This window comes from Dasypus novemcinctus, chromosome 2, assembly GCF_030445035.2.
Source record: "Dasypus novemcinctus isolate mDasNov1 chromosome 2, mDasNov1.1.hap2, whole genome shotgun sequence".
Classification (NCBI taxonomy): Eukaryota; Metazoa; Chordata; class Mammalia; order Cingulata; family Dasypodidae; genus Dasypus; species Dasypus novemcinctus.
This window is the reverse complement of record NC_080674.1, coordinates 10,634,244-10,778,422: the sequence shown is the minus strand read 5'-3', so window position 1 is coordinate 10,778,422 and position 144,179 is coordinate 10,634,244. Positions and strand designations below refer to the sequence as shown.

Here is a 144,179-nt window from a genome sequence, read left to right as displayed (position 1 = left end):
ATTCTATTCCTCTCTCCCCACTCCCTTCAGGGCCCACAGTGGCAACCAAGCTTCACTGCTTGAAGGGCAAGGTTCATAGATACTTGCAACAATGCTGAGGGCTTGAAACATTGGTCCATCCTCCCCCATTGGGAGCCATCCATGCTCTGGAGAGATACCCTCTCCCCTCCCCAAGATGGGGGTACAACACTTTCCCACTCATTGTATGTGTCTCCACCCCCTGATATAACACACTATGACAAGATGAGCACTCACAGACTCCCTAGAAACCTGCTCTAGGTATACCCTGTGCCAGATGTCCCCTGTCAAACACCTTAAATAAGTAACCCTTCCTTATTATATTTTCTAAAGAATTTTCTCAACATTATAGTTTCAACCATGTACCTGGCAACCTTCCATGTTCACCCACTCAATTGCATGGGCCATCTGACCCATCCTCCCAATCCTAGGCGCTGGGGTTGGTGTATGCTCAGGAGGCTTGAATCTCTGGACTATCCATGTGCCTGCTGGGCCCTGAGCCTCAGCAGAGTTCCAACAGCTACTCTCTGGTACGTTGGACTTACCCGGGTCAGCTGACAGGGAGGTGAGAATGGTCAACCACCACACCAGGGAACCGAGAGTGCCTGCACCTGCAAACACAATTGCATCCATCAGCCATGTGGGATCTAAACCCCCTCTCGATTTAGAGGTGGAGTGGACATCGCCATCCCAGGGTCCACAGGAGGAAGGAAAAGAATATGGATTGGAGTGGACTTGCTGATATTCTGCTATAGAAATGATGTGATTCTAGCAATGGAAGAAATTGTATCATTGATGTGGCGACAGTGGGAATTGCTAAGGGCAGGGAGAGGGAGGAAGAGGTGTGATATGGGGCATTTTCGGGACTTGGAGTTGTCCTAAATGATATTGCAGGGACAGATGCAGGACATTGTTTATCCTGCCATAACCCACTGAATGGACTGGGGGAGAGTGTGAACCACAGTGTAAACTATGGTCCATGCGGTGTGGCAGTGCTCCAGGGTGCATTCACCAAATGCAATGAATGTGCCACACTGATGAAAGAGGTTGTTGATGTGGGAGGAGTGGGGTGGGGAGCGGGGTATATGGGAAACTCTTACGTTTTTTAACGTAATGTTTTGTGTGATCTATTTTTTTTTTAAAGACAATAAAAAAATACCAAAACACACACCGTGTATTAAACTTTAACATACCCTTACTGCTTATGTATGAATGATACACTTCAACAAAATTCTATTTTTTAAAAAAATTTGTATTAAAATTTTCCAGTCAGGACTACTCATAATAGTCCTAAACTGGAAACCACCCAAATCCCATCAACATGGAATGCGTAAATACAGTGTTCACTCTGTGACAATATTATTTTACATGTAAGAATAAATTTAGCACAATGGAATATTATAAGGCATTGAAAGTGAGTGTTTTGGAACATGGAAGGGCCTCCCAAGCCTAACGTGGAGCCGCAGGAGACAGAAACAAAATGTTTCCTTTCTACAAAGTGAAAAAGCAGATGTCTGCCTGGAGGAGCCAGACTAGGGGTGACTGGGCGGGCGCGGGCAGGGGCTGCCGTGTGCCTTCCAGGCACGAGTGTGTTCCACTGCTGAACACTTATTGTGTAGATTTCTTCTGTACGGGTGCTATATTGCAATATAAAGCTTTGACTTTTTCAAACTGGAGTTTGAAAAAAATTCCTAGATAAGGGATAAGGGGTGAGGGTGACAGTGAGCAGAAGATGCCACCAAACGAGATGTTTACAGTGCACATTCAAGTTGCCTTAGAGTTCTGTCTGGATAAAAACACATCCAAACAAAACACTATGAACAAGTGCTAGAATAAGAAAGGCCCCAACACGCTTCCAAACACTGGAGGATGAACCAGAGAGCAAGCATGTGGCTCTGCCACCATTCCACAGATGAGAGTGCACAGGCACGCGTGAGGCAGCTGCTTCGTAGGGCAAGAGAACCCCTGCTGAGTAGGGTAACATGTCACCAAGGGCCAGGGTTCTGCAACTGCTAATTGGTGACCCCAGCAAATTATAGCTTCTCAATTCCCTTGTCCATCAAACAAGACTTGTTTTAAGGCTCAGATGAGAGGAGGTGTAGAAATATGTGTTTTAAAGTCATGTGGAGACACAGACATCTGCACACAGATGTTCTACAATGGCTTTATTCATGATTGTCAAAAGGCAGAAGCAACCCAGGTATCAATCAACCCATGAATGGATAAACAAATTGTGGTTCAAACACACGATGGAATATTATGCAGCTGTAAGAAAAAAGGAAGTCGTGAAGTTTATGACAACATGAATCAACCTGGAGGACATTAGGTTGAGTGAAGCAAGCCAGACACAAGGACAAATACTATATGATTATGCAATTATGAGCTAATATATTGTGTAATCTCATGAAGCTGATATCTAGAATACAGGTCACCAGAAAATAGAATGAGGTTAGAGAATGGAAAGCTGAGGGTTAATCTGTGCAGAATTGGTAAAAATGTTATTTGTAAATCTTTTGAAATGAATAGAAAAGGGGAAGGCATATCATATTGTTGTAACTAGCAGTGTTATTATATGAGTATGACAATAGATGAAAGGAAAAATTCAAGGTAAAGTATATTACTAGATGGAACACTAAAAACTGTAATATGGCACTATATAGCATAGTGAAACCTCGTGAAATATGAATATGGGTAATATTGTATATATAAGACTGTTTTGCTTTGAAACTGAACAAATGTATGTCAATGTTACAAGATGTTAATATCAGGCAAAAATAGAACCAAAGCAAACTATAGACAGAAGTATATAGTAATATATTAACAATCTTCCAGTAATGGTACCAAATAAAGTAAATATACTAAGGGAAAGAATCTAGAGAACAGGTACTACATATCACTTGGCTCCATCTATACAGAATATAAATACAAATAAACTAGAGATAAGGAAACAGAATAGCAGCTATGTACAGCAAGGAAAGCATAATTTGAGAGGTGTTGAGTTCTTGTTTATCAGGTTTTTGTTTTTTTATTATTATTGGAATAATAAAAATGCTTTAATAATGATTGAATTAATGAATGCTCAACTATGTGGTTATACCAAATACCATTGATTGGACACTTTGGATGGATTGTATGCTTCATTAATATGCATCAATAAAATTGATTTGTTCTAAAAACAAAAGAATCACAGGAAAGAAAGTGTGAAAGTGTGTGTTGTAAACTGCCAGGGACCACACGAAGAGAAGTTAGCAGCTCTGAGCCTATCTTGCACAAACCAGGCACAAAAATCATGTCACGCCTGGCCCCAGAAATCTTAGGATCTGAATATAGGATGTGTTTTTACAGTTCAAGTCAAAATCATTCATCCAAAGCAACCCAGTGCCAGATATCAAAATACCGTTCCAGTTTCCGTTTATTAAATTGTTATTTAAAGCACAAGCTCCAAGAATTCAAAACAACACCAATTTAATTCAGAATTATCCGTCATAATCCTACAAAGAAATAAGACACTGTCCCATTATCTAGTGTTACAAGACCAATTTTACCACTTTGTGATCAGCTATTATATGCACTTTTCATTTTTATGAGGCCTTCCTTCCAAAGCATGTGACATCTAACTCTAGTCTAATTTTGGATCCACAAATATAAACTTCACAGAGCATTTCACTTATCCCTGAAATAAAATTATTACTGTAGTTCTAAATTCCTTCCTCCAACACATTATTGTTTGTTGGATTATTGATCTTACTTGGAAAATTAGAATATTAGCTTTCAAGTCCTTTACATTTAAATGCTATTTGTTAATTTGCATTAAGTAGCTGGCATTACGAGCCCACTGGGAATTAACTTTGCTTCTAGCTGTTACTAATTATTAGCATCTTTTATCCTTGGTCTTCAAGTATTTGTTTTGATACCCTACTTTCCTATCTGTTCCAAGTCATAAGTCAACAGGGAAGAAGCAATTAAAAACCACTGGACTGCCCTAACGATATCCATCCTGGGAGATTATTTATATTATGAACTAGCATTTGTACTTAAACAGCAGGTAAAGATCAATCTGTTCAAAAATTGAGAACTGAAATAGAGAAATTTCCTGATTTTAAATTACCCTGTCTAGGAATGTCCAGATTCCTTTGCTTAATTTTGAATTTCTGACAATAGGGAAAACAGACAGAATGGGGCCTTCCTCTTCAGATACAGAGAAATCCTGGATAAATGTTACAGACTGTTTTAATGTACATAGCCAAGCTCCAAAAAAAAAAGAAAGAGTGCTAGTCAGGTGCCAGAGAGTAAGAGGGAACTAGCTGCTGGCGCATGAGTGGAAGGTGATATCCTGACATCCCAGAGATGCAGGTTGTGGAAATGAGCTCTAACAGCTGAGGGTCAGCATAACGCCTGTATTGGGGGAAGTGGTGAGGTCTTGGGCCTTTGGGAGCCAAGAGAGAGCTAGAACTGCTAGCCCTGCATTGGGCCTGCACCAGTATCTCTGAATATCTTTCCCTCTCCACTAAAAAGTTATTCTGTTATCAAAAGCAGGATTGTATCAGCTATTTATGGCTGTGTAACAAATTACCCCCAAATTTAGAAGCTTATAAAAGCAAACATTTATTATCTCATATCTTCTGCCAGGCATGTGGCTTAACCGAGGCCTCTGACTCGGAGCCCTTCCCAAGGCTGCAACCAAGGCCAGGACTTGCAGTGGATCTGCTTCCAAGCTCATGCACGGGACCCCTGGCAGGATTCTTCCTCAGATGGTTGCCAAATATTGGCCCTAGACCTTCCTCAGTTGTCTGCCACCTGGGTCTCTCCATTGGGCAGCTCACAACACAGCAGCTGGCTTCCGTGACAACAAACAAGCAAGAGGCAAGAGAGGGCAAGCAAGGCGGAAGTTGGAGTCATTTTGTAACCTAACCTCAGAAGTGGAGTCCCCTCACTTTCACGTATTCTATTGTTGGAAGCAAATGTAGGTCCAGCCACACTCAAGGGAAGGACGTGATACAAGAGCAAGCACAGATACCAGGAAGCAGAGGCCACTGTTGGGCATCATCGTAGATGCTTCCAACCATGGGAATTTTGGGTCTGGATCCATTTATTATGGCATAGGAGTAAGGTTATTAGAACCTAAAAGCCTGAAAGAGGGTCCTGCAGAACTGCAGCCCAGACCTCTGTGGAGGGGATGTGCCCACTGGTCTCTTTGTCTCTCAGGTGGGATAATGAGGCTGGTACTAGCACTAAAGAAAGAAGCTGGAAACCTGAGCCCCTGCTGGAATGACAAAGCATTGCTGGGGCAACAATGCAAGAACAATGAGCAAACAGAACGCACAAGTTCCTTCTCCCTCTCCTGCCTTCCATTCCTATGCTGGGGCCTCCCGCTAAGAAAAGCTAAAAAGATGGCAAAGGAGAAGTGTGGCTTGCCTGGTCCCATCCTCAGCATCATGAAGCAGAGTGTGGAAGGAGTGGCTATACTGGCCCTGAAGCTAAATCTGCAAAGATTCATAACCAGCCCAAAAAGGAAGAACAAACATCTTCCCAGTGACTCAAGAAAGTGGCAAGGAGGCTTATCTTCACCTGGAACCTGGGCAAAAAATAATTCTAAAGCCTGCAAGAAGAAATCAAAAGAGTCATTTTGTAAGCAGCATAGGCATGGAGTATACATTTATACAGTACAAACAGTGCAGGGATCTCAAGAAACAACATAAGTAAAGCCCTGTGGCTCTAGAAGGAGAAGAGGCAAAAACACTCGAGACTTCAATAACCCAGGGGACAATGGGACAATAAATCTCCTCTGAAGATGAGCTCATTATCAAAACTGCAAAAACAGAAGAGGAGATGGGCCATCGTAACAGTGATTCAACAGCCACATACACAAAGCAAAACAACAGAATTAGCACCATCAAGAGCTTGAGAGATTAGAAAAATATGGAAGAGACTGTAAAGTACATTTGTTAGAAATGATTTTTCTTAAAGTTAAATAATAATGAAAAAATGGGATAACATGGGGGAAAGGAAATAGATTCTTCTAATGGATCACACTTCTGGAAGAGAAAAAATTCCATTAAAATTTAAAACTTGGTGGTCAGATTGATAATGGCAGATTAGACAAGAGTGAAGAGAGAATTGGCCAACCAAACGCCCGAGATCTGAACAAATTATCCAGAATGCAGCACAGTGAGATAAGGACGTTAAAAAAAAAACACTCCAGGCGGTGGACTTGGCCCAGTGGTTAGGGCGTCCGTCTACCACATAGGAAGTCCATGGTTTAAACCCTGGGCCTCCTTGACCCGTGTGGAGCTGGCCCACACACAGTGCTGATGAGCGCAAGGAGTTCCGTGCCACGCAGGGGTGTCCCCCGCGTACAGGAGCCCCACGCGCAAGGAGTGCGCCCCGTAAGGAGAGCCGCCCAGCATGAAAGAAAGTGCAGCCTGCCCAGGAATGGCGCTGCACACACAGAGAGCTGACAAAACAAGATGACGCAACAAAAAGAAAGCACAGATTCCCGTGCTGCTAATGACAACAGAAGCAGGCAAAGAAGACGCAGCAAATAGACACAGAGAACAGACAACCGGGGTGGGGGAGGGTGGGGGAAGGGGAGATAAATAAATAAATAAACAAACAAACAGATCTTTAAAAAAAAAAAAAAACACTCCAAAGAGGGTTTATAGTTACACATGGCGGCTTTAGTATAAACATTTCCCACCCCTCCTTCCTAAAATTCCACTGAAGTGACAGGTGTAAAAAGAAGGCAGAAACCCACAAGGACTCCCAATGAAAAGGCTTTGGAGGGAGAAACAGATGACTGGTCTGTACCTAAGCAGAGCGGAGACCTAACCCAAGAATGGCAAAGCTCTGAAGTGGAGGTTCCTGTGGAGCTCATAATGAACTGGCTGAAAGACAGTATGAGAAGAGGCTGGCTCCCATTCCCCTCTTATTTCCTAGCAGAAAACTGGAGTTTTCCTCCCTGGGGAATTTGACCAGCTGGACCCTAGACACAGACAACCCCGGCTTACCTGTGGGCAGGGACCAAGCCAAAATCTGACGGCTGAGGGGAAGGCCACGTACTGGCCCTGTCTCTATATTTGGCCTTGAGGCTATTGGCAGCCAAGTTCCTCTTCTCAGACAGAAAAATGCTACATGTCCCTCTAGGGAGATTGAGTCACTCAAGAGGAAAGACCCCCCATTGTTTAAAGGAAACCCTGTCCTCAAAGGTTGGTAAGCGTAGGCTGTAGCTTTATATTAAAGAGTGAGGCTTAAAAGGGTTGATTGGACATTCAGTGTGTCAAAGAGAAAATGAACTCTGAAGAGTTAGAAGAAAAGCCCAACAAATCTTCATACAAAAAAATCAACTATAATTGATATCCCTGAATTATAAGAGAAGACACCAATGGAATAAGAACAGGATGCAATTTTTAAAAAGACACAACCAGAGAACAAAAGTCAGCCCTTGGAAAATAAAATAAAATATGTCAGTAGAAAGAAGAGGTTCAATGACAGTTAAAAAGAAAAATGGGGGTGGGGGAGCAGGAACACTGCCGAAGGAGGTGTAAAAGAGAGCTAAGTCCTCTTCTTCTATAGCAAGAAATCAATAGCTGGTAGCCAAGCTGGAAAAACCACCAAGAGCAGCAGCACATCCTAGAGGTAGAGAGGTAGATAGCAAAGAAACAAACAAGAGTTGGAATTGGTTGTGTTTGGGAGCTGGAATCTAGTTTGAGTCAAGAACTATTCTCTTTTTTTAATAAGTCTTATAGAACAATTTTTTTTACTTTTTGCATGAGCGTTACTTCAATCAAAATAAGCTAATGATTGTATGTGTGAATAAGAGACAAAATGAGAAGGCTTAACATATGTTTAAAAATAACTTCAGAGGGAAAATAGAGATTGAAATAGGAGGAGATATCATATTTTTTAAAATGTTGGTTGAGAACTTTGAAGTATTAAATATATATATATATATGATCCTTCAGTTAAAGAAGCTCTCCAAGGCTCAAGCAAGATAAAGTTCAATCCGCATATTATACTGGATAATTTTCCTCTGTGCTTTGTTTTATTGTGAGCTCATCTTCAGTTGGATTCCCATCTTCTCTGGGTCATGGGAAGTGTCCCCACAAAGTGGTTTAGCATTTGCTTCTGCTGAGCATTCCAAAAGTTCCACTGGCCTGGGATCCATCGTAAGCTAATTTCTTGGCTTGAGATTCCGAAAGCACATAGATAGTATATGTAGCAGTTTGATATTATATATGAATTCCAAAAAAGGATTATGCTTATAAACTGGTCTTTTCCTCTGGGTGTGATCCCCTTTGAATGTAGTAGATTCGCCTGAAATGTCTTTGATTAAATTACCATTAAGATAAGGGTTTTAAAAAAAAAAAAAAAGATAAGGGTTTTGATTTGACCACATCGGTAGGCCACTTGGTAGGCTGACAGAAGCAGACACTCACTAAAGAAGACTCACACAAGAAGACACAGGAAGGAAGAGAGAGCTCCACAGACATAGAAGAGGAGAGAGCTCTGCCATGTTTGATCCTACGGCCCCAGAGAGAGATGAACCATATGCTTGACAGTTTACAGCAACCTTGTGAAGAGAACAGAGCAACTGAGCAGCTGAGAAGGCCCAGAAGAACAGGAGCCCTATGCCAGCCTACAGCTGAGATCAGAAGAAGCCAAGATCAAGGAACCTTAAGAGGAAGAAGGAAGGAGAGACCAGGTAGAGACTGCCCGCCATCTTGCTTCAACAGGTGGCAACCAACTTGGGTAACAAAGTATCTCTTTTGGTACCTTGAGCTGGGCTCTTTAGAGCCTTGTAACTGTAAGCTTTTACCCCAAATAAATACTCTTGTAAGATAAAAGACAACAGATTTCTGGTACTTTGTGTCTGCACTCCTTTTGGCTGATTAATGCAGTATAAGTTCAGACTCTGTGCCACATAATGGAAAAGACTTGAGGGTTTTATTTCTCACAGAAGACCTTTAGTCTCTTTTCTTCCCTGTTCAGAGTCTCAGGCTGTGTTTTTGAGAATGAAGAGTTGGCAAAGGTTATCAAAAGATTGGGGAGGGAAACAGACTTTGGCCCAGGGGTTAGGGCGTCCGTCTACCACATGGTAGGTCCGCGGTCAAACCCCGGGCCTCGTTGACCCGTGTGGAGCTGGCCCATGCGCAGTGCTGATGCGCGCAAGGAGTGCCGCGCCACGCAGGGGTGTCCCCCGCGTGGGGGAGCCCCACGCGCAAGGAGTGCGCCCCGCAAGAAGAGCGGCCCAGCGCGAGAGAAAGTGCAGCCTGCCCAGGAATGGCGCCGCCCACACTTCCCGTGCCGCTGACGACAAAAGAAGCGGACAAAGAAACAAGACGCAGCAAAAAGACACAGAAAACAGACAACTGGGGGAGGGGAGGGGAATTAAATAAATAAAAATAAATCTTTAAAAAAAAAAAAAAAAGATTGGGGAAAGGCCAGGTAAGAGGGGTCTTGAGGTCAGACCATTGGCTTATCAGGTTTAAGCCATTGTTGGACTTGTGGGGCAAAAGCCTGCACCTACCTGGAATATATAATATAGAAGGTTTGTAGGTAGAAGGATGGAAAGAGACATCCAGCTAGGAAGAAGAAAAGGGAAGTTAGATGGCAATATTAGTATCAGAAAAGTAGCCTACCGGTAGACAGATCTGTCCTGAAGACAACAGGTCCCTGGGAGCCCAGGAAGTGGGAAATGTTCCCAGTTTATAATCTGGCAAGTGCTTCCTTGTGGGCCTGGAGACAAGAGGCTGTCAGACTCTCAGATGACCACCAAGCTCCTCCATCCCAGCCAGGCCTTTCCACTTTCACGGGCTTTGGTGGCAAGATCCTCATCTCTCTTTTCGCCCCATCCTTCATCAGTTGACTTCCTTGATTCCTTTCCTCTACTGGCCCCTTAAAGGTTAGTCTTTTTAGAACTCCTCCCCAAGCCTTCTGTGCCCCAAACTCTATTGGAGGAATCCCACACAATCTGTGCTCTCAAATCAGTGTGCTTGTCCAGGGCTCATTGGATGCTCCAGCCTGTTCAAAACTAACTACATCATATCTCCCCTCCCTCCCCAGCCATCTTCCCACACCCCCATCCCAAAGTGCCCCCAGCCCCTACACTACTCTCCCTCTGTTCTCTGTCACACATGGTGGCACCATCCTTCCAGGGACATCTAAATGAGTGATCTGGGAGTCCTGCTGGACTTTTTCCTCTCATTCACCTACCTCCACCAGGCAGTCATGAGAACCTTCAGAATCTACCTCACTACATTCCTTCTATCCACCAAATGGTAGTGCAACAGAATGAGAATTATTAGTTACATTTTTAAAAACAAGAGCAGGGACAGGGACTTCCATTAAAAACATGAAAGCAGGGAAGCGGCTGTGGCTCAATCAGATGAGCTCCCGTCTACTATATGGGAGGCCCTGGGTTTGCAACCTGGGGCCTCCTTGTGAAGGCAAGCTGGCCTGCACACTACAGAGTGCGACCCAGCCTGCAGGCACCACAGAGAGCTGACTCAGCAAGGTGATGCAACAAAAGAAGGGAGACAAGTGAGAATACAGAAGTGCATGCAGCAAATGGACACAGAGAGCAGACAGCAAGCAAGCTGCATGGGGGGAAGAGAAATAAAAATAAATAAATAGCCCAGGATAGATTTCCAATGTTTTCAAGAGTTCAAAATAAAGGTGAGATGAAGAAACTAAATAAAATATTTGAGAAGAACTCATCTGTGTATGGAGAATTGACTTTCTGATCAACATAAAAGCAACTGAGGAACTTTCCAACCAAATGATCAATATATTTGACATCCTAAAAATGTAAACCCAGTATGTAAAAAAAATCAATAATTCACACATAGACAAGGAACTGGTTTTTCAAAGAGTAAGCATCAAGGAGTAACACGTATCTTTGCTCTATATTCGAGGTATCTCACGATGGGCAATCTTGCGGTGGGCAAATGTGTAAATTGCGCCACTCGTCTGCCATGCCTCCATTTTCACCCTCCTAGCATGAGGCTTCATGCTAAGCATACAGGCTGTCCCCAGGGAGCAGAGGCCAGAAGAGGGCTGGACTTACTGACCACCAGCTGGCTTCTCATGGGGAGTGTTCCATCTACTCGTCACCAAAGTGTTGAAGAATTTTTAAGCTGACTTTTAGATAAATGCATAAAATTTCTCGACTTTAGGTAATATACCAACCATCAAAATATCAAACTCTGTCTTCTTTATTGAAAGTCGATAGGGCAGCACTCTCGATGCTTCCCTCCTTCTGGGGCCACGATGGTCAATCATTCCTGTAGATTCTATATGCCCATAACAGATTTGAATCCCTTCCCATCAAACCGTTCCCGTAGCCATTATCTTTTTTCTTGTCTTTATTTTTTTAATATTACATTAAAAAAATATGAGGTCCCCGTATACCCCCCACCCCCCTCATCCCACTCCTCCCCCCATAACAACAATCTCCTCCATCATCATGACACATTCATTGCACTTGGTGATATCTCTGAGCACCGCTGCACCTCATGGTCAATGGTCCACATCATAGCCCACACTCTCCCACAGTCCACCCAGTGGGCCATGAGAGGACATACAATGTCCGGTAACTGTCCCTGCAGCACCACCCAGGACAACTCCAAGGCCCAAAAACGCCCCCACATCTCATCTCTTCCTCCCACTCCCTACCCCCAGCAGCCACCCTGGCCACTGTCTCCACACCAATGCCACATTTTCTTTGGTTACTAATCATAATAGCTCATGAATAGAATATCAGCTAAGTCCACTCTAATCCACACTCTACTCCTCCATCCTGTGGACCTTAGAATGGTTGTGTCCACTCCACATCTATATCAAGAGGGTATAGCCATTATCTTAATTTGGGGTCTCCTCATCTCATCTCTGAGAGATATGTCCCCAGCTCTGACTGTGTGGGGGTTAAGGGCATGGACTTGTGAATCAGAATGTGTGGATTGGAACCCTGGCTCTGCCTCTTACCAGCTGCTACCAAACCTTCTGTGCCTCAGTTGGCCCATCTGTGCCACGGGAATCATAAAAGAGTGCTTGCCCTGATCAGGTTGTTGTGAAGATTAAATGAGCTAATATTTACAAAGTGATTAGATTAGCACCCAGTAAATGTTAGTGATGGCTATGGGCTGTCCATGTGCCAGCTGGGCCCTGAGCCTCAGCTGTATCCCAGCACCTACTCTCCAGTTCATTGGACTTACCCAGGTCAGCTGACAGAGAGGTGAGGATGGACAACCACCACAACAAGGACCTGAGAGAACCTACCGCTGTGGGCACAAGAGTCCCATCCACCAGCCATGTGGGATCAAAGCTCCCTCTCTGTTTAAAGGTGGAGTGGGCATTGCCATCCCAGGGTCCTCAGGATGGAGGAATAAAATGGGGATCAGAGTGGACCGACTGGTATTCTACTGTAGAATTATTGTGATTCTAGCAATGGAAGAAATTATATCATTGATATGGAGACAGTGGCCATGGGAGTTGCTGAAAGCAGGGAGAGGGAAAAGGAGGTATGATAGGGGGGCAATTTCAGGACTTGGAGTTGTCCTAAATGATATTGCAGGGACAGATGCAGGACATTATATATCCTGCTGTGACCCACTGAATGGACTGGGAGAGAGTGTAAACTATAGCATAAACTATAATCCATGCGGTGCAGCAGTGCTCCAGAATGTATTCATCAAACGCAATGAATGTGCCACACCGACGAAAGAGGTTGTTGATGTGGGGAAAGTGGGGGGTGTGGGGAGTGGGGTATATGAGAGCCTCTTACATTTTTTAAAGTAACATTTGTTGTGATCCATATATCTTTGAAAAATAAATTAAAAGTATATTTTTTAAAAGTGGAATTGTGACTAACGTATTTAAATAGTGCTCCCATACAGTTGAGTTTAGCACACAAGCCCCTTCTCCTCCCCGGCCCCAAATCTCCACATGAACACCCTCACAGAACTACCGAGGTCCACCACCTCCCTAATCAGTCACCTTCACCTTACAAACAGAGCTTCCAAAAGGTGTCTATTCCTAAACTCCTTTGTCTCTAAGGCCCGGGCGGCACTGATCAAGTGAGCGCTAGCGCCACCTGTTGATGGCCAGCAGCGTGAACACATTTTCTTCTGGCAACTTGGTCCACATCTATCAAAGTTCAAGAGCTGGAAGTTCCTACTGAGAGCAGCTTCTGTGGCTCCTTTAGAACATCTAGTTCTTTCTCACTGTCAGACTTTCATGGGGACTGAGCTCCTGGAGCCTGAAGCGCTATCTTTCCCTCACCCCGCTAATCCCTGCTTCTCTGAGAGGAAATTACCTTTTCTAGAAGCTTCCCTGATCCCCCATTCGGTCACTTGTTCACTCTCCATTGAGGCCCTGTGCCAGATGGCGGTGACGGAGAGAGGAAAAAGACAATACTTGTCTTCCAAGGCTTCCAAGCTGATTGCCCTGCCCTCCTTCACTGCATCTCTGCCCCGCTAAACTGTAAATGCCTTAAAGGACAAGAGGTAAATCTTAGTTGATTGCACTGACATTCACTTAGTTATCCACAGCTGAAAAGTCATTGTTGCTGGTTGTAATCCCATCTGTAGATAACTATTTTTTTAAAGGATTTATTTATTCATTTATTTCTCTTCCCTTCCCCCCCCCCCCCACCCCGGTTGTCTGCTCTCTGTGTCCATTTGCTGCATCTTCTCCGTCCGCCTCCATTGCCATCAGCGGCACGGGAATCTGTGTCTCCCTTTGTTGCGTCATCTTGTTGTGTCAGCTCTCCATGTGTGCGACACCATTCCTGGGCAGGCTGCACTCTCTTTCACGCTGGGTGGCTCTCCCTACGGGGCCGCACGCCTTGCGCGTGGGGCTCCCCTACGTGGGGGACATCCCTGTGTGGCAGGGCACCCCCTGTGCACATCAGTACTGCGCACGGGCCAGCTCCACACGGGTCCAGGAGGCCCGGGGTTTGAACCGCGGACCTCCCATGTGGTAGACGGATGCCCTAACCACTGGACCAATTCCACTGCCCATCAACTTTTTTTTTTTTTAACACCACGGTGCTTTACATGTAGAATCTTCCTTAACCCTTTAACCCTCATAACAATCCAATGCAATTGGCACTATTCTGACACCCATTTTATGGTTGAGGCTACCCAGAAAGCCATAAAATAGCATATGAAAGATTTGAATCTGAGTCTTTTTGACACCAAAGGTCAACAACTCCTCTAGAGAAGGGTTTCTCCGCTTTGTCACTGTTGATGTTTGGGGACAGATAATTCTGTGGCGTGGGCCATCTTGTGCATCGTAGACTGTTTAGCAGCTTCCCTGGCCTCTGCTCACTAGATGCCAGTGGTGACCCCATCCAGCTGAGGCAAATAAAAATGTCCCCGTACATCTCCAAATGCCCCCTGGAGGGTGGAGGGGGCACAAAGCTCCCCTGGCTGAGAACCACTGCTCTATAGTGTCTCCCTGCATCCTCTGGCTAAAGGTTACATTGGATGTGATAAGATGGTTCAGCTCTGAAATCCCGTGATTCCCATACCATGTGGAAGTATTTTTGCATGTGGAGATCCACATTCCAAAAGTAGTGTATCTCTGAGACATGAATTGCAGCTGTTTACTCCACATGTCCCTGGTTTGATCCATTCATTACGATGGCCCCATAATGGGAGCCCTTGAAGTGAATGGTCAGTAACGACAGAGAGCAGCTTGTTCATCCTCTCATTTGTAGTCCAGTGAATTTCCCATCTACTCCATAACACTCTATCAATTTACTCAATAGACTGCTGCACCCAGAGGAATAGAGAGCAATAAACAGTATTATAACACTAGATTATACTCAGAGAGGGCATAAAAGTACTAGAGAATTCTAAAACAGAGCTACTTTTCTTGGCTTGAAATGATTAAAGATCACATTCAGTTTAACAACATGAGCTCTTTTTAAAAAATTAACTTGCTTTCTAAAATAAAAGCCATGTTAAAATTAATAATTCTTCAACAGAGCTTTGACATTCTCAAAGAATAAAAATGTAGGGTCCAGATAGCAGTATCTAATATATGTGCAATACTTTTAAACTTCTTTAGGGGTTTTCCTATCTACATTTATCTCATTTCTACAGCACTGTAGGTTAACTAGAATGATTTGAGCTACAATCATTCTTAGATGAACAAATTTGGGTGCTTAAGCTAATTGCTTCAGATCACATGGCACAATAGTGCAGCACTGAAGCAGGTATCCATCTAGAGATTCTCATTAGAGTGCTATCCATTGTGCAACAAAGAATGCACACTGACCTGAGAAAAGATCTTCTATGTACACTCTATAGCACTTGGGCTATTATGCTTTTTTGTTTGTTTGTTTTACCAGTTCTGAGCCTCTGCACCTCAACAGAGATGGGGGCGGGGGGAGGCGGGACTTGGAAGAAGGGGAAGTGGACATGGCTCAAGCAATTGGGCTTCCAGTTACAATATGGGGGGTCCTGGGTTTGGCTCCTGGGGCCTCCTGGTAAAGGCAAACTGGCCCATGCAACAAGGCTGGCCCCTGCGGTGCAGCTGGCCCACATGGAGAACTGGCCTGAGCAGAGCAGCTCACAACAAGATGATGCAACAAAAAAAGAGTCAGAGGAAAAAGACAATGAAAGACACAACAAATCAGGGAGCTGAGGTGCTTCAAGTGACTGAGAGCCTCTCTTCCACATCGGAAGGTGTTGGGATCAATTCCTGGTACCTCCTAAAGAGAAGACGAGAAGATAAGCAGACACAGTAGAGCAGACAGCATGTAGATGCAGAAAGCAGACAGCGAATGCAAGCAGCAAGGGGTGGGGGGGCTGGGGAATAAAAGAAAATAAGTCTTTAAAAAAACTTGGAAGAAGGTCAAAAGATATGAAGTCAGTCTGAACTTGAAATTTGAAGTCTAAGAAAAAAGACCTTAAAGAGAGAAAGGTGGGAAAGACAACATAGAACACAATTGCTTAGATAAGATTGGAATTTTTTAAAAATCCAACCAGAAAAAAAATTCCAAAAGTAATCGAATTTAGACCAGAAGAAAAGCATTGAAAACTTTAAGGCTTGTAAATGGGGTCACTTTAAAGGCACTGTACATGTCCCATCCAGAAGAGGAAGATTCTCCGGCAGAGGTAAGAGGGGATGACTCATGATGGCTGCTCTCCAAACTTTTGGTAAGACTTCCCATTTCAGCATGTTCACTCTCTTGTTTTGCTAGCATATCCTCTAGCAGGGAACATGGCCCATGGTCTCCATTTCACCCTCGTGGATGTTGGAGGCAACATATTGCAGTGGAAAGATCAAAGAACTGCAAATCAGGAAACCTGATGACCCACTGGCAAGACAATTAACCTCTGTGGGACACAAGGTCCTCACTTGTAAAATGAGGTTATTGAACTAGCTGATCTTTAGTCACTTTCAGCCTTGATCTTTGGTAAATGGGGCCAGATCAAGAGAAAGTAGTTAAATCCCCAAGGCTTGTCTTAGCATCTCTAGCTTTTATTTCTCCCTTCTCCAGTGTCTTTATCCTCCCCATGTTAAAACAGGATAGGATCTGATTCCATCCATTGTACTTTGGCAGACAGCTTCATCTACCACCTACTGTCTCCCATTATATTTATATAGTAAGACTTTGAGTCAACATTAGTCCAGATGAATGGAGTGTTGGCCAAAGTTGTAGGAGGAGGAAGGCACAAGAACATCAATTTGGCTCTTGCTGAGCTTTGTCTTATGGATAACCTGGCTGGAATCATTTTAGAAAGGCTTCAGGATGGGAAAAGTAAAGGAGGATTGCCCCCCTTTCTCGTCCTTTCCTTATCCTAATCCCATTCCTTCCCAAACACAGGCCTGGGAGGATTGGATATGTGGGCAGAGTTCCAGGGACATGGATATGTTAAGAATCACCTCACTTTTGGAGTCTGTGCCTGCAAACACATCATCCCTAGTGTCCACACATTTCAGAGACTCCGTGTCCTTCTCTGCACTGGCAGAAGCAAGGTTTATATATAATGCTTAATTGTAGAGAGAGAAACCTTGCTGCAAGGGAAATCTGCCATACTGTACCTAAGAGTTATTTGGAACGCACAATAAATAGGAATATACAATGATCCATTGGCTTAGCTGGGTTAGTTTTTGGCACTCTTACTTTCCTTGCTCTCTTGTTTTCACCATATGTCAGATTATCCTGCTCTTTTGCACTACTTAATTCTAGTGTAGCTTTCACATGTACACATCTACATCCCTTTTCTGAATACAGTGGCTGAAAGTTAACTGAGAAAATTTGTTAAATGAAAACACATGAATTAGTATCAAGAGCATGGAACTAAGACTCCAGCACAGAAGCTGGTCACTCCTTTGACAGCTCTTTCTAACATATGCTTATTTCTAGATCCAGAGATAGTGACCTTTAAAGCACATCTTCTCTGAAGACATCAAGACACCATAGTCAGGACAGATAGATCAGGAGTTTGGTGCCTTGCCAGTGGGCCCTACTTTGGAATTTATGCTCCCCAGGGTGACAGAGGTGGACTCAGTTGTGTTTTCCCTACACATGGCTCTTCTGTTCTTCTATGAGAATCTATAATTAGTACTAGAGTTGGCAGGTGTACATCCAAGAGACTTAAATCTTTGGGCTGTCCATGTGCCAACTGGGCCCAAATCTCAAAGGAGTTGCAACACCTGCTCTCCAGTTCATTGGTCTCACCCAGGACAACTAACAAGGAGGTGATAATGGACAACTACCATATACCAAAGAACTGAGAGTCTTTAACTGCAAGCAAGAGAGTCCCTCTGAATGGCCCCATGAGATTGCAGCCCCCTCTTAATAAGAGGTGGAGTGAGCATCACTATCCCAGAATCCTCGGGGTTGGGGAATGAACTATAAACTAAAGCAGACTTATTGGTGTTCTACTATAGTCTTATTGTGATTCTAGCAATGGAAGAAATTATATCATTGATGTGGAGGCAGTGGTCACCAGAGGTTCTGAGAGCAGGGGGAGGGAAAAACAGGTGTAATGCGGGGGAATTTTCGGGACTTGGGAATTGTCCTGAATGACATTGCAATAACAGATAAAGGCCATTATATGTCTTGCCATAACCAATTGAATTGCATGGGAAAAAGTGTAAACTACAATGTAAACTTCAATCCATGCTTAGTGGCAATGCTCCAAAATGTGTTCATCAATTGCAATGAATGTACCACACTAATGAAGGATGTTGTTAATGTGGGAAAGTGTGGGAAGGGTAGGGAGTGGAGCATGTGGGAATCCCCTACATTTTTTATGTAACATTTATGTAATCTAAGTATCTTTTTAAAGATTAAAAAATAAATAAATATATAAAGCACCTCTTGTTGTGTTTGAAATGTTCATCCTGGTTGGTAAGAAAGATGTTTGTGTAGAAGAGGTACACAAGTTCACAGCTCAAGTCAAGCCGGACTGATCTTCAAGAAAAAATGGAAACTCAGAATAAAAAAATGAATTGTTGGGATGGCACTGAAATTTCAGGAAGGCATTTTCTTCACTAAAGGTTCAAATAATTGAACCTAAAAGTCCCTTTTCTGTATAGTTTGAGACCTGCAACAACAAATGTTTCTAAAGATGCTGAAAGTTGTGATCAACAGACGTTTTTAAATAAACAACAAACAAGACTTGGTGTAAATATGGGATTCTTACTCCTGGTAAAAATAGAATCTTCGGTGGATCCACTCTCATGGCAGGAGAGAAAGAAAAAGAAAGGCAGAAAATGGGAGTACCCATGAAGCACAGCCATGCACTGGGATGCTTTAAAGTAAAGCAAAAATATTGACTCCATGGACTAATCAACTGGAGGAACATCCACACACAATTTCCCAAATAAGAGGTAGTTATGGTGACTGCACTTTGAAAAGCAGGAATGGAGAGGAAGCGTCACTTCAGATAACAGCAATTTAAGGAAAACAACAGCTTAATAAAGTGTCAGCAGCTCCCGCACAGTTTAAAAGCAGATGGGCTTTGCTACCCAGGAAGAATGCGTATTTTTAGAAGTGCTGTGATTTGGAGAGTCTGTCATTGCCCTTTACTGAATCATTAAAACATTGAAAACCAGCACTAATGATTAAAAAAAACCAACAACATCAAATTCTCAACAGAAGCTTTGATGCTGTCATATGGTCAACAGTACAAAACCATCATCATTTTCAAATTATGTAACAGAACAGACACGAACAAAAGTGCCAATTTTGAGCAGGGTTTTAGTTAAAGCATCTTTCCAACAGAGCGGTTCTCATTATCCACAGTAGCTGTGTTCTATAATTTAGCAAATAGTGAACCCTTCCTCCTAAGGGAGATTTAGGGCTAGGTGTCTGTGAACCTCTGGTCATAATGATCATCAACCAGTTAATACATAACTTTGCTTTTTGAGCATCTCTGTTTAAAGATACCTTATTTAACATATACTGTTGAATCACCGACATTGGACTCATAGCCAACAGCACTATAAATCTTGCCTGAACAAAACTGATCTAACATGTATTTTCTCTGTAAGGCACATCACCTCCTTCTCGCACTTGGGAACACTGTGCTTGGGAGCCATTTTAAACATTCTCTAACAAAAAGAACAACAATGTGAAAAATATGGTACTACACAGATCATAAAGAGGACACTTATTCAATTTAGATTATGAGAGCAACAACAAGAAAGCAAACCATCACTAAGTTTGACCTCAGCTAGAAACAAGTGTGTTGGGCAACTCAGTTTTTGCCACTTGGGGCATGGTCTTGAATATCTCTGAAAGCACCTAGAATATTATTTGGGGGTTACAAATAAATTTTAGCAAGGAGGTGAATGCACAAATATAAACTCCATGAACAATGAAATCGACTGGTTTTTTATCATAGAATATCCATAGGGCAAACACGGCAGCTAAAATTTCAAGGTCAGAGCTGTGAAAGAAGCCGTACACATGAACATACATATTTCGGCTATGCAATTACTGACTTCCCTTCCTGCCGCAGATAGAATGACCAGCTCGTCCAGGCTTCTCCACGACTTTCCCAGTTTGAACCCTGAACGTCCCAGTTCCTGGGAAATTCCCCAGTCCTGAGCCTACCAGGGCAATTGGTGACCCCAGCCACAGCAGAGCCAGCCTCAGTGTGTCCATGTGCTGCCTTTAGATTAAGCAGAGGCTCTTTGGTGATGAAAGGCCCTGACACCTTCAGAAAATCATGAGAACCCCTTTGCCCCCTGATCCCAACTCAAGAAGCTGGCATCCGCCTTACTTTGATTTGAAACTAGAAGGCAAACGGTTGGAGAAGGGGCACACAGTGAGGAAACCTGTCCACAAACAAACATAAGCATGACCAAAAAAGCTATTAAGCAACATCATTCTACCTATTCTCTCCCTAGGAAGCATGCTCAACATCGCCACCAAACTCTGACATGAATTAGAATGTCTACCGTACGAAGCAAGTACTGAAAGAAACTACACGTTTATGTTTAATTACTAATCAAAAGATTACACTATGGCACCATTTGATCAATGGTTTTATGTGACAGAGGAAACTGTGCTTGAGTTTTAAGTTATCTTCTTTAAGTTGAAAGAACTCACATATTTTTACCTTCATGCTGTTTACTTCTTTCTGCTAATGTGTTATTCTCATTTCTTTAGTTATTGATCCCATTCATGTCACTTTATTTTAAAACTGAGCTCTCAACACACCAACTAAGAAATAATAAGACAACACTGTGTCCATTGTGGCTCATTATCAAAGTTGCAGATCCTAATTCATCAAAGCTGTGTTCCTGATCAAAAGATAGAACAAATTCATCTCTGTCATCTTCACTTTTGGGGTCTAGAAGTCCCTGCCAGTAAGTGCTGGTCTTTACATGTTCACACCTTTTGAATTAAAGGAGGTCAGCAAAAATTAATTAAAAGAGTTACTTAGGCAGAAAAGAGAAATTTACCAAGCAATTTCGCACTTCTTGGTGAAAACCTCATCCCAGGCAATAGTCTCCTGAAGAAGTAGCTTTGTTTTGTGATTTAACAGTAGGGTACTTCTTAGCTTCCTCAACCCATCTGCATCCATTTTCACAACGACTGAGCAAATGCAATTAGCTTGCAGTGAGCCAAGTAATGGTTTTCTTAGAGGACTGGGAATGCTTTCTTAGACTCTAATGCTTACTGATGTCTACAGAGGCTTTCTCCAGCTGGGTAGTAACCATGTGTCTTTTTTTAAGGTATCCCAGCAAAAGTTCTGCTGCGAGGAAACAATACCGTGGGACTGAAGAACAAGTTGAGAGAGTGAATGAGGAGATACCAGTCTCATTGCTATTTTCAGCTGGCAAACTCTACCTGGAAAGAGAGGGATCTAATACTCACAGTGTACCTACTAAATACTTGGTGTCATGATAATGCTTTCTCATACACCATGCCAGCATTCTGGAACTTCAGTTCCTTGAGAGCAGAGTCTTCATCTGCCCAGCTCACCACTTGTGATGGTTTGATGCTGGATGGACCCCAGAAAATCATGTTCTTGGAGCTAATCCATTCCTGTGGGTGTGAACCTATTGTATGTGGGATATTTTGATTAGATAACTTCAGTAGGGCATGATCCAAAGTGGATCTTAATCCTCTTACTGGAGTCTTTATAAATGGGATGAAGAAAGAGAGACACAAAGAGAAACCCACAGAAGCACAGAGAAAAAGCCACAGGAGCAGAGAGAGACAGCCACGAGAACGAGAAGCTGAAGGCAATAGACCCCAGAAGAGAAGGGAATGACCAGCAGATGCCTCCAGGTGCCAGTCTTTGGAGAGAAGGCATCACCTGATGATGCCTTGATTTGGACACTCCCATGGCCTCAGAACTGTAAGCTTGCGACCTAATAAATCCCCATTGTAAAAGCCAAACCATTTCTGGTATATTGCTTTCAGCAGCTTTTAGCAAACTTAAACACCACTGTGTTTCCACAGTGTATATGGCAGGCACTGAAAAAGGATTGTTTCATAAGGCCAACTGAAGCCCTTAGGAGTCATCTCCAACATCTTTCACAGTAACTTCTCACTTTTCATGGGCGCTGGTTTCCTGCAGTTATCACACCTGGGAATGCTCTGAGAGCCAGAAGGTAATATCTCCACAACTTTCAGATTTAAGGAAACGGGGATAAATTTTGATGGATACATTTAAATCACTGTCCAACAATGAGCCCTTGATATGGATGACTATGCTAATGAACCTGTGTGCCTGAAATATGAACTAGACCTAGAGCTGCAGGGTGCCTAAGAGTTACCTCCTGAAAGCCTTCATGTTGCTTAAATGTGGCCACTCTCTAAGCTAAACTCAGCGTGTAAATGCATTACCTTCCCCCCAGTGTGGGAAATGACTCCCAGGAATGAGCCTCCCTGGCACTGAGGGATTACTACCAAGGATCAGCTGATGATATAACTAGAAAAAGACCTCGAATAAAAGAGTCAACTCAGACCAGCAGAATATCTCAGCCTACGTGTAACATCAGGTGTTAAAAACTGCTTTTTGACCTTGAATAAAAGGGGGAAATGGAAAGGACAAATGAGTTTATATGGCTGCAAGGCTCTAAAAAAAAGTCAGGGGGTCATCAAAGGGGTTGCACTTACACGTGCCTCAGGGGGGTCCCAGAGACAGCCAAAGTAGATACAAGCCAGGTACTCATTCTCCTGAGGGCTACAGAGACCCACAGGTTCTGTGATCATGGCAGATGGCTCTGGAGTTCAGGACCATGTCAGTTGGCCCTACTTTGAAGTTTGTGTTCCTGAGTGTGATGGAATTGGACTCAGATGTGACCTTTCTACACACTTCTGTCACTTTTACTGGACCTGTGATTGGTGCTGGGGTTGGTATATACTCAGGAGACCTGAATCTCTGGACTGGTCATTTGACAGCCAGGCCCTGAGTCTCAGCAGACTTGCCACTATTACTCTCTAAATTATTGGACTTACCCCGGCCAGCGAGCAGGGAGGTGAAGAGGGTTAACCACCATACCAGGGAGCCAAGAGAGCCTACAACTGCAAGCAGGAGAATTGCATCCATCAGACATGTAGAATCTAAGCCCCCTCTCAATATAGAGGTGGAGTGGACATAACCATCCTAGGGTCCACAGGATGGAGGAATAGAGTATGGATTAGAGTGGACTTACTGATATTCTACTATGGAACTATTGTGATTAGTAATGGAAGAAATTGTATCATTGATGTGGTGAAAGTGGCCATAGTAGCTGCTGAGTGTACGGAGAGGGAAGAAGAGATATGATGTGGGGGCATTTTCAGGACTTGGAGTTGTCCTGGGTGGTACTGCAGGGACAGATGCTGGACATTGTATGTCCTGTCATGACCCACTGGGTGGACTGGGGGAGAGTGTAAACTACAATGTAAACCACTATCCATGTGGTGCAGCAGTACTCCAAAATGTATTCACCAAATGCAATGAATGTCTCGTGATGATGAAAGAGGTTGTTGATGTGGGAGAAGTGGGGTAGGGGGTGTGGGGGTTATCTGGCAACCTCATATTTTTTTTAATGTAACATTTTTTTAAAAAAATAGAGAAAAAAAAATTAATAAAATAAATAAATAAATCACTGTCCAATGCAGAGGGTATTAGCAGCTAGGGCTAAAAAGTATTTGAATGAGACTAACCTCCATCTTAACTGCTTAAATTAGCAAATGGTATCTATAAAGTTAACAGGTCATCCAATATTATTAACTCACCTATCTTTTTTCAATACTTGTTTTGTTTTTTTAATTTTTTATTGAAGTATATCATTCACATACAAACATGCACAAACAAGTGCACAGAAAAGATTGTGCACCTACAAAACAAACATACACAACACCACTAAGAGGTCTCATACATCACCCCTCCACCAACTCTTTGCATTGTTGTGAAACATTTGTTTCAAACTAAGCAAGAGCATCGTCAAAATATTACTACCAACTATAGTCCTTATCTTATATTTGGTGTGTTTTTCCCCCAACCCATACTATTTTTTTAAAACATATTTTTGTTACAGATATTGTGAACTTGCAAAACAATCATACAGATGTGTATATTTCCCATAAAACTCCACACCATGGTGGAACATTTGTTACAGACTATAAGACAATATCATCAGACTATTACCACCAATCACAGTCCATAGCATACATTTGGCACACAGCTTTGGCATTGATTTAAGAATATTATAGTATTGCTGTAACCACAGTCTATAGGTCACACCAATTGTAGTTTTCCCATGCTTCTCCATATTCCCATCACCCTGCAATAGTGGTGTACATCTGCTCTAGCTCACAGAAGGACTCTTTTGCATTTGTACCCTTAACCACAATTCTCAAACACCTCTGGATTCACTGTGCTATTCAGTCCCTAGATTATTCTTTAGCTCTCTTTCTATTGACATTTACTTCCCCAGACTGCCTTTTTCAACCACAATCCCATTTATAAACCAGTTGATACTCACTATAATGTGTTACTATCAACTCCATCCATCTCCATTCATTTACAGTCAAGTTAATTCAATACTTGTTTTTTAATGATAAATATTTGAGAATCTATTATGTGTGCATAAGGTACTATACTTGGGCAGTTGGGATTCCCAGCAGAAGCAGACATGACCATGGCCGAAGTTGAGCCATCCATCACCATTAAAACTCCTGCATATCAACCTGCTGGTTACCATATTTCATCAAATCTAAGACAGATCAACTGTAGGACACAGCCCAAGTTCAGAGGCAGTGAAAAGTGTGAAATGTGAAATATAGTATCGTAACTCTCACTGCACTTGGTTCCATTCTGTTTTTAATTCTATCACTACTACAACCACCACTGACCCACACAAAGGAATAAGATAGGAAGTTAGTTGGAACAGAAACTCTTCTCACCGGAATAGATGTCATGGAGACTAACGCATTGACCTCTTCATCCCAAGTGTCAGTATCCTCTGTTGGCACAGTCTACTATATTACCTTCATTTGAGGACACCATTTGCACACACTTTAATGTAAAAGAAAACTATGTGATTACACCAAATACCACTGACTATACACTTTGGATGGATTGTATGGTTTATTAATATAATAAACCATAACATTTATTTTTCAAAAAGAAGACATCCTAATTCTTAGGAACAACTGAAGTGTTTACAGGTAAAAGGCCATAATGGATGCAACTTATTCTCAAATGGTTCAGGAAAAAATTATTTTGGATGAATAGAGAATGAAAAAGCACATGTGGCAAAATGTTAATAGGTGAAAAAGTGTAAACGGTTTATGGGGGTTCTGTGTACTATTTTTACTCTGGTAGCTTTTCTGCAAGTTTAAAATTATTTCCAAAAAAAAAGTTCAAATAAAAAGAAGAAAAGTGGGGCCAGGCCAGATCAATAATGGAGGGGAAAGGAGGCCATGAGTTGTGATATCAGGAAATGAAAGTAGTTAGGACTGCTCAAGACTTCTGCTTGAAAGAGAACAGGGATTTAGAAAAAAACTAAAGGTCAAGTTGTAAGACAAAAGAAGAGGTAGGAATGAATGAGTATTGAGGGTACTGAGGCAAAGTATTGGGTTTATAATGTTATATAAAGCCTTGGTCAGGAACCATGACCAAATAAGAGTTAAACATTAAAAAAAAGGAAAATTAAAAGTAAAAATAAAATTTTAATCACATATAAAATTAAGGGATATGGGAATTAAATAAAAACTAGATCCTTATCCTTGCATACTATTGATAGGTCCATACTTAAAGTCATGTGCTACATATGAAAAAAAAATTCTGGTTTTTTGCTTGTCACAATCAGTGCAAAACAATTTACCAGGCCTTACTCTGCATGCTGTGAGTGTATTTTATCCTAGATAGAGATTCCAGTGAGTTAATGTAGCAGTCATATCCCCAGTTTTGTTTCAGGAACTGACACTACTTTTGCTTGTTTTTTGTAGCCCAAAGGAACTTGTCCAAACAACTTACTCAAAACAAACAAAAAAAGAAAATTAAAAGCAATTTTCCTTAAAATCATTTCCATCTTTTTTGGTTCCTCAAGGGGAAAGTTCATCCTTACCAGGTAGATTTTTCCATATAAATACATCAAGATTTCATAATTATAATGAATTTTAATGCTGACTCTGGGAGAATTTTAAGGATACATGGTTCCTTGAAAGACTTCCTCTTTTGTAAAATTATCACAGCAAAGACATTCAACTCGCGAAGGAAAAGGCATAAATATGAACCCCTGAATCACCAGCCTCCCAAAGGGACGGGATGGATTCTGGATGTCATAGCACCTGGCTTGTAATAGGGTCTTATTAGACATTTATCAACTGAATGAATGAATGGTTGGATGAATAAATGACTCACACAGCCATGTGAGAAGAAACTGTGATATGCAAAGGACTATGGGACATTAAAGAATGAGTATAAGGAAACCAGTGTGGGATTCTACTAGCTCAAAAGGCTGCAGTAGCTAAGAACAAAGAAGACACGATCGAAGTTGTATATTTCCAGAAGGGGGTGCAGGTTTATTCTAATCTGTAGGCCTAGAGAGATTGTGCGTGCTCACGTACCGCAGGGAGACAAACCCAAGCAGAATATGGATGGGCTTTCTAAAGTGGGATTCTCAAAGAGCCACAAAAGCCAGGTACAAATCTGCTGGCTTCCCATTGTGGACTCTGCAAGGTTCAAATAAGCTCACTTGGGGTACTCACAAAATTAGAGGACTTCATGAATCATTTCTTGGAGACTGCACAATCCACAGACAGACCAAGGCAGAGCTAGGTCTCAGAGCCAGGTATCCTGAATCCATATCCAGAGCTGGTTCTTCTAGAGCATGGTGGTTCCTGAGTCTCTAGGACCACGGCAGGAGACAGACCAAATGGGCGTGAGCTCTGAAAATAGCCAAAAGAGTGGTAAACAGGGCAGTCTTTCAACTCAACGCTTTGCCATTTAGCCCTGTTACATGTCCTAATCAAAGAGTCAGGAGCAGATTCTGATAGTGCACTTTTCTGCACCCCGCCACAGAAGCTCATCCCAGAGTGGGGTGGGTGGAAACTGCCCGAGAACTGCTTTGACTAATGCTCTGCCCCAGCAGCTCAGCTGCTGCAGAACTGCTGAGCTGGGTTTCACTTTGCCTCAGGTGTCACTGGTAACACTGTCAGTTAGGCAGGAATTGCTGAATCTTTATTCCTGGCAATGAGGCGAGAAATAGAATGTGCACAGCTGGATTTTCTGATCACAGGTTGAGTTTGCAAGGCTTAGGGTTGGGGAGGGAGGGAGTCATCTTTTAGTGTGCTAACTGAATAGTCAAGCTGGAAGTCAAAATCTATAAAATCAAAGAGGGAATCCCATATTTTGTCTGCCTCTGGTTCTCAGCTAGGTCTGCTCTGTAAAAAGAAACAGCGATTTTCTTGTAGGTAATTACATGAAACAAGCATGGACTCCCCCAAAAGTAGGAGTCATTGGATTTAAATAATTTAAACCCAAATCCTGTCTTCTCTTTACAGCTAGTCTTTAAACTATCTGAGAGCAGGGACCTTGCCTTCCAGCTCTTTGGAGTCCTCAAGGTATAATTTATGGTGCCTTGCACACAGCAGAGAGTGAATAAATATTTTCTGAAAGAATACAAATGTAATGCAGCCTAACTCTCCACCAAACAGACGGGAACAGGCCTAAGAGCGAGACATCCAAAGAGACACATAGAATAAAAACATCACAGCTAGTACATGTGTAAGGAAAACCCTGGTAAATGGAGCCAGTGCTTGAGAGTCAGAGTTCAGGGCTCAAATTCTCGCTCCCCTCTTCTCACTGTGTGACCATCGCGGAACTCTTTAATTTCCTAGAGCCTGAATTATTGACTTTGCAGGGTGGTCATGATCCTGGGAAAACAGAAGTCAGCTCTGTCACCCTTCTGCCTAAGACCTCCTCCACTGCCTTCCCATCTCACACCAGGTCCTTACAACCACGGCCGACGGGTCACGCCATCTGTCCATCTCCCCTTACCTCTCTAACCTCATCAGCTGCCTCCCTCCTCCTTGCTAAGTCTGTGTCGGTCACACTCAGGGCCTCTGCACGTGCCGTTTCTTAGTCTGGAATGTTCTTCCCATGGATGGCCACACGGCTTACTCCAAAACTCCCTTAGGCCTTGTTGAGTGGGGCCCCTGCCCCACTCCTCCTGCATTAGGGGGCTTCACATCGCACAGACGCTCAAAACGAGTTGCTTAGATGACATGGGGGTGGGGGGGGGTTCTCAGTTGGGATTTGGTGTTCAGGGCCAGCTCAGCTAACCAGAAGCCTGAAGCTCGCTTTCATGAGTGGCATCCTTGGGGACCCAGGGAACTGCTTCTCCACCTCTGTTGTCCTGGGTCCTTGAAATGAAAGACAGTGGTGCCTGGACGCTGAAGGTGTGTGTGCTGTGCTGTGGCCGGCCCTGGGAATGGCCACGCCTTGGGAGCATGAGGCAGATTTCAGCAGTGAACCTGCTAAGGTAGAGGAAAGGTGAATTTACCCACCAAATGTTTCTTTCAGACAGCAGGAATTCAGCAGCTCCTCCTACAAATAAATCACCACTTCCCATTGGTGTTAGGAGTCCTTACTTCCTGGAGTGATTGAGCCTGGTTACAAAGGGAAATGGGGGTGCTGCTGTGCAATGGGGCAAGGAGGGCAATGCCCGGAACCCGAGGGACTGTCTGGGGAGCCCCAGTATTTCCAGTATTTTCCAGTGTTAGTGGAAAACTACTGCAACCAAATGAAGGGGGATGATTGAGGCCCCAGACTCTTTGAGAATGGGGTGCTGTCTGGGGGAGAGAAAGACAAAAAGCATCATGGAAGGAGGAAGCCACGGATATCAACAATGGCCTTGTAACCCATACAGAAGTGAGGATGAAAGTAGCTTCGCAGGTTTTCTGTTTGATTGTAAAATGTAGGTTTACTTGTATATTTTAATCATTTTCTTCTCTCATTTTCTTCCAAATTTTCTTTTGCATCCACGTCGTTGAAAGTTAATTTCCACTTTGATTTTTAGGTAGCAGAACATTCCATGGGAGTCTGAATGAATCTGCGGAGTAACACATATGGCCAGCAATGGGCACCTTGGCTTTGGGACTGGACTTCGCCCGATCTGGAGGAAAGAGTGAGACCTTCTTCGCTGTAAGGAGGATACCTGTATTTTGTTAGGTAGAAAGGCAGAGGTGTTTGGTGGTTGTCTCAGAGTTCAGATGTGTGTAGGAAGATGCACATGGGCGCTGAGGACCCTTCGTTCTTCACTGCTTGCTCTGCAGAAGAATGAAGCTGGGACCCTTAAGTATTTCTTCTTTGCAGCTGGCGCCTGTGATGATTTGTCAGTAGAGGGAGGTAGAATGACTTGAGGAGAAAGGTGTGCTTTCACCAGGCACCTGTCCTTTGTCATTCAGCACCCCACCTGGCTTCCCCGGCCCCAGCTCCTGCAGAAAATGGCACTCAGAAGCTTCCCCCCGCTCCCCCTTGGCTGGTTTCACAGCCCAGTGCCTCCAGCAAGACCCCTCCCCAGGAACAGCCTTTCCTGGTACCCAAGGGGGTGAACTTCTGTGAAGTTCCGCTAGTGCAGCGCCACAGCAGACACCCGGCCCTCAGCGAGGCGTTCCACCACCGCCCAAAGGAGGTCAGCGCTGGGTGGGGTGGGACCGCCTTCCTCCGTCACTGTACCTTGGCCCCAGGGCTGGTGGCCGCTCCTCCTGCCAGTGCATCTTACGTCCTTAGAAGCTTGCTGTTCTCTTGACTTCTCACTAGCCGGTCTCCCCCAGATCCCCAAGCTCCTGCCAGATTCAACAATTCTCTCTGTTAAGCTTTCTCTCTTCAAATTACAGGGAGGTTTCAGCTCCAACTGAACCCTGGCGGATTCATCCATTCTCTTCTTTCTCTTTGGGTTCTGTCTCATGGATCTGGAGGTACAACAGTGAGTATGGTATTCAGGACAGCCGAAAATGGCAGCTCAGGGGTATTTCCCAATATTAAGCAATACGTGTTAAAGTTACAGGCAGGTGGATGCACAGACAGATCTATATACATGTAACGTTGAGTGAAGGAGATAATTTTTAACATTACTTTGATGGATCTAAGTGTTGCCTGAATAACAGTGAAAATTGTGATCTTTACTTCATGGATAGATAAAATTAAAAATCACAGTATTTTCTGTAATAATTATAATATTAATAAAGGTAACATCAATATGTAATAAAGATAAAAATGTCAACATGTACTGAAGATCACTTATCAAATATGACCCCATTATGCTGTTTGAATGCAATATGTAAAATTAACAGTCCATTTCTGAATTGAAGTATTGTTTTGAGAATTTTCTTGACAATTCTAGTTGCAACTGCCTCAGCAAAATATATTTTCTCCAAAACGACTTGAATAAAAAAACTATTTAAAATGACAATGACTCAATAAATGTATATTGTCAAAAGAAAACCAAATATTTGAAAATGGTGGTTATAACAACATAATGATTTTCCTGAAACGAAGGCAAAGAACATAAAATTAAAGACTAAATATATAATTTGTGAATTATGTGTGCTTTTTATTTTATTACTCATCCAAACATCACTGATACATCAACAGAGTACCCAAGCATAATTATAATTAAATTGGTCTATTGCTACTTTGATGACCCTGGACCACTTTAAAGCAGTAGCTTACCACTGTTTTGGGTTTGTTTTTTTGGGGGGTAGCGTGAAGGTATACTTGTCAAGGTAGGAGGATAGAGACTAATAGCTTGTTAATGTGACTTGTGGTTTCAAATATTAATATTTAGACAGGCTGTATATGACCCTTCATTTGGACTCTTGCCCTGGTGTCCACAAGTCCTAGGGCAGGACTGGACTCACTTTCTCATTTCTTGCGGTTCTTTACTCAATTTCCGAAGGCTTAGCGAGGCTTTTTCTGACCACTCTATTTAAAATCGCCCTCCCCAGCACTCGCCTGCTTTATTTTTATTCACGTAGCACCTTCTGTTAGAACGTGTGGGTTGCAAACCTCCCGCGCCTTCTGCTCCCCGGCGGCCTCCTCATTCTTTCTTTGGGTCAATGCCCCTCCCACGCTGGGCCCCACTTCCATCAGCAGACACGGGTAGGGCCCAGCTTCCTGGTAGACCATCGAGGGGCCAGATGGTGGTCAGGACCTCTGGGAAGTCTACTCCCCAAGGAGTGAAACCTGACCAATGGGAAAGAGCCAGGCTAATAAATCCCTGTCTTTTGTGACTATACCAAGATGCAGTTCTTCCTTGCAACCCTTCCAGAGAACTCTCACTCACCAAGACAAGAGGCAACCTGCCGGCTCTTTGCAGCTACAGCCAGCACAGCAAACACTGAAGCATTGCGTTGCTTCACATTTTCACTTATCTAATTCACCCGCCCTGGTGTTGCACCTCCCAAAAAAATGTTAGCGTCGTAATCCTTACCTTGTCTCTGCTTTCTAGAGGACTTGAGCACGATAGAGCCTGTATATTTTGCTTATTTCCTATCTTCTTCCTAGAATGTAACAGCAAAAAGGGCAGAAATTCCATCTATTGTACTCACTACAGTACACTCAGCCGTTTCAATGGTATCTGGAACTCAATAACCGTTGAACCAATGGATGAGTTTCTAGCACAGTGTTGGGCATTATTTCGGACACATAGGAGCTACCCAATGAATGGGGATTTTCACCATTTTTCTTATTATCTATGATCTTCATGATAAGCTAAGCTATGCACTATCTGCTTGACAATATACATTTAAATCATTCTTTCTAGGAACCAAACCATAAACATGTATTGTGAAATATCTTTATATGGACCATAAGCCCTCATTTCCTGGATTGGGTTGTGTTCGATTGTTGTTGTTACTTAGCCCTAATTATACTTCATTGTTCTTACCAGTGAAGTACAGGTAAAGGGGAAAGAGTTAACAAAAACATGTCAAAAGAAGAAAACTATCAGGAATACATATTGTAGGTATAGAGAGAAGCCAAAAGAAGTCAAAAAGCGTGGACAGATATAAGGCTTCCAAGGAAGGGCCCTCCTGGATACTCTGGAAATAAACAACAATATGGAGTAGAGGAGGCAGAGAAAGGAGGGCTGGCAGAGAAAGGAGAGAGAGCCAGGGACAGTTTATTCCATAGTTTTGCAATGTTGTCTCAACTGTCTAACTTTGAGATGGCAGTCTGAGCACCTAACAATCTGCTTTTCCTTGTAGATATTTGTCTAGTATGGCACCAACAAGTTGTGGCAATTGCACTGATTCCATTCACAATGTTGATAAGAGGAACACTTTAGTAGAGGTTCAGATTTCAACATTTCACTTTATGTTCTATAACTGGAAAACAAAAAAAAATTTAAGGAAAACCTACTATGACAATAAGAGAATTTAGTAGAGAAGCAAGTTTTTTAATTAGCAAAGAAAAATAAATTACAGTCAAGTCACATACAGAATATAGGGGACTCCCATATACCCAACATCCTCCCCCTTTTCCCCATTCCCTATTAATAACCTTTTTATGCATAGATAGTAATTTGTTACAACTGATGTATTTTGGACCATACGCTTCTGTAAATTTTTGATGAAATTTACCATGGCCTGTAACCATCATTGTGAGATCATATAGAACACTTCTATTGTCCCCTAAATACCCTCTCTTCCACCTACTCTATTCCTCCTTCCCCCTTTCCACGGGGCCCAGACAACCACCGGACTTCACGCCTGTAGGACCAGATGAATAGATACTTGCGGGAAGTGGACTTGGCCCAAAGGATAAGGCATCCATCTACCACATGGGAGGTCCGCGGTTCAAATCCCGGGCCTCCTTGACCCATGTGGAGCTGGCCCATGCACAGCGCTGATGCACACAAGGAGTGCCGTGCCACGCAGGGGTGTCCCCCAAGTAGGGGAGCCCCACGCGCAAGGAGTGCGCTCTGTAAGGAGAGCCACCCAGTGCGAAAGAAAGTGCAGCCTGCCCAGGAATGGTGCAGCACACACAGAGAGCTGACACAAGATGACGCAACAAAAAGAAACACAGATTCCTGGTGCCACTGATAAGGATAGAAGCAGTCACAGAAGAACACACAGTGAAGGGACACAGATAGCAGACAACTGCGGGTGAGGGGGGAAGGGGAGAGAAATAAATAAAAAAGAAATCTTAAAAATAAATAAATAGCAGATAACTGCTCAATAAAAATTATTTAAAAAAAGATACTTGCAACGACGCTGAGGGCTTGACATACTAGTCTGTTGTCCCCTATTAGGAACTGCCCATGCTCTCAAGAGACACCCTTCCCTCTGTTTGAGACCATGTCGGCCCCCTCAGAATGGGAGTCCAACTCCTTCCCACTCATGTGGGTCTCCCCCCACTGATACAACCCACTGTGACAAAATGATCCCTTGCACATTCTCTAGAAGACTGGCCCAGAAACAGAAACCAGTGAGAAGATACAAGACCCCACTTATGAGAGCAAAACAAAGAAGAAAATACTTAGGCATAAACATTACAAAGAATGCCCAGTGTAAAGAAAACTAGGAAACACTCCTGAAAGATACAAAAATAAGTTGGAACAGGTGGAAAGACATATCACATTCTCGTATAGGAAGACTTGACATCACAGCCATGTCAGTCCTCTCTAAACAGATGCATAAATTTAATATGATCTCAATTTTTAAATCACCGGGTTTTTTTATCTGGAGCCAGACAGATGGATTATGGAGCTCATTTGGAATAATTAACGACCAAGAATGGCACCCAGAAGGTGGCTGTACTTATCAGATATTAAACACACGATAAAGCTTCTGTACTTTACAGAGTTTTGCATTGGTGCTTGAGTAGGCAGACCACTGGTACAGAACAGAAAATCCAGAAATAGACTCACATGAATATGGAAATTTAGTATACAATAAAGACAGCATCTTAAATCAAAAGATGGACTTTTACATGGTGCTGTTGGGATAACAATATAGCCATATGGAAGGAGATAAAATTGGACCCTTTACTCATACTGTATACCAGGAAAAATTCCAAATGGCATATAATTAGGTAGAAAAAAACAAAACCATAAGGTGCAAGAAGAAAGTATTGGTGAATTCTTCTTTAACCTAGGAGTGAAGGAAACTTTCCTAATTTCCTAATGATGACTCAAAATCTAGAAGCAATAACTGAAAAGATTGATAGTATTAGTCAGTCAAAAGGGGTGCTAATGCAAAGTACCAGAATTTTGTTGGCTTTTATAAAGGGTGTTTCTCTGGGGTAGAAGCTTACAGTCACAAGGCCCTAAAGAGTCCAACTCAAGTACCATAAGAGGTACTTTCTCACCCAAAGTCTGATGCCATGTGTTGAAGCAAAATGGTTCGCTATGTCTGCAATGGTTTAGCCTTCTTCGTGGTGTTTAAGGCTCTGTGGGTCCAGCTTCTTCCGATCTCAGCTGTAGGCTGGCATAAGGCTCGTCTCTTGTGGCTTCTCAGCTGCTCTGTTCTCCTCTGCTACAAATCAGGCTCATCTCTCTTCCCAGGGCCTCTGCCTTGTCTACTGAGCTGTCTCCCTTCCTCTGTGTATCTTCCCTGTGTGTCTACTTCTGAGTTCTTGAAAGAGTGTCCATTTATCTAGGCCACCAATGGGGCGGGGACTCAGCCCTACGTGCCCTAATTACATGGTCAAATCAAAGCTCTAATCTTCATTTTTTAAAGCTCTAATCTTGAGTTAATCAAGTACAAGTCTTTGAATTTAAATCAAAGAGTATCATGTCCAGAGCAGACCAATTCACAAACATATCATTTTTTGTAATTCAAAAATAATATCAAATTGCCACATTAATTTGATCACAAAAACACATTTTATGACCAAAACACCCAGTTTAAGCAAAGTAAAAAAGAAAAATTGCACACTAAGAAAAAACAACACATGCACCAAAGAGTTAATATAACTGATTTATAAAGAAATTCTAAAAACAGAAAAAAAAAGGCTAACAACTCAGCTAAAAATAATCTAGAAATATGAATAAATTATACAACTGACTCCTAAACAACTGAGAAGGTGCTCAGCCTTACTCATAATAAGATTACCTTCAGATACCATTGTATGGAAACACATCAAATACAGTTAAATCCAAAAGGTCATAATGATATATACAGGCCCAAAAAGATCTGCATTGGATACCTTTGGCCAATGCTTGGGAACCAATTCATTGTTGTGAAAATCAGTAAAGAGAAAAAAAAATAATTTAACCTGCTTGTCCTATATAGACTATTGAATACATGTTAAGGAACTTTATCTTTACAGAGCTATTCCAGCTAATTAATGAAGAAGAATGGTGGGGTTCGATTATCACCATTTTGCAACCCCTAATGGATTAATGTATTGGGGGGGCAGATAACATTTGATGATATGTATTTTTCTTAAATCCAGCTATCCCACTTCTTGAACCTGTCCCAATGACACTCTGGCAAATATATATATATATATATATATATATATATATATATATATAAAGATTTATGCAAAAGGCTATTCATTACAGCATTATTGGAGATATCACAAAATGTGAAACAACCCAAATGTCCATCAACCTGAGACAGATCAAATCAACTAGGGTACAGCTACAGAGAAGAGTACTATGCAGCTCTGAAAAAAGAATGAGGAAGATTTCTATTATGAAAGGATCACTAGGATCTGTGGTCAAATCAAAAAAGCAAGGTGAAAAATAGTAAATACAGTAAACTGGGAAAGGAGGAGGACATGAATATATATAGGAATTTGCTTAAAATTAAAAAAAGGAACAATAGAATATAGATAACCCTTGAAAATATTATGCTAAGCGAAAGAGCCAGTCACAAAAAAACACATATTATATCATTCCAATTATTTGAGTTGTCCAGAATAGACAAATCTATGCACAATAGAAAATAGGTGCCCAGAGCAGGGCGTAATGTGATGGGAATGTTCTAAAATTGATCGTGATGATGATTTACTAAAAACCATCAAATTGTACCCTTTAAGTGAGTGAACTGTATGGCATGTGAATTACATACCTCAATAAACCTGTAAAAAAAAAAAATTCAGGGGCCAACCTGGTCTAAGATGGAAAATGGGATCCTCAATAAGAATTAAAACTGCATTGCATTGAGACATGTCAAATACAGTTAAATTCATAACTTCAAATGATACTTTAAAATATCTTGGTTACCTTTGCAGGATATCTGGAAACCAGCTATTGTTATTAAAATCAAGAGGTAGCAGAGGTGGCTCAAGCAATTGGGTGCCTCTCTCCCACATGGGAGGTCCTGGGTTCATTTTCTGGTGCCTCCTAATAAAAGAAGATGAGCAGACACAGAGAGCACACAACAGACAGACACAGAGAAGACAGCAAGTACAAACAACAAGGGAGGGAAGAAATAAATAAATTAAATTAATCTTTTTAAAAAATCAAGAAGTAAAGAAAAAAAAAATCAAGCATAAATTCTGCCTTTCCAAAATAAACTGTCCCTTGGAATCATCAAATAAGCAATAAAAAGGAATGTAGTCTTTACAGAAATAATTCAGCTAATACATGAAGAATAAAGAAATAGAGCATCACCATTTTGCAATCCCTAATGAATTAATGAATTTAATCAAGCAGGAACTGGTTTTCTATCGCCCTCAAGCTAGGATGGGTTTTCATATTTTTATTGAGTTGTGAAAGAAAACAAAAAAAAAGGTTATGCAACAAGGACCAAAAGTGGCTTGCAAAACCTAAAATATTTATTTTCTGGCCCTTTACTGAAAAAGTTGGCCCACTCCTAGAAAAATGATCATCCAACATCACAAAAAGAGAGACAAGCAGTCCCCATGTCCTTCCTGGTAGAAGTACACTCACCCCAGCACAAGCACAGCAGACGTACTGAAGACCAAATCTGAATCTGATCAAGACCCTAATCCATCTAATTAGCTCTCGTAGGAAGGACAGCAGACAAGGAGCAGGATAAACACCCCCAAAATAATCAGCAAAATCCAGACTGCTGGGGCTCCGCAGGTTAAATGCACGGTCAATTCAACAATTGCAGAGAAAAGGAAAAGAAGACGAAGGGGAAATCTGTGGCTTAAGAAAGACATAAGAGGCACATCAACCAATGGCAATTGAGGGGCCTTGTTTGCATCCTGATTCAAACCAACAAATGGAGAAACAAAACAAAAAAAAATATTTTAAGACAAGAAGGGAAAAAAGAGGAATGTTTAATATTCTTAAAGAATTACTGTTAACTTTGCTTAGGTGTTGTGTTTGATGCTGGACTCAAGAAACGTGTGTTCTTAAAGTTAATCCATTCCTTGGGTGTGGACCCATGGTAAGGATTTGTTGATAAGTAGGATCTTAAGTTAAGAGGTGACTATAGCAGTTTGATATTATTGATGAATTCTGAAAAGAAATATTGGATTATGTTTGTAAACTTATCTTTTCCTCTGGGCATACTAGATTATATTGGATTCAGAGGTTTACTTGATTAAGTGATTATGTAAACCTCCTGTGCCAGTAGGGCACTGACTCCCCACCCTTCGTGGGTAGGGACTCACAGATAAAAGACATAGCAAAGGACAGAGTTGAGAGGCTTTTAATGTTGGAGTTTTGACGTTGGAGTTTGATGCTGAAGCTGGAGCCCCGGGAGAGAGACAGAGCCTTTCGCCTGATAGTCTACAGCTGACCTTGTGGAGAAAACAGAGGCACTGAGCTCAGAGGAACCCAGGAAGCCTGACCCTTTGCAGACATCAGCAGCCATCTTGCTCCAACACATGAAAATAGACTTCAGTGAGGGAAGTAACTTATGCTTTATGGCCTGGTATCTGTAAGCTCTTCCCCAAATAAATACCCTTTATGAAAACCAACCAATTTCTGGCATTTTGCATCAGCACCCCTTTGGCTAATACATTTAGGGTGAGTCTTAATCCTCTTACTGGAGTCCTTTATAAGAGAATGAAATTCAGACAAAGAGAGAGAAAGCCATGGAGGCAAGAAGATGAAAGCAAGGAAACCCAGAAGAGAAGGGACAGACCAACAGACACTGCCATGTGCCTTGCCATGTGGCAAGGAGTCCAGGAGAACAAGCAGCTGATCCTCAGGAAGAAAGCATTGCCTGATGATGCCTTGATTTGGATATTTTCACAGCTTCAAAACTGTAAGCTTGTAAGCTAATAAATTCCCATAGTTCAGAAATGAATGCTGCTGAAGCAGTTAGGTTCCCGTTTACCATATAGGAGGTCCAGGGTTCAATGCCCAGAGCCTTCTGGTGAAGACAAGCTGGCCCACGCAGGAGTACCGCCCCACGTGGGAGTGCTGCCCCATGCAGGAGTGCCGGCCATTGCAGAGAGCTGACACAGCAAGATGACACAACAAGAGACACCGAGAAGAGGCAATAAGAAGATTTAGCAGAATAGGGAGCTGAGGTGGCAGAAGAGAATGATCACCTCTCTCCCACTCCGGAAGGTTCCAGGATTGGTTCCCAGAGCCGCCTAATGAGAATACAAGCAGACACAGAAGGAACACACAGCGAATGGACACAGAGAGCAGACAATGGGAGGGGGGGTGTTAATAAATAAATAAATAAATAAATCTTTTTTTTCCCAAAATTCCCATAGTTCAAGACAACACATTTTATGGTATCTGCTTACAGCAACAAAGCAAACTAACAGAGGTGTAATGGTGCATAATAAGTAATACACACACATATGCAGTTGATCCTCATTATTCGTGGAAACCATACTTGCAAATTCTTCTACTTGCCAAAATGTATTTGTAAACCCAAAATCAATACTCTAGGCACTTTCCTGGTTATTTGTGGACAAGTAGCAGGGCAGCAAAATATTTGAATTGCCCAAGGCACATGTTCCCAGCTGAAGCTGAACAAGGAGACACTCTCCCTTTTTGTTTCACCTCTCAGAACTGTAAATAAGCATTATGTTTAGGGTATACTTACTGCCATGTTTTTGTCATTTTTGTGCCTTTTGCTGATTTTGCTGTCTAAAATGCCCCCAAATATAGCATTGAAGTGCTGTCTACTGTTCCTAAGCACCAGAAGGCTCTGATAGGCCTTACAGAGAAAACACGTGTGTTAGATAAACTTGGATCAGGCGTTGAGTTACAGTGCCGTGGGCTGGGAGGTCAATGTTAATGAGTCAACAATACATATAAAATAAGATGTCTTTAAACATAAACACTCATAAAACAAGGTTATGTATTGATTGGTTGATGAAATATGGCCAGAGGCTTGCAGGAACCCAGCCCAGTATTTCCCCTAAAGAAATCGTCCACTATTCGCTAATTCAGCACGTCTGGTGATGGTGTAGAACACAGCTACTGCAGATAATGAGAAATCGACTGTCCTCTATTTCTTATAAATACGCAATAAATAATTAAAGTTGCTCTTAATCTCGCTTTTTAAAGCGGTAAGTAGCCATGAATTACCTGGTACTTGACCTCATAACCTCTAGTTGCCCTTCTCTACCTGCGGCCTCCTTCCATAAACACTGGAGCACAGAAAGTTGCCTCAGAGGACCTCTCCACCCCACACCAGACAAGCCCGCGTGATGGGAGCCTCTCCAATCCGAAAGAGCTGGCCCTTCACTTGATGCTTAATACACAGGGAAGCAAATCCTCCCTCCTTGCAGCCAGGAAGGAGGTTTTGGAAGCCCGTCTACCCACAGACTTCCCCTGGAGCCCCAGAAACGGCTATGGCCCCCTGGCTCATACTTTAGAAACTTCCTTCTCTGCAAAACCTCAGAGGGGTTGCCCTTATGCACACCTGAGCAGAGTCCCAGAGACAGATAAAAGTAGATGCAACCCCAGGTATTGGTTCTTCTGAGGGCTGCAGAGACCCACAGGTTCTATGGTCATGGCAGATGGGGTTCAATGCCATGTCACTTGGCCCTACTTTGGAGTTTGTGTTTCTGTGTGATGGAGCTGGACTCAGATGTGATCTTTGTCCACAAGCCTCTCCTGTTACTTTTACTGAAACTGTAGTTGGTGCTGGGGTTTAACGTATACCCAGGGGACCTGAATCTCTGGACTGAGAATGTGATAGCTAGGCCCTGGGCCTCAACAGACTTGCAGCTCCTACACTCAGGCTTATTGCACTTACCCCACTCAGCTAACATGGAGGTGAAGAAGGTCAACCACCACACCATGGAGCTAAGAGGGCCTACAACTGAAAGCAGGAGAATTGCATCCAGCATCCATGTGGAATCTAAGCCCCCTCTTGATATAGATGTGAAGTGGATACGGCCATTCTAGGGTCCACAGGATGGAGGAATAGAGAATAGATTAGAGTGGACTTACTGATATTCTATTCATGAACTATTGTGATTAGTAATTGAAGAAAATTTGGCATTGCTGTGGAGAAAATAGCCATGGTGGCTGCTGGGGGTAGGGAGTGGGAGGAAGAGATGTGATGTGGGGGCATTTTTGGGGGTTGGAGTTGTCCTGGGTGGTGCTGCAGGGACAGTTACTGGACATTGTATGTCCTCCCATGGCCCACTGGGTGGACTCGGGGAGAGTGTAAACTATAATGTGGACCATTGACCATGAGGTGCAGCAGTGCTCAGAGATGTATTCACCAAATGCAATGAATGTCTCATGATGATGGAGGAGGTTGTTGTTATGGGGGGAGGAGTGGGGGGGGGTATATGGGGACCTCATATTTTTTTAATGTAACATTAAAAAAATAAAGAGAAAAAAAAAAAAGAATTCCATTTTAAAAAAGCCTTCCAGAAAGTGTGACTGTTTCAAACTGTTGATTTCAATGACTGCTCCAAATCTCTTCTTCAGTTAGGCGTGTATGGACCTGAGATTTGGGGGCGGAGGATGCTCGCAGGAGAGAGGGGGAAGAGAAGCATCTGACAGTAGGCAGAATACAGGCTGTCCCCTCCCAGATAAGAGAGAAAGCGGATGCATGAGTGCCCAGGTGTGCACGTTCGCCATGCCCATGTCTGTTGCTCAGGTTCTCCCTAGACTTTCCCCCTTCTGGTTTCCACAATGAAGATGATCTCTTCCTAAACGAAGATTTTTCTTTTCCCTCTGTCTCCTGCTCCTAGGGCCGTGTTTTAGTTTCCTGGCTGTCAAGTCCGATAGCATGCAATGGGTTGGCTGAAACAATGGGGATTCGTTGGCTCTGATTCCGAGGCTAAGCAAAGTCCAAACCAAGGCAGTGCTTTCCTCCTGAAGGCCGGCACCCTCGGGCTGGCTCCGGTGAGCCTTGGTCTTGGGTTCCTGTCTCAAGGCGAGGCGCATGGCGGCCCTCCTGGCCCTGCAGGGCCTTCAGCTTCCAGCTTCCCATGGCTTTCTCTCCCTCTGAATTTCATTCTGCGCTTAAAAGGTCTCAGTAGTAGGATGAAGACCCATCCCGAGGGAGCTGGGCCACACACAACTGAAGCAACCTCAGCAAAGTGTCCTGCTCACGCTGCGTCCGCACCCGCAGGACAGGATTAAGTTCAAGAACCTGTTTTTCTGGAGTACATAGCTCCAAGCCGCCGTAGGCTGCCATCGTGAAATAGCACAGAGAGGGTGGCTTCAAAGAGCAGAAGCCGATTCTCTCACAGTTCTGGAAGGTGGGGATCCAAACCCCAGGTGTCGGCAGGGCTCTGCTTCCCCCAGAGCCTGCCGGGGAGAATCCTTCCTCGCCCCTTCTAGCTTCTGGGGCTCCAGGGATGCCCTGGGCTGGGGCAGCGTCACTCCATTCTCTGCCTCCATCTCCAGGTGGTTTTCTCTGATTCTCTTTCCTCTCCAGTCACTGGATTCAAAGTCTACCCGAAACCAAGGTTGATTGTATTAATCGTATCGGCAAAGACCCCATTTCCAAATAATGTCACGCTCTGAGGCTCTGGGTGTGCATGAATTTTAAGAGGGTGCTAGTCAGTCACCACACCTTCCTCTAAGAGAGGGGTTCCTTAACCTTTTTGGTTCCACGGACCCCTTTGCCAGTCAAGTGAAAACCACAGACCCCTTACTAAATCCACATTGTACTGTGTATTATTTAATAAATATATCACACCTACACTGTATTAGTCAGGCAAAGCAGTGCTGATGCAAAATACCAAAATTGGTTGGTTTTTATAAAGGGTATTTCTTTGGGGTAGGAGCTTACAGATCCCAGGTCATAAGCATAAGTTACTTCCCTCATCCAAGTCTATTTCCACGGGTTGGAACAAGATGGCTGCCGATGGCTGTGAGGGTTCAGGCTTCCTGGGTTCCTCCCTTCTCTAAGGCTTCTTCTTCCTGGGCTCAGGGTTCCTCTCTTCCCGGGGCTGGCTTCTCTTTCCTCTGTGAGCTGACTTCCCAGGGCTCCCGCTTAAGGCTTCAGCATCGAACTCCAACATTAAAAACCCCCCACTCTGTCCTTTGCCATGCCTTTTATCTCTGAGTCGCCCTGCACCACTGGCACAAGAGGTTTACATAACGACTTAATCAAGTAAACCTATGAATCCAATATAATCTAGTATGCCCAGACGAAAAGGTCAGTTTACAAACATAATCCTGTATTTCTTTTTGGAATTCATCAATAATATCAAACTGCTGCACACACCAGTACATCCCCACAAGAATAATGCTATTTTTAATTTAAATTCAAGCTCACAGACCCCTTGATAAAAATCCCTGCTGTAAGAATTCCCTGCAGCAGCACACTGATGCTCTTTCTTCCCTACCAGCCTGGGCTGCTTTCCCACACTTGCCTGCTTTGCCACTGCAGGTTGGCCAGAGACGAACTTGAGAAGGCAGAAAAGCTTTCTTCTTGCCTCTCACTTTTGCCTTCTCCCTACTTTTCCCCACTCTTCTCAGTCACACAGTCTTTTTGAAGACCAAAACCAAATTGCACTAAAATGTTAGTGCTTAACAGCCATTCCTGCTCTGCAGAATTGCTCCTCCAAAGGGCAGCTGCATTTCTAAAAAAGGTGTCCAAGGAAACTAATGGCTACTTCTAAAATTGTCCGACTCTGCGCTTGTATTCCAGGTGGAGGCAGGGTCCCCTTTACCAGGTGACGCCCCCATCCACAGCTGCTGACCGTGTGGGCTGGTAACTCAGGGCTGCTCCCCCACCCCCAGGAGCAGCCTTGTCTAGCCGGAAGTTACCCCCCACCCCCACCCCTTCCCACGGCCAGATCTCCGTGGCTAACACGGAGCTGCAAAAGGCTGGCCCTTCCCTCCAAGGGACCAACTCTGCTATAATTCATGCTTCCAACCGTCCCATGGGATCAAGCCAAAAACCACATCCACATTTAGCTCCCTTCTCCTGAGACACTTCCTCAAGAAATCACATGCACAGCTTCCCCACATCGGACTCGGCTTCTGGGGAAATCAGAGTATTCTGGTGGAGAGAGAACCTTCCGGTACCCAACGTCCCTTCACGGCACAGAGGCACCTGCTCAACCCTGCCCTGGCGACGAGGGCAGATTCTCCCTCCACTCCCATCTCAGGGTCTCCAGCTTGACTCCCAGACAGCTGGCAGCCTGACAGCAGGGACACTGGAGCCGCTGCGGAAAGGAGGCCGGAGACGCCAACGCTGTGCGCAGGCTCCAGGGACATCACTTCTCCCTCCTCCCCCCTGAGCAGAAGACACAGACTCCCGAGGGACTCCAACGCGTGTTTCCCCAGTGAATTGTGATACTGAGCATTCGCTCCTTTTTCCCACTTTACACAATTTCTCGATCCACTTTAATATGCCATCCTGTTTGGGGATGCCTGGGGACAGTTATAAAATCTATTCAAGTCCTTGACAGCAAGCCTCACTAACGTGACAGACGAGGAGAAAAAGAAAGGAAAAGAAAAGAAAGGAGGAAAATGCGCTAGGTGGGAAGGCAACCCGCTTCCCCGCTCAGTTTTACCTGGGCACGGTTTCCGCTCTCGGTTTCCTCTCCTAATAATGAGAAAAAATGTTTTATCGCCTGAATTTGTAGGAGCTGGGGAAAGAGACAGTGTTTGTGTTGTGTTCTTGTTTTTGGGTCCCTGATTGTGTTCCTCACACCGACAGCATGAAGTGCAAATTGAAAGGGGGTGATTATACAAATCACTCTGCCTTTGATCACCTTTGAGACAGGCCTGGGAAAGCCTGGACTTATAAATATCATTAATGATTTCTGAACGCTATTTGCATAGCAGATGATTTTTAAGAATCCATGCTGACACTTTGAAGCCTGCTCTCTGTTGAACACGGCTGTTTGCATTCTACCCAGGCATCCCAAAAGCAAGTCAATTCCAGAGTAAAAAGACATCAGAAGTCCCTCTGCCCTGCCAACTTTCCACAGCAAAGGCTCTGCTGGGTTGTCTCCAGGGACATTCCAGAATATACAGCCAAAATTCCACCTTAAAATGCCTATATTTTAAAATACAGCCATTATGACAGGGAGAACTTTTGACCCTTTCTTCCTCTGGGTCATCCTGGGATGGATATAATAAATTCTAATCCATCTTTCCTGCTATTTTCTTATTTTCTGTAAACATTGCTTTCATTTTTCCTCTTAGTTTTGATGCTATTTTTCAACCTGGCCTGTCATTTTGATTATAACAGACTGGTGAAAATATTCTAGCATCTTCTATCCTTTTTACCATCTTAGACTGAAGATTGAACAATGAACAAAAGGTAGAACCTGTGTTCGAGGACCTCACAGTCCAACAGGAGGGCAATCAAATGCACGCTGAAGTAGAAAGCAAGGCAGAGCATGATGTGTATAATGAGACTTTTACAAACAGAGGAATCTTGATCAGTCTAAGCCAGTCACCATCATTCCGCTCCCAGCGCTGGAGACTGACTTAGGCTTGGGTAGGGAATACAGTCATGGCCAAGAAATACAACAGGGGGAATCTGCTGGGAAAATTCTGATAAGGTATTCCCTGTGCTTGAAAAGGGGCAGAGATGTGGTCATCGGTATGGTGTGTCTGGAACTGCAGCAGCCATGAGGGATGCCAGCCCAAAGGATCAAACAATGCACCGAGGAGAGCAGAGAGGGAAGGTGGAATGAACTGAGTCCTAGAGGAATTCCTGATCTGCTGAGTTAGCCAATGCCAGTGCTGGCTCATCTCAGGGTTTCTAGTTAAGGGAATGATGAGTGCCCTTAACCTTGAGCTACTATTTCATAAGCTCTTCCGTTACTTGCAGCCCAAAAGCACCGTGGCTGGCAGATTTCTCTTTGGTTCATGGGGGATAGCCTTGACCCCTCTTCAGGTTGCATCTCTCATGTCTTTTCCAACCTGACTTGGGGTAGAATTTGCAAGGTCCCGTGCAGGGCCCTGTCTACCAGCACTTGCCAAGCCAGAGAAAACTTAGCATCTTCTTCTTGGAAGAACTTGGGCAAACAATCTCCTGGCACTCAAAGCCCATGGATTCCATGCTGACTCCTTCAGGTCTTCTGTTTCTGGAGTGCCTTGCACTGCTTTGCCCTAGACTCCTTCCAGTGTGTTCAGCATCCTGGTGGTCACGTTTCCAAATGCCAGTGCAGAATTCTAATCTCCCCCTGGTGGACTTGAAATAGTAGCAGTCATAACAACACCCCATGTGGCATTACATGGTTCTTTTTTTTTAAAGATTTACCCATTTATTTAATTCCACCCCCTCCCCTGGTTGTCTGAAGTGTGGGCGGCGCCATTCCTGGGGCAGGCTGCACTCTCCTTCGCATTGGGCGGCTCTCCTTACGGGTGCACTCCTTACATGTGGGGCTCCCCTACGCGGGGGCCACGCGGGGGACACCCCTGCGTGGCACGGCACTCCTTGCGCGCATCTGCACTGCGCATGGGCCAGCTCCACACGGGTCAAGGCGGCCCGGGGTTTGAACCGCGGACCTCCCATGTGGTAGACGGACGCCCTAACCACTGGGCCAAGTCCATTTCCCTACATGGTTCTTGGTAGTTTACAAGCATTTTCACTTGTGGCCATCTAATTTAATCCTTGCAATGATGTATGAGAGAAATAGAGCAGACATAATCATTCCTATTTTACGGAAGAAGAAACAAATTTAGGGGATGACTGGTTTACCCAAGGTCACACAACGTATTGCTAGCAAAACTAGAAATAAAATTCAGACTTAAACAGAGTCTCTCTCCATCTAATTCAGTTCCACTCCTCACACACTCACTCAGTCCTCCCTTTGTGCCTGGCACTCTTGGGCTGGCCTGGAACAACTGTGAGGATGATGACTGATTGTCATGTTCCTGCTTAAAAGAAATAGAAGGAGGTCAAACTGATGGCAAACAGCAGTGCCTATACTCGAGTAGCCTCTCTGTTGGTATCTGTGATATGAGTTTCGGGGGGGTCCCAGGAATTTCATACACTCTGTTCTTTCTTCCAGTAGGAAGAACCCCTTTGAGTTGGCTTGTTTCCTGGAATTCTATATTGGAAATGAAAAGCCAAGAGTGGAGAATATCCAGTGTCTCTGGAGCAGACTGATGCAGGTGCTTAACACAGAGAACAAAGGTGAACATGGACCAAAGGAGGGGGCACCCAGAAAGGAAGGGCTCACTGTAGGGGAACCAGGACTTATCCGGTGAGCTAAATAAGACATGATAAAATATTAGCTACGTTTACTAACCATTTATTGTGCTCCAGATATATCTGTTAGTTATTGATGAGTAGCAAATGTCCCGAACTCTAGTGCCTTAAAACCACAACCATATTTCATTTCTGATTAGCTGGGCGGTCCTAGTGATCTGAACCTGGCTTGGTGTCCTCAGCTGGGATCCCTCGTGCATCTGCAGTTAGCTGGCACGATGGCTGGAGACTGGCTGATGTAAGACGGCCTTGGCAAGGACACCTTGGCTACAGTGCACATGGTCTTTCATCCTCAACAGGCGGGCCCAGGCATGTTCTCCTGGAGAAGGCAGAGGAGCATGACAGTGCATGGAAGTGTGCACGGTCTCATGAGCCCTAGACTCAGACTTGTCACACTGTCTCATCCGCTGCATTCTTTGGGCCAAAACAAGTCACAAAGCCAGCCCACACTCAGAGGTGGGGAAATAGATGCCACCTGCTAATAAATAGACCTGCACAGTCACATGGCAGCGGGCTTGCCCACAGGGAGGGGTGGGAAACTGGGACTCGTGCCATGTGTTAAATTTTGTGAGTGAGAGAAAACTGGAAATTTTACCATGGAAATTATGGGTCACTCCTGCAACCTGTCAATACACACTGAGTGCGACCACCAGTCAAGCATCTTTTGAGATATTTTTGCTGATTAAGAGTTTTTGCATGAGAGAGTAGTAGCCCATATGCCTAAAATTTAAAAAGCAGACCCCAAAGACAGCACTGCCCAGAGTCAGGGTCACCAACACCTCCTGGAGCAGCAGCGTTTGCAGGGTCTGGGGGCTCCCCATCTCAGGGCGTAGTGCATGCCCCCCACACAGGGCGGGCTGTATCCCCGCTGTTGGGTGCCATCTGCACAACATCTACAAGTAAGGAAACTCCTGAAGCTTGTTACTGCATTTTTTCAGCATGCTTTTGAGAACTCTTGTGGAAAGAACAGGTGTCAGGTTCGTCTGAGATATGTTTTACAAGAACGTCTTTTCTACTGAAGTATAGTGGGGACAATGCCTCTGTACTTTGTGTTACACAAAAGGAACATCATTATTTCCAACCTGGGCCCCTCAGAGCTCTTAGAATGTTTTAAGGCTTGACATTCTTCTATTCAAAACTAAAATGAACTGTTAGGGGAAAAAAATGTGATGTCTGGGAAATATCATTCTGAGTATATTTTTGCAATTATCTAAATGGTTACGGAATTCTAAAGCTCCGACTTGATCTAACAGTTATTAACACTAAACATACGTGAAAAAAATTTTAAGCCCCACTCAATGATTCTAACATGTGAGTGTCCTTGTTCTATGCTGCAGATGGGTTGGTTTTGTTTTGTTTAAGAGTAAATAAGAGGAAGCGGACTTGGCCCAGTGGTTAGGGCGTCCGTCTACCACAGGGGAGGTCCGCGGTTCAGACCCCAGACCTCCCTGACCTGTGTGGAGCTGGCCCATGCGCAGCACTGATGTGCGCAGGGAGTGCTGTGCCATGCAGGGGTGTCCCCGCGTGGGAGAGCGCCACGCGCAAGGAGTGCGCCCCATAGGGAGAGCCGCCCAGCATGAAAGAAAATGCAGCCTGCCCAGGAATGGCGCTGCACACACGGAGAGCTGACGCAGCCAGATGACACAACAAAAGGAAGCACAGATACCTGTGCCGTTGACAACAATAGAAGCAGACAAAGAAGAACACACAGCAAATAGACAACAGAGAGCAGACAACTGGGGGGCGGGGAGAGGAAAAAAAAGTAAATAAGAACTACCCTTGGAATAACTGTTGCTATGCAGAAGATGTGGCCCCTGCTAAACATTGACAAATTATGAAGCTCATAATCTCATCAAATTCTAGCATGTTCCCTTCTACTAGCAGGCAACAAAATGACAAAGAGGTGCTTACAATTAAGAACGGGCATACAACCAAGGTCTTTTTGGATCCTTGCTGGAGTTAGGCTCGTTAGATGAAGCACGCTCTGGGAAAGGAAGCCAAGGAAGATGGCCAAGGAGATAAGCCATCTCCTCTCCCGTATTTCTCCTTGGATTTCTCCATCCATGAACAAATTCTGAGTACCTGCTTTGCCCAAGACATCACCTTGGAGGTCAAATTTCTCCCTCTAGCCCTGCGATACAGGGTCTTGTGAGGAGGACAAAGAGGCTCCCACCCCGGCAGCCACGGCTCTCCCTGCCATCCCCGATGCCCCCCTTCACTCACCTGGCAGTCTGCCTCCTTCTCAGGTGTGCGGCGCGGTCGGCTGCAGCGCCCCCCAGTGGCCACAGCAGAGAGCGCACGTGCCTGCCGGGGCGGGGGCCAGGTCCTCACCCTGCGGGGGAGGGAGGCGCGTGGGAGAACCCAGCCCAGGGCTGGCCCTGAGCCCTGCTCCCCACAGCGCTCGAGGTCTGCACTTGCCAGGGCTGCCTGGGTGACTTGAACCACAGGAATCCGCTGTCTCGACATTCTGGAGGCCGGAAGTCCAAAATCAAGGTTTCCTGAAGGGGAAATTGGCCCCATGCCTCGCCCTATGCCGGCCACCGGGTGTTCCTGGGCCGTGGTGGCAGAACTCACTCTCCACCTCTGCGCGGGGCTGTCTTTTTCTCTGTCTCAATCACAGATTGCTCAAATTTCCTTTGCGCATTAGGACACGGATCTTATTGGATTCGGGTCTACTAATCCAGTTTGGCCTCATCTTAACTAACAGTATCTTTAAAGGCCCAATTTCCCAGACAGGGCTTGAACATGATTTTTTGGAGAGCACAGCTCAGTCCATTCCAGGCAATCCCACCCTCTCTCAGTAAAGAAGGGGCTGGGCCAGGGGTGGACGCCCGTCCCCAGCTCTAACCTGTTGACTCTGCACGAGGCCCGTGCCCTGGGTGTGGCAGGGTTAGGGGTTGTGGAGTGGAACTAGAGTTAAAGGCCGGTGCTGAAGCCGGCCTCTGGTCTCCGGATGTTGTTTTTATCCACTGAACCCCTGCAATAGCCTATTTCATACCAAGTCTCTAGCTGGGAAGGTGGGATTTGTATGTCATCTTGGAGATACAAAATAGGTTGATGATTCACATTAGAGATGACAGGAACTACCAAATAAACTGAAGATTATGCTTTTATTTTTAAGGTACTGGCATTGGAGATTGAACTCAGGACCTCACATGTGGGATACAAGGGAAGCCGGCACTCAAACACTGAGCTACACCAACTCCCCAGAGTTGGTTTTTTCATTTATTTTACTTTTAGGAGGTACCGGGAATTGAACTGGGGACCTCATACATTGGAAGCAGGCGCTCAAATTCTTGAGCTACATCACTCCCTGAAGACTATTCTTGACACTAGAAAGGCAGCAGAGGAATGTGACTTAGAACCTGTAACTGTAATTACAATTCTGCTTCTGCCACTTGTTGGCTCTGCAACTTGGGCAAGCCACTTTATCTCTTAGGAACTCAGTTTTCCCAATAATGAAATCAGAATAATGAGGTTACCCACCTTACTGGATTCTTGTGAGATTTATAGCTGCTATGACGTGTAAAGCAGACAAACAGTAAGTGCATATAAGGGCTGAGTGGCCCAGACTCAGGGCACAATAGGGCTGCTGAGGCTCCAGCCCACACCTCCAGCTCTAGGTGGAAACTCAGGGTGCCACCCCTAAAAGCCTAAGTGGTAGTTGCAGAGAAAAATCCAAGACAAAAATCCAAGAATTCAACAAAGGCTCAGATTTCTGAGGTCAGTCTATGTCCTCATTGGTAAGGAGGAAGAAGTCCTGCCAGAAGAGTCCAGAGAAGCCCCAAGGCTCTGCCACACACAGGCAGCCCACAGACTCCCCACCACTGCCGGGCAACCAGGAGGCATTAGCCCTAGGTCCCATCCTCATTCCCCTCCAGATTCCCAGGCGGGACATCTTGTCCTCTTTAAAGTTCCCCCATGCTCACTGTCGTGGTAAGGGAGGAGCATTTGAGGAAGGAAGGAAGGGACGCGCAGGAGCTGGCCCTCACCCTCTTCTTCCAGCCGGAGCCATTCCTGGGCCTTGGCCTGCCGTGCCCAGCTCTGGGCAGCACGTGCCCAGGCTGGTGAATGCCCGGCCCCAGGCAGCGATGAGGCTGGAGGGAAAGATGCATGAGTGCAAAGAAACAAGGCTGGCAGGAGGATGGGGGCTGCTGGCGCACTTGCTTAGAGGAGCTTAGAGGAGCTCCATGCTCCTCACAAGCTACCTCCTGGGCTCACGCGCACACACAGGCACATGCATGCACACCCGGGGACGTACACATGCACGCTCCCTGACACACGGGCTCACGGTCCAGCTGAGTGGCAGGGCGGTAGCTGAAGCCCAGGTCAGTTTCCTGAGGGAGATGTGATGGCCAAGGCTTGCTCCCGGCTTTGAGGCTGACGGCCACGGCATTGGAGGGCTGGTAAATATTTAAAAGTCAACCCTCGGGGCCAGGGGAAAGGAGCTTCTGTTTGTAGGGTTTGCCAGTCTCTATGGTGTAAATGTTTCCTCTGTGGTCAATTTCCAGCTCCTACATGAAACAGATTTGGGAAGAAACTAGCCATCAGCTTTCCTGAGCAGTGGCAGCCGGCTTAGGAACAAAGGAGTTCCAGAAGCCATGGGAATCGGAGAAAAATGAAATGGCTTTCCAAATCAAAAGACCGGCATGCCAAATTCCAACAAGAAACAGCGCTGACGCACCATCTCGACCACTGGCCAAAGTTTACTTTTCCATTGACAATATTTACTCAAGCCAACTAAGACAAAGAGAAATAAATGTCAGGAAGGACTTTCTCTTGACTTCTGGCAAAATGGCTAGTTAACAACTGTGTTAGTAGAATTTTTTTTCTCTCCAGAAACTGGCAAAATGAGAAATAGTACTGCCTGAGCTCTAGGAGAGAGCCTGTCTTAAGGCATACTTATTTGCTTGGGTTTTGTTTAGGATGACTTCCAACAGCTTTATATCACGCCGAGTCAGGAATAGTAAATTTACTAGAAATGCATGCCAATCTAAGTGAAGCCAAGACGGAACGACTCCCTGCCCTGGTACACGAAGGACAGTTTTGCCAGAAGGATGAAAAACCATTCACCTGAGCCTTCACGGAAGACTGGCTGGGGTGGGCAGAAGCGAGCGCCCCCTCGAGGAAAGCGCCAAACCCTTCTTTCTGCAAGCACAAGCTTGTACCATTGTTCTGCAAAATTCCTCATCAAACCACTTCTTTTCATTCCTCTGCTTCCGCCCGGTTGTTTGCAGTTCACATTTTGATTAGGCTTTGGGAGATGACTCCCAATGCAAACAGAGGAAGCGTCTGTTACAGCCCATTTGAAAAACTGCCCACTGGAATAGGGGAAGAGAAAACACATTTTGTATTTATCCGAAAGCAATGGGGCCTCAAACAATAAGATTAAAATATTCTTGAGGGAGCCACAGTCCTCAACTCCAATAAACACCATACAGTGGCTTATCTCTATACTAAATATACTCGGGATTGCTTCACAGGAGGGCAATCCAAACAAAGGCAAGACGAGATAATGGACTTGGCCCAGTGGTTAGGGCGTCCGTCTACCACATGGGAGGTCCGCGGTTCAAACCCCGGGCCTCCTTGACCCGTGTGCAGCTGGCCCATGCGCAGTGCTGATGCGCGCAAGGAGTGCCGTGCCACGCAGGGGTGTCCCCCGCGTAGGGGAGCCCCACGCGCAAGGAGTGCGCCCCGTAAGGAGAGCCGCCCAGCGTGAAAGAAAGAGCAGCCTGCCCAGGAATGGCGCCGCCCACACTTCCCGTGCCGCTGACGCAACAGAAGCGGACAAAGAAACAAGACGCAGCAAATAGACACAGAGGACAGACAACCAGGGGAGGGGGGGAATTAAATAAATAAATAAATCTTTAAAAAAAAAAAATAGAGCTCCCCATACCAGCCCCCAAGCAGAAAGGTATAGACCTATTAGCAGTGGCGGTCAACGCCTCACCCTCCAGCCTCCACCAAGGAAGCTGTGGAAAGAGCCGGCCCCTTCACCAGCCCCTCGGCTTCTTCCCAGGCTGGGATTACTATTAAGCTTCTGTTCAGGCAAGGACAGACAGACTCGGTGACTCTGGAAGCCACTTTAAGTAAACTCGGTATGCAAAGTCCCACTCACAAAACACAAATAAATAGGAAAGACCAAGTTACCTGCTGGGTACTTCACACAGGTGATGCCTGCCAGGCTCCCCAGGAACCCAGCGCCAGAGGCGTGTGGGTGAGGAAACCAAGACTCAGAAAGGTGGACTTCCCCAATCCCCGCAGCTGGTGAGTGGAAGAGCCACATTCAAACCCCCCGGTCAAGATCAATTCTCTGTGCCCCACACCGGGAGGGCGGGTGGGTGCCACGCCATCCGAAGCATTCCTTCCATCATGTTCCTTTCAAAAATAACTTACCCTTCGTGACTCTCAAAGAGGCAAACACTGCATGTTATATGCTTTCTTGAATGGACCGACGTCAACGTGTTTTCCCAAGTAACGGGGGCATGGGACTGTGTGTACAAAGATGCAACTTCCTCTAGCAAGAAGGTAGAGACCCGAGGGTCAGTTCCTTCCTCCTCACCTGGGGAGCTGTGACATCTCTGGCGAGTACCTTAACCTCTCTGAACCTGTTTTCCACAGTTGTAACAGGAAAGTAATAAAACTCGGCATCACCACTGTAGGTATTAAAGGAGATAAGCCAGGTACATGCACTTTTGCATGGTGCCTAGGCACGTGACGAGGCGTGGTTGGCTATGATTTCTGTATTTCATCAGTCTGAGGAGGCATATTTATTTTGGTTTTTTAAGTTGCTTCAGTCAAACTGCATCTTAGAGTCCGCAGCCTCCTGGCCTCGTGTCAGAATTTAGGGGTGCATCTTTTGACAATGGCGTCTTGACTTGAGGAAATACGGTGCTGTAATTATCAGGACTGTTGTTATAATAGAGATCCGGCTGTAAAATGATAGTGAGTCCCCTTCCGTGAGCGGTGGACCATACGCAGCCTTCCTATTTGACAACAGCCTGCCACAGATTTCCCTACCAGAAGGGTCTCCGGGGGGCGTCCATACGATGGCTGAGATGGATGAACGTTGCCTCCCGGCAGTAATGACTTTCCATAGATCTGTCTTACTTTAAGCCAGCTCCAGATATGAAAATCCAGGTTTCTATTAACAATTAATTAGGGGGTGCGACTCCTCCTGCAGCACCCCCGGGGTCCACGACTGGGAGCGTGTACTCTTTTCTTGTTTCCAAATCAGCTCTTTACTCCCATGCCTACCTCCAAAAAATTAATTAGGGGGTAATATTTTTAAATTAAATGTCTCACTAGAGTATCCCTTTAGTGCAATTTTCTCAACCTTTTTTATCATTGCCCTCCCCTTCCACAGGAGACTTTTCAGACTTTTTTTTTCCTCAGCACCACTCCGAAGATCTTTCAACACTACAGATATACGAAGATCTGTTTAGGTATTGTATGTGTATCTTTCCTTTTACATAGAGGGAGTAAGATTTTGTTGCACCGCCTCTCCCAGAACCAATGTTCGCCCCTTTGAAAATGTATGCTTTTGAGACCAATTTTATGGGGCATTCAAAATACTATATGACTAATCACAATAGTTCATGAATAGAATATCAGTAGGTCCACTCTAATCCATACTCTATTCCTCCATCCTGTGGACCTTAGAATGGTTGTGCCCACTCCACATCTATATCAAGAGGGGGCTTAGATTCCACATGGATGCTGGATGCAATTCTCCTGCTTGCAGCTGTAGGCACTCTGGGCTCCCTGGTGTGGTGGTTGACCTTCTTCACCTCCATGTTAGCTGAGTAGGGTAAGTCCAATAAACCAGAGTGTAGGAGTTGCAAGTCTGTTGAGGCCCAGGGCCTGGCTATCACATGGTCAGTCCAGAGATTCAGGTCCCCTGGGTATACATTAAACCGCAGCACCAACTACAGTTTTGGTAAAAATAACAGGAGAGGCTTATGGACAAAGATCACATCTAGTCTAGCTCCATCACACAGAAACACAAACTCCAAAGTAGGGCCAAGTGATATGGCAATGAACTCCATCTGCCATGACCATAGAACCTGTGGGTCTCTTTAGCCCTCAGAAGAACCAATACCTGGGGTTGTATCTACTTTATCTGTCTCTGAGACTCTGCTCAAGTGTGCATAAGGGCAACCCCTCTGATAACCTCCCGGCTCTTTTTGGAGACTCATAGCCATATAAACTCATTTGTCCTTTCCATTTCCCCCTTTTATTCAGGTCAAAAAGTATTTTTAACTCCTGGTATTATTTGTAGATTGAGATATTCTGCCGGTCCGAGTTGACCCTTTTATTCAAGGTCATTTTCTAGTTACACCATCAGCTGGTACTTGGTAGTAATCCCTCGGCACCAGGGAGGCTCATCCCCAGGAGTCATGTCCCATGCTGGGGGGAAGGCAACACATTTACATGCTGAGTTTGGCTTCGAGACTGGCCACATTTGAGCAACACAGAGGCTCTCAGGAGGTAACTCTTAGGCACCCTGAAGCTCTAGGCCTTGTTCTTATTTCAGGTGCACAGGCTCACAAGCATAGTCATTAGTATCAAGGGCTCATTGTAGGACCTTCCCAGTATTGGTGTGGAGAAAGTGGCCATGGTGGCTCCTGGGGGTAGGGAGTGGGAGGAAGAGATGTGATGTGGGGGCATTTTCAGGGGTTGGAGTTGTCCTGGGTGGTGCTGCAGGGACAGTTACCAGATATTGTATGTCCTCCCATGGCCCACTGGGTGGACTGTGGAAGAGTGTGGGCTATGGTGTGGACCATAGACCATGAGGTGCAGCGGTGCTCAGAGATGTATTCACCAAATGCAATGAATGTCTCATGATGATGGAGGAGGTTGTTGTTATGGGGGGAGGAGCGAGGGGAGGAGTGGGGGGAGGAGGGAAGGGGTATATGGGGACCTCATATTTTTTTAATGTAACATTAAAAAAATAAAGACAAAACAAACAAACAAAAAATACTATATGACTTAGGAAAATAGCACTTGCACTCCACTTTTCCAGAACACAGCTATGGAAAGGAGGACACAGACACACAGACACCCATTTGAACATGCTGAGTGTCTCTGTTTTCAGACCAGGCTGTCCCAGCAACACACAGCAAGGGGGCGCCCAGAGAGCCACCTTCACTCCTGGAATCGAATAAAGCTTGTCTCATGTTGAGCAGACATTTTTAAATGTACATAAGCATTCGTCTACCAGATGACAAGAAGAACTAAATGACAAGCCATTCATTCAAACAGCTTTTATTGGAATTATGTTTGCAATGGGTCCCAGGTGCTTATTTTATTTTTTCTTTTCTCCTGCTATTTCCCCAGGACCTGACATCAACTTCCTGGTCCTCAATTCCCCCATACTGTCTGCGGTCTAATCCCCAGAGGTAGGGGTCTCTGCATCCCTAAGGTCACTGGCTGGGGCCCAGGCCAAGGTCCCCCGGTCCCTCTGGCCCTCAGCCTTGCCTCCAGGACCTGAGCCCAGAGGTGCAACCCCTGAGGCTGCACAAACTGGCTCCAGGCCCTGGTGCCTCTGTCTTGGAGGTTGAAGTGCGCCCAGCCGGGCTTGGTCCCGGGCCACAGGGGGATGCACAGGGAACAAGCCCTGCAGCCTGGAAGGCTTGGCACAGAGGGAGGGAAGAGGGAGGCTGAAGGGAGGGGCAGGGTGGCGGGGTGGGCAGGGCAGCACAGAGAGTGTCAGCGGGAAAGATGGGAAGGAAGCGGCCACCTCATGGGGCAGGCTGCCAAGGAAATGGGGGTCTGGGGTCCTGGCCCCAGCCCGGGCATGGCCAGCGTGGCCCACGCACAACCCAGGAGGAGCAGCCTGAATCCTCGGCCCTGGCAGCTTGGGGGCAGGCTGGGGAGGGCCCGGTAGGTTTCCCCCAGGGCTGCTCCGAGCTGGAGTAGGAATGTGGCCTGGATGGGTTGTTAGTTAGCCAAAGTGGTGCTGATGCAAAGCCCCTGAACTCTGTTGGCGTTTATAAAGGGTGTTTACGTAGGGTAAGAGCTTACAGGTACCGGGCCCTAAAGGGTCCAACTCAAGGTTACTTCCTCACCAAACTGCTGCCATGTGTGGAAGCAAGATGGCGGGCGACATCTGCGAGGGCTCAGCCTTCCGCTTTCTTTCTCTTCCTGGGGCCTCTGCCGTGTCTAATGGAGCTGTCTCCCTTCCTCTGTGTATCTTCTCTGTGTGTCTACTTCTGAGTTCTCGACAGAGCGTTCACTTATAAAAGCCCACCCAGAGAGTGCGGACTCAACCCTGCACGCCCCAATGATGTGGTCAAATCCAAGCCCTAATCTTAACTTAATAAAGTAAAAGTGAAACCTCTGAATTTAATACTTTCAAAGGGGTATCGTGCTCGCAGGACCAGACCAGTTTACACACATAATGAGTTTCTCTTTTTGGAATTCATCAATAATACCAGACTGCCACCATGGGAGCCCCCGGCTCTGAGCAGCATGGCGGCCCCCACCATCCCCTGCCCTGGAAAGAGGCAGATTAATTTGCTAATAGCTGAAATTTCATTAAAGAGCCCAGAGCCTTGCACTCTACAATATGAGATAAATTGCAGAAAATGTTTTCAAAGTAATGAAAAGCCTGTGAGAAGGCTCGCCCTGGTTGGAGCTCAGTATAGACAATTTGGAAGAGTCTGGAGCATTCCATGTGGCCAGTAGATCCAGCCCACTGAGCCTTAGGAAAACGAAGGACCCTCTAAAAGCCTTCTCCTTCCTAGGGCTTGAGGATCTGCTCTCCCCGACAAGGGTCCTTCGGATGTGTCAGTGACCATTCTGAGATGTACCCCCAACTAGCTTGTGGCACTCTCCTTGTGCAACATGGGGGTCTGAATTAGGCAACCAAAGGGGTGCTGATGCAAAATACCAAAAATTTGTTGATTTTTATAAAGGGTATTTATTTGGGGTAGGAGCTTACAGATACCAGGCCATAAAGCATAAGTTACTTCCATCACCAAAGTCTATTTTCAGGTGTGGGAGCAAGATGTCTGCCAACATCTGCAAGGGGTCAGGCTTCCTGGGTTCCTCCTTTCCAGGATCTTACTTCTCTCTGGGCTCAGGGCTCCTTCTCTTCCTGGGGCTTGCTTCTCTTTCCTCTGTGAACTTACTTCCTGGGGCTCCAGCTTAAGGCTTCAGCATCAAACTCCAACATCAAAAACCCTCAACTCTGTCCTTGGCCATGTCTTTTATCTGTGAGTCTCCACCCACCAAGGGGCGGGAACTCAACGCCCTAATGACATGGCCCAATCAAAGCCCTAGTCATAACTTAATCATAACCAGGTACAGACCAGATTACAAATATAATCCAATATCTGTTTTTGGAATTCATAACCATATCAAACTGCTACAGGATCCTTGAGAGGCAAACCGTTTAGGCTCTGGAAAAATGCACCATCTTTATTCCTGGATAGAGAGTCCAAGGCCCAGTGCTTCTGACTTGGTTTCCATCAAACCAGCAGTAAATGGTAGCAGCTCTTTGCTTGTTTTGATAAGCAGAGAGGAGCCTAGACGGAGAGGATTGTGAACTGAATAGCGGGGAAGGGGCACTGCTGAGGCGATGAAATGGCAGGGCAGCAGGAGGTGCAGGCAATCTTGCCCAGCTCTGGGCAGCAGGAAGTGGAGGCAATCTTACTCAGCTCCTCAATTCCCCCAGGGCTTGGCTTGGCCTCCATCGATGCACATAAAATAGCAGTGGTTTCTAGGAAGTCATTTCATGTTGGATGTCCCAAAACATGTGGTCCAGTGAAAACGTTGGCAAGAACCGCTTGCAATTTTAAGTCTGGTTGATGGTATATTGAAAAATGTTAATTCTGCAAGTGGGGTAAATTAACTCTGCAGGATATCACATGGCAAGTGAGGGGCTATGAGTCAGATGCCTGAATACTGATGTGAAAATGTGTCAGAGAATTAGCTCTGCTATTGAAGCAGAAATCAGGGAGTGGACAGTTTAGCAAGGGAGAGGCTTGGGAAGAGGGAGGCTGACCCAGTAGCCAGAACCCTATCCCTCCAAACAATGTAGTGATGATAAATTTCATGTGTCAACTTGGCTAGGTCTTGGTATCAAATTATTTGATCAAGGAAGCGCTGATCTGATTGTTACTGTGAGGGTATTTCAGAAATAGATTTGCATCTACAGTCAGCTGACTGCATCTACAATCAACGAAGATTATTTTTAGCAATGAAAGGAGCCGCTTCATCCAATCAGTGGAGGTCTCAAAGAGAGAACTGAGGACTTCAGAAGTTAGAAAGAGTCTCTGCCTCTTCTTCAGCCAGCCAGCTTCTCCTGGAGTTTCTAGCTTGCAGCCTGCCTTACAGAATCTGGACTTGCCAATCCCCACAGTTGTGCTAACCAATCCCTGTAATAAAACTGTTGTATACATCCCGTCTGCTCTGTTTCTCTCAAGAACACTGTCATCTTCCTCTTTGGGATCCTCCTGGGTTCTTGTTAAAACGCTGCTTCTGATCCAGTAGGACTGGGCTGGAACCTGAGATTCTGCATTTCTCGCATGTTCCAGAGGATGAGGAAGCTGCCGGTTGGCTCCAGCCTCCCAGGAAGGTCTCAGTTTCTGAAGGCTGCCAAAACAAAGAACCAAAAAAGCTTCAAACAACAGGAACTATTCTCTCCCAGTTCCAGAGGCTGCAAGTCAAGACCAAGGTGTCAGCAGGGCCATGGCCCTCTGCAGCTCGGAGGGCAGAGTCCACTCCAGGCTCCGCTGACTTATTTTTTTTTTTAAAGATTTATTTTATTTATTTCTCTCCCCTTTCCTACCACCCCCCTCACCCCCAGTTGTCTGCTCTCTCTGTCCATTTGCTGTGTGTTCTTCTGTGTCTACTTGTACTCTTGTCAGTGGCACCAGGAATCTGTGTCTCTTTCCATTGCATCATCTTGCTGCATCAGCTCTCTGTGTGTGTGGCACCTCTCCTGGGCAGGGCTGCGCTTTTTTCATGTAGAGCGGCTTTCTCCTTGCGGGTGCACTTCTTGTGTGTGAGGCTCCCCTATGCAAGGGCACCTCTGTGTGGCATGGCACTCCTTGCACACAGCAGCACTGCACGTGGGCCAGCTTACCACATGGGTCAGGAAGCCCTGGGTATCAAACCCTGGACCCTCCATATGGTAGACGGATGCTCTATCAGTTTCTCCCGACTTCTTGGCATCCCTTGGCTTGTGGCACTTTCCCTCCAGCCTCTGCCTCCTTCCCACACGGCCTTCTCCTCCCTGCATGGGTCTCTTCACACAGCACCCTCCCTGCCCCGTGTCTGTTTGGGTTTGTGTCCGAATTCCCTCTTCTTATAAGGACACCAGTCATCCTGAATGAAGGGCCACCCGACTCCACCCCAACTTCACCGATTCCATGTGCAATGACCCTATTTCCAAATAAGGCCACTGCTTTAGTTTGCTAGGCTGCTTAAGCAAACAGCACACAATGGGGGGCTGGAACACTGGGAATTTATTCGCTCATGGTTTTGAGGCCAGGAAGCTGTCCAAATCGAGGTGACACTTCCGTCCCGATGGTCGGCTGCCAGCGATCCTTGGCTCCTCTGCCACGTGGCAAGGCACATGGCAGCGCCTGCTGGTCTCGCCCTCCTCTTCCGGTTTCATTGGTTTCAGCTTCTTGCTTCCCTGTCTCTGTCTGAATTTCATTCCCTTAGAAAGGTCTCCAGCAATACTACTAAAACCCATCCTGATTGGGGTCGGCCACACCTTACCTGAAGCAGCCTCCTTCCTCCAAGGGCCTACTTGCAAGGCGGTTACACCCACAGAAAGGGATTCCATTTAAGAACATGTTTTTTCTGGGATACATACAGCTCCAAACCACCACAATCCCACTCATGGGTACCCGGGTTTGGGAAGGACTTCCACCTGCCTTCTTGGGAACACAAGCCCACCCATAGCAAGTCGCAAGCCATCTATAGTAGCCCACCACCATCTCCACCCGCTCCCAGGCCCACCTCCCTCGTTCCCTCTACAAACACACATCCTTACCCTGTTTATTTCTATCCCAGCAGTTTTCACAGTTGGAAAGTATCTCATTGCCTCACTGTTTTGCTTGCTAGGTGCTGACCATATTACAACGTCCCTGGGAACAAGAACTGTGTTTGTCTTGGTCAGCGGTGGGGTCCCAGAATCTAGGACGGAGCCTGGAGCCAGGGCTGGAGGAGGGCAAGGAGGGCAAGGAGGGCGTGGCAGCTGGGCCTTATCCCAAAATCGCTGCGGAAACTTCCCAGGGGGTTACTGCCAGGCACCTCTGGGCGATGCCGATTCTTCAGTAGTTTAGCAGGTGAACTACAAAACCAAGGATGAGGGGGAAAAATAATATCCTAAATTCTAAAATTCCCTAAGGGGCAACGACATCCACTAAGTGAGACAGTGAGTTGGAGAAAAGGAGAGTCCTTCCTGGTTTCAGATATACTGAGGGCTTGAGAAGTCACTGAAGGAAAGGAGAAAAACAAGCTGGAAACTGACATCCCAGAGGCTGACTTGGCAGGTGCACACATTTGCTGCGAGGAAGCTAAATAGAGGAGGGCTTGAGAGTTGACCCACCCCAGAGAGCTGGAATCCCTGGGAAGATTCCCAACAGGAGGGTCCTTGCCCGTCCTAGAACTCTAGGGCTTCCGTGCCTCCGTTTATAAATTTACCCTGGTCTGTCTTATGGGAATAGGTTCTTTAAATTGAAATCAAACATACAGAGTTTGCTCAGCCGATCTACCACCATGCTGAGGTGGAGGGAACGGAAACTGCCTGTGCCCTGGCTTGGCGGCACGGCATGTGCATCATGGGATCTTTGTCTACTGTGAACGTAACAAGCAGGTGTATTTGTGGTAGGGTGGTATCTGAAACCAGTTCCAGTCTGCACTGGGACAACATTTTAAGATGCTGTGATGGGTTGACTCATGCCCCCCCAAAAGGTGCTTATGTCCTCACCGCATTCCATGAATGTGACTTTGTTTGGAAAGAGGGGCTTTGAAGAAGTGATTGGTGAAGAGGAGGCTGCACTGGATTAGAGTGAGTCCTAATCCAGTACAACTAGTGCCCTTATAAGAAGAGGAACATTTGGGCACAGGGGGAGACAGATAGAGAGGAGAACATCATGTGCCGACAGAGGCCCAGGTGGGTGGGCTGCGGCTGCCAGTCAAGAATGGCCAGCCAGCCCCGGAGGCTGGAGGAGGCAAGGAGGGGTCTCGCCTACAGGTTTCTGACTTCCAGAATGGTGAGAGAATAAATGTCTAGTGTTTAAACCACCCAGTCTGTAGTACTCTGTTACAGAAGCCCCAGGAAATGATGAGCAAAGTGGAGGGCTGGGGAAGATCACTTGGGGGATGTCACCTGAGGAGAGAACAGGGCTGTGTACCCTGAAGAGATGAGGTCTTCAAAGCCTTCTCCAAGCATCAGGGAGAAGGAAGGAGTACAGTGTTTCCGGCTAGAAAAAAAGGGGGTCTTTAGGCCAATGACGTAGGAAAGAAGTCTTGCCTGAGTGAAAAGGGGACTTTTGTAACAGAACACTCTGGCAGCGGACTGGGCAGTAGTGAAAAGCATGGCTTCTGGGATGCTTCCTCCGTGGCTGGAGTCCACCCTGCCATCAACTTGTTGTGGGATCTTGGGCAAGTTAGCGAACCTCTTTAAGCCTTAGTTTTTCATCCCTAATTTGGGAAACATGATAACACCTTCTTCATAGGTGGCTGGGAAGATAAAAAGTGAATAATGCAGGTAAGGGCACTTAGCAAGGATTATAAGCACCTGCCTTAGTTTCCCCGGCTGCTGTGATGAATACCATGCAAGGGCTGGCTTAAGCATGGGGAGTTCCTTGGCTAGCAGTTTCAGAGGCGGGAAGGCTTGTTTCCCTCTGAGCTGGGAGCATTCTGGCGACCCGCAGGGCACTGGAGCTTTCCTTCACGGGACAATGTCCTCTCCTTCGCTTCTGGGTTCTGTTGACTTCCAGCTTCTTCACCTTCATGTGCTTCCTCTTCATAACACCGCCAGTCCTAGGATGCAGGTCCAACCCGATTCAGTTGGCCACACCTCTACTGAATTCTTCACGAGGTCCTCTTTACACAGGGTTCACGCCCACAGGACTGGATTAAGAACCTGGTTTTTAACCTGGGGTATATAATTCAAACTGCCACAGCAACCACTAATCCTTAGCTATGATCATTTTCTTAGTATAAAACACTCGTGCCATCGTCACCTGTGTGAGGAAGAGGTCCCCGCTCGCCAAGCACATGCAACCATTCGCTGGTGGCCGCGTGCGGAGAAATGGAGATGGTCCGAATGACTGGCCCCAAGACTGATTCACCGCCAAATCACAATATGTTACAAATTCACATTCCCGGGACCCAAGGCCAGAGGTAGGGATTGGGACCCGATATCCATGTTTTATACGGGTCCCAAGCTGCTTCGAGTGAATGTTGGTTGAGAGGCACTGGATTAACATGCGTCAAACCTTTTTTTTCCAGCTCCATCTGCTGCCAGCACAGAGCAGACTATGGGAAGAAAACATATGCGCACACACGTAGATATACGTGCAGCTGTGTGTGTCCACTGGTGCACGGCTGTGTCATTCTAAGCATACCCCTATATTCTGAAAGTATCTTCAAGAGTCCACAAGTATGAGCAAGAGAGGAAAGGTGAAGAATACATGAATTTTTTGTCTTTTGGAAATTGGCTTCCATCCGGGCTCAGGGAGCATGAGCAGCTCCTGCTGACAGCCGCGGCGCTTCCCCTGACTCAGCTGCCGCCCCAGCAGCTGCCAGGGGCTTCTTAAGAGGCAGGGGGCAGCGGGGCGCAGCGGGGGACACCGGGGCAGCTGCAGCTGTTTCAGCACCCGGCTGCTCACAGCTCAGGGGCTGCGAGCCCCTGGGGCACAGGCGGCTGTTCTCCAGACGGGAGAGAGATCAAAATTTGAATTTCTACAAAGCCAAGTCCAGACTGCCCTATAGGTGTGAGCGACGTATGCCCGTGATTTGTCACAGTTTCATTTTCAGAGAAAGAGATAGCCCCTCTAGCTAAAGTGGGCACGGTCTGGCATCTGGTTTTACGTAACTATGAGCTAGTTCATATCTAGGAGACCATTTTCCACATGAGCTTTAATATTATGTCTGTGCGTAAAGGAAGGCGAAGACGTGCCCAGAACTCCCACCCGTTCTCCCTTCCCGGAGCAATACACAAACCTGTGAGAGGAGGGGTCCTGGGAATATTTGGAAAAGGCAGGGACATCGAACTCATGTGGAATATGAGCATGCTTCAAAAAATAAATAAATAAGCGTATACTTCAAAAGAGCACTGATTTACATATTGCCTGTGTAATGCTTTTCCATTTTTTAAAAACTTGAACAAAGCAGACTGAACCAGCTACATCAGCCTGAAAGCTATTTTGGTGCCTGTGGCAGAGCGAGTCATGTACTCCACGAAAAACAAGACCAAACAAAACTTGTCCTTAATCTTAACCTGCATCTCTGTGGGGGTGAACCCGCTGCACACAGCACCTCTTGAAGAGATTATTTTTGGTTAAGGTGTGGCCCAAGTGAATGAGGTTGGATCTTAATCTGGATTATTGGAGAAATTCAGTAACAGAGAAGCCATGGGCAACAGCCAGAAGCTGGCAGTCAGTGGGACCCGGAGCAGGGAGGAGCCGCTGCCACGTGCGTTGCCATGGGACGAAAAGCCAATGTCCCAAGGATCCCTGGCGGCCAGCCCAGGACAGCAGCGCCTCTCTGTTGGACGTCCCTGAGCCTCAAAACCAGGGAGCCCACAAATTCCTGCTGTTTGAGCCATTCCATTTCATAGTATTTATGATCAGCGCTGGGAAACCAAGAAAGTCCCTAAGTCGGCTCTGTATTTCCTGTGTAAGAGTAACCAGTTATGGGAGGCAGATTTGGCTCAACTGATAGAGCGTCCACCAACATATGGGAGGTCCAGGGTTCAAACCCAGGACCTCCTGATCATGTGATGAGCTGGCCCACACGCAGTGCTGATGCGCGCAAGGAGTGCCCTGCCACGCAGGGGTGTCCCCCGCATAGGGGAGCCCCATGCACAAGGAGTGTGCCCCGTAAGGAGAGCCGCCCAGCACAAAAAAAAGCACAGCCTGCACAGGAGTGGCTGTGCACGCGGAGAGCTGATGCAGCAAGATGATGCAACAAAAGGAGACACAGATTCCCAGTGCTGCTGACGAGAATGTAAGCAGACACAGAAGAACACACAGCGAATGGACACAGACAGCAGACAATGGGGGGAAGGGGAAAGGAAGAGAAATAAAAAATAAATCTTTAAAAAAAAAAAAAGTAACCAACCTTGCCAAACCTCGCTGAAAACAACAGACATCCATCACCTCACGGCTTCTGCGGGTCAAGAATCCCGCGCAGCTTGGCTGCGTGTCTCCGGCGCCGGGTCCCCCGTGAGCTTGGTGCTGGGGGCACGGTTATGCCGTGGAGCTCACCCTGTGGCTGCGGGCAGGCCTTGGCCCCCGGCCAGGTGGGCTTCTCCACAGGGCTGCTTCACAGTGGCAGCCGGCTTCCCCAGGCAGGCACACCAGACTACGACAGCGTCCAGGGGAAGCCACAGTCTTTTTCCAGCCCAGTCTCAGGAGTGCCGTCCCATCGCGTTGCCATACGCTGTGCAATGGAAGCCAGTTCCTGGTCCAGGCGACACCCCAGGGAGGGCACTGCATGGGGCACGACCACCAGGAGGTGGGAAGGGTGGTCAGTGACCTTAGAGGCTGCCTTCCACCTTCCAAATGCAGGGAAAGTCCCCGCATGGCACGTCTCATTAGGACATTCTACCATCTACTGTTTTGTCTGCTTTTCACAGCCCAAGTCACGGATAGGAAAGAAGGAGCTCTCCGGAAGGGCCTACCTACGTCATGTTGCAAGCACATTAGAAGTAAAGCATGGAAAATCCTAAAGCAGTCCCCTATCTGAAATAACACGAGTAAAGGGCTTTGCTTCCACTTCTTTGCTGATAGCTACAGCAGAGCAAAAATGTGAGAGAGCCTCTTTCACCTGATTTGGCACCTATAAGTCTAGCTTGACCCTCAGGGGCTGCCTTTGTTGGCACCACGAAGGAACACACTAGGGCAGGGACAGGGAAACTTTCGGCTAAGGGCCAGATAATAAACATTTTAGGTTTTGCCTGCTACATGGTTTATCTTTTGTGCTACTCAACTCCGTATTTCAGCACAAAAACAACCAAGGACAATATGAGAATGAAGAGGTGTGGCCATAGTTTGGATAAAATACACTTACCAAATAAGGAAGCAGCCCGGATGGGCTGTGGTTGGCCAAATCTTGCACAGAGGGCATTGGTCTGTTACCCACATTCTGTATGACAACAAAACAAAATTAGCAGTGCAGATACAGTCGAGCCAGTATGTCACTATTTCTAACAAAGGCACTGAGGTGACCACGTATAAAATGCTTCACCATAAATATGTGCAAATTATACCAAAGCCATTTTGACAGCCGCCATCCAAGCAGTAAACCTGTGACTCGTCAACTCTTCCATTCTCTATATCACACGGAAATCGTGCAACTTGTTAAACCAATGAAGAGAGAGTGGTAAGACCTGAAAACTTTCCTTTGTCATCCTAATCATGAATTTCTATCTAACCAACTGGAAAAGAAGTACCCTTCATTTCTCTTAATTGATGACATCCCAAGAAAACATGAATGGTATGACCATTTTAAATCCCATCTGTTTTGATGATACAGATAGTGTAAGTAAAAGAGGGAAAAACCATCACCATCATCATTAAGCCTCCAGCGAAGGCCAGAGACAAAGTCATGGAGATTTTTTGTTTCCCGACTGCCTAGAAAACACGAGCCAGGAGTCACACGGGAAGAGGTTGCCGGGATCTTCTCACACACCATCCAGCCACGTAACCAGAACCAGACACGATTCCACACCAGGGGCTCACTGTGCATTTCCATCATGTGCGTGGCGTTTCTGAAATCCCGCACATTTTAACTCAATTCGGTGTGCACCCTAGAGGCAGCCTGTTCCCCTTTAAAGGAGGAGGGCCATAGTGGCAAGAGTAAGCAACCTCAGGTGGCAGCATCACAGGGACCCCATCCAGGGGCGCGGTCTCACTGGTGCTTCTCCAGTGCTTTGCACGGGACTTCCAGCCTCTGGGACAGCACGGAGGAAGCTCTTTGTGGTCACAGTATAGTCATACACAAAGTCAGTCAATGTCTCCTCTTCAACTGTGATCAGAAATTAATTTGAAGAGGTCTACTTTAAGAAGAGAAATTGATGCAATGTTCATAAATCCATGAGCTAAATATTAGGCCTCCAAAGTGTTATGAAACCAATTAATGATCCTTTCTGCGGTAAACCAAATTCTTAATTCTTAACGTCATTAGAGCTAGCTTCTCTTAAAATGCCTCAGACAATTCATCAAACACGCAACATTCACTTTCTAACAATCACATGAAAAAAAAAAAAAAGTAGTGGGTGTTAGGAATTCAGAAACTCTGGCAGGATTCTGACTTCCTGACTACAGTTCTCCAAACACTGCAGATACAGGGCCATCAGTGGTTCTCAGACTTCAACGAGGATCAGAATCACCTGGAGGGTTTATTAAACCACAGACTGCTGTCCCCCGCCCCCACCCCGGGTCTCTGGTTTAGTAGGTCTGGGGTAGGGTGAGAACTTGTATTTCTTTACAAGGTATCAGAAGTGGGAGATGCTGCTATATGCTGAGGACTATATTTTGAGAAACACTGCTCCTGAGCTAGGGTCAGCCAACTTTCTGTAAAGAAAGTATCGCCTTAATGACATCTTGCTTTTGCCTTTTTCCCAGCCTCAAAACATGAGCTACTAAATGCCCACTGGTTAAGCTGACCCGTTGAATGGCATTTGCTTGAACAGCCAAGGACACAAAAAAACACACTTTTTTTTCTTTTTTTTTTTTAAGATTTATTTCTCTCCCCTTCCCCCCCACCCCCCGCCCCGCCTCTGTGTCTATTTGCTGCATCTTCTTCTTTGTCCGCTTCTGTTGTTGTCAGCAGCACGGGAATCTGTGTTTCTTTTTGTTGCATCATCTTGCTGTGTCAGCTCTCCGTGTGTGCGGCGCCATTCCTGGGCAGGCTGCACTTTCTTTCGCGCTAGGTGGCTCTCCTTACGGGGCACACTCCTTGCGGTGGGGGTCCCCTATGTGGGGGACACCCCTGCGTGGCAGGGCACTCCCTGCGTGCGTCAGCACTGCACATGGGCCAGCTCCACACTGGTCAACGAGACCCAGGGTTTGAACTGCGGACCTCCCATGTGGTAGACGGACGCCCTAACCACTGGGCCAAGTCCGCTTCCCTAAACCACACTTCTTTTTTTTTTTTTTTTTAAAGATTTTTATTTATTTATTTAATTCCCCCCCCTCCCCTGGTTGTCTGTTCTTGGTGTCTATTTGCTGCGTCTTGTTTCTTTGTCCACTTCTGTTGTCGTCAGCGGCACGGGAAGTGTGGGCAGCGCCATTCCTGGGCAGGCTGCTCTTTCTTTTCACGCTGGGCGGCTCTCCTCACGGGCGCACTCCTTGCGCGTGGGGCTCCCCCCACGGGGGACACCCTTGCGTGGCACGGCACTCCTTGCGCGCATCAGCATTGTGCATGGCCAGCTCCACACGGGTCAAGGAGGCCCGGGGTTTGAACCGCGGACCTCCCATATGGTAGACGGACGCCCTAACCACTGGGCCAAAGTCCGTTTCCCTAAACCACACTTCTTGATACCCACACAAGTGTGTGAAGATGTGACCAAAAGCAATTTCCAGAAAAAAACATTTATGCTATCGTAAGCACTGTAAGGTCTAAAAGAAAGGCAGTTTAAATGTAGAAGTATCTAGAGTAAAAGTCTGAAAAAAAATAATGGTTAGGTAACACTGGGGTAACACTGGGGATAGCTAACGTGCTCTCGCCCAGTCACATCCAGGTTCAAGCCTCGCTTCAGAGCACTTAGTAGAATCCGTATTTATCTTGTTTGTTATTGTCTGTTTCTGTCATGAGAATGTAAGTTCCTTGAGGCACTTACATTCATAGCAGGTCAATTCCAAAGCATGGAAGATAACAGGTGCTCAGTAAATACTTACTGGATGAACTAATGACTGAATGAGTACATGGTAAAACAGTGGAAATTTATACATTTTGCAACTTAGCAATTCCATCTGAAGAAAACATGGCTTTTAGAGACCATACTACAACCAACAAAAGTAAGGTGAAATTAAAGCCACCTATAATTACGTCAGAAGACATTCAGCCTCAAAAATAGTGCAGTTACAAGTGGCAATAGTTTTTTCTAAGCAACTTTGCAAGGATTGAAACAAATAAAAGCATACATTGGTAAAACGGACAAACAACAAATGTTCTAAGTGGTAAGTTGTATGTTGCAGGATTGTTGAAAAGTGGTGACCTGCTTTCTTCTTTGAGCATTACTCTGCTATTTAGGTTTTCCAAAATGTATTGGTTTTGTACTTTTAAAAAACGTATTCATAAAAAGTACTTCTTACTTGAACATAGTCAAAACATTCATATGGCCAATTAAGATAAGGTACAGGGAAGCGGATTTAGCTCAAATGATAGGGCATCCACCTACCATATGGAGGTCCAGGGTTCAAACCCAAGGCCTCATGACCCGTGTGGTGAGCTGGCCCACGCGCAGTGCTGATGTGCGCAAAGAGTGCCGTGCTACGCAGGAGTGTCCCCCACATAGGGAAGCCCCACATGCAGGGAGTGCACCCTGCAAGGAAAGCCACCCTGTGCAAAAAAAGTGCAGCCTGTCCAGGAGAGGCGCCGCACACACAGAGAGCTGACGCAGCAAGATGATGCAACGAAAGAGACACAGATTCCCGGTGCTGCCAAGAATGCAAGTGGACACAGAAAAACACACAGCAAATAGACACAGAGAGCAGACAATGGCGGGGGGAAGTGGGGGGGAGACAAATAAATAAAAAATAAATCTTTAAAAATGAAAAGATAAGGTACATGTGCAGCTCTGGAGAAATAAATGGCCTAAAGCCTCCTGACTGAGACCTTCTGACATTCCTCTCTTAATAGCCTCTGAAAACAGCTGTGATGGTTAATTTCATGTGTCAACTTGGCTAGTTTATGGTATACAGTCATTTTGTCACGCAAGCACTGGCCTGGTTGTTACTGTGAGGGTATTTTGTAGGTGGATTTGTATTCTAATCAGATGGTTGCATCTACAGCTGATTGCATCTACAATCAACAAAGGAGGATGCACTCAGCAATGTGGGGAGTCTCCTCTCCAATCAGTTGGAGGTCTTAAAAGCCTGAATGGAGGATTTCAGAAGTCTTCCACCTCTACCTCAGCCTGCCAGCTCCCCCTGAAGGATTCAACTTCATCTTTATCAAAGCTACCAGCTTGTGGCCTGCCCGATGGAATTCAGACTTGCTAGTCCCCCTGGTTGCATGAGCCACTTCCTATTATACACACACACACACACCTGCATACATATATCTGCCAATTCTGTTTCTCTGGAGAACTCTGACTGATAAAACAGTCCCTTTGAAAAATAATGTCAATAACCCGGTGAAAACTCTGAGATTATTCAAACTACCTCCACAGAGGCCACGTTCAGCACAAAGTCTCTTTTTTTTTTAAATAAACAACACATGGTTTGTTTGTTCTTATCTTTTCTCTTCCCTTCCCCCACCCCCGCTCCTGCCCTCTCCCTGACCCTGCTGTTGTTGCTGTCTGTGTCCATTTGCTGTGTGATCGTCTGTATCTATTTCTCTCTTTTTTCGGTCTTCTCCTGTCTTTCTCCTCTAGGATTCACCGGGATTCAATCCTGGGGACCTCTGATGTGGAAAGAGGTTCCTTGTCAATTGCACCACCTTAGTTCCTGATCTCTGCTGCACTTCACCTTGACTCTCTCCTCTGTCTCTCTTTTGTTGCGTCATCATCTTGCTGAGTGACTCACTCTTGCATGCACTTGGCTTGCCAGGTGGGCACTCACGTGGGCACTCAGCTTGCCGTGCAGGCACTGGCTGGCCACACAGGCACTGGCTCACCACGCGGGCACTCACGTGGGCACTTGACTTGCCACCCAGGCACTCATGTGGGTACTCAGCTCATTGCATGGGCACTCAGCTCACCATGCAGGCACCCACATGGGCACTCAGCTCGCTGTGCTGGCACTTGGCTCACCATGTGGGAACTTGGCTCACCACACAGGCACTTGGCTCGCCACATGGACACTGGCTCGCTGTGCAGGCATGCTTTCTCTTCTTCTTTTTCACCAGGAGGCCCCAGGGATCAAACCCAGGTCCTCCCACGTAGTAGGTAGAGGTCTTATCACTTGAGCCACATCTGCTTCCCACAAGAGCTCTTGAATCCTGAAACAGCTATAGTGAGTGGAGAAGCCCAGACAGCGGCTGGTGCCCATGCCAATCAGGAGGACAAAACCCGTGCCTCCCTCCCACCTCAAGCAGCTGTCTCAGCACCAATGAGTCTGTCTAGAAGAGGGGAGCCCCTGAGGGTCCACCCGCTGACCTGGGCTGCTGGTGGAGCAGTGCAGCTTAGACTGTAATTCCATCCTACTGCAAGGCTGATATTCCTGTCTGTGGAGGGAGACAGCAGCTCAACTCCCTACAGACAGAATGGTGATTTTTTTCAAAAGTCCAAATCATTTTTAAAGTTTAATATTAAATCGATAAGTTTAAAGAATGATCTGTTCTCAATGTATGATCCAGGGACCTCGGGAAGCTCCTAGACCCATTCAAGGGTTCTGTGAGGTCAAAACTATTTGTGTGATACTACTAAACTAATAATTATTTCTTTCCACTCTTGTTCCCTGACAAGGGCACGGTGGAGTTTTCCGGAGTCTTATGATATTGCAAGAGATTGAATGCAGAAGCAAAGATGAGAATCTAGTTGTCTTCTCTTAAGCCAGACCACTGGTCCTGTGTTACCTTCCCACATTCATCTCACTCTCAAGTCAGGCTGGACTGATCACTATTTGGGGGACATAGACTACCATCTCCACCTCCATGCTTCTCCTCTCCATATGGAATGTGCTCCTCCTGCCTCCTGACAGCCAGAAAGGCATCCTGCTCAACCTGAAGGGCTCGATTCCATGCTCCCATGAAGCCTGTATTCAAATATTACCATTGCCACCCACCCACAAACCAGCAGGACTCTTTCTGTTACAGAGCATTTGTCACATTCTTCCTCATACTGAAAGTACGGGTTTATGTTGCTGTCAATCCCAAAACTCTAAAAATAAGGAACCTGCTTTAGGTCTCCTTTTGTTTTTAGTTAACACATTGTGTTGTCATAGTTCTTTAAAGTTTGCAAAGCATTTAACTGTACTATCACCTATACTTCTTGTAGGCATGCTACAGGTGTGCATTAGCGTCACCCGTGAGGATGCCAAGACTCAGAAAAGATGAAGTTTTCCCCAAGGTCATGTGTGAGAGCGTTGGGTCTCAAACCTCAATCTGAAGATGCCCAGCCCAGCTCTCATTCACTTATAGAGTCTCCATCTCAGACTAATCCTACATGAAAAGTCTAGTAGTGTCTCATGGGCGTAAACAGGCAGGGGTAGCCCTTTGAAATCTTTCTGGTATTTTCCTTAAGCTCTCCAAATATGACAGACTCATACCTGAAGAACCTTTACAAATGCTTTTATTTCTTTTTACCTTGTTACAGGAAGAAAGGGTATAGCAATGTCTTAATACCACTGAATCATTGAAAGATTCATAAATAAATAAATAAATATAACAGAAATATGTTGTTCTTAGAGGGGAACTTCCTTAACTAAAGAACATATACCAAAAAAACACAACAAACTGACAGCCAACATCATCCTCAATGCTGAGAAACTAGATGCTTTCTCCCTAAGATCAGTGTTCTACTTTGCTAAGCTGCTCAAAGCAGATACCATGAAATGTGTTGGCTTTTACAATGGGAATTATTAGTTGACAAGCTTACAGTTCTGAGGCCATGAAAATGTCCAAATTAAGGAAAGGCATCATTAAGACCATACTGGGAAGCAGACTTGGCCCAGTGGTTAGGGCGTCCGTCTACCACGTGGGAGGTCCACGGTTCAAACCCTGGGCCTCCTTGACCCATGCGGAGCTGGCCCACGTGCAGTGATGATGCACACAAGGAGTGCCATGCCACGCAGGGGTGTCCCCAGCATAGGGAAGCCCCACACGCAAGGAGTGCGCCCCATAAGGAGAGCCGCCCGGTGCGAAAGAAAGGTCAGCCTGTCCAGGAATGGCACTGCACACACAGAGAGCTGACACAACAAGATGACATAACAAAAAGAAACACAGATTCCCATGTTGCTGACAATAACGGAAGTGGACAAAGAAGAACACGCAGCAAATGGACACAGAGAACAGACAACTGGGGCGGGGGTGGGGGGAGAAATAAATGAATAAATAAATCCTTTTAAAAAAAGGAAAAAAAAAAAGACCATACCTTCTTCTGAAGACCAGCCACCCGCAATCCTGAACTCCTCTGTCACATGGCAAGGTTCATGGTGGCATTTACTGGTCTCTCCCTTCTCTTCCAGGTTTCACTGCTTCCAGCTTCTTGCTTCTGTGGCTTTCTCTCTTTGTCTGAATTTCATTCTCTTATAAAGGAATCCAGTAAGAGGATTATGATCCACCCTGGGCTATGTCTTAACTGAAGCAACCTAATCAAAAGGTCCTCCTTACAATAGGTTCACGCCCACAGGAAAGGCTAGGCTTGAAGAGCACGATCTTCTGGGGTGCGTACAATTTCAAACCACCACAGTCAGGAACAAGATAAGGGTGTCCTTTCTCACCAACCCTACTCAACATTGTTCTGGAGGTTCTAGCAAATACAAGAAAGAAAAAATACAAGAAAAGGGAATGAAAAGTATACAGACTTGGAAGGACAAAAATAAAACTATCTTTGTTCACATTTGATATAATTGTCTATGTGAAAAATCCCAAAGAATCAACCAAAAAAACTCCTAGATCTAATAAGTGATTCTGGCCTGGCTATAGGATATAAGAAGTAATATATTAAGGGTATATAGCAACAAAGAACAATTGGAATTTGGAATTAAAAACACAGCACTGTTTACAGTACCATGAAAAAAATAAATACATAGATATTAACTTAACAAAGTAAGTACAAGATCCATATGAGGAAAATTACATAACTCTGATGAAAGAAATCAAAGAAGACATAAATGAATTGAGAGATATTCCATGTTTATGGGTAGGAAGTCTCAATATTATTGAGTCAATTCTTCTCAACTTGATTTATAGGTTCAATGGAATCCCCCAGATTTGACAAACTAATTCTAAACTTTAAATGGAAAGGCAAAAGAGCCAGAATAGCCAACACAATAATGAAGGGGGAAAAATCAGACTACTCATTCTACCCACCTTCAAGAGTTCCTTACTATAAAGCTGCAGTGATCGAGACAGTATGGTATTGGCGAAAGAAATGACAAACAGATCAATGGAACAGAAAAGCAAGCCCAGAAATAGACCTGGATAAATACATCAAGTGATATTTGACATGGGAGCAAAAGCATTTTAATGGAGAGAGGATGATCTTTTCAACAAATGATACTAGAACAATTGGAAATCTACATGCAAAAAAAAAAAAAAAAGAATCTAGAAACAGAACTTACACTTATACCTATCATCAAAATTTACTCAAAATGGGTCATAGACCTTGTGATGGTTAGGCTAATGTGTCAACTCAGCCAGGTAATTGTGCCCAGCTGTTTGGTCAAGCAAGCACTGGGCTAATTGGAATAGAAGGGCATTTATGGACTTTAGTCGCCTGTGAGTTTGCTGCATAGATGGCTGATTATATCTACATCAACCAGGGAGATTGCCATCAGCAATGAGTGATGCTTTATCCAATCAGTTGAATGCCTTCAAAGGGGGAGTGATTTCAGCCATCAGAGAGAATTTCCCAGGTGGTCTTTGGACAGCCCAACATCTCCCAGAAACTCATCAAAGACCTCATTGGACTTCCATCGGACCCCTGCCTATGGAACCTGGATTTGTGCATCCCCACAGTCACGTGAGAGAATCTTATAAAATCTCATGCTATTTACAGATATCTCCTGTTGATTTTATTCCCTAGAGAACCCTGACTAATAGAGACCTAAATGTAAAATGCAAAACTATAAAACTTCTAGAACATACCATGGAAGAAGAATCTAGTTGACCTTGAATTTGGTGCTGAGTTTTCAGATAAAGCACCAAAAGCATGATCCATGAAAGAAAAAAATTGGACTTCATTAAAACTAAAATCTTCTGCTCTGTGAAGGACATGATTCAGAGAATAAAAAGACAATCCACGGTCTAGGAGAAAATATTTGCAAAATATTTATCATATAAAGGACTTGTGTCCAAAATATATAATGAGCCCTTTATAATCAACAATAAGAAAACAAACAACCCATTTACAAAATGGGCAAACAATCTGAACAGATACCTCACCAAAGAAGATATAAATATGGCAAATAAGCATACATCACTTATCATTAGGGAGTTGCAAATTAAAACAACAGTAATTTACCCTGGTCAACTATTAGATGGCTAAAATCCAAAACACCAACCACACCAAATGCTGATAAGAATATGGAACAACAAGAACTTTCATCCATTGCTGGGGGGAGTACGAAATGCTACAATCACTTTGGAATACGGTCTGGCACTTTCTCACAAAGCTAAACATGAGCTTACCATATATACAATCCCACAATCACACTCCTAGACTCCACATTGAACCCAGATGCTTCGAAAACTTATATGCACCAAAGTCTTTCACACAAATGTTCATAGCAGCTTCATTCATGGTTGCCCAAACTGGAGGCAACCAAGAGGTCCTTCAATGGGTGAATGGATAATCAAATCATGGTACACCCAAACAACAGAATATTATTCAACAATGAAAAGAAGTGAGCTACCAAGCTACAAAAAGACATGGAGCAAACCTTGTCTTTTTGCATACTGCTAAAGGAAAAAGGCCAGTCTGAAAGGGTTACATACTATATGAGAATCCAAACATATGACATCCTGGAAAATGTGAAACTATAAAGACAATAAAAAGACGGGTGGTTGCCAGGGATTGGGAAAGGGATGGATGAGTAGGGAATAGGTGGAGCCCAGGGCATGTTTAGGGCACCGTTCCACATGATACCTTAATAGTGGGTACACGACACTACACATTTGGCTAAAGTCATAAAACCGTGCAACCCAAAGCAGGAACCCTGATGCAAACTATGGACTTCAGTTAATAATAATGTATCAATCTTGGTTCATCACAGGTAACAAACGCACCACACTAATTCAAGAGGTTAACCTTAGGGAAACTGGTGGGGAGGGAGGTATGGGGAGGCTGTGTGCCCTTTCAGGACTCCCTGCACAAATTTCCTGTAGACCTATTTTTAAAAATTAAGTATTAAAAAAAAAAAAAAGTTGTTCTTCAATTTCAGGTTTCAGGTTCCCTTGAGATGATTTTATCTTGCTGAAAGCCTCTTTTTTCTTGGTGTCTTTGTCATGTTTATTTTTTATACTTATAGCAATTCATATAACCTTGTAGGAGATTTTACACAAGGAGATAAACGCTAGGACATAACATTGAATAACTATTTGAATCCCCAAGGAAGAGAGGTATTATCGCCTTCGATAAGGAAGCATCATCACAGAACGTGCATGTAACACCACAAGGTCAAATAATGACTCAGTGGAAGAGCCAGAAATAAAATTATCCCTAACCCTGCCCCCTAGTTCTCAGCTAAAACACATTTTTCATAAATAACTCACAAAGCATTTGCAATTCTGTAGGAAATCGGTGTTCATGGTTGTAGGACTCTCATCTTTTTTGCAGTTTCTATTTTCTGACTTCCAAATAAAGATAAAAGGAATATTTTGTGAAGATTCGGGTTATTTTCTTCTTCAGATACGTTAGCCAAGGGATAACCTCAAATGGAACTCCAATTGCCCTCTGTCTCCTTTATTTGCTGTTGAATCACTCTGGAAAAATGCCTCCCTGCTCTTCTCCATTATACTGTGACTGACTGGCAAGTTAAGGCCCCAGGGCAATCTCCCGCGGTTCCTCACTTTGTGTGCAAGTGTTTGTGCATGAGTGGTTTGTGTGTACATGCGTCTTGTGTGTGTATTTGTGTGTGCCTGCAAGACTTGTGATAGCCTATCATTTCTATTTGACTTTGGGATGTGCATACCCTCCTTCAAGTATTACATGTGGATGTGTGTCAAAAGAAATTATGTTTAAATTAATATTATTTAAAATTGCCATAACATAATAAGAAATACCCTGGGGTGTTACAAACCAAAATCAAGAATGCCTGCTGCCCCCCCTTTATGAGCAAAACCGACGAGGGAAGAGAACTTCTGTGTTCTGAGTAAGCACAGAAAAATTCTCATCAGTCAGACAACAGCACAAGAACACAGGAAGTATGGGCCAGCATGGAATAAGAAAGCCGTGTTCAGCAGGCTGATTGAAAACCGGGGTTATTTTAATATACCCTGGGAAGATTCGTGTGTTTCGTGAATGCTAATGAAAACTTCCCCTGCAATAATAACGATACGTTCTACAGGCTATAGTGTATTGCAGTTTATGCAGCACTTTCAAACCTATAGCCAGTACCAGACATGAGCTGGGCCCCTGGGGTCCTCAGTCGCCCCCACACCAGCCGCCAGCCCTCAGGCTTGGCCTTTCAGAGGCTCAGTTTCCCCATCAATACAGATAGAGAACTACGGGCATCTCAGGAGCTCCTGCAGGGTAATGAGATGCCTCCAGTGAGCTCCTGGCGAAGGGCCTGGATTCTCACAACAATCTAAGGAGGTGCTAAGAGTTTGCAGCTCTCATTTGCAGATAAGGAAACAGTCTCAGAGAGGGCAAGTGACAGAGCCAAGGCTACAAAAAGTATACCCGTGGAGAACAGAGCCACATTTTCTGTTTCCATGTTGAGTACTTTTGCCTGTGCTTACAGCATTCACAGTAAGTAGTATCTTAGATTCAGTGGCCCCATTTTTTCTGCTGAGATTAGGAAACAGCTGACTTAGAGGAAAAGGGGAAAGGGTTCCCAACACTTCTTGGAAGCAGCCAGCAATGGGAAGAGAGGGGTAGGAGCTGAGGACGGTCGAGCTGCTGGTTCCAGCTTGCACTCACCAGCGCTGGGTCTTACACAAGCCCAAACGCCTTCTCCGTTTTTGTTTGTTTATGTTATTCTCGGTATTGTGGGCTGAATTGTGTCTCCCAGAAAGTTACCTTGAAGTCCTGAGCTCCTCAGAATGTGGCCTAAATGGAAACAGCGTCATCGCAGATGGAATTGGTTAAGAGGAGACTGAATCAGAGTTGGCCCTACATGACCCAATTCGACTGGTGTCCTTTTAAGAAGAGGGACACTTGGACACCCAGCGGAAAACCGAGGGAAGACAGCCACGTGGCGAGGCAGGGGGGACTGCAGCGACGCATCTCCAGGCCAAGGAACGCCAAGGACGGCGGCAGCCACAGGCCCGAAAGGCCGGGAAGGCCCTGCCAACACCTCAATTCAGCTCTGGACGCCACAGCGGTGAGAGAACCAATGTGTTGTTTTAAGCCCCTCTGTCTGTGAGACTTGGTTCCGGCAGCCCCAGGAAAGGAAGACAATTGGTAAAACGGGGGTAGGCTGCCTCCCTCCCAGAGTTATTGTGAGATTCAAACAAGACCAGTCAGCAATTCCGAAAATGTCCACCGAGTATGCACGTCCGCATGGAGCACTTCCGCATCTCGGACCGGTGGGCTGGTCATGCCCTGCTGGTCAGAGTGAATGTCACAAAAGTTTAGTGGCCACGTGCCATCCACAGGCCACATATATTTTTCATTCTGTGTGTTTCTCATGCGCTCTTTAAAGCAACCGTTGTCAAAAACTAAATGCACCTGTGCTCCGATGGAAACACCTAGGGGTGGGGGGAGTCTACCGGGTATTTCGGCACCCGCTGTGGTTTGGGGTACGGGAATACAGCATGGCCAACCCGAACAAGGTCTCTGCCCTCGTGGAGCTGGCATTCTAGTGAAAGAAGACAGACAGTGAATGAGCAGACAAATAAATGAAGAATTCAAGGCCAGGCATAAGTGCCAGGAAGACAGTTAAGTCGAGTGCCTGCACTGCCTTCTCAAAGTCACAGTCAAGATTGACCTCTCTAGAAAGCTGATTCCAGAAGGAAGAGTTAACTGTGCAAGGATCTGGGGGTGACGGTTCCAGGGGCAGAGAACAGCTAATTAAGGCCAAGGGGGAAGAACCTGCTGGTCACATTCAAGGAGCATGGAATGGCCAACGTGGCCAAAGAGTTGCTGAGCGGCAGGCAGGGCCTGTCATGCAACGCCAGGAGGCCTTGTGCATTAGGGGTTGTGTCTGGCTGCACGTAGAGAAACCAAGTACTGAGACTTTGTTTCCCACACAATGACAAGGCCTGGAGACGGCAGCCCACTGAGCAGAGCCTCCACAGGCCACCCAAGTTCCGCGTGCCTTTGATCTTTCTGCCCTGCCACCTCCACACACTGTTTTCATCCCTTTGGTTGTCTCCTGGTGGCAGCGTGATTGCCGCGCCTTCCCCCTTGCCTGAATGAAGCCACCACAAGGAAGGGTGGGGCTCATACCAAGAATGCGAAATTTCCCCAGAAATCCCCAGCAGACTTCCACTTTCATTTCAGTGGCCACAACTGTGCCACTTGGGCACCTGCAGGGGATGCCGGGAAACGTGTGTTTCAAGGCAGGTTTACTACCTCTTTAAATGAAAGTATTTCCTTCAGTCAGAAGGCTAGAGAGTAGGCAGCTACTTCACGCTGTAACTCTAGATGAGAAGCCCCTGGGGCTGGAGGGTGGATGTTGGAGATTTGGACCTGAAGGATATCGGGAGTGAAAGAAAGAGAAAAGGCAGAAGGAAACAAAGAGAAAGAACAAGCGAGCTGGGATCACGGGGTCTGCGCGTAGAGACTCCTCAGACAACTTTATTCTTTAAAAGGGGCTCGCCATATACCCCAGCCCAGTCTACGCGACAGCAAGCAGCAGCCTGCAGTTAACTATTAGCATTACTAAGGAACTCAAAAAATCTTATCTCAAGGTACAAAGTCTAAGTGTTCTATTTACTACAAAAGGTATGTGCTCATCTTTTCTTTCAGCCTTTAACAGCTTCATCCTGTTTGCGGGGGAACTCTGTAATTATCGCATTTCTTAGGGTGCAAGCATAGCCCGGCAAACAGCACGTCTCTCCTTGTGAGACCACTGTGCCTCAGTTTCCAACAGGTGGAGGTGGCATAAATCAGTTCCGCTTTGAACGTGTAATATTAGACATAGCTATTGCAGCAGTGTCCCAATTGGTGTGGTCCTGGAACAGGTCACAGGCAGGGATGCTCATCATCTCAGGCCTCATGACAGCCCAGTCAAGCCTGCGATCCTCAGGCCCCCCCCCCCCCCCCCGGCAGCTCAGCTCTTGCTCCAGAAAGGCTCTTCCTGCTAGCCTGGGGTGCCCTACTAACGCCATACGTCACTGAGTCTAAGATGCCAGAGTGCCAAAGATGCACTTTTATTTTATGTACCGCTAAGGAAAAAAATGTTGCCAACTAAACAATGACACATATTATCCTGGAACTTATGTACGTCTTAGAAATAGTTCTCTTAGGCTTACAAAGACCTGAGTTTTAGCCATAGAACGTTCTTGCACATACACACACACAAAGGAAAATTTCACAAAATTAATTGATTAGGCATTTCTAAATGTTCTTTACATTCAGAATCCAAGTCCATTTCTGTGGTTTCTCTTGCTGAGTGCTGGTGAAACAGTATTTCTTTAAAAAGCGCTCTACTATTGATTGCAGGATTTTCTTCTCAGCTGCTGACACCAATCAGCAGGTTCTTACCTGAATGCAAGGCAACAACTGTATCGTGACTGTTGCCTGGCCTCCAGCTATCCTGTTATCAGTGACATTGAAATGTGCAGAGGAAAAAGAGGAAAAAAGCGCATCTCAGTTCAACTCACTGAATATCCATTTTAAGCTTCTGTGTTGTCAGAAATTAGGTGATGCTGTTTTAGAAATCCCAGGGGAGATATCAAGAAGATAGGATATGAGAGTCAAGCTCTCAAGAGGTCAGAGGGGAGAAAAGGCTTTGCAAACTTGGCATCCATAAGCATATGGATAAGTCAAACCCACGGGTCTGTATACCAGAGTGTAGTTAGAGAAAAAGGCCGGCATTGAGCCCTGGGGTCCTCCAATGGTTAGATGACTACAAGAAGGGAGGAGACAGCAGAGAAGAAAGAGGGGGAAGGTCAGCCGGGTCAAGCCCTGCTGAGAAGTAGGAAAAGTGACTGTTGCATTTGGCAACCTGGAGCTCATGAGTGACCTTTAAAGTGTCTGGGGTTGAGGACAGCGATGTTGGAGGTGGAGGATAACACGAGAGATGCGTGTGGGTGGAGGAGGTGGAGGCAGAGCGTTCAGAGAACCTCTTTGAGGGGTTTTGTTGTCCCAAGGGAGATGTACAGCCAAGACTGGTGGCGGGGTTTCTTTTTCTATAGACGTGTCGCATCAGGAAAGTTTGAATACTAATCCAGCAAGGCAGGGCTGATGGGGCGGGAGAGGGTAAGTGCAGTTGCAAAGTGCACGAGAAGGCGAGATGGATGCGATGCAAAGCACAAGGTGGGACGAGGCTTGGGCAGAGGCTTGGGCAGGATCCAAGCTAGTTCTTCCAAAGCCACAGGAAGACGGCAGAGGGGACAGGAAATCTGTCGAGGTTTCCCAGGGCCGCCTTTCTCACCCGGGGAGCATCTTCTTTCAGCAAATCCCCGGCTCGGTCCCTCCTAGGGGTCTCACCGGTCCCTCCTAGGGGTCTCACTGCCGCTTTTAAGTGTGAGATGTGGCGGGGCCTAATGGCCCGTGCCCTCCTAGAGGCAGCAGGCCCCTGGGCGCCCCCTCTTAGCGCCTCAATTTCCCCACCGCCGACACCCTTCTACCTGGGCGGCTTGGCAGGGCGCGCCCCATCGAGGAGCCACCCCCGGGCAGGGCCCTTTCCGTCCCCCTGCGGCCCGCCCTGCTCTCGGGAGCCCGCCTCCGCCCGCCGCCACGGCTTCCACGTGGCCCTGCCCTCTGCGCCTGCGCCGCCCACCCGCAGCTCGGGGCCCGACGGGGCGGGGCCGGGCGCGGTGACGCCATCACGCGCGCCGCGGCCGGGGATCCGTCGGGCAGGGCCGCGCCACGTCGGCGCGCGCACGACCGCGCCCCCTCCCAGGCGGCGGCGGCGGCGGCGGGGCGTGCCCGTCCGCACGCCTCTCCCTCAGGCCCGCCTCGCTGTCCCCCTCACTCTGTCCGCCGGCCCGGGAGCCGCTGCCGCCGCCGCGCCAGCTCTTCAGACGCACCATGTCTTCGCCTCCCGAAGGGAAGCTGGAGACCAAAGCTGGACACCCGCCCGCCGGTACGGGTCGTTTCTGCTGTCTCTTCTCGCGGGGCTCGCCGCCGTGCCGGCTGCAGGGCGGGCTCGAACCCGCGGCCGGGGGCCCGGGGCGGGGGCGCGGGGCGCCGGGCCCGGGCTCGGCGGGGAGGGGCCCTGGACGCGAGCCCCGTCCCGGGAAGCTCCCGTGGGGGCCGTGTCGGCCCGCGGGGTGGGGACGTCAGCGCAGCCCCGCGCGGGCCCAGACTCGATGCTTGAACGTTGGCGCAAACGCCTGGGAGTTGTGTGCAAATTAGAATGACCCGCCTAAGCCGGGTTGCACACCTTGCAGAGAACTTCTATTCAGTACCCTGGGATATGCTGGTTAACAGCCACGAGTAACCCCAGAACCGGGAGCCTGCTTTTTATAGTGATGCGTTGTAGGTTGACGCCTCCCAACGAACCCAGGGGCGTCCACTTTTTAAAATCATGAATTGCTCAATATGACTCATTTTACCCCTTTTTTCTTTCCACATCCAGCGTTTTCCCAAAAGTGATTTTTTTCCCCCAGCAAGTCCTAAACTTATGAACCGAAGAAATTAAATCCGAGGAGTCTTTCCTAGAAAAATACGATTCTAAGCAGCCTTTAGGTTCCTAGCCCCTCCCCTTTCTGAGCCCAGTTCCTCTTTGCTGTTTTAACTCTGCCCAAACGGGGCGATTTCTATTTCTGCTCGCCTTTTGAATGACAACTGACCATATGCGAGGACAGCTGGCGAGAGAAACGGGCGATTGGGGGCCTTTGTGTGGCATTCGTTTAAAAAAGTCCCTTCCGTGGGATTTCCTTTCCAGATAAATCTGACCTTTAATTCTTAGCAGGTCCCTGTCTGGATGCACAGAGGTCGGGGCAGTGGGAAGAAACACCTTATTTACACTGGCAGCAGAGCTAGTTCTCCAGGATCACACAATAGCAGCCTCCTCCTGGCCCCCCAGTTCCTGCGGTCATGAGTTGTCTTGAAGTGTATCTTTTGAAATATCAAATCAAAGTACCAGCAGTTAAATTGCAGATAGAGACATGTCCATATGGGAGACTTCTTGACTTTTAAGATTAGAGGTATAAACTGTATATAGTTTAACCCTTCTAGGAGAAATCTTGTGTAGGACTCTGATTTTCTTTGAATCCAAAAGTAAACAGGCTTTGTGAATTACAAGTTAAATAGCTTCCTTATGCCTAAAGAGAGGAGGTAATTTAGTTGTGCTAGCATGGTGGTGAACTTGGGTTCTAAGTTTTGAAGCATGCCAGGTAACTTCCCAGGGATTTCCTTTTCTATGAAATGCAGGGTGTGGGCCAGATCTTCCCCTGGGAAAGCTGCAGGGCTGGGCTGCTTTTACAGTGGACTCTCATGGGAGCTCCACTGCCTCTATCAGAACCCCAAGGGCAGGTAAGCCTACAGGTGAACTCCGTAAGTGTCTTCTGGGGAGGTCCTTTAGTCTTTGGAACCCAAATCCCGCAGGAGTCGCTTAGGTAACGGTCACTGTCATTTAGCACTTACAAGACTGATTAGATTTGGCCAGGGTTCGAGGAAAGGCCTGGCATCCTGGGCCCAGAGGTACAGGTTAGAAAGGTACTTTTGGGGGTTGCTGTGTTTTGCCTCTCAGCAGCAGCACCCCCTCTCCCAATCCTGCCACCACCCCCCAGTGCTACAGGGGGCCCTGTGTGAAAGCTTTTTTTGGCAGGAGGCTCATGGCTTTCTTGTTTAGTCTGGCATTGCCAGGGAGTAGGCGGTTCTCCTGGAGTAGATGTTTAAAAAAAAGAAAAAAAGCAACCCACTGTAATCAAGGATAATCATTGGAGATAGCCAAGAGTACAGTTAATAAAGCAAAATAACAGCCTTAAAAACTTTGGGAACGCTTTCATTAAAGGCTTAAATTGGATAAGAGACTGGTATTTAAATCCTCAATCAGAAATAATAAAATTCTCTCACAGTGACTATCTTACTGTTCTTTGTGTTTTCTCTTTATTGCTGTCAGACCACATACCCTCCGCTGTGTTCCCACAGGGCCCCTGCTTTCCTTATTCTTGCACTTACCTCTACCTGTCTGCTCTCTTCTTCCTTCTGGGGCTGGGTCTTTATATCTTTATCTCCAATATCTAGCACCGAGCCTGGCACGAAATAATCAAGATCTGAATGAGTTTCTCCAGGGCCTCTCCTCACCTCCACCTTTCCGCATCCATGCTGGGCCTGTAACTTCCTCTCATCTCTCAGCCCTTTCCCATCTGCTGATGTAAGTGGCACTCAGCCAGCTTCAGTAGCATAATATTAATATTAGTAATCACAGTAACTATTGTTTGTTGAACGTTACTATGTGCCCAACACCACGGGTCTCAGCCTGTGGCACTTATTAGCTCTTTTAATTAACAGTCCCCTCTGGTTGGGACAAGCCATTTGAAAAGCGGCTCAGGGCCTCTGAGGCAGCTGGCCTGCAGGGCCTGTGCCCTTTGAAGCTCAGCAGCCTTCTACACACGAGCCTGCAGCACTTGCCAGGGCCTTCCTCCAGGACTGGAGATGAACGAGGCAGTTCACAGGGCCGCCTGGAGAGTGGGAGAAAGGCGCCCCATAAATAGGAAGCCCGTTATTTATGAGGGTGGGTGGGGTCGCAAAATGCCCTGGCAAATGAGCTGTAGTCTGCGGTTCTCTGTCCAAGTAATGGAGTCTTAATGACTGCTCTCGGCTGCAAAATATTTGTGGAGAAATGGGGTGAGACTGCTGGTTTTATGAGAGTTACTGCAAATACAGATTAGCAAAGTTAGAACTAGAGAGGTTCTGTTTTGTCTAACAGCAGTGAGCGTGTTCCACAGCAGAAAGGACAATTTAATTACAAGCCAAACTGTTCCTCATTTCTGCTAGTCTTGGTGCGTTTGTGTCAGCAGTGTGTTTAAAATCTCTTTGTTAAATACATTTGCTGCCCCGTTTGCCTGTTTCACAGGAGAGCCAAAACCATATGTCACTGTAGTTCTCGTAAAGTTAGTATGTGATAGCTTTGAGTGTTACCAATTTCACTTTTTTTCTTTTTAAATATACTTGACATCCCCTCTAGAGCTGAGTCAAATAGAATATAAAGGCAGTTGTATTTATTTAAAGTAAAATGGGAAGTGGAACACTTTGCTTTTTTTTTTTTTTTAATAACTTCAAAGTAGTTTCACTCCATTATATTGATTAGACAGGCAGATATTAGTCAGAGATGCATCAAAAAGGTTGTTGTAGGTGATGATTCTCGCTGAATTATCTTCCTGCAGGAAGGGTTTCAGGATGGTCTAGCCAACTCTCTTGTACAGTCATAAATTTGCCAAATGAACCTCGGATGTCCTTACTCCAGTTGCTAATCGAGGACTAAAGGGTCCAGCAAAGAGGTCTGTTTTTGGTTCCAACATGCCAAGGAAACCAGAAGCCTTTTATTACTGTGCTTTGTGAGAGCTTTCCATCAAGGTGGAGAGAAGAGTTTCCAAGACACGTTTTAGATTTCTCCTCTGTTCTCGAGGCACTTTAGGTTATGTACCCCTTCTCCATCTGTCACTTCAGAGAGTGCCCTGAGCATTCTTACGTGGCTCTATGAATGCTCTTTCTTTTCCAACTTCAGAAATATTTTTGTTTATATATTACTTTTGTTTAAATTACTATATTAGTTACAATAGGTAGCACTGGCTCTTGCAACAAACCACCCAAAATCTCTGTGGCGGAAGACTTATTTCTCTCCCGGGTGGCCCTCCTGCAAGGAATGACTCAGACGCAGGCTCCTTGGCCTGTGCCACACAAGGCGGTCGCAAAGCCTGGCCTCTGCAGGAGGGAAGAGGGAGTGCAGAAGCCGTGCTGGGGGGAGTTTCCAGTAGCTGCTGGAACAGATTATGAGAAACGTAGTGGCTTAAAACAGCCTACATTTGTTACCTTACGGTTCTGAAACAGGTCAGATCGCCCTGGGCTAACATCAGGGTGTCACAGGACTGCATCCCTCCTGGAGGCTCTAGGGAGGATCCTTTTCTCACTTTCTAAAGCCACCCGCATACCTTGGCTCCTGGCCCCTCGTTCCTCCCTCAAAGCCAGCAGTGGTTCTTCTCACATGACATCACTCTGACACTCCCTTCCCACTTCCACTTTTAAGGAGCCTGGTGATTGGATTGGCTCCACCTGCGTAATCCAAGAGCCTCTCCTAGTTTAAGGTCGGCTGATGAGCATAGTTCACTCCATCTACAACCTTAACGGCCCCCTTGCCAGTAACCTAACATGGCCACCAGGTCCAGGGAATAGGATGGGGGCATCTTATTCTAGCACAGTCGCTTTTTCCCAGGCTGCTGGCCAGGTCTCATTAAAATGACTAACCCAACTGTAAGGTCGGGTGGGATTGGCGAAAATCAACGCAGCCTCTGCCTCCACCACCAACCCTAATGCCAGGTTTCTCCGGAGCACTTCCGGGCACCAGCTCCTCCTTTCCCAAGTGTCCCTAAACTCAGGGATCCCCACGCGGCAGCCCCCACATGCCTCAGCTTTGGCATCGCAGATCGAAGGTGCCCATTCGCCACTCACCGCGCAGCCAGCTTCCCATCTTGTCCTAGTCACTGTGATAAGTCCTTGGGTCAAAACCAAGTTGTGACATGGAACACAAGCTAGTGTGGGAGACGGGACCTGGGCGTTCCAGTTTTGTTTCAAAGTTCCGTGACGCTGGTAAGGCATGCCACATCACTGAACTGCATCTCCACCTCTGCGTAGTGAAAGGGGCTGTTGGCGTGTGATCTTTCAGGACCTTCCTACTTCACCACTCTTTTGTTCAGGCTCAGAATAGCAGTTTCCCTTATTTCGTCCTCAGCTTTCTTAGACATGAAAGCCTCGGGGTGCACATCCAGGCACTTGTCAGGCACTTGTGTTTTAGTTCAAGCCCTTGTGCTTAGGTGCCTGAAGCCTTCTGTCCAGTGTTCACATTGTTTTGAATACAGGATCTCATTGGGATTCCCCATAGCTCCTGTCTGCTGGCAGGCCAGGCTGTCGGTGCCCATCTACAAACTGGTCCTCTCCGTGTTCTCCTTACAGGGTCCCCACCCTCAGGTCCGCAAGCATCCACGTATGAGTGTTGTCTTTGTGTGCCTTGTGCTTCTCCTTCCCTTACCTAGGATGGACCATGTTCCCTTCCTTTTCCCATCAGGAAGCACCACCCGCCTAAGGTCATTGACCCCAGGGGTTGGTCACTTGCCATTTTCACTTGGCTGACCTGTCACAGCATTGCCATCCCCGAGATCACTGTGCTTAACTACGGCTCTGGTGGATTTTGTTTTCTTTTCTTTTCTCCTTCATCAGAATTGTTCTTGGAACCTTCCATCTCTTCTTTGAGGTCAGTGAGCCCTCCTCTGAGTAGCGTTATTTCAGTAGCTCTTCCCAGACAAGAACACAGGCAGCCTACACCTGCCAGCCCACTCCACCACCTGCAGCTGCCTTGGGGGCGATTGGTGTGAATTGACAGCCTGCCTCGCTCCCCCCTAAAAACCATACCCTGGCCGAGATGGCTCTACGGTGGTGATGCTGGAAAGACCTTCCCCCTGCCCATCTTCTAGTTCTAGATTTTTCTAGCCCATGATTGATCATTAGTCTATGGAGTGACTCCTCTAGCCAGGCCCTGACACCTCAGGTGATCAGACAATCAGTTGCTTCCTCAGTGTTTGTTTACCTGCCAGCGTCTGGCCATGGAGATTGCTTCCTCCACTTTTCCCATTGGGCAGGAAGCTGCTCTGCAGAAAGTTTTGAGTTTCAAGTGCGTTTTTCTTCCCTAAGCTAAGGAGGGATATAATCACAACCTCCCTCTAGGCCATTGCTGCCTCACTGTCAGGACCAGTGATGCTCTGTGTCCTGGAAAGAGTCAGAGCAGGGACGGCGACCTGATGGGAGTACAGGTGCAGACCGCCTGGGCTCCCATCCTGCCTCTGGCACCTGCTAGCTGGGCGATGCAGGGCAGGTCCCCTCTCCCCTTCGTGCCTCAGCGGCTCCTTCCTAGGGGATTGTGAAGGTTAAGTGAGGCGAGTCACAGAGAGTGGTGAGAGCAGGGCTTGTCACACAGCAACACCCAGCATGTGGTGCTGCTGATGGCGACAGTCAAGAAGAAAAATTGAAGCAGCATCTGGGATCTGCGATTCTGCAGAAGCTTCCTGACTTACACAGTGTCATGGGGTGAATTGTGTCCCCTAAAAAGACATGTTCAAGCCCCGAACCCTGGTACCTGTGAGTGTGACCTTATTTGATGCCTGACTTCTGGCCTCCAGAACTGTGCGAGAATAAATCTCTGTTGTTTTAAGGCCCCCAGTTTGTGGGACTTTATTACGGCAGCCCCAGGAAACTCAGACAGATGCCACTGTTACGTGGTACACTGACCTGGTCAGAGAGCACCAGGTAGGCAAGCACGTCATGTGGTGTCCATTCGTTCCCCTTATCCCCACCTTCCATAGGAGAAGACTGCAGTAAAGAAACATTACGTTACCGAGGACTTGATGCTCCTGAGGTCTAAGTACAAAATTAAACCTATATACCAATGCAGGCATTTCCTGCCTGCTTCCTCACTTCATCCTGGTGTGTCTCTGGGAGGGAGGGGCAGAGCTGGCGTTCGAACCCAGGCATCCAGCTCCAGGGTCCATGCCTGTCACCTCTGCACAGCACTTTCCAGGGGAGGTGGTCAGTCTTCACATGTGAAGCTTGTGCGTAAATAACAACCACAGTAAAACTCTGAGGCATTTTCTAACAGATCTCATAAAAATACTTATATTTGCAAATAATTCTGCCAAGATCTCTGCAAAACTAATTCTGCAGTTGTATTTTTTCATATGAAGAAAAGTTCCAGAGACAATGATAAAACAATCAAAACAAATACGCACTGTCATATATTTTTGCAGTATCGCAAGTTGAAATGAATCTGTCTCAGCCTTGAGTTATTATTATTATTGCCGCTTTTTATTGCTGCATTAATCACCCAACATACTGTGAGGCATTAGTGAAGTTAATTGCCTTTATAAACTAAATTAAGTGGAGGTGCCAGTGCTGGGCGCCTGAGCCCTGACCTTGTGTCTTTACATCATAGGGGAATGGGTAGGCAGCTCCAGAAGCGCTAAAGAAGACTTGATTTCAAATGGCCTCTTGACCTTCACAATCAGTTTTCTTTCTAGTTAGTTGTGCAGCCCTTTTTTACTTTTAATACCACATCTGAGCATGTGTAGTTGAAAAGTTTCATGTCTGCCAAGTTGAAATGATTCAGAGGCCATTTTTCAACAGGCATTGTGGGATGGGTGTGGGGTAGCTGGGGGAGAGAGATTAATTATAAAGAAACGTTTCGTGGGGCAATTCTTTCTTGATTTTCCTGTGGCCAAAAACATTCAGAACCCTCTGATCCTGCATTTCAAGAGAGTGGGAAATTTTAACATACTGCAGAATTTTGTTTTCAATCTCCATTTCCAGTGATGTGGTAGACTATATCACCTGGGACTATCTTGTTAAAAACAAAAAACCGAAAATGCTGGCTCCACTTTTTTTTTTTTTTTTTTAATCTGAGTTTAGAGCAAGAGAAATCCCTAGGGACCAAAAACAAAGATGGCATGGAAAATCCAATCAGTAAGCATAAGCCTTTTGTCACATGACGTAAAAAGGATTCCCAGGCACCTATAGTCCTGCCTCAACCCCAGGCTGCAGAGGATGCCCACAGATAAAACCCTACAAAGACAAGCTCATAATCCACGGCCACCAGCACAGGAGCCAGAATCAGCAGACAGCGACGCACAACAAAGTTAGATTTCCAAGGACCTTAGGTGATAAAACCATTGAATATACAGCCATAAGACAAGTATGCTGAAAATGATTAAACATATAAAAGAGTTGAAAACATGAGAAACAAGACCCTATTCAAAAAAAAAAAAATGGACGGGACAGATTTGAGAGAGAAATATATAACCTGTAGCAATGAAAAAATGATTGAAATAAAAATCAATGGATGGGGTTAAAAATGGGGTTAGATCTTTGACATCTTCCTAAGGTTAAAGGGCTGGCAGAATCTCCCAGGGAAATTGAAGGCTTTAATAGGCTTGAGGTGTGTATGTCTGAGGGTTGGTTTTTTTCACATTCTCCTTCCTATTTGTCAGTATAATATATAAACTTGCCCTGAACTTTTGTGATGCGGCAGAGTCCACCCATACTTGAAATGCCAGAAGACATGACATGACAAAGCCTTATTGGGGCAGAAGACTTAAAAGTAGCTCTTCTGAGAGGATAGGACCTGGAGTGAGAGAGTACTATTTAGACTGTTCCACTTTCTAACCAGCACTTGCTTCCACACTACCAAATACCTCTCTCTCCTCTCTTCCCGTTTAACCTTGTCCATTAGGAGGTTGCTCTGAGGCTTTTTTTTTTTTTAAGGAGGTATTGGGGTTTGAACTCGGGACCTCATATGTCCCAAGCAGGCACTCAACTACTGAGCCACACCTGGTCCCCTGCAGTTGAGGCTTTGAAAGGCTGCATAATTAGTCAGAGGCCATGTAGCTCAGGATGCTCTAAAGCTCATGCTGGTGACACCATGCCAGGCCAGCTTCTCAGATGTACAGCAGAAATTTTATGCAATTGGCCAGCATTTCTGGACTATTCCATAGAACACAAATCCTAAAGGATGACCATTGATGTTTCTGGAGGGAGAAAAGTTCAATTGTCAAAATACATTTGGGAAATACTCTGTACCCACTCCTCCCCATAAAGCTTCACAGTGTGGTTCATACACTAAAGGCCAAAAAAATTGTCTTAAGGAAACCCACTTAATTTTTTATGTTAGCTATTAGAGAAGTGCAAATCAAACCATAATGAGATAACCTCATTGCACCTTTTAGAAGGACCATAATCAAAACAGATTATAACAAGTGTTAGGATGTGGAGAAATTGGAACCCTTGTACAATGCTGCTGGATATGTAAAATGGGGCAGCTTCTTTGGAAAACAGTTTGGCAGTTCCTGACCCAGCAATTTTACCAGGTGCATACCCAAGAGAATTGAAAACCTATTTCCACAGAAAAACTTGTACACCAGTGTTCATGAGCAATGTTCATAGCAGCATTACTTGAATTGCCGAAAGACGGAAACAGCCCAAATGTCCATCAGCTGGTGAATGGATCAATAGAATGTAGTATATCCATGCAATGGAATATTATTTAGAAATAGAAAGGGATAAAGTACTGATACATGCTCCAACATGTATAGACCTTGCCAGCATCCTGCTAAGTGGTGAAATATCTAGAATCAGCAAATCCACAGAGGCAGAAAGCAGATGTGTTGTTGCCAGGGGCGATGAGAAGACAGGGGATGTGAAGGGTCTTCTAATGGGCCAAGGTTTCTTTTGGAGGTGCTGGAAGTATTTTAAAGATAATTGTGGCCGTGGTTTACAACACAGTACACTCAGAATCACTGAACTGTCCACTTTAAATGGATGAATTGTACTGTTTATGGATTAAATATCAATAGAGCTGCTTAAATGGAATTAACACCTGCTGATCCTAGGGTTTCATAGCACCCAGTTGGAGAAAGGCTGCTCTGGCAGTCACCTTCTGAGTCACTTGTGGCTCTATCATCACCATCAAAAGCATCATCCGTATTTGAGAAAATGCCTCAGTGCAGGGTTTAAGTGGACTCTTGTGTCAAGAAGATGTGCGGAGCCTAACACCAGCAGCTGCCTTCTTCACTTGTTTATGCTCTGGCTACACTGCTGCTCTTGAGAAGTGCTTGAGAGAGACCTGCAACCCCAAGAGCCTTGGAAAGTTCCTAAGTGGATTTGGAGAAAGAGATGGTGCTGATTGCTATCTTGTGTAGAATGCCCTCCAAACAATTCTCACCCTCCGTGGTTAATCATTGTCCTTGACGCTGTTATCTGAACCAGGCTGCGGTTGGTGGGCAGTCAGAACCTTTCCGGCTAGTTGTTCTGCTCCTCGGCTATTCCATTTCTCATTACTCATACCGTTCCCCCCCTTTTTTTTTTCCATTTAAGTGAAAGCCGGTGGAATGCGAATTGTGCAGAAACACCCACATGGTGGAGACAACAAAGAAGAGAGAGACAAGGATGACCAAGAGTGGGAAAGCCCCAGGTGGGAGAACACTGGTGAATCTTGAGCCTGTTTCACAAATAACCACTATCTGATCCAGTTAAACTTTAACATTTGTTCTCAGCTGTGTGCTTTTGATAACTCTGGGGCTCTGTGCTGTGTATTTTTCCTTTCCTAATCAGGGAGTGGGGATTTAGTCCCACCCAGGGGAGAAATGGAGATCCAGTGGGGCACCCTCCTTCCTGACCAAATCTGAGCAGTGCTCTCTACTCTCTAAGCCTTAGCCCAGGGCTGGTGCACCTTTCCATCTGCACCTGCACAGTGTGGCAGTCAGGCTGGCAAGGCGGCCCACCTCCACCTGCTCCATGTTCCCATGGGTGAGCCAGTGATGCCCACAGAAGTAGGAGTCTGCACCAACAGGAACAGGTGCCATGCTCTTTGGAGAAGCTTCATCCAGCCCCTGGCTTCTCTGAGGGTGCACACAGCCACTACCTACCTCCCTGCTCCACCACCAGTGTGGAGGAAATGGCCAAATTCTTGCAACCCTGCAAATCTTTCGTACTCCAGGTTTGCATGCCTTCCCAGAGGAGCAGACCCTGACCATCTGAGGGCAGGAGTTCCCAACGTCAGCCACCGTACTTAAGTCATCTGGAGGTCTCTGGCCACTGCCGTCCAGTTGAGTCAGTGTCTCTGGATTAGGCCTGGCCATCTGTGCAGTGAGGCTAGAAAACTACTCTACATAGGAAATGCTCACAGCATCTGCCATCTCCTGGTTCTTCAGGTGAATCTAGAATCGGCAAGGCTACACCCTAACCAGGATCCAGGTGTCCAAATGACTTCTACCCCAGCCTTCCTGGGTCCTGCCAGCTTACTGCTTGCAGTCTGCCCCTCTTTGATTTACTGCCTATTGACCTGGGAGCTTCTAGTTCCTAGTTTGGCTCAAAGACATCAATATATTTCCTTCAACCTCATGATACATAGTCATGGATGTGAGTGCATCCATCTCTCTGTGAGTTGGTCCACATGGAAGAACGTGAACTCTAAGCTTTCTACCTTCCTCCTGACAAGGGCTCAGCCAGAGGATGAGAGAGTGGGAATGGAGAAAGGGTCTGGAAAGAAACTAGCCTTCCTTTCTGGTGGCTGGGAGCATTCTTTCATTTCATTCCAACAATCAGGAATAGAAGGTGATATTAACCCCAAGTTCCACATGAGGACGTTGAATCCCACAGAGGCTATAAACTTGCCCGCACTTGAACCTTGGAAGCTATGGGAGCAGGAATTTAAACCCAGGGCTCCCCTTAGAAAGAACGTGCATATCCATGCTAACCCTGCAGGTCAGCTCTGTGTGCTCTGCCCGGGTTATTTCCTACAGTACCTTGTACTGTCTGATGGCTGTGTAGTCACTTGAGGGGGGCATAGAATTTCTGATGAAGACCATGGCTGTTTATTGCCCATTTTAACTCATGAGATCAACAACATGAAGATTCAGTTCAGAGTCTAGTTCTAAAAGAAGGTGGGTTAGGGAAAGTTTTAGAATTCTCCCTGGCTATTTTCATCAAGCTTTGCGTGGACCACATTAGAATTCTCCTATAGGTGTAGAATCCCGCATCTGAAGGAAGACCTTGAGGTCCATTTTATATCAGAGTTCAGGATTTTGGGGATTTTAGAGTATAATGCAGACTTGCAGAGAAGACTGCAGAGCACATACCACATGGTCCCCCTGGTGGAATCTCAGGCAGCAAAACAGCGTGGGATAAATTCTTAAAATTTATACACTTGTGTCAGTTCAGGTCCAGTTTTACAGCAAAAGGAGTTTGTGTCAGGTCAAGCTTTGCCTCCAAACAAGTTAAAAGGAAACTTCCGTTTTCAGAGCATTCTTGCATGTGGAATTGTGGATGAGCATATAATCCTGTAATAATTTCCTTCTCTAGAGAAACCTGGCATGTCATTGCCCTCTTCACATCCAGCTCTTGTCTTCAGAAGGGGAGAAGAGAGAAAGTCCTGCCTGGGGGGGTGGGGAGAAAAACAAAAACCCCGGGAAGTTAGTGAAACATACAGGAGTTTAAGTGGAGCAAGCTACGAATAACCAGCTTCAGTACAGTGAGAGGTGGTGATTTATTGGCGGTTTTAAAAATAAGGACAAAACAACCCATTAGTTTTCTTGCTATTGATTTTTTTTCCCCATAAGATGAAATACTGCATTTGCAGAAGATGAGCAATTTAAATAAATATGAGACAGGATGAATGGGTGCAAGCAAAAGGATCAAGCATGCCAACACTCTAGATTTTAGTGTTTTACCCATCTTAAAGAATGCTCAGGGCAGAGCCAAGGATTTTGAAACAGACTGACTCGGGGTAGGGTTGCATGATACATGGGTGAGGCATGCTTGTTCCCTGCAGCCAAATTGCTGTAGTATGCTCCTTGAGAGTGTATCAGCGCCCCTCCTCTTGACTTCTGTCTCACTCTGTCCTGCTATCCTTAACACTTGCCAGAGCATTTACAGAGTGAGATACACCTGTGTACACTTTTCAGCTACCGATGCACGTTGCTCACACAACTGCTAAAAACCTGCGTCCGGTCAGGTACTCTGTATAATAGTTCACTTCCACTGCCAAGCACCCCTTCTGTTTTCTGGTGGGTTGGCTGAATAAACTTAGCCACTGATAATAAGCATTGCTAAGTCTTACAGAACACAGTGAGCCTGGCTCTTTTGGGGAGTTTTGTGTTCAGGTTGATTCATTGGATCCTCACATCCGCTCCTTATTATTCCTATTTCAGAGTTGATTATTGTTTGGCATCCTATATCAGATTAGTTCTCCCACTTCAGTGGCAAAGAGAGGCTAAGTGAAGTTTTTCCAAGGCCTCACAGCCAATAAGGGCCAGCCCCGGTGTGGCGGGTGAGTCCCTGCCCTTACCCTCGGCGGTGCTGACCCCTTGTACCTTTTGGGCTGGGCACTTAAAAAGGGCTTCACTGGGTGTGAAATGCGCACCCCATCTGTAAGTTGGTGTTACTGTGCTGATTTTATAGATGAAGAAACCCAGGCTTGGCGGGGTCAACCAGCTCGGGGATCTGTGGCCGGTCAGCGGCCTGGCCAGGACTCAGCCGAGTCTGTCTTAGCGTAGAAGCCCGGGCTCCTAGCCATGCCACAGGGGCCACCTGAGTTGGCAGAATACTTGGGGCACCTACCTAAACTACAAACCTGGATCCCTCCGTCAAACTGTGTTGATCTGAGATTGCCCATTACCTTTTCCATACTCCTGAAGCCCATCCCCCCTTTCCCCCCATTGCCGCCCCCCAGTCAGAGGCGGCTAATTGTCAGTTTACAGCAAACGTTCAGTGGGCTGGGCCAGTGTCACTTTATGTATTGAAAGGCCTATCCGTTTGCAGAATTTGCGAACAGTTCATTGTTCATTGGAAATGTCTCATGGTCTGTGACTGTGAACCGTCGTCATATTAACCTGATCCTAAAGTTTTCTATTTTTTCATGTTCTGAACCAAGTGTTCTCAAGCTATGAAAGTAAGTGCATAGTCTCAGATGTCAGTTTCCTCCTTAACCATAGATCTACATTTGCAAAACTCTTGCTTTCCTTCCCAGGTACTTAAAACTCGTTTTAGATTTGTTGACTCATCTCTAATGGCTTCCTTCCTCATTAATCAGAAAATCAAATGTTTACAGAGAAAATGACCAACTGTTGCATTAAAGAGTTTATTATGTAACAAACAAAAAAAGCCCAACCTTTTACTAGTAATTATTTTTCTTGCAGATATTTATGCTGCTTTCACTCCCTTTAATCTTGTAATTTTCCAGATTTTAAAAAACAATTTCTTATGCTGCCAAGTTGTTTTAAGATGCTAGTTTTTGGGCTTTTTTTAATGTTGCAGAAATTTGAAAATCTTGCCCAAGAATTGAAATGTTGCTGAGTTCTAGTTACTTTTTCTTCATGCTTATCGGCAAATCCTTTCCTGGGTGGCTACTAGATTCCTTCTCAGAACCAACTGAGTTAAGGAATACAGTAATTTTCCTTAAAGCCTTTTGTTGAGCATAGTAAGATAAAAGTTCCTACTTTTCGTTCTGTAAAGGAGATGTTGCAGATGCCTAATGGACTTCACGAGCGAGTAGGAGCCACTTAAAAAACAAAACAGAAAAAACACAGTTATGCATCTAACATTTACTGAAGTCCTACAGTGAACCAAGTTCAATACCGACACAAGATAAGAAAAAGGAAGAGGGGACAGGAGAAGGGTAAACTAGAAACTGGAGGGTGTGGGTGGGAGAGGGTTGGGAAGAAAGGAGGGTAGAAATGGGGAAATAGGACAGAGGGAGGGAGCAGCACTTCTGAGCCTGTTTTTTGTGTAGCTCTGACCTAAAACCTTTGCACCATTTTTCCTGTACCCGAAAGAGAAGCAGGCAGTTAAAATTGGCCAGCATGTGAGAGGGACTCAAAATGGAATACCAACAGTATCAGATGAATACAATTGTAATACAGAAGATTAATATGCCTACCTTAAAGGGGCTAGAGAAGAAAAGAAATAAGAAGTAACTTTGGAAAGCAACGTTTTAAATAGATTATATATAAATGCTGTTACTCCAATTAGTAAACATGTTTTTCACAGGGATATGGGTTAGCAATTCTGAAACTATATGTTTACTAGGATTGAACAAATAATTAGATACATTGTGGATAATGAGAGGCAAATTTCTCAATTTTAGAGAAAGGAAGTTAGAAAAGGAGAAGACTAATATGAATTTTGTAGTGTTGGATCATAATTAGAGGTATCAGAATGAACTCATGGTTATAAATGGATATAAGAATGGGTGGATGGATAGTAGATAGGTAGATATATGGATAATACATGCAGAAACAAATGCAGGTGTGTGTGTGTGCGCGCACATGCGCTGGGTCGTATAGTATACCTCCATTTTCTAACTCTGTTCACTGGAAGGGCCTAAAAGAAATGACACCTGTGTAACTTGAGCAGCCCTAGGTCTTGGGTTCTAAGTACCACTCAAGGGAACCAGAACTCCTTGGAGAGGTGGCTGATTCCAGGGTTAAGGCAGGGAAAATACTAGATGAGCCTGGGCCTTATCTTGCCTGAAAGTCAGGAAGTGCTCCAAAAAGGATGGGAACATATCAAAAGAACACAGAAGCCAGCCTGAAGAAATTCCTACTGGCCAAAGCTGGAGTAGTTTTCAACAAAATAAATGATGATAGTGTTGGACTGTAGCCCATGGAGTAAAATAAATATCCATGAGCCCGTACTTTTATAAATAATTGAATATATAAGTAAATAGGGAAGAAGTGACAGCTTTTCTTTATAGAAATCCAATTAATAAATGCATAAGAAAAGAAGGTGATATCGCCAGTAGGCAAACAACACAGTAATTGTTGTTGGAGACAAAAGTTTGAGGAGAAAAAGGATATTTGCATAGTTTCAGAGTATTTCCCCTAATGTATTTATTAATTACAAAACAAAAATAGTGACTTTACAGTGGAGAACCGGCAGGTACCACCTGAACTATGCAATCTTGGTTAACATTACCAAGAATGAGACATGTCATACAACGTACCCCTGAGATGATGCTCTAGAAAGGCTTTTCATGCCCATAGTTGTCTTGCCCCAAAATACAGAACTTCCATCGAATCATGAGAAAGCATCAGACAAACCCAAATTGGGGGACAGTTTAGAAATTAACTGACCAGTATTTAAAATTTCAAGGTCATTTTTTTAAACAAGATGACAGCCACTGTCATGGATACTAAGGAGACAGGGTAGCCAAATGCTAGTGGGATCCTGGTTTGGATCCAGGATCCAAAGGAGGACATTAGTGGGAAACCTGGTAAAACGCCATCCCTGTACTTCATGATCCAGCAACTAAACGGTCACTCCAGGACCCTGTCTCTGCATTCATTCTGTTGGGTCAACACCTCTGTTTTATCCATTTGAAATATTTGACTCTCACCCCTATTGGGAAATATGGTATTTATAAAGTGTTAAAGAACAACTAAGGAAAGAAAGAAGCATCATCAATGTGTGGCAAAGAAGAAAAGGCAGAAGAACCTTATGGAAGAGCTCTTTGGCCAAATTTTGAAAGATGGGTGGCAGTTGACAGAGATGAGCATTCCAGATGAAAGTATCAGCTCGTACCACGGCGTGGAGGTGTGTTTGAGCATGATGTTTTGGGGCTGGAGTATGGGGTGCCATTAGGGAGAGGAGAGATTGGGAACATAGACGGGCCAGATCTTAAGGGTCTCTGTGTGCCACATCACAGGGAGCCCTTGTTGAGATGCCTTAACTTACCCAAGAAGGTGGTACTGATTTTATCTCTCTACGCATTTCACACACGCATACATGCACCCATGCACACTCTTGGTGGGCTCCTACAGAGATTGTGGGCCGTGATCTACTCCAAAATTCTGAGATGCTAGAATGTAATTTTTCTTTGCCCTTAAATATTATCATCCTAGAAAACGAACACTACTACTGTGTATATACTCTCTTCATTCTGCAAGCTCAGAATGTTATGTGATAGTAAGTCAACTTCATAAGGTTACTAAATATATTTTTCTAAGCTTTGTGGTCTTGAACTATCTTCTCTTTTGCTTATGTCCTTTGGAAAAATAAACAAGTTTGCATAGCTGAGGGTATAGTCATCAGTTCTAAACATTCCTACTGCCCCATTTAATTACAACTTGGATCTTGAATCCTGAATTCAAGAAGGAAGAACATTTATCTCCATAAACCTTTTGTTGTCGTGGGTGCTTAAGTAGTGTGAGTGGACTTTCTTTAAATTGTATTATGAAAGCTCCTTAGCTTGTGGGCAGATAATAATCAATCATAGTATTCCTCTGTTATCAGAGTTAAAGCCTGTTTAGGGTGGAAAGGAAAAGCTCCATCAACATTTAAGCTTTTTCACATGGGAAAGAAAGGCTTTGGCTCATTTCTGGATAGCAGTGACCAGTCGTATTACTGGATATATTTAACGCCAAACGAATGAGTCCCTGTCTATGGATACATTACCACCCTCTTGCAGGTCAGAACTCTCCAAGTCTCCCTGGCTTTCTCTGCACTGGTGCCACCCCTGTAGCCAGTCTAGTCAATTCTGCTTCACCAGTACAGCCTGGACCCAGCCCCTTCATCAGCCTCTGTCTTCCTTGCCGTCCTCTCCCAACGAGACCGCTATGTTCTCCTCACCCCCACTCCACTGTCGAGTCACCAAGTAGGCCGAGTGATTTTAGTCCCATTATGTCACTACCCTGATGGGAATCGCCCAGAGACCTCCCGTCACATTGGGAATCAAAGCCCAACTCCTCACCATGGCCGACAGAACTCTTCACATCTGCCTCCTGATCCTTCACTGGCCTCTGGTTCTATCTTCTCCCCTGACTCGCTCTCCTGCTTTTCCTCCCACAGTGGCCCCGTGGAACCTTCGCACTTGCCTCTGCTTGGACTTTCATGGCTTTCTCCTTGGCGTTCCGTAGGTCTCTCCTCAGAGAAGTCCTTGCTGGTTGTCGTCCAGCCACGCTCCATCCCCTTATTCTGACTTATTTTCCTTATATTTGAGAACTTTGTTTTTTGGTGCACGTTTATGTAAGATTATGTTTTCTTGATGAATTGGCCCTCTTATTATGAAATACCCCTCTTTATCTCTGGTAATACTCATTTTGGAGTCTGCTTTCCTCTATTAACATAACCACAACCCGTTTCCAGATGGTTGGTATTTGTATTACTTATATATATTTACATTATATCTTTTTCAAAAACCATTTTACTTTCGACATGTCTGTGTCTTTAGGTTTAAAATTTGTTTCTTGTAAGCAACAGAGTTAGGTCTTATTTTTTTATTCTTTCTAACAATACCTGTCTTCTGTTAAGATGTTTAGCCGATTTATATTTGATATAATGTAATCTATGTAACTGATAGGTTAGGGTTTCGTGTAATGCAATGTAATTTAACGTAATTTAATAGAATTATTGATAGAATTGTGTTTAAGTCTATTGTCTTGATGTTTGATTTCTGTTTGATTTGTTTGCTTCTTGTTCCACTGGACCCTGTTATTTTTTGGGTGGATTGAATATTTTTAGTATTCATTTTAATCTCCTCTGTTGGCTTCTAGTTATGCCTCTATATGTGTATGTGTGTTTAGTGGTTGTTCTAGAGATTGCAGTATGCATCTCTTAACTGAGGGGTCTGCAATTCGTCCCACTGCCTGTTTTTGTAAATAAAATTTTATTGGAACACAGCCACTCCCATTCATTTGCATATTGTCTGGTTGCTTTCATACTGCAACAGCAGAACTGAGTAGTTGAGTAGTTCCAAGAGTTTATATGGCTGGTAAAACCAAAATATATACTGTCTGGTCCTTTAAAAAAAGCTTACCAATCCCTTTTTAACTTATCAATCTACCCTTCAAAGAAATTCTACTTCACAAGTAATATGAGAACCTTATAACAATGTGCTTTCATTACCACCCTCCCTGCTTTGTGCCCTTGTCACATATTTTACTTCTACATATTCCTACAAGGAGTGGTGTGCTGGTAACCACCTAAGAGCCAGCTCTCTGGGGAGGAAAAAGCCCTGATTTGTAGCAGTTGCTATTTTGGGGGTGTAAAAGCTCCCTCCATGAACGTAGCTGGGCAGGATGCTGATGTGGGCGGACGATCCCCTCTTACAGGCAAGTATGACTTCAGCCTTTCCTGGGCTGGGGAGACATGAGTTGCTGTAGGCAGCTCTTGCTGTCAGGTTTCCCCAGTGAGACTCAGACCCAGTGTTCTAAGTCTGTAGGCAAAGCGGGGCACTGATGGAGCATTACTGTTTGTAAGTCAGCAAGAGGGTGGTGGAAGTTCTTGTTTTGCCGGTAGCAACTTGAGCAGCAGAAAGTTGACAGAGGCAGCAAGGCCCCCAAATCCTGGTGGCAGCCCGTGGCAGCTGGTGGCATCAGGTGCACATGAAGGCCCTTGTGAGGTGTCACCAGCCAGAGGCTGCCAAGGGAGGTTGGGTGTCTCCCTGCCTGGCCAGAGTTTGCAGCCCGTCCTAACGGCAGCGTCCACCTCTCTCGGGTGCACTGCTTAGACTCAGAGGAACCGGCTCTCGTTGCCCTGTCTCCCCCCAGCTTATGGGCGTGGAACTTTCTAGGGGCTGGCTGCCTCTCTTCTAAGAATTGGGCAACACTGCCACTGGGCATGGGTCAGCAGTGCCCGGCTCTGCTGACATCCTGAGGGCAGTGGCAGCACAGTAATTGGCTAACCATGAGGCTCCCTAGGCAGGGGGGACTCCGTCTTCCCTCAGCGCCAGCACTGTCTGTTGCCCGGATTGAGCAGTGGCTCGTCTGCCTTCCAGATCAGGTGGGTGCTCTGTCCCCAGGGTGCAGCCCCCAACTTGGATCATGCACCACATCAGTTCAACAGTGTTAGCACAGGCACTATCCTGGGTTATATACATTATGAAATATATACACAATGGATGCGAGCCTGGGAGATAAAGGTGAAATAAGCAGTATTTAAATGTGTTGCTAATCACTGACTTCATAGTATTATCATTAGCTAATATCACAAGGTCCAAATACCCTTGAGGTGATTCAGGATGCGAATCTAAATTTCTAATGGCCCTCCTGATAGTCAGGCTTCGGCGGGGAGCGGGGAGGGCCGCCTCTGCTCCAGGCTGATGGATGCCTGGCATGCATGACGGGGACGGTGCAGTTCTTACACCAGGAGCAGAAGGCAGGGGGCCTCCCTTTTCTTGCTGGTATTGACTTCGCCCTCCAGGATTTTTTTGGCAGGACTTTTTTAAGCTACTTGTCCGATTTGTAAAGGTTAGTTTAAATTCATTCACAATACAGTATTTGAGCACAGTTCTAGGTGCTTGGGCTACATCCAGGATAAAGCTAAGGAATTTAATCCATTACTCCTTTAACCAGACAGACCCGATACATGTGCTGTGAAACAGTGAAGGTAAACGAGGGGGTGCAGAGACCTGCGGGTGTTGACCCCTCCTCGCCTCGCTCCGGAGAGCTCCGGAGATCCCTGGCCCAAGCCGTCTGGCTGGCAGACAAGCAAAACAGTCCATAGAATAGAGAGTGTGAAAGCTTCGTTTGTTTAGCTGCTTCCTTGGCTAAAGTAGTAATAACTGAGACTAGATTTGTGTGTTGATCGCATCCTCCCATGGAGAGGATGGCTTTCTGCAGCCTCAGGGCTGCCTTAGTCGTTGGCCTCCTCGTGGTCTGGCCCCAGTACCCGTTTTGTTGTTGTTCGTAGTATAAACATTTCTTCCAAAACCTATACAGATAAGTGTGTTTTAGGATGACCAGAAGGAGTGCAGCTCTGGGTATGCTAAGAAATGGTGCCCAGAACTGCCCCCGCACACGGCATGATGTGTGTGACTCAGTGGCTTGGTGCCCCAGAAGGAAGGCTGTTGTCCTGCGCGGTCCCTGCTGCTGGGAGCAGGCAGGAGAGGAAGGCCTGAGCCTGGCCGAGGGAAGCCGAGCCACCCACGGGACAAGGAGGCATACGGCCTTCCGTATGCCAGTGGAGCCGGCCGGACGCTTTTGATCTGGGGACGAAGAGAAAAGCGCCGAGGCCACAGTGTCCCTCCGGTGCCCATTGCCGTTGGGTGACAGGCTCTGAGGTGGCATCTATTGAGCATCTGATTCCATAGCAGATGGGGAAACCAGGTGTGATTTATTAGCCTCTCCTCCCTGCTCCCTCTGCTTCCACAGACCTGCACCCCTCTGAACAAGACTGTTACGCTCCCTTCTCACCGGGAGAGCTCTTCTTACCAGATGGAAGGAGGAAGGGAAGGAAATGGAGCCATCAGTTTTCCCTCGGAGACGCTGCTCTGCATCAGCACTCTATCCAGCCTCTCGGAACCGATGACTCTTGTTTTTATGGTGTTACTCAAAGGGTTGCACTGTTTATCAGAAGTGTTCCCTTATTACGTAAACATATGACCTGAATTTAAATCAACTCTCCAGTAGTCAGATTTTATAGACTAAAATATGTAATAACAGCGGCATAGAAACAAGAGGCCTTTATTGCATTTATTACATTTAAATTACTGTGTTTGAAATTTTTAAACCCTCTTTAACGAAACTGCATTGACTTCAACTTTCTCAGAGTGTGTAGTGCTCAGAAAATACTTGGTGAGTCAGTGATAATTAGCTTAGACTTTGATTCTTTAAGGTAATATCAATCCCTTATTATCTTGATGGCTTATTTTCCAGCAGTTGGAATAAGGTGAATGGGAGAAGGGTCTGTGTTCAGAAGGAAAATTCTTTATCCTTGTGGGTATGACCTGTGGGCCCTCAGCTCTCTCCAGGCAGTGCTTCCTTTGATTTTGGTTGTGTACATACATCCCCCAGGCAGGGCTGCAGCCGTTAATCGAGTGACGAGGATGATATTGTGCTCAAGGAATTCTCAAAGAATCATCAAATTTAGAGCTGCACTGACTTGGGAGGTGTAGCAGTTTGATAGGGTTATGAATTCCAAAAATAGATACTGGATTATGTTTGTAATCTGGTCTGTACCTGGGCATGATTAAATTATGATTAGGGCTTTGATTGGGCCCCTTGTTGAGCGGGTACTCACAGGTAAAAGGCATGGCAAAGGACAGAGTTGAGGGTGTTTTTTTTTTAAAGATTTATTTTATTTATTTTTCTCCCCTTACCCCAGTTGGCTGTTCTCTGTATCTATTCGCTGCTGCGTGTTCTTTGTCCGCTTCTGTTGTTGTTAGCAACATGGGACTCTGTGTTTCTTTTTGTTGCGTCATCTTGCTGAATCAGTTCTCCGTGTGTGCGGCACCATTCCTGGGCAGGTTGCCCTTTCTTTTGCACTGGGCAGCTCTCCTTACGGGGTGCACTCCTTGTGCGTGGGGCTCCCCTAGACGGGGGACACCCCTGCGTGGCAGGGCACTCCTTGCACGCATCAGCACTGTGCGTGGGCCAGCTCCACACGGTCAAGGAGGCCCGGGGTTTGAACCGTGGACCTCCCATGTGGTAGACGGACTCCCTATCCACTGGGCCAAGTCCGCTTCCGAGTTGAGGGTTTTTGATGTTGGAGTTTGATGCTGAAGTCAGCACACAGAGGAAAGAGAATCAAGCCCCAGGAAGAGAGGACCTGAGCCAGGAGAAGAACACAGAGGAATAGAGACGGCTCCTTATGCATGGCAGAAACCCCAGGGAGAGAGACAAAGAGCTGTTCACCTGATAGTTTACAGCGGACCTTGTGGAGAGAGGCAAAGCCTAGAGAGCCTCATAGTCTACAGCTGACCTTGTGGAGGAAACAGAGGAGCTGAGCCCAGAGGAACCCAGGAAGCCTGAATGCTCACAGATGTCGGCAGCCATTTTGCTCCAACACATGGAAATAGACTTTGATGAGGGAAGTAATTTATGCTTATGGCCTGGTAACTGTAAGTTCGTACCCCAAAGAAATACCCTTTATAAACACCAACAGGCTCCTGGTACTTTGCATCAGCACCCCTTTGGCTGACTAATACAGGAGGTGAGCAGTCAGATGGTACCAAAGAGCAGGAAGTAAATACCAAAAATCCAGCATATCTTCAGTTAGGGAGCCACAAAATTGACTTATGTTTAAAAAGAAGTCCTCATGCATGAAAGTTTGGGGCCCTTAGCTGTCTAACCCCCATGTTTTCTTAGCTGTGAAGGCAAAGGGTCACTGTGGCGAAATGACTGGCTAAGACCCAGGATTGCAGGATTTGGGGAACAAGAGGACACTTCATGGGGAGGTGGGGAAAGAGGTGTCCAAAGTGTACATGTTATGAGCCTTTTTGCTGCAAGCAACAGGAAACGCCAGCTCAAACTGGCATGGGCCCAAGCCTTCTCATGCGAGGTAAGGTTGGCTGCAGGAGAGGCAGGACCTTTGGCTCGTCCAGGTCCCCTCTCTGCCCTGCTCACAGCTCTGCCCTGCTCCTGGAGTAGCTTCCTGCACAGGCTGGTGACAGGTTGGCTTTAGCAGATCCAGGCCTCATGTTCAGAAACACAGTATCCAGAGACAGAAATGGCATCTCTTCTTGCATCTCTCTAGGGGAGAGAGAATCTGTGCTAGAGGACCCCTTGAAAACACATTGGCCAGAACTGGGTCACATGCCTATGCCTAACTCAAGGATGGTGATGATGGTCTTAGACACCTGGTTTGCGGTGAAATGAACATTGGGAAGTCAGCGTAAGGACTGGTACTCTAAGCCTTGGCCAGACATAGGCCAGCCCAGGGAAGTCTTCCTGGAGCAGTGAGACTGAGCAGGTGCCCCGGGTCTCTGAAAAAAAGGAGAGCAGTCCAGGGTGGGAAGTGAGCCGGGGGTCAGAACCTAGGCCTGGAGTGTGGGGAACAGGATTCAGGCACCCCAGCAGAGGGGTCAGCCGCCAAGCAAACGAGGCTGGCAGCAGAAGTAAGCATCTAGTCAGAGACTCTGAGTCATGACTGTTACCAGCCGAAGGCCACGGAAAGCCTCCCTCCCAAAGCCTCTCCATGGAATCTCCTCTTGAGGCCAGACCTGGTCCCCAGGGTGTAAGTTCTTAAACTTGTGGATATATGGCCAAACATGTTTAGAATGAAACACTGAGGGTTATGAGTTAAGGCCAAATCTTCTTTAAGGTTAGCCCCTACAGGCACTGTCAGAACTAACAAGAGACCACGGGTTAAGGTACTAGAATTTTCACTGCCCTTTGTTCTTCCAGTAGACTTTTATGGGGCAGTTTTTGTATCCCAATAATTTTTTTTAATGTATTCATTAACTGATTTCCAAGTGCTCTTCTCTGCCTCATGGCCCTTCATTTATTCCTCACCATTTGTGAGCACCTACTATTTGCCAGCACTCTTCATGGCAACAGGGACACGTTAGTAATCAACAAAATCCCTTTTCTTAGAGAGCTTATGTTCACTTGGGGGAAGTGGCTGGTAAACTCCTAGACAATCGAATATATGCTGGGACAAGTAGATAAATGCTATGACGAAGTATAAAGCAGAAAAAGGGGATCAAGCACTCATCTCCTGAGGAAACTGCTCGGTGGAGGGCAGCCTGATTGAATTGTCTTAACCACAGTTACGACAGCCAATGCCCTGTGTAGGAGTGCAGCTCAAGGCATTCCATGAGTGTGCTGGTTTGAGTGTTTCATGCGGATCTCAGAAAATTATGTTCTTAAGTTGAACCTACGTGAACATTTGATTAGGTTTGCTCAGTTCAGGGCGGTTTGCTTAGATTGCTCCAGGAGGGTGTGACCAAGGGTGGGTCTTAATCCTTTTACTGGAGTCCTTTATAAATGGAGGAATAAAGTCACAGACACAGAAAGAAGGCCACAGAGACAGAGAAGCCTCCTGACGTTGACAAGCCCAGGAGAGAGAAAAGCCACAGACAAAGTAGCCCAGAGCTGAAGCGATGAGGCCAAGAGGAGAGGAGAGAGACAAGCAGACACCACCAAGTACCTGTTCGCCCACAGCTGAGCTTGGGGAGAACGTGAACCTGGAGGAGAAGGCAGAGACCGGCAGAGCTGCCATTTTTCGTTGTCGTGTGACAAAAGTCCAGGATTGCCAGCAGCTGACCTTCGGGGAGAGAGCTTCGCCTCATGCCTTGATTTGGCCACTTCCCCCCAACCTTAGAATGTAAGTTTTTATTCTAATAAATCCCACTGTAGAAGCCACCTCACTTCTGGTATATTGCTCCCAGCAGCTTTTAGCACACTAAGGAGGGAGGAAATGAAGATGAACGCTTGTGCTGCTGTCACAGGACGCTGTGCACCCACGAATGTGTGTAAACTCAGCTTAGTCACGCTCTTGCGGATCGCCAAGACAACTGAGCCTTTGGGCTCCACTGTTGACTTAGAGTCTGGAAAGAGGAGTTTTCTGCTAAGGAAGAACAGGATTTTTCTGGAAATGGCCTAAGGCTAAAGATTTTGCAAATAAGGCCTGAGAATTACAAGTTGCTTGGCGTGCTGGTCAAAAGTGGCTGGCTACAGCCTCCCTAACATCCTACAAAGCAGGACAACTGCAGACTGCCAGGTAAAAGAGGTGCTGTTGGTATTCCAAGAAGTAGTCCAAAAGCTGGAATGCACTTATGTGACTCAGGAATATAAATTAAAACTAGGAGGGTGGAGATTGTAAATGTCATCTGCTAAGTGTTCCTTTGTAGCAGGTTTTCTCAAAATGATGATAATGAAGTTTAGGGCAATTTGGTCAGTTTGGTTAAATTTACAGAAGTGATTGCTGTTTACAGTTTTGGGTCAGTCATGAGAGGTGGGAAAGTAAAGGGAAGGAAGCTCAGACGATAGGGTCGGAATCTGCACATTCTGATGGGGGTTCCTATTTTCAAAGATGGCAGTTAGGAATAAAACGTAAGTCTGATTGTAAGAATACTAATTCATCTTATTTATTTAAGCATTCCTACTTAGAAAATAGAAACAGCTTAACCGTAGTAGCTAAGATTGACTTTCAGCTACCTATGAATTCAGTAGAAAGGGGACATGATGGAACAGTTTTGACAGTTTTGAAACCTGCACTCTTTGTGGGGAAAGGGTTATTGATATTCTATATTATTGGATAAGGTTGAGGGTTGAGAGAAAAACTCAGTTAACAACACGGAAGTCATCTTGGTTTGCCAGAGCTGTTATGACAAATACCATGTAATGGGCTGGCTTAAACAAGAATTGATTGGAGTCTAGAAGCCCAAAGGCAAGATGGTGGAAAGGCCACGTTTCTCCTGATGAAGGCAGCCATCAGTCCCACCGCCGTCTCTCTCTGGCTTCTACTTCTGGCTCCTGCTGCTTTCTGGCTTCTCTACTCCATCCAAATGTCCTCTCTTCCTGAGGCCTCCAGGTACAGTTAAGACCCACTGTCATTCAGTTTGGCCGCACTATACCTAATAGCATCAACAAGGCATGCCTACCACAGGAACAAGGATGACAGTTGGGAGGAGCGTTTCTTTTGTGGGGGTCGTGTTTCAGTCCCCAACAGAAGTTATTAATTAACATGTTCCATTAACTGGAAAAGTGGATTCTTGCCAAACCTAGAAGCATATGCAGAATTCTAATAGGCAGAAATATGGGGAAGCTGTGCTGAGTAGGGCGACAGCAGAGTAAATGCTGGGGCCAGGGCTAGCGAGAGGGCTGGGCTGGATGCCATTCCCCTGCCTTTGCTCTCTGTTTTGTCCACTTCTCCCCCATCACCTAGACTTCGGCATAGGGGTTCCAGGTGAAAGCACATCTCTGCAAAGCTACACCAAGGCCTGACGTGGCTCCCTTGCTCATGTGCGCCATGATCAAAAGTGATTGCTTCAAAAACACGAAAAGTAGTTGCTTCGTGCAAGGTAGGTTTCTCCTGGTTTCCCATTCATTTGAATTTGGTGATTTTATATATATGCTGACTCGTCATGTTTCTAAAGGGCACTCACAAGTACACTAAGATTATAAATCAGTAGCACTGCTTTAATCTTTTGAACCGAGAATCGACCACCCTGTACATCTACCTACCTCTCATTTCCCTGGTGCACTGAAAAATAGGGCAAAAAAAGGTAATTTTGTCTATCAAAGATCTTTTTTTTTTTTAATCTCTTGTAATTGGCTAATTGTAGATCTTCTCCTCAGCATTTTTAAGTATCTCTGCACTTTTTTTTAGAAAATAGTAGCAATAGTTAAAAACCTAGTACACATTTAAAATGAACTACAAACTGATAAAACATTAAATTCCCAATGGATTAATAAGATCACAGACAAATCACAAAAAAGTAAATATTATTAGTAAACAAATACAAAATAAGAGTTACTTCAAAAAAACTAAAACTTTGATGGTCTATTAATTTTTCTGTTGATTTAGAAAGATTTAAAAGTAAGTTATGCCTTTTCTTTGGGAGCCTAGGAGGTGAACTAGCAAGTCAGTCTCATACATTTTTAGAGACACTATATGTTAGTATAATCCTTTTGCAGACAGAGTGGATTTTATAAGTATAGAATTATGCCCTTTGACCCAGCTGTCTTTCTGCAATTTTGTTAAAAATAAACTAATTGAAATATAGGGGGGGGGAAGAAACTAATTGAAAATATGAGAAAAGCTGTATGCACCAAAATAGTCATTCCAGTGGTATATATAATGTTGAAAAGTAGAACCTACTTATATAGCCAATAAGGAGATGAATGAGTAAATTGTGGCTTATCTCCTGCATCATGCATCCATTAATTATGAAGTTCTTACCAGCATGTAAAAATACTTTTAGTAAGTTCCTTCAAAAACCAGCACACAATAATTAGCATATGTTTGATTACTTAGAAAAACTGTGCATATAGATAGACTAAAGTAATAACAGGCACAAAAATAGTTGTGTTATGTGATTACAGGTGATTTTTCCTTTATTAACTTTTTAAAACATATTGTTCTATTTACATATAAAGTGTAGTTTCAAATGCTTGGGAAAATCAAGTTGTTTCTCAACCTTGGCTCCAGTTACCGTTATGGGCAGCATACAAACATTTCAGGGCTCAGGCTTGGGAGTTCAGCAGAGCTGGACCCCAATCCCACATCACCACCTAAGCTGTGTGACTTGGAAAAGTTCCCTGATCTCTCTCAACCTCAGTTTCTCCCCGTGCCAAATGAGGATCAGCAGTGCTGCCCTCCTAGGGGTGTGTGAGACTCAAACTAAACATCCCCGTGAAGGACCAGCATGCTGCTGGGCACGAGTCAGGGCTCAGCGAGCGTTGAGGTGGGCGTGCAGCTGCGCAGCACTGGCCACACTGTTTCTGGTCTTCCTAGCTGGTGTGGGCTGCTGAGCAGTGCCCTTGAGCAGGAGAAACCTCCTCCAGCATATGCTTGCTTCTCCGGGACACGTGCTCCTGCTCCTGAATGGTGTGGGACTGCCTGCTGGGTATCTCTATTCCCAAAGATATCTCCGATCGCCTACAAACTGAGCCCGTTGTTCGCCTCCCTCAAATTTAGATCTCAATATTTGGCTCTCGATAATGGGTTGTCCGCACAGAAGCGGGGAATCAAGCTGTATTCTTCCTTCTCTCCTACCCTGCACGTCCAGAAGCCTCAGACTAAAGCCCCAGCCCCCTGGTGTCAGGCCTCCCACACATTCTGCAGCCCTCTCAGCAGCTCAGACAGCAGGCCTCAGCTTAGAGGTCAGCAGCTCCGGGACGCCTTCCCTGCACTTCGCCTCCTCGTCTCCCTTTAATGTACTTGGCAGTCACTTGGCATCCAGTCAGAAGGCAGGTTCTGAATCAGCAGATCTTGGGGACTGGGGTGGGGGCTGCTTGTTTCCCTCCACACTTGGTGGGGGAGGGGGAATAAGGCCTGTCCACCACCACCATCAGCCTCTAATTCATCTGTGTACCTTTAGGAAACGTCTCAAACCTTTTAAGAAGAAAAGATTTTAGGTGACTTAGGGAGCCTTTTAGTTATTGGAATGTAATTATAACTTCCTAGTTACTACCGTATTTATGGGGGGGAGTATCCTACATAGGGCAGAATTGAAATTGCTTTCCATGGGACTCTAGTTGATTTTGAAAGTATCTGTCACTCAGCCTGTTGAGTTGATGATTTGCACCATCTTAATTGGTCTGGAGGAATGTAGATTGTCTCCACTACCAAACAAGTTGCTAAAAGTAGCTCAGTGTCATTCAGAGTCTAATAGCCAAAAACGACAAATACAGGCTACCTTTATACCACATGCTTTGTATACTTGGTCCTATTTTGTCCCCACACCCGACAAGGAAGTGGCGCAGTCCTGTTTTACGGCTGAGGAAATCTCAGATAGGCTAACGGACATGCCCCCCAGGTCATTCGCACAGTAACTGGCAGAAAGAGGATGGGAATCCACGTCTCTCTGACTCCACAGGCCTGCCACTCTGCCACCCTCCATTTGTATTCTGGCAACTAGTCGTCTTTTCCAAAGAGCTGGGGAAAAATTACGGAAAAGAGAACTGGAAATTCTACAGATTTCTAAATTCAGAAACCAGATTGTTTTTTCAGCACAATTGCTATAAGACTAGGCACATTTCAGATGGAGGAGTCTGTGATTTTCCTTTGACCTCAAACATAGACCAGGCACCACTGTGGTGTTGGCGTGGCTCTGCAGTGTCACCAGCTTTGTGGAGCCATCCTCGTCCTCTCGCTTGGCCTGAATATCGTCTGCTCGAGGACTCCTGGCTTTTCTTCAGATCCCTGTGGTGGCAGGAGCCACAGAGATGGGAAAACCACGTCCTTCAGCGAGTGTGAGCCGAAGCATCCCAGGGTGGAGACTGAGCCACTGAGATTTAGAGTGTAGGGACCATTCCCTAGAGGCAGCGCAATGCAAGGAAATCAGGCCGGAGAAGTACAAATGAAAGGAAGCTGGAGTCGGTAAAAACTGATGATTCACTGCCACTCAATTCGTTACAGGAAAAAAATCTTAAATGGGAAGGGTGATGCCAAGTGGGCCTTAAACAAATACTGCTAAAGAATGAAAAGGCTAGTTTCCATTTTGCCAGAGATTCCAAATGTGATTAGAGCTAGAAACAAAGGCAGACGTTTTCAACCTTGGCAATCCTGTGGTGGATTTCTCAGAGAAATGCCCCTATTGGGTCAGAGGTTAGCCTGGGGGGGAGAGAGGAGGAAGAGGGAAGTTCAAGTCAGTACGCAGCGACTGAACCCCCTGCCCTTTCCTCCTGGAAGAAGTAGAGGAGGAGGAGGTGGAGGCGGAGGCATGTGTCTTCTGGGGTTTCCCTGAGTTCATGACTTTGTGCCCACCTGGCTGGATGAGAGGCGCTGAAAACCCAGGCCTGGGGACCAGGAAAAGGGCTCCCCGCTATGAGTCTCTGGAGTTGACGTCACTTAGGGGCCACAGAATCAGAAAAGAGAACTATTTCCACTTGCGACCTGATTTTGACCCAAATCAGGCCGGGCATTTTGTTAGTTCATCTGTTAGTTATTTTAGCTGCTGGCTTTTAATCCTAGATCACACTTAGACTATAAAATCAAGCAATTTAGGTACACATAGTCCCCACGATTCAGCCGTTCATCTTCTGCCTGAAATGTAGGCCAGGCATTAGCTAGGAAAGGCACAAGCTAGTGGGGCAAGCCCAAGGCTCCTCCAGGTTCTGGGCCGTCCCTCCTGGGCAGCCCCGGGGCAGCCCCTGACCGCTGTGGCCTGCTTCCTCATCTGTTTATGTGTCTGGTTCTCTTATGGGGCTTCTATGAGGGCAACAAAATGGGGGGAAACGAGTCTGTGCAACCTCTGAAAAGAAGCGAAAGCACTACGGGAGTTAATAATGCTCACACATTGATGGAGTCCATGTTTTGTAACTGGAACCACTCTAGACTCTGGAGGAGACAAGAAATGGAAGTGAGGTCAGAGAACTGGACGGCCTCTCTCCCTTTGGTGGTAGAGTAGTTCCTGTGGAGGTGTTTATAAATCATCTGCCAATGGTAAATGGGATTAGGGGTGCTCTGCTTGCAAGTCTTCTTAATTTAATGTTTCTACTTGAAATTACTGTGTAATATTTTTAAGGATTGCAAAAAGGCAACAAAATGCCTATTGTTTATGGCTCGTTGAACAAATCTCATGGGTTGACTTAGGTACTAGATGCCTTTCCTGCACCCAAAGAATGCGCCATTTGTGTTTTGGCATTTGCTTAAATAATCGTCCAAATAGATGCTGGCAAATGCATTAAGGTAACAGCCCCCCTCCCCCCACCCCGAGATAGAGAGGGAGATGGGCCAGTCTTCCCTTCATATATCCCTGGGAGCTCTGGCAATACCACCAGTGCCACAACTCTGCATTATAAGGAGAATTGAGATAATGACACATAACAAAGTGTATAGCCAGCCACCTCAGACCGGAAATTTTTAACGAGGTGGGAGCATGGTTTTATACATGTATTCTTTTACTTTAGTATCTGGCCCAGAGCCTGAGATAGAACCTCTCCTTGCACAGTGCCACCTGTTAATTAGTGCCTGTAGCATGCTGGCTTCTTCTTTACGATAAATGTGCAAGAAATACTTTGCTGTATTTCCTGCCTGGGTTTTCTTGGTGATTGTTCATAAAGGCCCCTCTTTCCTCTGCTCTGCTCTTCTTCCAGGTGTCCCGGGGAAATGAGCTTAGCTATAGTGTCTGGCTGGGCTGACCCAGAGGAACTAAGTGCTGCCTCCAAGGTGGTGGTGACACGGAAGAGACAGGCCTTGGTCCAGCTGTGCCACCAGCTAGCCGAGAGGCCTTGTGCAGAACACATTTAGAAACGCAGACAGATCGCGGGATGGTTGATGGATGGAGAGATGGAAGAGAGGAGGCGGAAAATTGAATTCATTTCAATGGTTTTTAATGTCTCTGATTTTTTGGTTCTGTTGGATTATTAACCCAGTCTCTTCTCTCTTCTGTCAGGTGAAGGGTTTTACTGTTGTAGAAGGGCTAAATGTTTAGTTACTCATTTTTAAAGAACTACTTTCTCCTTTTTGAAGATACTGATGGCAAGATACTGAGGGAGGAGCAGTGGCAGATACGAAAGGCATATCTGCCTCTGCTTCTTTGGCACTGGCTTCGATGGTGGCTGTCCCTTCTAATGGCAAAGGAAGGGACTCTCTGGCTGCAGGAGCCGGGAGCATAAAGACCTGTCCAGAGTATTTTTCGGTACATCGAACACTGAATGTCTTGCTATGCGGCTTCTGAGATAGACGCTTGGCTCTGTAGGCGCCCTTCTAACTGCAGTCCCTAAAGGATGGTGGCGAATAGTAATTTCAAGAAAGAATTGGCATGTGTGGCCCTCGTTGGGGGCGGGGCGTGAGAAGGGTCTGCTGTCGGTGGCTGGGCGTTCTTCCCAAGATGTCATTTCGCCCTCCTCCCACGTGGTTTTCATTTGGGGCCTGGCATGTTCCATTGCATTTGGGACCAGGTGGGAACTGGCACCAGCAGCTAACCTGTGTGCAGTGGAGAACAAGTTCAGGTAGAGGCTTGGGGGTGGAGGAAAAAAAGATTATTTCTTTTTCCTCCCCACAAGGAGAGTGTGCTTTGTACAATAGATGTAGCCCTGAAAAGTTCACTGGAATCAGAATTACTTCTAATGAGATTTTATTTTCTTCTGACATAATTTTAGGACTTATTCCACTTCTTCTTTCTCACTGATTCTCCACTGATTGCACTCAACTTCTACTTTTCCCCCTCAAATCCTCTCAGCCTCTGAAAATTCTAAGTGATCAGCAAGCAGGCCTGGAGCACAAGTGGAGGGCAGCCACGTTTCCTAAAACGGGCCACAGCTATCCAAACGGGGCCTGAGGTGGCAGCGGAGGCGAGCAGTGTAGAAATCAATGAAAGCGACCCCGTGCTTCCGCATGCGTCCTTGGCTGGAAGAGTTAGAAACAGTGGGCATCCTGCTACACCTGGGCGAGCGGCAGCGTCAAGAGGCCTCCCGTCAGGACCAATTTGGGATCATCCAATTAATTGTTGCATATGACAAGCTGACATGTAAAGAAAGTGATAAATGCCTCAGCGCCGTGCCCTGCTAAGATGCCATGGTGAGTTTCCGTGGCCGGGGGTGCGGATGATGGACGAGACGTGACAGCTCGCTCTTCCCATGGCAGCCTGCCCTGTTTCCCTCGTGGTGGTGAAAAGCTGCTCCCCATTTTCCTCGAGACCTTAATTAACCCCTAAGTTCCCGATAATTGTGCTCCTTCTCACACAGTTTCTCTCTGACTTGTCCCCAGAGCATCTCTTGTGAGTTGATTCAGGGGCAGAGGGGTGCTTTTTACCTAGAAGTGCCCACACAGCTTTGTTAGAAGGATTTTTACTGGTCCCCAGGAAGCCTGCCCAGAAGATGACCCACAAGACGTGAGCAGTCGCCTGAGTTTCTTGAGATTGTGAGACGGTGCTCTGGGACCCTCCAAAGGGGGTAGGCTTCTGCCGGGTGGCCTGAGCGTGGACCGGCTCCGTGGGCTGGGAGGGTCCTCCCCCCTCCCTGGTTAGAGCCTTGGGCCGCCATCCCTGTTCCTCAGGGATTCTCTGTGGTGTGAGGAGCAGCAGTGTCCTAAGGAGCAGCCCCAGAGACCTCGGGCCGCAGAGCCTCCACCCCACGCCCTCTGAAGCATGGCTGCCACTCCCGCAGCTCGCTGGGAGACGCACAGCCTCGGGACGCTTAGGCAGGCCTGGCCTGGGCACCTTGGTTCTGTGTATCCTTTTCCTCCTCCTGCAGATCCTTTGAAAATTTTTCTGATTTCTTTTTGTTGACTCATACTATGAGATTTCAATGCAGTTCCCAAAATCTTGTAATCACAAAATCTCGTGATAGGTCTAGTCACTGCCACCATTTTGGAGTAGTAGTGAATGTCAACAATATTTTGAGATAACTGGTGCATCTAAAAATGTCTAGGGTCTCTGTTGGTGGCACGGTCACGGGTACTGCTGATGCCACTGTGGTTTGTTGACTGGACTCATAATGAGAGGAAGTGAAAATACAGGGGCATTTTGTTTATTTGTTTTCCCCCAGCCTAGCCTGGGTGCCCTGTTCTGTTTTCTGGACCTCTTGGGGATCATGAACCCAGGTGAAGAGCCCTCGTCCTGTACCTCTCTGAGTCACATTTCATCGGAACATACATGTCCAAACCTGTGAGGTTTAGCTCTGATTTTCCACCACCCAGGACAATTTTGGTAAGATTCAGATGGCAATGTGACTCTCAGGTGCTAAATCCCGTATCATGTGGAAAGAACCCCCACCAGTATAGTTTAAGTGATTCTGTTGCAAGTCTGTGTGGCTGCTGCTCCGAAGTACCCTTTTCATTTAATAAATGGAAATAAGAAATGCACGGGCAGCCGGATGGGGTTTTCCCATGTACGATGGGTACTTCCTGGGTTCAGCCCTCAGACCTCTCTGTTCTTTTTTCTGCCCACCTCCCGTTAGAGAGCGAGCATGTTTTCCCGCCAAAGTCATCACCAAGCGAGGGCTGCCTCCTGAGCCTTGCCCCCGCTCCCCTGTCTCCGGAACACACCAGGCCTGCCTCCGGGCTGGGGGGCAGTTCCTCGGTGGTGCTGGCTAGTTTATGGAGCCACCTGGAGTGCCCAGCCTGGTCCAGAACTCCCCACTGCCACGTGGGTCTCTCGAGCCCCTACCCAGTGGAGCCTATCATCCGAGACCTGACCATTCTCTCTCCTTCCAGCCTTCCCTGCACCTCCAACTTCCCACTTCCTTCTGTGAATGCAAGACCCAGCAGGCCAGGCATGCTCAGTAACGGGAAGGCACGAGAGCCTCCTTCCTGGACACCTGTACATCTCACACCTAGGTTTGCCTCCTCAGCAAGGATGGGAGCTCCCTAGGACATCAGCCAGGCATTTTTCCATTCCAGGCCCAGTGTAGTGCTCCGAAGACCAAAGGACAGAATGCCGGAAGCTTCCCCCATCTTCACCTACTGACTCCTAACTCCAGCCTCAGCTTCCTTCCCAGGGGAGAGAAGGTGCCCCTTTCCTGGGCTTGCAGGGAACTCTGCTTATGCCCCCTGAAAGCCACAACGTTGTGTTGTTAATTTACAGCCGCCCTCCGTAGATGCTCACTGCATGTGGAGGCCTGGATGAGGCGCAAATTAAAGCACTGGGGTGGGGCGGCTCCCCATGCAGGCAGGTTCCCCTCGGAGGGGACCAGCGGGCAGAGGTGGGCGGGGGTGGCCGTTGCCTGGCCTGGGCCTCCTCCCCAGGCCTCCTTGTCTCTTCCCTCCCCTCAGGCCAGGGGCAGGGCAGGCCCCCCAGCTGCTGGAGAACCGTACCACCAGCACCGCCCAGCACCACCTATCGCTACCCATCACTAGAAGCCAAGGCTAGGTCCTCAGCTGAGGTGGCCCTGCAGCTGCCCTGCTTCACTAGCTGGGAGTGGGGGCATGCACTCGCTGACACAGACCCTGGCCCCAGGCTCCAGGCCTCCCAAGCTGCACCCCCTGGGCACTCAGGGGTCAAGCTGTGGGGCCAGGAGGCACTTGGTGCTGGCAGGAGCCCCTCTGTGCCGGCTGCTCTGTGGCTGTGGCAGGTAGCATTTCATTTTCCCACTGTGAAGATGGGGCAGTAGGATCTTTCTCTTGGGATTTTCGGGGGTTTGACATGATAGAGGCTGGTTCCACAGGGTGCCTGGCAGAGAGCAGGCACTCGGGACAGGCCCACTGGCTCTGCCCTCCCAAGAGCCAGGACTGGGCCTTGCAGGAGGAGTATGGGGACGGGAGGGACGCGCTTTTCACCTCATTTTTAAAATGCGGAGTTGAAAGCATTTCCTGCTTGTTCCAAATGGCTCAGTGAGAGGAGAGGATTTTTTCCCTAACTCATTTCTGAAGCTGGAAGTAACTGACCTCCATGAGCCTGGTGACCTGAGCGCTGGGGCTTCTCAGCCTGGAGACCCCCCAGAGGGACGTGGCTACCTGGATTTGTTCTGTTCAGCACAATCACCGTTCCAGTTTGAGAGCATCACCTGGACATGTCACCCGGGTCAGTTCATTTCACATTAGTCCCACTTTTAACTGCATTTTCCAAAGCCGGCTTCCAAGTTTGCTGGTCTTGCAAAGTACTGGAGGGTAAAACGAGTCCCGCCGCCAGGTGAGTTGGGTAAGCACCCTGCTCCCATCTCCTTAGGAACTCACAGGCTCCCAAAGAAAAGGGCCAGAGAGGCCCTGCCTTGGAGACGCCAGGCAGGAGTTTAACCCGCCCTTTACGCAGTTTGCTGGGCAGCAAGGTGGGATGTGAACAGTCTTTTATAAACTGCCCCGGAGAGGTGGTTTAGCTGCACCTGACTTACCTGACTCCTTCTATATACCACCTACTAACTAGACAGCTGCGGGGTCCATGGAATTGGATTTTTATCTATAATCTTCTATCCCAAGGAAGTTGCCTGGGTTTTTATAAGAGTGTATGTGTGTGTGTATTCTGAATAGCAAACTTAAAAACATTTCTAAACTATTAAGCAGTGGAACCTCACCAGTTTGTATTAATTAGAGTGAATGGTAGTCTGATACCTTTTTTCAATCCAAATTATAAAATATTTATAAAGAAATGTGGTAGTGTTACTTTCACAAAACTCCAACTTGTCTAATGGATTCTCGCTAGTAAATTTTCTCACAGAGGAGTCATGATTTAATGCGTAATAATTATTTGTAATAAACACAAAATATTTGTGTATACATTTTCATTATAAGATATCTTGGGTTTCTTCCAAAAGTGTATTTTTCTTAAGGGGTTTTAATATTCTTGCCATCATCTTGTTTATGTTGCTTATTTGCCGAAGCTTTCTCTCAATGAACAGAAACTTCAAATGAGTGGAAGCCAACTAATAAGGTTTTAATTTATTGGAAAATTCATTCGCTTGATAACAAACACAAACTATTCTTGCCGGCTCTTGTGAATCTGTTTAGAAGCCAGGGAACATTTTCTACTGGTCAGAGCCTTATCTGTCTGTCTCCAAACCCCATTCTTCTAACTGACCTCTAGTGTAGGAGTTTACCTACTTAGCAATAAGACTCTTCCTGTATTGTTAGGATTAGAGAAAGAGGAAAAAGAAAGCTCAAAAAGTTTTATCGTTTGCTGTGTTTCCTAAAAATAAATTGTATTTTTCAAAGGGTACAATGTGGTCCATTCATGGGTCATTAGGTCAGCTGAGTCAATGTAATTTTTAAAATGGGAGAGTATCACGCAGAAAATATTACCTTATATCCCAAGCTGTAAGGGTTAAAATTGTTTGTTTTAATAGTGTGTGTGTATGTGAGTGTGTGCTGGGTCACAAGGTAAAATGAGCCAAGTTTTTATCATACTTCATGATAAAAAAATTGTGACCATTTCATAGAAAATATTTTAAGCAATTCCAGGATCGAGAAGAATTAATCATTTACAATGAAACTTTTCCTCCCTAAGGTTATAATTTGGTCTTATATACTGCCCCCCCGCCCCAGTATTATTGGGTTCTGACAGCTCTCCACTCACCAGTGTAGGAATCAACTCTTAGGACTTCATCGTGGAGGGAGTGGCAGCACAGGATGAGGCCCCAGATGGCTGTGCTCTGGAGACTGGAGGCTAAATGAGGACACTCAGTGGTGGCCCCACACGTTCAGCCATGCCTGCAGTCCATGTTGTTGGGCATTTTTCATGTGAGACTTTAAATTATTCAGGTATAAACCAACGTGCTGCTGTTGTAACAGTGAGTTTCAGGAGAGGGGGAGAGAGTAATGATGTCCAGAGGAAAGACAGACGGTGTCCTGGATCTAAGTGCCCCCTCCCCAGGCCCACCCCATGGTCTTTGGCACCTTGGTGGTGACAGGTCTTGGTTGCTCAGCCAGACTCTCACTAGCCCTGGGAATGAGTTTAACTTCCTGTAGCACCTTGTCCTCCCACTCCCAGCTCCCCCCTAAATGTGAACTGCAATTTCCTTGTTCCTTTAGAGTTGGCCCACAGATGCCTCATGCACAGCTGGCCAATCCCCTCTGGCTTCTGTAGGGATTCAGGCCTTAGCCTTTCCTCACCGCCCACCCCACCCCCCACCCTTTCGCCTCACAGTTGCAGGAATCAAGAGGTCAAGGAAAAACAAAAGAGCCCTTGATACTGATGGCTTCGATTATGAGCCTGTGTGCCTGAAATATGAACTAGGCCTAGAGCTGCAGGGTGCCTAAAAATTACCTCCTGAGTGCCTCCATGTTGCTCAAATGTGGCTACTCTCTAAGCCAAACTCAGCATGTAAATGCATTACCTTCCCCCCAGTGTGGGATATGACTCCCAGGGATGAGCCTCCCTGGTGCCAAGGGATTACTACCAAGCACCAGCTGAAGATGTAACTAGAAAAAGACCTGGAATAAAAGGGTCAACTCAGACCAGCAGAATATCTCAGCCTACATATAATATCAGGTGTTAAAAACTGCTTTTTGACCTTCGATAAAAAGGGGAAATGGACAAATGAGTTTATATTAGGCTATTAGTCTCCAAAAAAAGAGTCGGGCAATCATCAGAGGGGTAATACTTATGCATGCCTCAGCAGAGTACCAGAGACAGCCAAAGTAGATAGAAACCCAGGTACTGGTTCTCCTGAGGGCTACGGAGACCCACAGGTTCTATGGTCATGGCAGATAGCTCTGGAGTTCAGGGCCATGTCAGTTGGCTCTACTTTGGAGTTTGTGTTCCTGAGTGTGATGGAGTTGGACTCAGATATGACCTTTCTACACATGCCTCTTCTGTTACTTTTACCGGACCTGTGGTTGGCGTTGGGGTTGGTGTATACTCAGGAGACCTGAATCTCTGGACTGTCCATGTGACAGCCAGGCCCTGAGCCTCAGCAGACTTGCAACTCCTACCCTCTGGTTTATTGGACTTTCCCTGGCCAGCTAACAGGGAGGTGAAGAAGATAAACCACCATACCAGGGAACCAAGAGTGCCTACAACTGCAAGCAGGAGAATTGCATCCATTAGTCATGTGGAATCTAAGCCCCCTCTTGATGTAGAGGGGGACTGGACTTAACCATCCCAGGGTCCACAGGATGGAGGAATAGAGTATGGATTAGAGTGGACTTACTGGTGTTCTACTGGGGAACTATTGTGATTAGTAAGGGAAGAAATTGTAATATTGATGTGGAGAAAGTGGCCACGGTAGCTGCTGATGGTAGGGAAAGGGAAGAAGAGATATGGTGTGGGCACATTTTCAGGATTTGGAGTTGTCCTGGGTGGTGCTGCAGGGACAGAAGCTGGACATTGTGTGTCCTGCCATGGCCCACTAGGTGGAATGGGGGAGAGTGTAGACTACATTGTAGACCACTGTCCATGTGGTGCAGCAGTGCTCCAAAATGTATTCACAAGGTGTAGTGAATGTGCCACGATGATGGAAGAGGTTGTTGATGTGGGAGGAGTGGGGTGGAGGGGGTGGAGGGTATATGGGGACCTCATATTTTTTTAATGTAACATTTAAAAGAAAATGAAGAAGAAAAAAAGGAAAGAGAAACCGTTTGGCAAAGGTTAGGAGGCTACAGGTGGGGAGGTTGGGGGAGGTTGGCATTGTTCCCTACGGGCAGGAAGTACTTTCTGGGCCTCGGGATGTCCTGGAGTGCACAGCCTCTCGGCCTCAGGGTCAGAGCCTTCCCTGTCCCCCAGCCCTGCCTTCTGACCTAACCCAGGTACTCACCCCTGTGTCTTTGTGATAACTTCATTAGGTGTAGCTCATTAGATTAAATTTGTGTAAGATTTCATGACCCTAACTACTGTTTGTAAAGTTAGTAAAAGTGTGTCCTTGATAAAATCCCATCTTCATTTTTGTCTCATAAACTATTACAAGAAACTCCTCCTGGTAAAATGTTCCCCCCCGTGCTTGGTCATCGGTATGTAAAGTGAGTTAGTCTTAGTGAGCCTGTCTGTCTCCATCTGGTTTTCTTAGGAACTGAGAAACATTTGGGTAAATGCACACAATTGTCCCACAGCCACAAAAAGCCTTCAGTATATCTAGTGGTTTGGGTTTTGAAAAGCGCAGGCCAAGGTTAAGAGCTCAGGCTTTGGCGCAGACATCTGAGTGTGGGCGCTGGCCCCTCATCCTCGCTGTGTAGCCTCGGCCAAGTTGCTTAACCTCTGCGCATCATTGCCTTCGTCTGCACACTGAATACTAATTTATTAGGGATGGGCTGTTGACGTGAGTCATGCCTCTACGTGCTTAGAATTGTTCCTGGCAGAGTGAGAAATATTAACTATTAATGGTTGTGTGTCCATTATGACTCTTCGGCTCCATCATTTTTTCAGTCAGAAATTAAGAACAAAACATAATCCTTTTCATGGATAGTTCTGGTGGTGCTATAACACAAACTACAAGCATGTTTGGGAGCATGGCTTTGCCCGTGTTTTCGGGGCGTAGTGTTGAGCGCCCTGTGAAAGCCGGCAGGGCCCTCCCTGCAGGAGGCAGGTGGCCGGCTGTGCCCTGGCTTTGCCCTGGCTCGTGGCTGAGCTCCCAGACTTGCACTCTTTGACACAAGCACCGGCCTGAGCTACGCTCTCCCCACTCCAGAGTCTGAGTCTCCTTTTTTGTGCCATCTAATAATCAGTGTTGGAGGAATACTTTGTTTCTAGGAGTCCTGCCAGGATTCGTGGACATTACTCCCCCAAAAGCATCTCACTTTCTTGTGATTCGTGGAACTAGTCACGCTCCACCACGCACCCTTGGTCTGGCTCCCCCAGCAGACCAAGGGTTTAATAACGTCTTGAATTTCCCACCAAGCAGGTATAACAAATAATTCATCAGAGCTCATGGCGAGGGGCTTCCCCTTATTTTCACATCCGCTCCTCTTCCCATGGTAAGCCAGGCCGAGTTGGAAAGGAAAATCAGAGTTGGGCAAAGAGACTATGAGACTGAAGTTGCATTCCCTTTTCTTCATTAAAAATGCCCGTTGTCCCTGGGGTTGGCTCAGTAAGCGCATGCGGAGGAGGGCACCACAGTCAGACCAGCCCTGGGGCTGCCTCTGCTGCAGCCAAAAGGCTGGGAAGCAACCGTCCGGCCTCGCTTGCAGACGGCTTAGAGGCAGTCCAAGCTAGAGCTGTGCACGCTTCAGCCCCAAGGCCGAGCCGCTGTGCCCTGGCAAGCGCTGGCGGTGAAAGAGGAGGATGGAAAGTGGTTCCTTAGACACAGGGCTCACTATAAGCGTGTGTTTTCTCCTGCAGCCTTTGAGGTAAAAATCGTTCCAAAATGGATAAGCCACTCCCGACTCGACAGGAATTTGGAGCCCAGTTGAATATTTGCCTTCAATTATGTGTCTTGCGATCCTTGGCAGCGTTTACCAGAGTGTGCTGTTACTGATGGGTTCTGTCATGTTTTAGGGTCCATGGGAACCCCAAAAGGGCTCCATGTTCAAATGCATTTAGGAAACACAAGTCTCCTGAACATACTGTTAATCCCCGAGAGGAGGATACAGAGGCAGGTTGTGCTTCCAAAACTCTAGTTGGCTGCAGGTTACTCAGAATGCATTGCAGGACTGGAGTTGGGCAGAACATACTTGGGCCCACAGTCCTGAGGGTTATGGGTCAAAAGGCTTTGAGATCAGCAGAAGGCCAGGCCATATAAGACGGGATTAAAGTACACAGCTCTATCAATCCAGAAAAGGCCAAAGTGGGGCTGAGAATTTGGGAGAAATTCCCTGTTTACATTTGCTTCATTCTTCCCTGCCAAGGGTTTTGCTTAAATGACTGATCCAAACTTCACCCCTGTGGGTAAATATACAGAGCCCACTGTAGCTTCTCCATGTCGTCCTAGAGTACGGCCTTTAGTCCTTTTTAAACCACCTTCCCCCAACAGGCTTATTGTCATCCTGACTACTCAAAATCCATTTCTCTGTCCTTGTGGTAGAGGGGGCTACTGCCCAAAGAAGATGTGACACAGTGATGACAAAATAGCCAAGCATCTATGGGGCAAGCAAATATATAGCCCGGAGGACTCGGAAAACTCCAGATGTTTTCAAATTCTCACACTAAAACTCATGCAGTGGCAAAAATTGAACTTGTATAGGCTGTTTATAGCCCTTATTTATCCTCCTTAGTGTAATTTTCATACATTTTGCTGCAGAAAAAATGAGTGGGTTTGACTGCGGGGTGCTGCCCCAGGCCCTTCTGGGGGTATTGGTGACATAGGATTTCTGTAACATTGCCCTCATCAGATTTGAAGAACTCTGTGTTCTGAAGCCTGTTGGGCTCAAAACACCCAGGGTTGGTATCAGGTACTGTCGTGGGAACTCCAGGTTCCAAAGGGACACGTCAAGACGACTGTCACTCAGGCCAGCCCACGGGTTTGAGGAGCACGACGTTCTGTCCCTGGGCTCAGGTGCGTGGTTTCTGTGCCCTCGTTTATGCTCGTCAGGACGTGGCCTCTGATGAGAAGCCTTTGGGGCTGCAGGGCTCTCTCCCACCTCTCCCTGCTGTCTTAAAGCCACAGAGACGAGCCAGGCCGGGAAGAGGAGGCAGCGCATCTGCAGCAGGGTCCTGCTGTCACCTCCACCAGGGTTCCTGGGGAGGCCAGCCAGGGAGAGGGCACCCCCGTACCCCGACATGCTGCAAGGAGGTCATTGGTGTGCTCCCCAGGAGGCTAGCTGCTGCTGAAGGCAGCAGTGTTTTATGAGCCTTAAAAAAAATCTCATCATATTATAGCAACTTCTTAATAGTTGAATAATTTACTCATCCTTTATGGGTTCTCTGGTACACTCTCTTAATTGTTAGGGAAAAGAGTCCTTTTAGAAGTAACTTCACTGGTTTACTCCCTCAGTGATGGTTCCAGAATTCTAAAATAGAAACCCATGCGGCTGGCCCTAAGTTCAAAGTCCCTGGTGTGTCTGTCCAGCAGTCTGCTCCTACCACCCCAGGCCGATCCCCAACTCTGGAAGCAGCCAGCCAGGATTCGGGGCACTAGCATTTAGTGTCCAGTACTTGGATTACATGCTTAGGAGACAGCTGGGAAACCCAGACCTCATTGTTTCTAGGGGGAAATCCTGGAGGCACACAGCTTGCCTCCCTGCCCTTGGCACACCCTCCTCCATGAGGTGTGACCTGTCACTGCGGATTGCGTCGTTCCGCTGCCTTGGTCACGTTCTTAGGTGCTTGGTGATAAATGGAAATAAACGGAAAGACGCTACGTTCCCTAATGCTTGTGTGCTGCCGACTGCACTTAGGAATCAGGGAGGCTGAAGGTAGGAAGCGGAAGTTGCACGCTGAAGACCTGCGTTCTTCATGTATCTTAGGGTGGACCTGAAGAAGCAGCGCGTGCTAGGTGGTCCACACTGGGGTGAGAAGGTATCCACACGTCTTTACTTTCTCCAGAGCTCCGGAGGAAATGCCTTCACATGTGGTCCCCTTGGGATGAGTCTGTCTGTGTCCTGAGTGAAGGCACACGTGAAAAGCACATTTCTTTACGAGGCACCTGAACCGAGACCTCCATCTGGTCACCTGCAGTTTCTGAACCATTCCAGATTTTTAGGGAAATAAGGCCAAAGCCCTGAAAGGAAAGCCATCCCTTTCTGGGGCTGGCAGTTGCCATCTGGAAGGTAGATTTTTTTTTCCTGTAAAGTTCATTTGCTCAGATTCTAGAGAGTGGTTTTTGACAAGGCACTCACCTGCCCTCTCTTCCCGTCTGCCCCAGCTACCTGTCCTTATCATTTAAGATTCAATTCGGGAAAAGCAGATGTGGCTCAAGTGGTAGGGCTTCCTCCTACCATATGGGAGCACCCAGGTTCGATTCCTGGGGCTTCCTGATAAAAAAAAGAAAAAGAGAAAGTGTGCCTGCATGGCGAGCCATTGCCCATGCCATGAGCCAAGTGCCCGCATGATGAGCCAGTGCCCACAAGTGAGTCACACAGCCAGATGATGACGCAACAAACGAGAGACAAAGGAGAGAGTCAAGGTGAAGCACAGAAAAAAAATTTTAAAAAAGGTGAATCACAGCAGAAACCAGGAATTGAGGTGGCGCAGGTGACAGGGAACCTCTCTCCAAAGCAGAGGTCCCCAGGACTGAATGCTAGAGGAAAAAAAGATGAGAGGAGAACACACAAAAAACAACAAACAGAAATAATAGATACAGATGCTCACACAGCGAATGGACACAGTACAAACAGCAGGGTGGGGGAGGAGGAACAAAAAAGATTCAACTCGGGGTTCTATCACATTCTCAAGTAGACCTGAGATCATCTGAAAAAGTCCCTCTTAGCCTCAGCTTCCTCTCAGTATTGAGAATAACTGTTTACTAATCTTCAAGCTCAGTCTGGCAAAAGCTGGCAGAAGAGCCCGTGTACTTGGAGCTCCAGGTTTTTGTCCCATTGCCAGTGGATCTGGCAGAAATAAATCCCCATCTCTAATCACTCTTGTGCAAGCCTTTGAGGCTCACCATGCAGGAGTTCTGTGTGTTCCTAAGAAGTGAGCAACAAGCCAGCCCTGTTAATCACTGCCCCGCCATGGCTGCCACTTCCAACTTGTGCTGTGCTGCCGGCCACTGGGCAGTGAGGCCACTGTCTACATGCTCCGGGCTACATGCTGGGGACACAGCAGATCCAGCCATGGAGCCTTGGCCTTTCAGGGGAACCAGGCCTGCCAAAGCCTCCACTGCTTCGCAACAAGCGGGAAGTTCTGGTGGGAACTAGTGAGTGAGTTCTGCCTGGAGGGTCGGGGAAGCAGTGGAAAGAGAATGCATCGCCGCCTTTGGAGCTGGGGTTCACGAGCTGGTCAGGCCAGGGAGAGGGAATCTAGAGCTCTGTGTCTCAGCCTGGGGTGCCCATATAACTTAACTCCGACTGGTGTGCTTCTGAGGGCAAAAAGAGGCCCTGTTGGTAACTGTCCCCGGATAGCCGACCTGCATCAGGACCAGTGTGACTGCCAGGGCCATCCTGGGGTACCACCAGGTCTAATTCTACTTTCCCAAACAAAGTGCATTTTCCCTAGTGGTCAGAGAAGGGGCAGCAAAGGATTTGTGCGTGTGTGTGTCTGTGTGTGCTATTTATGTATTTTTAAATTTTATTGAAGTATATCAGTCATACATGAACATATATATATAGTAAGTGTATAGTGAAAGCTGTGAACTTACAAAACAAGCATGCATATCATCACAGGGATCTCATACATCAACCCACCACCAACACTTTGCATTGTTGTGAAACATTTGTTAAAAATTAGGAAAGAATATCATCAATCTTATTACTAACTATAGTCCATATCTTGTATTTGGTGTATTTTCCTGCCAACCCACCCTGTTGTTATTTTTTTAAAACATATTTTTATTAAAGAAATTGTGATCTTACAAAACAATCATGCACATGTGTAGAATTCCCATACAACCGTCCTTCACCAACACACCACACCGTGTGGAACATTTGCTACAGATTATGAGATAATATATCCTCAGACTGTAACCACCAACCATGGTCCATTTGGCATGTTTTTTCCTTACCTACCCCCATCATCAACACAGTACATCTTTGGCATTAATGCAAGAATATTATAGTATTGCTGTTAACCACAGTCCATAGGTCACACCAGTTGTATTTTTCCCAAACTTCTCCACATTCCCACCGCCCTGCAAGACAGCAGGGGATGTTACCTGTCTGTCTTTCTCTCTCTCTAAAGAACAGGATAGGAAGACAAATAGATTGCATTTACCATTGCAATCATTTTTTAAGATTGCAGTGCAAAAACTATTAGTACTTACGACTCCAATAATTGTTATAGGACTCTCTTTTACAGCCTGTTACCCAGCCTTAAAGATGCTGGGTTTTTTCTTTACTTTCAAATCAGTACTTTATTAAGGCAAACGCTAGGGAAAGGCAATAAATTGCTTCCTGAGCTTAAAAAGAACTCCTATTTGTCTCGAGTTCTTTATACTGGATAGAACTTCTAAAACCATGTGCAGAGTTGCTACTGTCCTTTTCTCTTCCCCTGCCTTTATGAAACAAGTGACACCAATTTAAACGATTTCTATCTGGATGCTTCATTCATGGGTCTTAAAAACTCTGTTTTCTCAGGAAATGCTCATAGCAGAGGGATGCTTCTGGTCTTTCAGCCCATGCACCCCAGCCTTTTCTGGCTTCCTTCTTGGGTGTCCACTTCCCGTGGGATCCTCACCTCTGGTTTCCAAGGTGCCAACTCACTAATCTGAGAATCAGTCGACGCTCCTGGCTTCCAATATTCTCTCCCCTTGTCCTCTGCTTGTCTGAACTGGGATAACAAAATGCAGAACCTTAAGGTTGTCTTACCACAGGAATTTATCCTCCCCTTCTGGAGGCCACAAGTCCTAATCGAGGCCGGCTGGGCCGTGCGCCCCCTGACGCCCTCCATCCTCCCCGGCCTCCAGGGGCGGCCGGCCACCTTGGGCCTTCTCTGCCGCAGCCACCACACGGCCTTCTCCCCCTGGCTGGCCGCTTGGGCCCAGTTCTCCCCTTACGGGCACATCTGCCCTGTTAGAGCAGGGCCCACCTTCTTCCAGGCCTGTCTCTTCTTAGTTACTCACAGCTTCAGAGGCCCTGTATCCAAATAAGGCCACATCACCATGAGACTGGGGTTAGGATTGAAGACACCTTTTGGGGGACACAATTCAGCCCACAGCAGTAGCTATGAGAAGGAAAGAGGCCCTCCTGCTCCTTCCGCCCCACCGTCGCTTGCGCTCTGAGCCATGGCGTTTGCCGTGGCGCCGTTCACCTCTGAGGTACCGCCTTGCTCTTCCTATACTCGGGACCAGCTGGGCCTCAGCAGGAGTCAGGTGGAAGAAGGAAGGTCTGGGCACGTGGGTCTCTTCACACTTGCCATCTCAAAGCAAGGGGTGGTCAGCTAGAAAGCCTCCTGGGGGCTTTGAACCCACACACTGGCATTCAGCCCCGGTAGCCCCTAGAAGCACACCATGTCCAGCCGGTCAGGGTCCACGGCCGGGCTGTCTCCTGCATGAACACAGGGCAGCCTGTGGAGGCCTGGCGCCGCCTCCCCAGGGCAGGGCTTGTTCCGGTTCTTTCCCCCAGAGCACTGAGAAGAGCCACTTCGTAGTCCTCAATTGTTGTCCCTGAACACGGATTTAGGAGTTTCCTCCACATACAAGGATGGCGCTTCTCTGATGTTTCTAGCCACAGTCCAGTCTTCTCTTGCCCCAGCCTATACGTTGGCCTGTGTAAATTTGCCTCGATTACCTCTCTTCTTCCTTGGTGCACATGTGTCCTTGCAGCATGCCCTTGTCTCCTCTTAACATATGGGAGGTCAGTTGATCTCTCCGAAATTTCTGTGAGATACAGAGGGGATTATCTCCTCCTTCCAGGTAAGGAAACCGAGGTGCAAATAGTTGAAACAGGTGCCCGCTGCCACCTGGCCGTTGGGTAGGCCACGTTCTCTCAGCCCTGTCGCTCAGCCTCGCCTCTCAGCTGTCTGCCTTCTCACTTGTTAAATACTAAGGCAAACAGACATGGTGGTAACAGCAGACTACTTGGCAGTCCCCATGGAAAGCAAGGGAAAGGGCTCAAGGAAGGAGACCCCAGAAAGGGAAATCTGGTAGGAGGAAGGTGGTATTGAAGGCTTCGTGCATGGGGGACAGGGTGACACACGTTTGAGTGTTTGCTTTCTTTCGTGCTCCTCGTCTTTTTCATTCTCCAATCACAGTCCTTTGCCAAGTTCAAGGGGGGATCCTGGAGGCCCCCTGTCCAGAGTAACAGCTGTAGGAGCAGCGCATCCCTGACAGAGGAGCAGCCTCATTGAAGTTCTATGCATCATTACAGATATGTTCCATTTTCCTGGGGTTGCCACAGAGACTGGACCCCTCAAAACAGGAGTACCCCCTGTTTCAGGGAACTCATGAGGCCTCTCAATGGCTGGGAGCAGTTCTCCTGCATCTTATATCTGCACCTCAGCCCTAAAACAGGCACCCTGTGCAGTGGGTGGGCACCGAATGCTCATTAGTGGAGGCAGGTGGGGTGGGGGAGACAATGGTGACGAGAAGCTTGTCACTACAAGCACCTGTGTCCTCCAGCCTCTGACCAGGCAGGAAGCAGACAGGAGGAGTTCCTCCCAATGTAGCTGCAAATACTTCCTAATAATGAGGCAGGCTGGGTGCATAGCAGGCACTCAGTATTTGTCTGCTGAATAAGTGAAACAACCAACAAGTAAACCATGAATACCTCTTAGGATCCCGAGTGTTCATTTATGCAGGGCATGGTTTGATGACCAGAGAAGATCGGGGCATCTTGACTCACCACAATTAGGGCGGGAATGCTCAGAGGGCCTTTCTCAAAACCCAGACTTACAGGATTGTGGCACTCATCCATGCCACAGTCTATACCGCTGCTATTGGAATATTCTGGCATGCTGGCTCCAAACATGAGTGAGGGCCACCTCTTGGATTGAATAGGAGTTATCCTAACTCCTTGCTGGTTTTGAAAAGTAAGCAGAATTGGCGGGGGCGGGGGGAGGAGGGGTTCTCTGTGTTCTCGACTTCACCCCCTTTGATCTCCTAATTCAGGAGAAGGAAGGAAGGCATGGTGTGATCCAAGCAGGATCCACGGAGCCAGTGCTTCCATCAGGCAGCAGCTGAATTTGCAAATCCAGAGACCACTGAGGACGGAAGCTTATCCAGAGTGACTGCGGCTATATCAGCTCCCCAAATCCCTGCCCTGTGACGAGAGTGGAAGGTGGATTAAGGCTGTAATTACCAGTGAATCCAGCAACAGAGAAATCAAAAGCTCTTGTCCATCTTTCAGTGTACTTGACTTTAACTGAAGCTGTGTGCAGGCCTACTGGGCCATGTTCTGACTTGGTAGCTGCACAGCTCCCCTGGCTAGGAGGGACCCGGTGGGAAGGGACCTGAGAGCAAGTTAAATCTGGACCTTCCTTCTTTTACTGTGGGGCTCTACACAGAAACATCCTAGTAATGGCTAGCTCCATTTAAAGTCAGTCATGGAAGCAGACTACGAGAGGTTTTTTGCATCTGTGTTTAATTTCATGTTAGGGTGTATTTCTCCTAATACGTATTCTATTAGCAATTTGTCTTGTCAGATATTTCTACTTAAATGATCATTTTCCTTTTCAAACAAGTAATAGCTGTCCTCTATAAAATATATACTTTGAACCATGGGCACCCTTCCCCCATTACCTAGACATTGTAAAACAGGCCCTGGAACCTGAAGACCTGATCTTATTTCTGGACCTGAAGATCGGGTCTTATTTCAAGATGTAAACAGTAAATACTGTGTTGAGCAACTGTTTAATCATTACCTAATACCTGACAGTTCCCCACAAGTGATAGTCAAAAGAATGATCCTAAAACACAAATGTGTTCAAAACCCAAGATGAAATAGTTTTAAGGGTAAATCAAAATTGATTAGTATATCTGTGATCGCTGGGCAGGTTGCCTGATAATTTTATACCTTGTCCTCTGGCTTTGCTGGGTGGCAGAGCCTTTCTCTACCGTAATGAGCTGACGTGTGATGCAAGCCCTTTGGACATGGACTTCCCAGGCAGTGCCTAGGAACCTTCCTTAACGTCGCCTAAAGATGGTTCCCAGCGCCTGGCTTACTGGGCACATGTGGAGGCAATCCTGCCTGTTGCCAAAAGCCTCCTATGACATAGCTTTGGCTCTAACCAGCAGGCAGGCTTCTTGCTTTCCCCAGCATCTTCCACAGTGCCATACCTAAAACTCAAAGTGAAAAATAAACACCTTTTCTTTTAAAATGCAGCCATTGCCTTTAAGAAATAATTTCCTGGGATCCTCTAACAGAGTGAAGGCCGCCTGCCTCTTCTCCCTGTGGTCGTTTTTCCCTTCCTTTACTGTTTGAATTATACAGGAGGCTGGGAAGGAGTGTGGGGGTCCAAATTCTTCAGCACCCGGGGAACCTTTTCTCTCCACAGTGCCTTCCAATCCTGCCCCGTGGCATGGTACAGCACTTAGAACAAAGGTACCCTGCATTCTCAGCCCGAGGGAAAAAGGATAGAAGGAAAAAGAATTTTTGAAGTTCAGTTTGGAAGACAAGATAACTTCTGGACTGTTTTTATATAGAAAATTATTTCAGGACTTATGACCTCCTAATGGAATTGGCCAGGGCAGAAGGCGTGCTAAGCTCAGTGCACACTTTATTTCACCAAAGCTCCCAACTTGCGATGAAATAGGGATTGTTCCCATTTCACAGACAGGCTGAGGCTCAGAGATGCTGCTCGTTGAAGTGGAGCTCTGACCCCAGAACCACCTGGCTCCTCAGCTGCACCCTCACCCTGCAGCCCTGCTGGGTTTGCTGCGTCTTTGCTGAACTCCAGAGAGTTAGCAGCAAAATGGTTTGGATTTCCCAAACCAGGTGGCTGCCCAGCACCCTGGCTCGCTCGCTGGCCATCAGAGAGCTGGCCTGGGCTTCCCTCCTCAGAGGTGTTACTCCTCTGTGATGAATGCAGACCCTCTCCTTTGCCCAGGGCAGTCACTGCCTATCAAGGAGGAGGTTCCTAAGATGCACACCAAGACGTTGGAATTCTTCCTGTGCTGATTTCTTCCTTGTTTCTAGCACAGGAGGGGGATAAGGTAAGAGCCAGAGGGAGGACGAGTGAAGTCTCAAGAGAAATGATGAGGTTTTCCCAGCTTAGAATGGCTTTCTGGCAATAGGTTTCAGAGGTAGAGATGTATGTCCAGATTCTCAACGTCTGTTAAACAGCCAGCAGCTTTGACTGCACGAGCTGAGGTGTCTGCGGGACACGCCAGCCCTGTGACTATTTGGTTTATGTGTAAGCCACGTTTACCCTCAACACTCAGTACTGGGAGGTCAGCCTTCTCCAACTGAATGCATGGGCGGGTGAAGTCTCGACATCTAGCTCAACACTTAGCGGCGTATCTTAGAAGGCATGTTATCTAGAGAGAAGTATTTTAGAATCCCCAAACGAGCACCCCACCCACACGGAGACCATGGAGCCCTACTCATCCCCAAGACTAACTGGGAAGGCGCTGGGGGAGGTGTTGTCCTGAGATCACAGCCCTCCATGGGGGGGCTGAAGTCCATGGAGAAGGGAAGTAGCAGGTGGCCTGCACAGGCACCGCCCCTTGGATGAAGGATTTGAAGACTCTGCCTCCAGTTTGACGAACCAACCATCTTCTCACTGAAAATAGGGTGCGATTTGACCGGTTTGAGCATGAGCTCAAAAGTTCTCCTTTATGGAGTCCTTTGCTCGTGCCTTAAAAAAGGATTATAAATTCCATAGACCAGACTTAGAAGGACTTGGGCTCCAGATTATTTCCTCAGGTTTAGAATTTTATTTTAAAAACTTGAGTTGGGGTTTAATCATCTTTAGTCAGACTCACTTGACCACTAACTATTCCGCAGGGAGAAGGGGCAGGCTTCTTCCGTAGGGAGCAGGTGCCAGGGGCCTTTGCCCAAGAGTGGCTGGCGGCCTGTCACCCGCAGGGACGGCTGAGCCCAGCAGCATTGGCCTGCACAGAGCCGCCTCCTGCGAGGGCCAGCAGTGCCATCTGGTGGAAGTCCTCAGAAGCAGACGGAGGGCGGGAAACAACCTTGACTGTCAAACTTGGAAGAAATGTCTGGGTGCAGCCAAGTGAAATGTGTCCCTCCGCTAGCCAGCCATGCTAATTATTATTTTGGTATCCAGAAAACTAATAACCTAAATTAATTATACCAAGCCAGAAAAGATATTTCAAAAATGGTTAGTGGCAAGAAAGGGTTTGTTTTCCATCTACCTACTAGGAAATGTTTTTAAAACACTGCAGGTAGGAATGTTTTTCCCCCGCGAGCTCAGGGAAGCGGGGCGCTGGCTCCAGCGGCGGCCCCGTCTGCCCTCGGCCACCAGGCCCCTGCACCCAGCTGCTGGTTGTCTCCTGTGCGCCGAGAAACCAAAGCAGCCATGTCAACAAGAGCAGTCTAGGAGCTTGAGGGCCTGCAGGGTTCTTCAGGGAAAGTCCCTGGGTTTGGCGACTGTTTTGTTAGAACAGAGACCTGCTTTTGCTTACTTCGGATCCCTTCTGTCCCAGAGAAGTGGGGTGTTACTGAACATGTCTAGGGGATCCAAAGGTGAAACGACCTGACCAGCTGGCAGAGAGCAGGGGAAAGCCAGCCAGCCGAGCTTGGGCGGGCGGGGATGTGCTGCCCTCCTTCTCACAGCTGCCCTGTGTGCTCCCCTGGGGAGGGAGGGCTGGTTGCTACCCCATTTTCAGGGGAGGAGCCCAAGCCCCTGAAGGGACGGGTGACAGCCCACCAGCGCGGCGTGGGCAGAGCCAGGCTTCAGCCTCGGCCTGAGCCCAGGGGCCGCAGCCTGCTCTCGTCCGTTTGCCGCTTTCCTCCCATCCTAGTGGGGCCCTTGGACGTCTCTGGTTTGATGGGCGTCTGAACCCTTGGCTGGGCCTCCTTTCCAGATCTCGGGAGCCGAGGTGTCCGAGGCGGTGGGACAAAGCCGTGACCTGAGAGTCCAGTGCTCGCACTACCTCCCAGGCTCTGCCCTGAGGCCTCGGACGGGTTTTCAGCTGCTCCTGCCTCAGCCATAAAATAGAGGTGAAGCCTGCGTGAGAGGGCCAGGCGACCTGACAGCTTAGGGCGGACGTGGTGCATGTGGCCAAGGCTAGGGACATAAACGACAGTGTCCAAGGAAAAATCTAGTATGAAGTCAGAAAGCAAGTAAATAGGCAGGTTTGGATATATAACCCAGGCTGGTTGATTCTCAGTTTACATCATAATCACTTCCTTTAGAAATCTTCACCCCTAAATCCTACATAGTAAACACACCTCAACCTGGAGACTGCGAGCAGCCGATCCCCTCGTGCCTGGCGAGGGGGGACTGGGCTGCTGGTTAAGACTGTTGCCCTGGGGCCCTTGCTCAACATCTGGCTTCAACCCCTAACCCACTAATCTGCTGGGTGGCCTTTGGGCAAATGGCTGGACCTCTCTGGTTTACCATTTCTTCCTCTGTAACGTGCAGGTAATAGTTACCACTTCACAGCATGGCGAGGGCCAGACCTAACAATGCTATGTCAAGCACTTACCTCAATGCCTGGCCAAGGCACGTGGTCAGCATGTGGGCATCATCATCCAGGGTCACCCCAGCCTGCAGAGGAAGGGAAGGGCAAGCAGCACTTGGAAGGCTGGTGCCCCGTCTTCTGGGGGCACATCTCCTGCTGAGGTTTTCAGAGGGCGTTGGTAGCAGGAGGGGAGCACATCTGCAGAGAGGAGTTCCTTGAGCCAGGATCACAGCTGCTACCGTGGGAACGATGCTGTTAAGTAGGCCTCTCCGTGGTGTCTTTGCTGCCATTGTCACTGCTGTCAGTGGGATCGGGGACTTGGGGGAGTCTCCCAGGAGCTTGGGAAGGAAGAGGCCAGCTGGAGGAGGGCAGTGGACTCTGCGCGCTTCACAGAGGCCCGCTCCTGGGAGGAAGGGGCCCTGCCTTCCTGGGAGGAAGGGGTACGTGAGCGGCTGCCCCCCACCCCGGGCTAAAGGAGAGGGAGGGAAAGGAGGCCCCTGACCAGCCAGGAAGAACAGGGCTGGCCCAGGCAGCAGGTGACAATGGCCAGGCCTGACCACAGGACCACCAGTGACCACTGCCACGGAGCCAGCGTCACTGTCCCCAGGCTGTGCCTGCGCTCAGTGGCCCTGGGGAGAACCACATCCACATTCCCAGGAACTCGTGTGGTGCAGGGGCCAGGCTGCTGGGACACCTCTGGAGTATTGTGTGCAGTTCTGGCATTGGGGTGCACTCAGGGAGAGGGCCCGAGACGGCGTGGCAGCTTGAAGGGATGCCCGGGAAGCTGGGACAGGGAGGTCCCAGGGCCTGTGGTAGCCGTCCTCAGCTCGGAGGACCTGGCCGCAGAAGAGGCCACCCGAGGGCCCTCAGGTGTGTCTTCTGTGCTGGGCTTAGGGTCCGGAGTGCGTCACCCACAGAGGTGCCAGGCCTCAGCCCAGCCCCTCGGAGGCCAGCCGGGTGGCTCCCTCCGCTCCCCCTGCCCCCCCGACCTCGGCCTTGCCACCACACGGCGCGCTGCCCGGGAGCTGCACTGACCCTCCAGGTTGTGGAGGCCTAATGCCAAGGGAGCAGAAAGGAGGGAGGACCCTGCCTGGTTTTCACATGATTACACATTGACATGTAACCTTTAGGTGCCTTGAGTAAAACTCATTGAAAGGCAGTCCAGTTGCTGCTCTCTGGACTTCAGGGAGTTCTCGCTGGTCTAGACTGCGGTGGCTCCGTCTGCAGGGCTCAGCGGGAAATAAGGTGGTCAGAGTCCACCGTGACGGCATCCATGGGGTCGCTTCACGCAGACGTCTTCCCAGCACCTGGTCCTGCTGTCTGCAGTTTCCCTGAAGTGCCAGCTGGACAGAAACCTTCATAAAGGGAATTCACAAAACAAGTAACAGGGAACTCGCCTTGGCAACAGGTGACCCTGCTAGGTCTGGGACGTGTCCTTAGGGCTCGGCCATCGGCAGGCGCGGCTGGCTGCGGAGTCCCAGGTGCGAGGAGCTGCAGCTGACCTGAAGGAGGCGCTCCGGGCTCTAATCCCGGCTCATTCTGCCTTGGTGTTTAAATAAGTGTGGTTTTTAAAAAACTGGAAGTGGGGAGGGCAGGAATGATATTCTTCATTGCCTCTGTTAGCTGAGAGAAAGTCATGTCGTGTCTTCAAAACATCTGTCAGAAGACTTGTACCCGAGTAAATATGTTCTGAAAGCAGCTATCGAGGTTTACAGAATCTTGAAAGTGGTGGTTGTGCTTTGCATGGAAACCTGGTAGAATTTAAAATACTCGTGTTTTCCAAACAGCTGTGTGAGCAGACTCTACTGGAGTTCCTTGTATGTGGATTTTTGTTTAAGCTACCCTCTCTCAGAGTTAGCAAGTGTTTCCTGTATAAGAGTCATAAACAATTGTTTACCAATTTAGGGTGCTATCAATTATGGGTGGAAAAAGGCACCTAGACAAGGACCATTTAGCCCGAGGGCCTTTTGGCCAAGCTTGATAAAAGCCTGCAAGTCAACAAGTGCTTTGTCCAAGGGAGACCTCTACAAAAGCACTGCTCTTAGGTCCGGGGAGAGGCCACCCTCCTCCCATCACCCCAGGCGACTGCCAGAAGAGCTTGAGGTAGAGCACGTCCTTTGGTTTCATAGGGGCCAGGAGGACGCTCTGGCGAGGACTCCTGGGTCATGAAGACCTGGAATGGACCATCAGTGGAGGTGGGTGCTCGTTGGTGAGGGAGCTGCTGAGTTCTCTGGGGTTTCAAAGCCATGTAGGAGGGTGCTGCAAGCGTGGGGGCCTGCCCAGGACTGTTACCCGGAGCTGACCAGAGCTAAGAGAGCTGCCGCGCCAGGCCTGCGGCCTCCGCCCAGTCCCCCTGTCCAGGCTAGCGCAGACGGCACGGGCCCCCTAATGCCTGACTTGTTTAGAATCACCTGCAGATGTGCTGGTGTGCGGGGCGCTTCCCTATCTCCTTCAGCACCTAATCCTCACCGGCACCGACAGATGGAGGCACTGAGAACAGGATGCAGGATGAAGCCTTGGGGTCTCAGCAGCTTCCCCCGCCCCCAGCTTCATTGACTTGGCTGTGCCCAAGGCGCCTCTGACTGAAGCTGGCTTGGAGTCAGCTTCCTGCCCCTGCCCCTTGGCTGGGGCACACGGGACAGCAAGGGTGCGTGCCCTCTGCGTCCTCAGTGCCAATGCCGGGGCGCGGCCCTGCCCAGTCACCAGCGCCACGCCCGGGAGCATGAATGGGAACCCACAGGGCAGGACGGTGCCTTGGGGCGACAGCACCACCCACAGCCTCTGCGCAGCTCCAGAGACCCCAGCGGTGCGGTGCCGGACAGGTCGCTAATCTGTTCTCTTATGGTGTATTCTCACTAGTCAGCTCTGTGGCTGCCTTTCCCATCAAGTTCTACAGGGAGGGGTCCCTGGCCCTGCCCAGGGTGTGTGCCTTTCTTTACTTAGCATAGAAATGAACAAGAAGGGGAAATGATGGAAACAGACACTTCAGATACCGAAAGAAGGCAGGGTGCCTTTTGGAAGATGAGGCCACATGATTTGTTATCAGAGTGGAGCCAGCCCTACACCTCAGGCAATGCCTAGATTCTTAAAAGAAGCTTCAGACTTGCCTGCAGAAACCTCTGTGCCACCATTTCCACTTTCCTTTCAAAAACGTCTGTAAAGCAGTATACCAGGTCTCTGGCCCCCAGCTCTGGATGCAGCCCCCCATGCCATGTCCCCTGGGAGGCCAAGCCTGGAGGCCCTGGCCTGTGGGTGTAGCGAGCAGTTGGAGTGGGACATGCTTTGTTTAAAACAAACCAACCAGCACACAGAGGGTCTTGAACTTGAACTGAGCTCCTGATCTCTGGCAGCTGTTAATCCCACAGCTAAATCACATATGTTTAAAAACGAAACCATCCAGGTAACCACACAACGAAAGCTAAATAAAACCAAGTATATGACAAGGACATTTCTCTGCTGCTTAGTAAAACTCGTAGTTTCTTAATCTCATAAAGCAACAGAAATTTCTTAGGGGAATTTTGGGTTTTTGCTAAACTCAGGATGTCAGCAATCAGTGAACTTTCTGAACACTTTGGGCTTTTACATGCAGCAAAACAAAGTTCAGGCAAATGGTTTCCTCAAAAGCATCCCCACAGCTGAATCTCCTGACAAGCTCTGCTTAGCAGGACTGGCCTTTCGCAAGCCCGTCCATCCCCCCCACTCCTGTTGCCCCTAATGTGTTGCTCCCTCAGGTCTCCTTAGCGCTGGCCAAGGCATTTCTAGGGGCACACACCCTGCGCACTGCCTCCAGCGTTTATGTCCTGCTGTTTCTAAACTATGATACATGCGGTCATTTTTTTTTTGAGTGTACAAAAGAATATAATGATGTGGACATATGCTCACCATATTCTAAGTTCCGATAGCAGGTTACAAAACAGTATGACTATTGTAAGAAAAAGAGAAATTCAGTAAGAAAGTAAGCGTGGAAAGTCATTTAAAAAAAAAAAAAAAAAAGACCAGAAGGACATCAAAGTGTTAACGGTTGTCTCCAGGGGGCAGAATTACAAATGATTTGAGCAGTTTTGCTTGTGTGTTTGACTACTTTTCCTGAGCCTGCATTATTTTTCTATTCCATCCCCCCCCCCCCCATGCTGCTGACAGTTTTGGTGAGCTGGGCATGAATTAAGATGTGAGGAAGTGGGATAGCTTCCCAGGGACTTTGCCCTGGTAATATCTGGAGAGCCACCGGAGACAGGAGGTCTTCACTGGTTCTAGGATCTCACCCGTTAGACATTGCAAGGAAGCCAGGCACTCTTTTTCCCCTGAAGTTGTTTATTAATTCTAATAGCTTTTAATGGAGTCCACAGGATTTTTTTTTTTAATTTTTTATTTTTAAATGCATTCTTGAGGACACTAGAAAGGGGGAACTCCAGAGCCCAAAGGTGGGGAAACGTGGCGCTCCAGTTCATGCCAGCTCGACGCTGCTGCTTCGCCACCCCAGGAAAGCTCCTGATTCCATAATCTCATTAAAACCAAAACACGTGCTTGTAGCAACTCACCTGCCATTTGTTCCCATCTGTTTTCCCTCCCTCGCTCTCTGCCTGGACAAATCTCAGGAGAAGGAAGACCCCACGAGTGTCGGGAGCCAGTGGCCTTGGCCGTGGCTGCCTGGTAACAGAGGAAGGGGGTGCTCCCCACGTCCTCCTCCTCTCCCCTTTGGAGCGGCCCAAGGGCCGTTTGTCAGACTCTGCCAACACCAGTCATGTCCACGTGCGCGTAGCCTGCTGGGTTCTTCTGCGAATTGCCTGTTAAATCAGTATTTTCCCTTTTTGTTTTCCAGTCCACCTAAACCGACCGTGTTCATCTCTGGTGTCATCGCCCGGGTAAGAGCTCCTCTTACTCTCTGAGAGCATGTGGTACTGTGGGTGGCAGGTCTCCGCCCTTGATTTCATCACGGTTAGCGCATCAGCAGGGCCCTCTCCATTCTTCCATGTTCGTTAAACTCCACTGAGAATGAGTGAGCGGCGCCACTCACCTAGCAGGCTCCGCTCGCTCTCTTAGCTGTTTCATTTCCAAGGAGCGTGTGTTCGTAGTTAGGAATTTATGGAATCATTCCCACCACGGAGCATGCAGTGTGAGCTGGACCTTAGTAGTGCAGCAGGACCGTCCTCTTCTCCTTCCTCACCAGGTTCCTCCTCTTCAGACGCAGCCAGGGCTGGCGAACTGTGACCCGTAGGCCAAGTGTTTTTGAATGACCCATGAGCTAACAATGGTTTTACATTTTATAATGGTTGGAAAAAATTCAAATAATAATAATGTCATGACATGTGAAAATTACATGAAATTCAAGCTTTAGTGTCTAAAAAAAGTTTTATTAGAACCCAGCCACACCATTCGTTTCTGTTTACTCTTTAGCTGCTTTCACTCTCCAGTGGCAGAGTTGAAGAGTCGTAGCATCTAAAAAACCTTAAAATATTTACCATCTGGCCCTTTATAGAATACATTGTCAGCCCCTCAACTAAATAAACTCACAAGCTGTTGTCACACCCTTTGTCTTCCAAGAGCCCCTTCCTCTGGTGAGACCCAACATGTTGCTGTGACCTCCTACCAGCAAACTGCATTTTGGGGTTAGCAGAATGACAGCGCTCAATCTCTGTGGTTCTCAGTACATCCTTGTTACATGATGTCTGGAAAGAGTCCACTGAGGCAACAGTGCACTGTTGGGGCAGCTATGACCACAACTATCCAGGGACACGTTGACTACTTATGAGGACATGAAATACCAACCCAGGTCCAAGGTCAACCGTGTGCCCATGCCCTCCAGCCCCCGTCGTGGTCAGGCCCCAGTCTAGCCTCATAACCCACCCACACTGTTGGCACAAGAGGCCGATACCCCCAGAAACCAGACGCTGTGCCTTTTCCCGAACTGGGTGGCCTGGACCAGCCTGTCCTGCTGCTCAGCCCTGCCCGGTGTCCTTCCTGCCAGCCAGCCCCCTGGGCCCGACTCAACTGGGTCTGACTCTGAATCTAAGACACGGCGTCTGGCCGTTTGTTGCCTCCAGTTCAGATGGTCACACAGACAGTTCTGGCAGAAGATGCCACCCAACATCCAGTGGAGCCCCGGGAGGGCTGCCATGGCCTGTGTTCTTGCCGTGGGGGCGTGGGCAGTGAGCACTTCCCTTCTGGCAGCATTTGCCCTCAGGTGCCACCTTCGGCTTCCTGGTTCCATCCACAGGAGGTGGCTCCTCTGTGCTGACCGGCCGGCACCCCAGCGCCCCATCGCTGCCCGCTCACCTGCTGATGGCTCTGTGGGGCTGGGGCAGGCAGGGTGTACGTCCCTCGCTAACCCTGTTGTCCGCAGTCCATGTTGACCAGCCGTGCTTTCCATGTCTCCTGACAGGGTGACAAAGACTTCCCGCCGGCCGCCGCGCAGGTGGCGCACCAGAAGCCCCACGCCTCCATGGACAAGCACCCTTCCCCCAGGACCCAGCACATCCAGCAGCCTCGCAAGTGAGCCCACGGCCGGACCAGGCCTGCACAGCGGCACCCAGGGTGCTGCGCCGACATTCGATATTTACCCAACGAAAGGACTGGCATCGTCCTCAAAATACCACCCTGTTGGCAGATCTAAGGCCAAGCAAGGCGCGCCTTCCTTTGCCTTAAATCTCCATATTTATAGAAATGAATCAGACCCCAAACCTTTGTTTACATACAGTCCTGCTTGGATGGCATTCGCGGACCACCAAACCTGCAAATCCTCCACCAGTTTGATCTAGCGGTGCCATTATTAAATTTTACCAAGACCGTAGTAAAATGCCGTTGTTAAAAGTTTAGCTCTAGTTCTATTTCAGTAATTGCCTTACGTCCATACCTTTCATCTTAAAAAAACAGAATACAAATTGGAAAGGAAAGACTAAGTTTGGAGAAAAAGCTCAATCATGTCAAGCTTCTTAAAATAGGACAACAGTCTTGACAGCTGCTGGAGAGTAAGAAAGAGTTAATGGAAACCGCTGCTTTGGAGAAGGCAGAGCAAGGAAGGCTTTTAAATAGGCCGCTGCAGCACAGAATTCCCGCCCCCATGTGGCCCGCAAGGGTGACGCCACGCTATGCCTGGCTCTTCACAGCACGAGAAAAGCTCCTGTCACTGAAGTGGCTCTTTTATCCCAGGAGTCAACGTACTCAAAACTCAGGAGTTAGGCTGGTGGGCTCAGACAGAGTAGTTCCCAAATGAGGTCCCGAGTCCAAGCTGCCAGGCTGCGCAGGGGGCTCTGCCCGGGACCTGGGGGCAGACGGTGACTTGACTCAGGCACCTCTGGGGCTGCCTTTGGGTTCCTGAAGTGATCACTGATCAGAATAGAGAAGCAGAGGCCCAGCTGATTCTGGAACACGGGAGCAAGGCCGTTGAAAGCATGTGAAGACCAGATTAAAACCTGCCTGGTTTGCTAGAAAGCCCCTGTTGTGACCCCAGGGACATTACTGTTGGCAGCGAGAGGGCCCACATTCCCCGTTAGCTAGAAAAAGCGCTGTCAGTCGACCTAACTGTCCAGACTCCTCTCCTCTCATGCCGATGGCAGCTACTGGTGGCCGAGTTCGCTTGGGGACATTGGGTTGTCCGTGCCTTTCTCCGTGTGTCCTGCCTAGAGACGTCCTAGACGGCTCCGAGGACGGTGGCTCTAGCGTGTCCACTGGGGAGGCCCAGGGCCCTTTCCTCGGGAGCCGCAGCCTTGGGAGCAGGCGCTCGTGCAGGGGCAGCCGACCGGCTTGCTGCACGCTCTCCTGGCTGCAGGCCACGGCGCTGTGAGCGTCCCCACCACCAGCAAGTGGTGGTCCTGTTCCCAAGCCCACGTCTGCCCACTGGTCAAAGTCGGTGCAAACCTAGCCAGACCCCTCTCTCTCACACTCCCCTGAGAGAAGTGCAGCACCGCTTCATGCTTTAAAGACAAGGTTTGGGCTCTCATCTAGTTGACTTACTGGAAGCCGGCGTGTAGCTGTCACATCTCGTGTGGTCAGAGCTCTTTCTTTGTCGCTGAAATGTCGGTATAAACTAGCACTAGCCTTTGGTGATCCCGGCTTGCCCTCAGCAGTCCCTGGGACCTCCCCGCCGGCCAAGGCAGCTGCCTCTTCTGATTGGAATTCTGCAGAGGGCAGCTGGGGATGTGGCCGGCTGTGCCAGGCCTGGCAGCCACCACGCCTTCTGCGTGTTGTTCTGCAGCCGGCAGTGCCGTGCTCTGCAGAGGCGCGTCGTTCGGTACCTTTGGGCTCCTCCTAGCCGGCCTCTGGGCTCTCAATCACCGAATGCTAATTGTTCCCTTTGGTGAGATTATCAATTCTTCGCTTCAAGAATAATAATAATGACAATAAAGCTCCTGCATTTCTTCTCATGGTTTGTTCCTCCTGATATTTCAGAGATTTCGATTTTACCTTTGACTAGAGTTGCCAGGTGGTTTCAGTGGCAACACTGGATGTGACCAAGGTTTTTACAAATTGTTTCCCATACTCCAACCCAAAGTCCTGGACACCTGGCAACTCGAGTCTAGTCGCCTACTTGAAAACGTTATGAAATGGAGATGCTCCGTGCATCGATGGACACCTCTTCCTCAGTCCAGCAGCCGCCCCTTGTGCTAGGCAGGCCCTTGGGGAGCGGGCTTGATAGAATCTGATCAGGGGTAGACTCAAAGGTGCCGGGGAACAGCTCTTGATGAGCAAAATGTTTGCCTTATCCACAGGTCACCCGGGTCCCTTCAGAGTAAGGTGAGGAAACAGTCACAGCTGAAGCCTAGATGTCCAGCTTGGCTCTTAGAATGCGAGCTGGCAGGGGACAGGGCACTGCAGCCCCAGCAGCCCTGCCCTCCTTGGCCATAAAATGATCTCCCTTTCCAAACTGTGAGCTTCTGGGGGGCAGGAATGAGGGTCTTGCTCATTGGGGATCGCTCAGCTCTGAGTCGGGACTCAGTAAATAAATGATGTGGATGGAAATGCGCACACGTCCACGTGGGGCCACGCTGTTCAGGACCCTCTGAACCGGCCACAGGCGGGAAAGCCGGGGCCCCCACTCACGCCCACGGTCCACGGAACATCCTACGGGCGCTCGGCCCCCGCGGGCCTCACAGCACGGCGCCGCTGGGTCTCCCGGCTGCGGGGCGCCGTCACCCTCGCTCCGGGGCCGTGGGGGCCTGGAACCTCTCGACTGCACGTGCCCTCCGTTCGGGGAGCGGGTGCCTAGATTTGCCTGCCTCTGTGCTCCGTTAGCTGTGGTTATCCCCATTTCACAGATGAGGAAACGGAAGCTCCGTGTCCAGGGCTGTGGGCTGGGCCACAGCGTAACTGACGTGACCCCCCACAGGCCTCTCTACCTGGGCTCACCTCCGCAGGAATGGATGCACTTTGAGAACATACTTTTCTGAGGTATTAACACATACAGTTTTAAATCCCCACAGGTACTGGCAAAAATGAGCTCGGGCTGGCCCAGGTGAGTGCCCCAGAGAAGGGCAGGGTCGGGGGGCCGGGCCGAGGAGGCTCTTGGGGGCCCGGCAGGTTGTGAATTACCTGATGACCTTACACCGCCTGCCCTCGCCTGGGCAGCCGGCAGCGGCCCACTCTTCTGCAGCTTCGCAGACTTCACAGCTGCTGTGCCGCCCAAAGGCTTTTTGTTCACAAGCCCCACACTGAACTCTGTCCCGCAAGACTCCGTATCCTGCTGGCCTCTGCAATATAAAAACAAAACAACACAAGCCCAGGCTTTTCTGGCCTCCCAGGAGGCCTGGGGGAGCAGAGGGGTGGGGGCGGGGCGCAGCTGCTCACCAGGAACTGCGAGCGCTTGAAATGTCCTCGTCGAAGTTCA

General features: G+C 46.9%; 1 protein-coding gene and 1 long non-coding RNA gene across 3 annotated transcripts; both read left to right on the top strand.

Moving 5' to 3' along the window:
* Positions 1–81,682: 81,682 nt before the first annotated feature.
* DAP (death associated protein) lies at positions 81,683–142,719 on the top strand. The gene is made up of 4 exons (XM_004474429.4): positions 81,683–81,930; positions 91,926–92,022; positions 139,179–139,221; positions 140,739–142,719. The coding sequence occupies exons 1-4, from the start codon at positions 81,876–81,878 to the stop codon at positions 140,850–140,852; spliced, it is 309 nt and encodes a 102-aa protein (XP_004474486.1). The 5' UTR covers positions 81,683–81,875; the 3' UTR covers positions 140,853–142,719.
* Positions 101,582–125,499, top strand: LOC111759417 (uncharacterized). 2 transcript variants are annotated; one of them, XR_009187942.2, is made up of 4 exons: positions 101,582–107,801; positions 108,156–108,291; positions 114,121–115,109; positions 117,249–118,094. It is a non-coding gene; the product is annotated as an uncharacterized lncRNA (long non-coding RNA). The 2 variants fall into 2 exon arrangements; XR_009187940.2 differs by having other exon boundaries at positions 114,121–125,499.
* Positions 142,720–144,179: the final 1,460 nt, after the last annotated feature.

Coding starts and splice junctions, on each gene's coding strand:
- DAP (XM_004474429.4), top strand. CDS start 81,876: ATGTCTTCGCCTCCCGAAGGGAAGCTGGAGACCAAAGCTGGACACCCG. Junction 81,931..91,925: donor AGCTGGACACCCGCCCGCCG/GTACGGGTCGTT, acceptor TTTCCATTTAAG/TGAAAGCCGGTGGAATGCGA. Junction 92,023..139,178: donor CAAGAGTGGGAAAGCCCCAG/GTGGGAGAACAC, acceptor TTTGTTTTCCAG/TCCACCTAAACCGACCGTGT.